The sequence below is a fragment of the Malaclemys terrapin genome, chromosome 9 (genome assembly GCF_027887155.1).
Source record: "Malaclemys terrapin pileata isolate rMalTer1 chromosome 9, rMalTer1.hap1, whole genome shotgun sequence".
NCBI lineage: Eukaryota > Metazoa > Chordata > Testudines > Emydidae > Malaclemys > Malaclemys terrapin.
Genome location: NC_071513.1, coordinates 98,060,146 through 98,202,272, shown reverse-complemented (window position 1 = coordinate 98,202,272; position 142,127 = coordinate 98,060,146). Strand labels below are relative to the sequence as shown.

At 54.5% G+C, this 142,127-nt stretch overlaps 1 protein-coding gene across 3 annotated transcripts; it reads right to left on the bottom strand.

Moving 5' to 3' along the window:
- Window positions 1-40,244: 40,244 nt before the first annotated feature.
- EPHB3 (EPH receptor B3) lies at window positions 40,245-98,388 on the bottom strand. 3 transcript variants are annotated; one of them, XM_054039378.1, is made up of 16 exons: window positions 98,321-98,388; window positions 63,639-63,703; window positions 62,478-63,150; window positions 47,322-47,477; window positions 46,683-47,018; window positions 45,802-45,926; window positions 45,487-45,655; window positions 45,291-45,396; window positions 44,324-44,376; window positions 43,966-44,088; window positions 43,629-43,876; window positions 42,983-43,198; window positions 42,725-42,889; window positions 42,423-42,616; window positions 42,008-42,163; window positions 40,245-41,426 (listed from the first exon to the last, which is right to left on the bottom strand). In XM_054039378.1, the coding sequence occupies exons 2-16, from the start codon at window positions 63,693-63,695 to the stop codon at window positions 41,318-41,320; spliced, it is 2,886 nt and encodes a 961-aa protein (XP_053895353.1). In that variant the 5' UTR covers window positions 63,696-63,703; window positions 98,321-98,388; the 3' UTR covers window positions 40,245-41,317. The 3 variants fall into 3 exon arrangements, with proteins under 3 accessions (XP_053895353.1, XP_053895351.1, XP_053895352.1); XM_054039376.1 differs by lacking the exon at window positions 98,321-98,388 and adding an exon at window positions 86,090-86,174; XM_054039377.1 differs by lacking the exon at window positions 98,321-98,388 and adding an exon at window positions 86,090-86,174 and having other exon boundaries at window positions 42,725-42,874.
- Window positions 98,389-142,127: the final 43,739 nt, after the last annotated feature.

The window sequence follows — 142,127 nt, the reverse complement described above, 5'->3', positions numbered from 1 at the left end:
AAGTATTGATTTTGCGGGTGAAAAAGCAAACCGCCCCCGATCAATGCACAACGAGCGAATGCCAAATTGTTCTTAACAGCCAGTAGTCCTGTTCAGGTGTACAAAACCTGACCAGTTAATACCAAAGATACTGTCTGGGTAGGACTGAAGTATAGGTACGCGAAGCATGAGATGAGATGATAGGAGAGGAATAGCTATGCTAATGTCTAGCATTAAACTCTGAGCATGCCAAATGGGAAGCGGTGTTCTCCCAGGCAAACGCAGACTAAGCCGAGTGTTCATGCAGTGCATGAAAATGCTCTCCTGAGAAACCAGATTCCTTTGGGTGCACTGAAAATTGTAGACAGTATTACCAACTCCAAGCATTCAGTCAGGTCCCCCAAAAACACGAGATTGGCTTAAAAACGGTGAGATTTTAATTATTTGGTGTATGCAATCCAGTCAAGCCAAGCCACAGTGTTCTTAATAAATCATTAACCCCTTTGGGGTTTTGAGCGTCTAGTGTTTCCCCACAATTTTGATGGCTGGAAGCTTTGAGTTTAAAAAAACAAACCAAAAGCTGAGCTATGCACAAAATAACATGACTCCAGGAGTTGGGGCTTTAAGAAAAAAAAACAAGTATTGCAAGACCGCAAGAGCTGGCAACATTGTGATGTACTGGGAGTTGGGCGAAGGCTCGTTGAAGCTGGTGGGTGTAAAAGCCACTCTTCATTCAGGATATAGATCAGAAGCTGTTCAAGCACCTTTTGGAATAAAATAGCTGCAACAACAGGGGCCACACCCAAAACACATGCCACATACAAGGCTGGTCAGGAGTGGAGCTATGTGGCTAGCAAGGTTTCACTGGGGGCAGAATGCGAATGCAGAATGCAGGTACTGTCTGGTAGAGCTGTGCCCTTGTGTGTGTGAGAGAGAAAGAGAGAGAGAGAGAGAGGAGAAGCAGCCAGAAACAACGCAGAAGCAGACAGAGAAGGCAGCAGAAAGTCAAGGGCAGCCAGAGAAGCACTTGGAACTTGACCTTGAGAGACAGCTATGAAGGAGGGCTTTTTGGGTAGAGTGCCGTCTTCAAAGAGGCTTGGAATCTTGTCTGAAGTGGTAAGAGACTGGGCGAAAATTCACCACCTTCAGAGTGGGGGAATCACCTTTGCCCGATTGATTGGTGATGTCACAGCCGTGTCTGCCCAATGGCACATTTTGCCACGTGCTGTTCTAGAACGTATCATGGCGGAAGCTTGCAGGGCTCCGCCATAGTTGGTTACAATGTGACATGCTAACACAATGAGCGAAAGAGGTTTGTGTAGCTATGCTGCTGCAGTGTAGTACGGTGCAGTTCTCGGGGAAACTACCAAAGCGCAAACTTTAACCAACGTGCAATAAGTGGGACACGCAGGTGGAGGATTTCACAGCAAGTTTTGTGCGCCATTAGCTCATTTCTCACGTGCTTCACTTTTTTCGAATATTTAAAAATAGATATGGACTAAACAGCTATTAGCGTTGCAATATTTGGGTTTGCTGTTTAAAGACCATCTTTCAAACTGAGAGCGCTCCAGAGCAAGACCCATCTTTCCACAGTGTTTGGGAAGGACCAACCACCATAAGAACATAAGAAAGGCCGTACTGGGTCAGACCAAAGGTCCATCTAGCCCAGTATCCTGTCTACCGACAGTGGCCAATGCCAGGTGCCCCAGAGGGAGTGAACCTAACAGGCAATGATCAAGTGATCTCTCTCCTGCCGTCCATCACCACCCTCTGACAAACAGAGACTAGGGACACCATTCCTTACCCGTCCTGGCTAATAGCCATTAATGGACTTAACCACCATGAATTTATCCAGTTCTCTTTTAAACTCTGTTCTAGTCCTAGCCTTCACAACCTCCTCAGGTAAGGAGTTCCACAAGTTGACGGTGCGCTGCATGAAGAAGAACTTTCTTTTATTTGTTTTAAAACTATTTTAATTTATTTGTTTACCAAAAATAAATACTGCTAATGAAGGTTTGCTCAGAGCCCATCCAGTGGCTATGGAAGAGTGCAGAAAACGGGCTAGGCTGTGTAGCATATCACAGGGGGAGGGATAGCTCAGTGGTTTGAGCATTGGCCTCCTAAACCCAGGGTTGTGAGTTTAATCCTTGAGGGGGCCACTTAGGGATCTGGGGCAAAATCAGTACTTGGCCCTGCTAGTGAAGGCAGGGGGCTGGACTCAATGACCTTTCAGGGTCCCTTCCAGTTCTAGGAGATGGGAGATGGGATATCTCCATTAATTTGTGACAGAACGGGGCCAGAGGAAGAGGCAGCTGTGCAGAAGGAGCCGGAGCGTCAAGGAAGGCAACTTACTTGGGAAGATGTAAAGAGCGAAATCTAAGCTTGGAGAACCAACTCTTGGGTTTGCAGGAGGTGTGTGCGCATGGAGGGGAGGCAGAAATCTGCAGAGATGTGGCATGTGCAGCACCGAAGGAGGGGTATTTAGTGACACAAGGGGGTGTAACAAAGAGGAATGGGGCAGGGTTAATTAGTTTAGGCTGAATCTGGCAGTGAGATGGATCTGGCTGGGGAGGAATTTCCCGAGGGACAGGATGGAAGTTGTGAGACAGGACCAGCTATTTCTAGCTATCTTAGGTCCTTATCTGGCCTCCATTACCCTAGTATCGGAGCACCTCCCAATCATTGATGTATTTACCCTCCCACCCCATCCTGGGAGGTCAGGACAGGGCTCTGGTCCCCATTGTGCAGAGGGGGAATTGAGGCACAGAGAGACCAAGCGACTTGCCCAAGGTCTGACTGTTGCAGAGCAGGGGCTTGCACCCAGATCCTCGGTCGCAAGTCCTAGGCCAGTGTCTGACCCACGTCTGCACCATCCTCCCTCTTTGCATAGGGAACAATCCTGTACAGGCCTCGAGGGCATGAGCATACCAGGTCTTTTCCCTTTGTAAAGGGGGTGCCCAGGATGACCCAGGATCCTCATGGGGACGGAGCTGGCCCCCTGATGATTCCCGAAGGCTTGGCTCCCTGGGGAGTAGCACCCCTGCTGGTATTGGTCGCCGTGTGGTGAAATAGGTACATGGCCCCAGCTGCATAAACCCAGCATTGGTCTCTGGCACACTTACCACCTCCCCAACAACAGCACTCACCAGGACAATGGCTGCTCTCTTCTCCACCGCAAAGAGACCTCTCCTCACGGTGATGGCAGGCCCAGCCCCCCAAAGAGAAGGGAAAAGTCTCCTTCCTCATCCTGAAGTTCAGCCAGTTGAGAAAGGGCCTGGGAAAGGCAGCAGCTCCCAGAGATTTATGGGTGTTTCCCATGGCATCCTGGGAATTTATCCTCTTTTCCCACGATCCCCAGAAACCCTTTCAAAATTTCCCACAAGCCACTGCTTCAAGGGTCTGCACACTGGGTGTAACCCAGTAACAGGTCTGCGTGTGTGTTATGAGTTCCTCACTAGTGCCTGGTCTACAGAGGATAAGGGTCAACTACAGCTGCCAGTGAGGGGAGCTACGACTCTAGCTCAAGTGATAGAGATGCATGTTTTAGCAGTGGAATCCTGGGTTCAGTGCTCGGTGAGGGACAGTGGGATAGGAACCCAGAAGACAATGTAGGCGCACGACTATACCCAAGAAAGAAGGGGGTGTGGGACCGTGTTATGCCGCTGGTGCATACGCTGGAGCTGTCCCCAGCTCTGTTACTACAGGCAGCCTTTGGCTCTGTGGGCTGAGGCTGGTGAAAGAGGGGAGATGACCCCTGGCTTAAGGTCAATTGGAGGGAGGTGGGAAGATAATGGCCCCACTTTAGCGAGCACCGGGACATGCCTGGCACTTGGCTTCTGACTCTCTGGCGGAGGGAAGGGAAGGGCCGTTATCTGCCCCTGGCCTGGAAAAGGGCCCCCTGGTTTGCAGAGGTTATCGCGCAAGGGCCCAAGGAGACACTGACCGGAGCAGGACGCTAACCAGAGGCCTCCTCCTGTCGGCAAAGCAAAGTGTGAAGATGCAGATGGGGGTCGGTGCCTTGATGGGCTGGGCGGAAAGGGGAGCTGCTGGCTGCAGAGCTGGGGGCGCTAAACGCTGGCGTGAGAAGCTGCTTTCAGTGGGCAGCTGTAGAGAACAGCGACAGACTGAGCGGGACCCTAGGGAACTATGTGGGGCACTGGCTGCAGGTGGGGCGGACTGGGGGAAAGATGGAGGTGGAGGAGTCATAGGGAACAGGGCCGGTGGCACTGATGGGGGGCGGAGCTATAGGGGACGGGGTGGTGGTGCTGGCTGTGGGGGGAGCGATAGGGACCGGAGCTGGTGATGCTGGCTGTGGGGGGAGCTATAGGGACCAGAGCTGGTGATGCTGGCTGTGGGGGGAGCTCTTGGGACGGGATGGTGATGCTGGTGTGGGGGAGCTATAGGGACCAGCGCTGGTGACTCTGGCTGTGGGGGGAGCTCTTGGGACAGGGGTGGTGGTGCTGGCTGTGGGGGGAGCTCTAGGTGTCAGGATCAGTGGTGCTGGCTGTGGGGGGATGGAGCTGGTGGCACTGGCTGTGGAGAGCTCCAGGAACCAGGACCGCGGGTGTTGGCTTTGGGGAGCTCCAGGACCCAGGACCGTGGGTGTTGGCTTTGGGGAGTTCCAGGGGCTAGGGCTGCAGGTGCTGGCTGTGGGGAGCTGAAGGGACCAGGGTGCTGGCTGTGGGCAGCTGGAGGGGCCAGGGCCTCATGGAGGAATTCAGAGCATGCTCGAGGCCGGGCACAGAACCCTCAGGAGACGCTTCAACCATCCATGTCCGAGAGAGCAAACCCCAGGGAGGGGCAGCACGGGCCCTTTCCAAAGCCCTCCCGTTCTCCTGCCCAGCAGCCTCTTGATGCTCCAGTGCTTGGCGCTGCCTAGCTCTGGGACGGAGGGGCCAGGCAGAGCCCAGTCCTGCACCCGAGCCACACTGAGGCGCTGTACAGGACCCCGCGCAGCAAGGCCCCCTTGTGCACTCCTTCCGCTGACTAAACACCCCCCAGTGTCACAGGGTGCGCGGGTGAGTCTGGTGCTCGGGCGTCAGCCCGGCATAGGCCTGGAGAGGCCACGCCGGGTGTCAGGGTGACAGGACGAGCGTCTTCCCCAGGGCCGCTCGCCTCACAGGCAGCCGCTGGCATTGGGAGGCCTCGGCCCTCCGTTTCCCAGCGGCAGCAATGTCAGAGAGGACTGTGTGGAGGTGGCCAGGTGCCATAGGGGGACGCGGAGGGCAAGCATCCCTATTGGCACCTGGTGCCTGTGCCAACCGCTGGCCTTACTCCCAGTTAGCTCCTGCGTCCGGGGAGCTGTGGATTCCTGGTGTAACCCATCAGCTGGGGGGCCCCGTCTCTGGCAGGGATGAAGGAGCCGTGGGGAGGGGGGGCGTGACGGGCCAGCCCTGCCCCAAGCAGCACTGAGGGCCACGGCCCCTAGAGAGCACCGTCTTTTTGTCTCCGCTCGGCTCCCAGGCCTGGTTCTCACCATTCGAATATTCATGGCGGGTGTTTCTTTTGCTCCAAGGTCCCTCGGCTGCTAATCCGGCCAGAAATGGCCCCAACGGCTTGTTGACCGAACTGGCATATCCCTTAAACAAACAAGCCCCGGGCCAGGCGGGCCCCACAGCTGCCGGCCCAGCTGACTCCGCTCTCAGGATTAGGAGACACCCTTTCACTGCCAGAGACCTTTCTTTCCATGGGACGTACGGTGCTGTGTGCTGCCTTGCACCCCTCTCCCACGCAGGGAGGGGATGATGCTGCCCCTTGCCCCCCAAAACCCCCAGTGCCACCCCAGGGAGGTCATCCCCTGTCCCATTCCAATAGTTCCCCCTGAAATAGACAGCTCTCCAAGTATCCTGTGCTGGGATACAGACAGTGGGGGATCTGGGGACGCACTTAGGGTCACGGCCTGTCCCCCAGCCAACCTGCTGCAAGGGCTGGTTCAGGGCACGTGGCTGCTTGCCATCGCCTCCGCCTGGCTGCCGGGCACTCGCTGCCGGCGTCGCCAGCCCCTCAGCGAAGGGGGCGGTCACAGCCGCGGGGAGAGGGCCTAGGAAAAAGGGGACAAGGAGAAGCGCCCCCAGGTCCTAGCTGCCAGGAGAGGAGCGGTTAGATCTGACCCGGCTGTGGTGGAGGGACATGGGGGGCTGGAAGGAGGGATGGGTGAGAGGGATCCGTGCCTCCTGCTGCGAATGCTGCCTCCCGTCTTGGGCATCATCGCTGCGTCAAGGCCACCTGCCATCCAGGGCACCGCAGCTGCTGCCAGCTCCTTGCCGGGCTGCGCTGGGCACAGGCTCCCTAGGGCTGGGCTGGCACAAGGGTAAAATACACCCAGCAAGGAAAAGGTGTGGGGGGTCACCTGGTGCCGTGCTGCTTTCTGGGGCAATCCCCCTTTCTTCCCGCTCCCCCAGCCCAGCCCAGGCCCCAGGGAATCCGTGGACCCTTGGGAACAGGATTTGGGAGAGAGGGGCCGGCTGGAGGGTACAACGAGAGGGGCACGAAGTCAGCGCCAAGCCTGGGCCCAGTGGGAAGAGAAGGAATTACGCCCAGAACCAGCCAGCAGCCCTCCATCCCCTCCCCCTGCCCCCACGCTCCCCCTCCCACCCCGAACTCCCCAGGGCATTGACTGGCAATAACAGACTGGCTGGGCCAGGGAGTCTGTCTCTCCCAGCAGTAAAAGCTGACAGCTTTAGCACGGCTCTCCCCGCACCTCCTTAAAACGTCTCCCTGCCCAGCTGGGAATGTGGCCGCACGTGAGACCACCTGACCAGCACAGAGCTCCCAACCCATGTCCACATTCTGCCTCAGCGTGCACGCGCCCACCGATCCACAAAACCTGGCCCAGGGCACATGCATACCTCCCCACGCCCCCCGTGCATGCATGTGCACACCCACATCCTGCCTCAGCGTGCAAGCGCCCACCAATCCACAGAGACTGGCCCAGAGTGTATGCGTACACCTACCCTCCCCCCCCGTGCATGCATGGGCACACACACAGATTGTCTCAGGGTGCATGCGTGTGCACACACAAAACGCCCCAATGCATGCATGCTTGCATGCACACAGACTATCTCAGGATGTGTACACCCTCTCCTCCTCCCACCTACACCCCTTTTTCAATGCAGGCATATGCACGCACACAAAGATTCTCAGGGCACGTGTGCACATGCACACGCGGCGCCCTAATACATGCATGTGCACGCACACAGAGACCGTCTCAGGGTGCAGGTGCATGCACGCACACACGCCCTGTCCCAATGCATGCATGCATGCGCATGCACGTCTCAAGGCGCTTACACCCCCCCCATACACTCCTGTCTCAGTGTGTGCGTGTGCACGCACACTGAGAATGTCTCTGGGTACAAGCACATGCATGCATTGGGGCGTGTGTGTGCATGCACTGGGAAAGGGTGTGTGCGTGCGTGCACACATTCCTGCCCCAATGCATGCGTGCACACATGCAGACTCTCTCAGGGCATGTACACACACACACACACACACACACACACCCTTTCCTAATGCATGCATGTGCATGCACACAGAGACTGTCCCTGGGTGCATACACACACACCCCCACACACCCCTTTCTCGATGCAACACTGTCTCAGGGCACGTACACACATACAGACTGTACCCAGGCACACACCTCAATGCATGCACGCACTTGTGCACAGAAGGACTGTCGCAGTGCACACACACACAGCCGACCCCGCTGCGTGCTGCCCACACACAGCCCGGAGCTCATACAGCGCACACGCCCTAGGGGAAAGATATTTTTTCAGTTGACTTTGGGGGAATTTTGTATTTATGCTTTAAAATCAGGCTGGAGCCTCACACCACACTGGCAGGAGCTCTGGGAACGTCTGCCAAACAATAGTACCAGGGCGCCTCAGTCCTGATTTCCCACCTCTGTCTCCCCACTATCACACCCCGCTCTGCTGATGGCCCTCAATCCCATCCCACAGCTCTCTGCTAACCCTACCCACTCTGCCAACTTACCCCGGTCATCCAGCTGCTCGCGCTGCTCTCTGCTGGTGCCGCCAATCCGCAGCGCTTTGTTCCAAGGCGGTTAATAAGAATGACAGATTAGCCGCACACCCTACGTTTCTATGAGTCTCTTCATTATTATTATTATTTATTCATTTTCTCTTTAATTACATTGAAAGGTCGCCAACATAAAGACTGGCCTGGGTGTGTGTGTGGGAGTGAATGATGCAAAGAACACAAATCAACCTTTCCTTTCCAGCACCCCCATCAAGGCAAAGCAGACTGTAGACTCCCTGGGAAAGGAAGCTGTGCAGAGCACGAGGAGGCTGGTGTTTCTGAACGAGGGAGCAGGGGCAGAGGGGCTAGAAAATCCCGGAGCTGGAAAAGCAGGGAGGAAACCTCACCAGGATACGCAGCACGGAGGAGGGAAGAGAAAGAAGCAATGGGCCAGATTCAAGGTTGCACTGTTGTCCCTTTGCACCGGGCCTGGCCACAGGACGGGGAGCAGGACTGCCTAGCCCGGGGAAGACTGTGGTGCAGAGAACTCCTTTGCCACCACGGCAGCCCTGGACATAAGGGGGACTGAAGGCGGGAGGGAGGGAGTGATCAATAGGGACCATTGCAACAAGTAGGTCTGAGCTGGGACCTGCCTCCTCCTTTCCATCCCTGCACTGGGACCTCTGCCCACGCAAGGGTGAATCTGCCCCAGTGAGTTAACGCCATCCCAGGGGCAATCCAGCGAGAGAAAGCCGCCCCTTTAAGAATAAAGAGGGGCAAGAAATTAACGACGATTCTACAGGGGCCGAGATGCTGTGAAACCTTTACGTGTCCTTCATGAAAACAAAGTTCGGACAATTAGGACGCAATGAAAATGCTGTAAAAAAAAATCAGCTGATAAAAAGCCATCAAAGGAGTCACACAGCCGCCGCTCAGATGATCTGGAGGGGACACGCCCTAAGGCATGGAGGGAACTGGCAAACAAGCTTCCTGCACGGCTGAAAATTATTTCTGAAAGGCCGTGGACACCGGGGAAGGGGCCGAGGGGAGCAAACGTGGTACCGATCTTCAACCAAGGAGAGGAAGAGCGATCCTGGCAGTGACCAGCCTCTCCATTTAGCTTCTTCAGCCCTAATAAAAACAACGGAAGACGTAGAAAGAGGCAGAGAAAAAGTGGAGGAAAGAGGAGCTGCGAGCAGTATCGGGAGTTTATCAAGGCGCAAGCAGGCCAAACAAACGTGCTGCGCTTTGTTTGATCGAGTGGCTGAGGCAAATGCATTACCGGGACATGTATCTTAGTGAGGTATTGAGCACGGTGTCGCAAAATCAGATTCTCAGGGTAACTCTAATTGGCTTAAAGAAGGAGTCGTCCTGGGACCGAAAACAGGCTGGAGGGTCGTGATAGCGAGCAGTGGGGGAGGTGTTCCGGGAAGCAGACGCTGTGGCCAAAAGAACTAATGCAAGCCTGGGATGCGTAAACAGGGGCATCTCGAGTAGGTCACCTTGGCGGCTCCAGTGCAGCGACACCAGGGATGGGTTTGGCCCAGTGATGAGCAGCAGCTAAATCAAGCCAATCATGGATGGAAACCTGGGGGTGGAGCGGGAGGGCCCAAGTGGGAACCCCCTGGTGCCAAGGTCATGGCGCTGAGCAGCCCATCGGTGGCAACTGCATGGGGCGGGGGGGGGGAGGGGAGAGGAAGGCTGAACCTTTCTCTAACTCCCCCAATTCCCTCGGAAGGGGAAGGGTCAGAGGCGGGTCAGCCGAAGGGAACTCTCTGGCTGATTAAAGGAACCACTCGGTCTGGGATTTGTCTGCTTTCTGTCAGATGGGCCCTGGGGAAATGAGAACCTCTGAGCCGCACACACAGCAAGAGCTGGCAGAGCCCAGCCCGAGGGATGGAAACAGAGCGGAGAGGGAAACCGGGGGGCTGGAGGGAGCGGGGAGGGACAGCCCCCCAGAACTGGGGAGGAGGGGAGAGGGCAAGCAGCTCCTGGAGCAAGAGACCGACCGGCGGCATCCACCACAGGCACTAGGCGAGTCTACATGGAGTCCTGAGCCGGTCAGGGGCCCAGCACAGAGATAACTGCAGCCAGAGGTTAAATCCTCACAGAGTATTTCCCTGTGCCTTGGGGCTTCTGCCCCACAGGTTTGAAAATACTGACCGGAGCTCCGCTGAATTTAAGCCCCGGCAGCAGCCTTTGGTCACACCTCTCTCATCTCCTCTCAGCCGCTTCCGCGCAGCGCTTCAATGAAGATTAATGGGAAGATGCTCTCCTGTCACAGGCAGCCCCAGCAGCTCCTCAGGCGGGGAAAGGGAGCCAGTGCGCGCGGAGGTGGGAAGAAGTTTTCATGCTCTGGAATTCCAGGTCATCTGCAATTAGATTAATTAGCTAATGTTAGTGGCAGCTAATTAGTAACTGTTTGCACAGGGCTTTGGGAATGTGACGTGCCTGATAAGGGTTAAGGATCATCTGCCTCATCAGCCCTCGCCCCACTGTGAATTTGGGGGGGAGCTCGGGTACCCTGGTGATGGGCTCAGTACCAGTACCCTGAATAGAATAAAGGGGGTTCTTAGGGGTGCCAAGGGCTTAAGGGGCAAAGGGAAGGAAGGAACTTGCCTGGGACTCTGTCACCGATGTTATGTGGCCTTGGGCAAGTCATCTAGTGTCTCTGTGCACCTGAAAATAGGCCTGCTCTCCCTGGCAGGGGGATGTGAGGATACATACACCAGCGCTCATGAGGCGCTCAGGTACTGCCGTCATGGGGACGCCCCAACTGACAGGCTCTGCCCAGAGGGGGGAGCTGTAGTGACTAACTTGACAGACTTCCTGTTTACGAGACACTAAGAGTGTCTCATGGCTTTGGGCAGCCCACACTAGAAATGACTTTCCATGAGGCTGGCATCCCCCCCAAGACATGGTGTTGAGCTCTGGGAGAGGGAGGTCCGAGGAGAGCCGTGGGAATTGAGCAATGGAGATATATTGAGGGGTATACTATGAACATGTATAAATGGTAGCTAATGGCAAAGGGCCAGGCTGTGGGCAGGCAGCAATGGGGAAAGAGGACAATAGACGAGGGGCTGAATGGTGCAGATGACAAGGAGGCAGAGGCCTGGGGCAATGGGATAAAATGCAAAGGTATCAGCAGGTGTTTGCATGACAGCAGGATGGAGCTGGCTATGGGGGAAGTCCCATTATCTGATACATTTGAAACTGACAGGTCCAATCCTTGGAGAACAGGTTATCAGTGATCCTGCCCTGCCCTGGGTGGGGATGGGTTCTGAGAGTCCTACTCATCGTCTCTAGATCCAATCCAAATGCCCATGTCCCAATCATGAGCAAAACTGAGTGGGAGGAAAAATGTAAACACGAGGATGTGACTGATCATTGGGAACGGTTGGAGGATATTTTGAATAGATGCCTAAGAAACACCAATTCTACAGTTGTGACAGGCAGGTTCTTTGGGTAAACAACATCTGGGCGGTGAATGCGACAACAGTATATATAACAAATGGAAAAATGGGGAAGCAGATAGCAATGAGTACAGATCAGCAGCTAAGATATGCAGACAATTGATAAGGAAAGCTAAAGGTAACACTGGACTATCTATGGCCAATAAAGTTAAGGACAATAAGGGATTCTTTAAATATATCAGGAACAAATGAAATCCTAGCAGTCGTATATATCCAATATTAGGTAAGGATGGTAAACTTGTCAATTGTGATGTAGACAAGGAGGAAGTATTCAATAAATATTTCTGTTGTATATTTGGATGATGTATTCATATCTTATCTTACAGTCATAATGAAACACTCTCATGCCATCAATAACTAAGGAGGGTGTGAAACAGCAAGTATCAATGTTAAACATTTCAAAAGTGTTTAGGGCTAGATAATTTGCATCCCACAGTATTCAAAGAATTGGCCGAGGAGCTCTCTGAACCAGGAATATTGATTTTTATCAAATCCCTCACTCTCTATTCACGGGGTGTGGGTTCCCCCTAATCCCTGGCCGGGGGGACAGGACGGACAGTCTCTGGGTCTCTGATAGAGGCCCTAAGCCTTGGCTATATAAATGCTAGAGACTTTGGCTTCAGGTTAACAACGGGCATGGTGAGCTGGCATGAGGATCTTGTGGCTTATGAGACTAATCTTCGTTCGAGAGCCACAGAGGAGAGAGAAAACCAAGATGGGGCCATGAAACATGCAGCACAGACCTCTCTCCCCACTCTTAACATTCATCCCCCCTCCCACCGCGGCCAAGCTAGGTGCTCCCCCACCCCCAAGGTTAACTGCCCTCTACGGTTGTGTGAACTGGGTTCCATACCTGACTTGGGACTCTCCCAGTGTAAACGCGAGGAGATGCCCAGTCACGGGCAGTTCTAGTGGGGACAGAAGCCGAGGCGGGGTGGGGACAGAAAGGCGTCCAAGGGGGTTCAGCTTTTTAAAGCTTCTCAGCGGGGCTGTTGCTGTTTGGCTCTTCCCTGTCAGTTTCGAGGTGGAAGGTTAAAGTATAGACCATTCTGCTCAAGCCCCCCTTCACCAGCCACGCCGCAGTGAACTTCATTTCCAGGCGTTCTCCCTGACTTCCTTGGTCAGTTCCCACCAGGTGAGGGAGCTCCTCCAGAGCCCACGCGTATCCCCCCACCTCACACCCCTCAGGCCTTTGTTCTCCAGCCGGGGTCTCAGCCCAGCGTCCTGTTCCAGGAGTCCTTGGAGCCTGCACTGGCTTTGCGGATCCCTTGCTGATCTGGCTTGGTTTCAGCCAGTTTCTTAAGAGCTCTATTCATTCCACCCAGACAGGGAGGAGAGAAACACACAACCTACGGCTCTTCGCCTGCCCTGAGAGCAAACTTAATCCCTTTCCCCCTACCGGGCAACAGTGCAAAGTATGGGGGAAACTGAGGCACACATCGGCTTCATAAAATAATTCCCACTTCGTCACAACAGGCCACTGTGGTAGACAGGATACTGGGCAAGCTGGGCCGTGGTCTGACTCCGCATGGCAGCTTTTATGTGCTTCTGGACCAGAAGGGAGACAAACTAGGCGCTTCACATCAGAGTGGCTTGGAGTCCTCCCTTGGCTGCTGGGGACCCAGCTTCTGGCTGGAGATTGTGAGGCGAGAGAGAGAGAGGGGAGCCCCTGGCCTTGCTTCTCAACCCAGGCAGCAGCCTCACATCCTAAGGGGGCCCCTCCCTCCCAGCCCTACGAACAGGCTGCTCTGACTCACAGATGGAGAAGGCCGTAGGTCCCAGGGCTGGCGTGCTCCCCAGCGTACAGCTCATGGTTGTGTGTCGCAGTGGTGCCTGCGAACCCAGCCAAGATCGGGGCCCTGCTGTGCTGGCCTGGGCACAGACATAGACAGTCCCTGCCCTAGAGAGCACACAGTCTCCGCAGACACGACAGGCACTGGGAGGAGGGATATAACATACAGGCTATTTCTCACTGTTCCAGCCAGTCTAGCAAAGGACTTCCTGGGCTGGGTTCCAGCTGACTGATAAACCCGTCTGTTTTTACAGCGCTGCTTGTAAATGCTGGGTGAGGTTCATTAGTCCCCGAAGAGCGGACAAGTCTCCCTCCAGGAGTCTATTGCAGTGGGACTCACTGAGCAGAGCTCATGATATGAGCCAGGGGTGCAGTCTCAGGAGGTGGTGAGGCCCTGCGGGAAGAATGAAACCCCTTCCGGGGTCTGGGATATTGAAGGACTTCTGCAAGAGACTGTTACAAAGGTGGGGGCATAGCACAGATCCTGTGTACCAGAGCTTCAGGGGGAGTGTCTGGAACAGGGCAATTATGAGTGATCCACTCCCGTCTTCCCTTCCTGGCTTTCAGCAGTCACAGGGTCAGGGTTGCCCTAAGCATGGGATTGTGTCCCTGACCATCTCGGCTAATAGCCATTGATGGATCGCTCTGCCATGAACTTCTCCAGTTCTTTTCTGAATCCAGTTATTCTTTTAGCCATCACAACATCCCATGGCAACAAGTTCCACAGGTGAGTTATGCATTGTGTGAAAAAGTACTTCCTTGTCCGTATTGAACCTGCGGCCTACGAAAGTCATTGGGTGACCCCTGGTTTTTGTCCTGTGGGAAAGGGTAAATAACACTTCTCTAGTCACTTACTCGTAATTTTATAGACCTCTATCACAGCCCCCTCTTAGTCGTCTCTTTTCGAAGCTGACCTGCCCTAATTGTTTTAGTCTCTCCTCGTACAGAAGCCGTTTCATACCCTCAATTGTCTTTGTTGCCCTTCTCTGAGCCTTTTTCAGTTCGCTCTATCCTGAGCTGGGGCGACCAGAACTGCACACACTACTCAGGGTGTGGGCGCACCAGGGGTTTATATAACAACATTATGGTATTGTCTCTTATTTTCTACTCCTTGCCTAGATGCTGCACATGGAGGGGAGGTTTCCACAGAACTATCCAGGAGAACTCCAAGATCTCTTCGGTTCAGTGGATTCTCTCCCACTTTGAGGCAGGAGCACGTGCTGTCTGTCATCGCACGACTGCTGCTTTGCTCTCCAATATGTCCTGGGACATGGGGGCATTGGGGAGGAGAACACAGGCCATGTGTCTGACTTGGGGGCCCTTGGCCACCATCCCCTCAGAGCAGTGAGCATTAGAGGCAGTGCGGTGAGATGCTGGGCTGGGCACCAGCTCCAGGACTTTTCTGAACAGCATCACCTCCTCATCTTCTCCCACCAAGCGCGGTTCACTCTGCTCTGGCAAAGTTCTTCACTGCGGTCCTCCTACCTTCCTGCTGAGGGGCTTTCAGGGCAAAGCCGGGGTCACACACCCTACACCCTTCCCAGTGCTCCCCATTCCGTCCAAGCTCTCGGCTTCAGCAAACGGGGGGGGCAGCCACCAGCTCACCCAGGCCTGGACAATCCCGCACTTTGCAGTTCTCCAAAGGATCAGCACAGCCCCTCGCCCAGCTTTTGGGAAGAACAAAAATAAGGCCACAGTCACCAACTGCTTCCCCCCCTTTGGGAGGACGACGCACTCCAGCCGTGAGGCGCTGCAGAGCCACAGGTCGGTTTGTTTCCCGGTTTCCCTCCACGCTGAGTGGGGGAGGGACGGGCAATGGCGCAGAGAAGGTTACCTCATAAATTCCAAAAGCTGGCACAAGATGTCCTGCCTTCAGAGAAGGCAGCGAGTGTGAAGTTAAGAGATAAAGAGGGAATTATGAGATAAGGTCTCCTTAATCCCAGTCGCTTCATGCAATTAAAATGAGCTTCACCCGCCTGTAATTGGGTGGAGGCATTCTGCCAGCAACAGCGCGACCACAGGCAGCACACAATCAGCAGAGGAGGGTGCGCGGAACGGAGCAAGGAGACTTATCTCCGCACCGGAGAAACCAAGGGGGCAGCAGGAGAGCAAACGGGAATTAATGAGATGAGTGCGGAAAGGCTGACACAAAGGATTAGCTCCCTCCCAACTCCACTGGCGCAGGCCCCAGCTTTTCTGGGAAGGATCCCTTGCATTTCACGCACCGGGCCAGCTCCTGCCCCGCCCCACCGCCCCGTGCAGCCCTGCTGGCCTCCAGCGGCAGCTCAGAACTCGGGCCCTGCTGACTGCTTTCGAATGGGCCCAAATGCCACCCCGCTGCCCTGCCCTCGTCCCACAGCAATCACAGTCTGCAGCCTAAATCTACTACCACCCCCTCCCTACCACCTCGGGCCAGCGGTGCTAGGCGCCAAGCTCCCTGACCCAACCCCCCCAACTCCCACCCTGTAGCCGTTCCCTAATGCTGCATTAGAGCCCAGGGGCTGGGATGCGTGCCGGTCAGAGCAGAGGGGATGTAGCTGGGGCTCAGAGGGGGGGCCTGGGCTGGTACGTAGGGTGGTGGGTGCAAGCTGTAGTCCTGGGCTCTGTAACGGAGGCTCCCATGGCAGCGTGGCTGGCCCAGGGAGGGGAGTACAGGTGGTCGGTTCCCAGGGGCTGGAGGAAGTGGAGGGGCTGTCCCAAACACCCAGCGTCCCCGGCGACGTGGCACCGCTGAGTTGCAGCTCAGGGCCGGGATACAGCCGAGGGGCCACACTCGGGCCTTGTACCCTAGCGAGCAGCCATTTTCAGGCTCGTCTTCCGACTCCCCTGCCCTGCCCCAGTGCCTGCCTGTCCCTCTGTCTGAGCAGGCAGGATTTACGACAGGGGCGGAGGAGAGGATTCAGCGGAGCTCTGCGCCGACCGAGCCTTTACAGCTTTAATACACTTTTTGATAATGAAGTTTAAATAGCCTCATAAAAGGCCCCCCAAAGGCGGGAGAAGCCTGCAGTTTATTAGGGCCATAACTCTTCGGCTGGCATTTCATCAATGTCCCTTTAATCTGCACTTGGTTATTTTATTTCTGGTTAATATTAGCGGCTGTAAATGTTATTAGGGGTGGTCTCATCCCGGAGCCAGGGGTCCTGTGGGGAGACCTCTCCACAGCAGGGGCTCAAGGGGAGCAGGAGGCCCAGGACGATGGGGACCCCGGGGAGGCGAGACTGGCAGAAGGCTTGGGGGCCCAAGGGAAGGAGGAGTGGGGCAGGTGGGACAGGGAGCTTGTGGGCTGCAGGGAGAGTCCTAGAGCCGCTTGGCTGCAGACTGGGGGGCTCATCGCAGATGCAGGGATCCCCTAGGCCAGGCATAACGTGGGGACTCAGGCCAGCCAGCCAGAGTGGGCCAGGGAGCGAGGAGGTTCTCACTGCGGGGGGACGGCAGGGTCCTGGAAGGGGTGGAACTGCTTTAAAGCCATTAATCGGCTACCTGCAAAAATAACACGCTAAGAGGATTTAGTGGCTCAGCGTCTCTCTCCACAGGGCAAATGCTGAGCTTATCCCCCACTAGTCAGAAAGAGAGTCACAGCCAGAGTCTGAAAACTCTGCCGACTACTCTCACTGCTGCCCGTCAGCCCCCTGTTAACCCCGCCCTGCCCCACGGCTCCGCCGACTGCCCTCTGCCCATCAGACCCCCGCTAACCCCGCCCTGCCCCACGGCTCTGCCAACTGCCCTCTGCCCATCAGCCCCCCGCTAACCCCGCCCTGCCCCACGGCTCCGCCGACTGCCCTCTGCCCATCAGCCCCCCGGTAACCCCGCCCTGCCCCACGGCTCCGCCGACTGCCCTCTGCCCATCAGCCCCCCGGTAACCCCGCCCTGCCCCACGGCTCTGCCGACTGCCCTCTGCCCATCAGACCCCCTGTTAACCCCGCCCTGCCCCACGGCTCCGCCGACTGCCCTCTGCCCATCAGCCCCCCTGTTAACCCCGCCCTGCCCCACGGCTCTGCCGACTGCCCTCTGCCCATCAGACCCCCTGTTAACCCCGCCCTGCCCCACGGCTCCGCCGACTGCCCTCTGCCCATCAGCCCCCCTGTTAACTCCGCCCTGCCCCACGGCCCTACCGACTGCCCTCTGCCCATCAGCTCCCCGCTAATCCCGCCCTGCCCCACGGCTCTACCGTCTGCCGACTGCCCATCAGTCCCCCGCTAACCCCACCCTGCCCCATGGCCCTACCGACTGCCCTCTGCCCATCAGCTCCCCGCTAACCCCGCCCTGCCCCACGGCTCTGCCAACTGCCCTCTGCCCATCAGTCCCCTGCTAACCCCACCCTGCCCCACGGCTCTGCCAACTGCCCTCTGCCCATCAGTCCCCTGCTAACCCCGCCCTGCCCCACGGCTCTGCCGACTGCCCTCTGCCCATCAGCCCCCCGCTAACCCCGCCCTGCCCCACGGCTCTGCCTATGGGAGAAGCCCACCCATCGACATAACACTGTCTACCCTGGGGGTTGGGTCGGAACCACCGGATTTTCCACAGCGTCGTTATACCGGCCAGTTTGTAGTGTAGACCAGGGCTCAAACCCTGAAGGAATCAGAGCCCTGTCAGCCTCCTTGGTTTGTGTGATCCCTGCACACCAGTGGCTCTCAGCCTTTCCAGACGACTGCACCCCTTTCAGGAGGCGGATTTGCCTTGTGCACCAAGAGTGACCAGATGTCCCGATTTTATAGAGACCTTTTTCTTATATAGGCGCCTATTACCCCCACTCCCGTCCCGATTTTTCACATTTGCTGTCTGGTCACCCTATGTGCACCCCAAGCTTCACCTCACTAAAAAACCGACTTGCTTACAAAATGAGACATTAAAATACAAAAGCGTGGCTGCGCACTGTTAGTGAAACATTGCCGACTTTCTTATTTTTACCATATAATCAATTGGAATATAAATATTGTACTTACATTTCTGTGTCGAGTCTATAGAGCAGTATAAACAAGTCAGCGTCTGTATGAAATTTTAATTTGCCCTGACTTTGCTAACGCTTTTTATGGAGCCGGTTGTAAAACTAGGCAAATATCTGGAGGAGCTGATGTGCCCCCTGGAAGACCTCTCCGTACCCCCAGGGGTATGTGTACCCCTAGTTGAGAACCACTGATGCACACCACGGATCTCACCCCCACGCCGCAGCCTCCCAGCGTCTATCACTGGCCAGGACTCCCCCAGCCTCTCTGGCCAAGGAAGGAAGGATTAGGCCGGGGCTACATTAAAAAGTTTGGTCGGCTCAGCTACATGGCACAGGGTGTGTGAAAAATCCACACCCCCGAGCAAGGTAATGAAGCTGACCTAACCCCTGGTGCAGACAGCACTTGGTTGACAGCAGAATTCTTCCCTCGACCTCGCTACCACCTCTCGGGAGCGGGATGAACCGTGCCGACGGGCGAGCCCCTCCCGTCGGCGTAGGCAGTGTCTGCCGTGCGGCTGTAGCATTTCAAGTGTAGACAAGCCTATATCCCCTGCCCGCGGGCCAGCGGGCGGTGTGCAGTGGTGCCTGGGTGAATGGGAAAGGGAGGAGAGAGAGGGGACCGGGACAGGTCTGTTATTCCTTGCTGGGTTCCCAAGGGTGCCGATGGCCCAGGAGGGTGCTGGGAGCCGGCAGGGAGATGGGACAGGCGCACGGTTATCTCTCCGCAGGGCTCAGGAGAAAAGGGAGGCTTTGGTTGTGCCTAACTCATCATTTTGCATCCAGTTTTCCTGGCTCAAGTTCACAGACTCGGAGAGATCCGTCTGCTCTGACTCGCTGCGGCATGCCCACCGGCTCCTCATGGCCGGGCCTGTGGCCCTGCAGGTCTAGTGCTGGGGCGCTTCCCTTGGCCTTTCTTCCACTGCTCGGCCAGAGCTGATCGTCCCGAGCCGATCGTCCCGCACTCTAATCTGGCCTGTCCTTGTGGCTACCTTCCCTTCACCTGCAGCGGCCGCTGGAAGGGAGGGACCAGCCAGCGCCGTCCCTGAACTGTCTCTCTGGACTTTGGGGCCCCATGACGGGCGGGAAGGGGAGAATGGAAACACGCCAAAGCCAGGTGATTTAAACATGCGGGTTCCCATGGCAATGCTATCTCAGCCACACACTGATCACGGCCCTCGCAGAACAGGATAAACGAGGCTGGATCAGCCCCTGCAACTTGTTTGGCTGTAAACCCTTCCTAGTGCCAACTGCACCACCACGGAGAGCTTCTCCTGGGCACTCCCCTGACCTTTCCCGGCCTTGGCCTCCCTGCCCATCCGCCAGCGCCTACTAACCTGCCCACCCAGCCCCACCCCCGCTCCCTGCCCAGCCCCCAGCGCCTATCAACCTGACCAGCCCCTGGCCCCTGACTCTCCACCGCCTAGCTCCCAGTGCCCAGCCCCCAGCGGAGCCCCCACCAACCTGTCCAGCCCCTGTGCCCACCCCTGCCTCCCCATCCAGCAGCCAATTGCCAGAAATTATAGGCTGACTATGAGAGCCCCCCCCCCAGGGCCGTGATCTCACCCAGCCCGTATGAAACAGAACTGGGGGTGGGGAAAGGAAATCAGCACTTGCTCTAGGATGGAGTTTCCCTCCGGCTCACGTGGGGGGTTTGGCCGAGTTAGCACAGTCCCTGCACCCAGCCTGCTGGCGTTGCTCTGTCGGTTGGTAACACCCTAACGTTTGAACCCCACAGCCGCCCAATTCCCGAAGGTCAGGGCAAGTTCTAGGCATCCATGGGCAGAACCCGACTGATTTTGAGGAAAATCGGGAAACCAGAAAGGGGCAAATGGGCGACACCCGGAGCCCCTGGCATGGGAGGGGGTTGCAGGTAGTCCCTGAGATAGAAGGGCAGGGGAGGGTGGCAGGAGCTTGTCCATCACTATGGCCTCTGCGAGCCTGTCTCTCAGGTACCGTTTTCTCCTCTGGAGCATACCTCTGAGAGGACCTGTCAGGGCTCCACATAGAATCATAGAATATCAGAGTTGGAAGGGACCTCAGGAGGTCATCTAGTCCAACCCCCTGCTCAAAGCAGGACCAAGACCCCCGGCCAAACAGATCTGCAGGGACGACATTTGACAAAGTTCACGCCCAAGCTCTCCTCCATCAATACCCCCCCCCCCAGGGGTTGCTACAAACTGGCATGGCCCATCTCCCCGAAGCTGGGCAAACGGGAAGCTGAACCAGTACAATGGGGAGACCCTAGAGACCCCCAGCATGGGACGGGCCATGCAAATAAATGGCTGCTGTGTCGGGGGGGGGGCGGGGAACGCCGCCAGGCTAATGTCTGTGTTACGCTCCGAGCATGCCCACTGGATCCTGTCTGTGCCCGGGAGCTGGAGGTGACTCATGCCAAGCCAGGGGCTGGGCCCACAAACCGGCCTCCTGCCCAGTGCGGTTCCTCACGGGGATGTGTCTAACAGACGCCAGCTGCCCCAGGCAGGGGCCGGGCCTGGTTTCATTGCCCAGGAGGCTCTGGGCCACCAGGAGCCCGCTCAGCGTGCCCATAATGGTGGGGTGGTGCGCGAGGAGGCTGTTGAAGGTGCAGCGCGCGGAGTGGCGTTGTTGGTGATATTGACTCCCAAGATCTGCTGCATCGTGGTGCCGTCACGGGCCCTGGCAGGCGCCGGCGTGACCTACTTTACCAAACCCGCCTTGGCAGTTGGCTCTGTCACGCTTAGCAGCCGTCAGGATTTCACCCCGGTGCAGCCAGTGGGCTACTTGACTGGGTCTCTCGGCACATGAGCTGCCGAGGGGGAAGGAGTCACATGAGCCTTGCAACTGAGCTGTGCGTGTGTGTGTGTGTGGGGGGGGGGGGGGCAGACAGCACAGGAGGGCGCTGTAGCAGGGCTGAGAGGCAGCGTCGCACGGTGGGGACAGACCAGTGTGTTGGATCTACAGCAACAAGATCTGTCACCCCCTGGCAGAGACTCATGCTGAACGCTCAGCTCTCCTGCTCCCCCCACCCCCACACACAGCATCTTCGGGGCAGCCCCCTCCCTGAGCTGGCAATCACAGACCAGGCGAACAGATGTTCCACCTACAGCTGGGCCAGGAGTTTATCCAAGGAGCAGAAAGATACCGTTCAGCAAACCAGACGCTCTGTCTCTGTCCAGCCAACCGTGGTGTGATGCTGCCAGGGCTGGGCAAGGGGCACTGGGGAAGGCGGCAAGTAGGCTGCGCATCGCTGTGCGTGTGCGGGGGCAGGAGCGCCGAGCCGGGGAGATGGGGCTGTGTGCAGGCCACACGCAGGCGGCAGGGCTGGTGTTGGCAGCACCGCGGCTGCAGATGGCCCCGGGGAGAGCACTGAGAGCGGAGGCAGAGCTCAACTCCGGGCACTCCGGGAGGATGGGGAGTGCCCAGGGCGCATTGTCTCCGGAGCAGGGCTGAGAGCCCCATCGCTCCCTAACGGGGGGATAGATCCTGCTGGAAATTGTCCCCGGGGCAGGGCTGGGAGCCCCGTGTGATCCAAGCACCGGAGAACATTGTAACAAATCCGTGTCCCCCTCAGGCTTCACCAGGGTCACTCTGCTGCCCAGGGGGAATGGAGATCTGCTCCCCTGCGCAAGGGGTGAGCAGTCTAGGGCCTAGGACACAGCTGAGCAGGTCTGATTCCACCCAGCAGAGGGCAGCGGTTACAGCTACAGAGACACCCCCCTGCCAGCCAGTGCCGCAGGGCACAGCGCTGCCCTAGACGCCACCAGATTCCCCCCACGCGGACATGCCCGTCACGCTGCCAGCCCCTGCCCGCACAGCACAGAGCCTGCCCCCTGCGTTATGCAGCAGCTAGGGTTTGAAGCCAGGCCGAGGGGCTCCGAGCCTGCCCCCCACCCTGTTACTCCAGCTGCAGCTGGCTTCGGGGAACACCCAGACTGCAGCGGTCCTGGAAACCATCCCGCCAGAATGTAGGTTTATTTGCACAGCGATGAAAACATCGGCTCACATACCTCAGCATGTACACCGGGCCCCAGCCACGCCCGCCTGCCCCGCAGCCTTTCCTCATCGGCCTGGCCAGAGCTGTCTGTGTACACAAACCCCCACCGCTCCCCCCCAGCCCCGCTTGCTGCCATCTGGCCCTGTCGCCCCAGCGCCCCGTTTGCCTCCTCTCGGCTCTCCCGGCAGCTCGGCTGCTTTAATCTCCAAGCCGAAGGCAGGGAGAGGCTGGGGCCACGGTTGCCAAAGGAGGCCGGTCTCCGAGGGACAGACTCAGAGACGGGTCGTGGTTTCAATAGATTCTCCTTCTCCAAGCCCAAGAACAGCCCCAGCCCTGCTCTCTCCTGTGTGTCACTCTCCTCACTTGAGAGGCACTGGCGGGAAGCAGCCAGACCTAGCCAGGCAACCGGCCTTGCAAGCCTAGGCCGTGGCCAGAGCAGAAGAAGCAGCTCTCTCTGCTCTGTCATAGAGTCACGCTGCCGCCATCAGCCATTTGCAAACCCGGCCGGCCCCAGCGTCTCCGGCGGAGCAGCCTGCTTGGCAGAAAAGATCGCCCGCATCCCGGCTGGGCTCGGCAGGAATAACAAGGCCCAGGCCTAAGGCATGACCAGGACTCGGGCACTAGAAGTACCCATGGAAGCACTTGTGGCAAGCAAGGCTCTGACCTCTCCTCCCCAGCCTGCTGGAAGAGCATAGAGTGACCCTGGGCCCCTCGTGACAGGAGCCAACCCCAGTGCCCACACCAAAGCCCACAGGCGTACAGGCCAACACGTAGTTCAAGGGACTGTCCCATGGCTGATGGCACCTCCCTCTGGAGCGAGGACTCAACGCACACCACTCTCCAATGCCACTTCCAGCATCCTGAGTCCATCCCAGCCCCGGCTTCAGGCTGGGGTCTGGTATGAACCTGGCCCTTGCTGCTCCCATCCATAGCCCAGAGCCACCTGTCCACACTCGCCCTGCTGGGCCTCTCTCTCTGCAGCCAGCGGCAAAAGGTCAAAAGCAGCAAACAACTCTCGTGAACTCAAAAAGCTTTGGAAAAGCAGCGTGATTGGCCCTGACGCAAACGCACGCATTTTTGGCACCGGCATTATGTCTGGCCTCCTTTGTGGAGCAACCCGGAAATCTCCATCAGCTATTGATAAGAAGATCAACTCATTCTAAAGTCAACGCCCGCGGAAGTGCTTCAGATTCCACTTGGAGGAGCTTCTTGGAACATCACAAATCCTAAGTGATGCAAACCAAGCTACAGCATGGGCTATGGTAAGAAGGCAAGGATGGACACGTTGAGGACGTGCTCTAAAGATGCCACCACCAGGACTTCCACGGCGAGTGAGACCATTGACACCCCCTGGAAAGAGAAAAGGAAGCCGGCCTCAAGAAACGCGCAGAACAACTGAGAAAGACGCCGGATCCATCAGCATGACACCCCGAAGCCTGAACAGACCGAAATACGTGGCTGAACCTGGCAGCCGTCCCATCCACCCCAGGGTGCGGGTGGAGAAAGCCCAATGATGAGAAAAGCCCACACGGATACAGCAGGAGATAAATACACACGAGCACATAGACAGGCAAAGAATGGCCCGCACTTTCTGTATGTGTGTGTCTGTGCACACCCGCCCCCACCACTGTGCTAGGTACACACACAACACAAGCCATCGCCTGTTCTCTCTCCCTCCCTCGGAAAGCCCCAGTCCCAGTGGGGATTTGCTGGGATTCGGGCAGCCAGGCTCCCCAGGCAGGGAGGCAGCCAGCGCACACTGGTTTTCTTTTCTTGAAGGGGCTGTTTAATCTTTAATGGAATGGCGGGAGCAGCCGATTGTTTAGAGAATAATTCAGGAATGTGAGCGCTTTGCAGTTTGGGGCTGGCGGGGAAGGGGGAGGGGCTGCGATCCTCTGGCAGGGGGGCAGAGGGAGAGATTGGCTTGAGTGTAGGGGCTGCAGGTCAGGATTGGGGGACATCGGCAGAGCTGGGGGGGCCCTGGATTGAAATTTCAGGGAGTTGCAGGTTGGGATTGCGGGGTGCCAGCACAGCTGTGTGCGTGGGGAGTCCAGCGCTGGGACAGCAGGGGGCTGTGGGTCGGGATTGAGGGGCACCGGCAGAGCTGTGTGTGTGGGAGCCCAGAGCTGGGACAGCAGGGGGCTGTGGGTCGGGATTGAGGGGCACCGGCAGAGCTGCGTTGGGGAGGGGAGTCCAGGGCTGGGACAGCAGGGGGCTGCAGGTCGGGATTGAGGGGCACTGGCAGAGCTGTGTGGCGGGGGGGGGGGGAGTCCAGGGCTGGGACAGCAGGGGGATGTGGGTCGGGATTGAGGGGCACCGGCAGAGCTGTGGGCAGGGGGGAGTCCAGGGCTGGGACAGCAGGGGGCTGTGGGTCGGATTGAGGGGCACCGGCAGAGCTGTGTGGCGGGGGGAGAGTCCAGGGCTGGGACAGCAGGGGGCTGTGGATTGAGGGCCCTCGGCCGAGCTCTGTGTGGGGTGAGCCCTTGCTCGCACTAGGCCTGACTTTAGCCATTGCTCGGCAGTTCAAGTTTTATGAGCGGTAAAATTCACACGCCGCCCCCACACAACAGTGCCCCAGTTTAAGGGCCCTCAGCCCCTGATGTTTCACACGCTGGATCATTAACTGGTGCAGAGAAAGGAAACCCATTAATGGCATAAAATGACTCCAGGCTGCAGCCGCCGAGCGCGCTAGCGTGGAGCGGAGATGAAACCCACACAGCTGCTCCGAGAAAAGGGGGAGTTTTGCTTTGAACTTTCTCAGCAGCTTCAAGCACTGATTCACGCTTTTGGAAACTCTCTAAGGGCGGGGATTCCGAGGCAAGGGGCAAGGAGGGCACGGGGAGCTGGCAGACGAGGCCCTGGCAGCTCCGAATGGCAGGCAGATTCCAAACCCATTTTCACACCTCATTACGCGTTACACACGCAGCCTGGAGCAGGGCATTCAAGTCAGCCTGTGGCTGCTTCTGCCCCTTTCTAGGCTGTCGTTGGTGGGCTCTCCCTGCTGGGTCTCGCACAAGCTGGCATGAAGAAGGGATATGTGTGAGCATGCCCCACCTGCGTAAGGGACTTAGGGTTCCCAACACTCCAGGATTGTCCTGGAGGCTCCAGGGATTAAAGATGAAGCTTTAATTAAAGATTACATCATGCGCTGAGACTGCAGGAATATTGCCAGCCACAACTGCCAACCTCAGAAAGGTGCGTGCGCACACACGCAGATTGCCACCTGTGCAGACGTATACGCATCAGCACATATGTGCGGAAGCCTGCACCACCTGCACAAATGTGCCCCTGCCCCTGCACCACCTGTGCAAATGCATGCCCACGTACAGGAGCGGGTCTTAGCTGTGCAAACTCTTGCACCAGTGTGCACTTGTGCAGGAACGTGTATTGTCTGCTTTCACACACACACACACACACACACACACACACACACACACACACACACACACGGAGGAACATGTTCTGCATGGCTTATGGGACAGCCTTCAGTGATTCCAAGAGCAGGTATTTGCCCAGTGCCTCCCCCGCCCGCCTGCAGCCTGGATTGGATTCGTGCTCCGCCCAGCAATGAGCTCTGGGCTGGGGTCTGTCCGGCTCTAATTCCCCATTAACGGGGAGCAGGTGGAAAATGCCACACACTGCAGCTCCGCTCCTGGCCTTCCCCCCCCAACCGCCCCCGCCCTGTCCCTGGCTGTGTCACATTCCACAGCAGCTGCACCCAGGCCGCTCAGGCAGGGACATGCAGAAGCGTGACAGCTGCCCCCTTCCCTCGAAGACTCAGGCAGAGACCGGGGCTAGCACGGGGACGCTACACCCCTGCCATAGGGCGGGAGGGAGAAGTCCCGCGTGCAGAGAAGCCCCGTGAACCATGCTTTTAATGGGCAGGGGAAGGGGCTGCTGCGGAAGTCACTCTACCCTCCCTTGGGGTTCCCACTTCCCAATGCCAGCCACACCCCATTTTCTGGAGACATCACGTTGGTGAGGCAAGGGCGACGGGTCTGGCAGCAGAGCTGGAGAAGGGGCAGGCTGGGAGGTAAAGGAGTGAAGTAGGAAGAGGGACTCGGTCCACAATAAGACCTTACGCAAGCGAGAAGGAGCCCTGGACCCTAGGAGTAAGAGGGGAGGCCGCGAGGAGCTTACCAGGGCTCAAGGCGCTCGCCTGCTGGAGAAGGGGCCAGCCCGCAGCCGCAGCCACCTGCCACATGGCCTCTTTGCAGTTCTATCTGCACCTCTGCTGAATGCAAAGGGCCAGCCCCCAGAAAGGCATGCTGGGAAAAAGTGCTTGTGATCTCACCGGCAGCTGCGCTGAAGGCGCGATTTTTGTGCAGAAGGCCGCATGGCCGCGCCAGTTGCCACTGAACCAGGCGCAGAGCGCTTTTGTGGGAGGCAATTAGGAACAGGTTCAAGCGAAGCCACAATATGACTCAGGGACTGTGAGGCCAGCGGGGACAAGCCTGATCTCCTGCACATCGCAGGCCACAGACCCTCCCCCACCCGCTGCAGCAATAGGCCAAGAACCTCTGGCTGAGTTACTGGAGTCTTCAAATCTTGATTTAAAGACTTCAAGTTGCAGAGAATGTGCCTCCCTTAAGCCCAAATCAGAGCGTCTCCCAGGGGGTTGCATTGGTTTGACTCAACTGGCCTAAGAAAGGATTTAAGTCAAAGCTGGGCAAAGCAGGGAGGAAGTGTTGGCCTGCTAAACCCAGGGTTGTGAGTTCAATCCTTGAGGGGGGCCACTTAGGGATCTAGGGCACAATCAGTACTTGGTTCTGCTAGTGAAGGCAGGGGGCTGGACTCAAGGTCCCTTCCAGCTCTAGGAGATAGGATATCTCCATTAATTTTTCCCCCCCTTCCCTCCTCCTTGTATAGCTGCAGCCTGTCAGAAAGCAGTTCCAATTCATGATTTCTCCCTACAGTTCAAGAGGCAGTGCAGCATAGTGGATAGAGCATGAGTTGGGACTCAAAAGAGCTGGGTTCTACTCCAGGGTCTGCCTTTGGCCTGCTAGGTGACTAAGCCTTCTTCATCTCTGTTTCTCCGTCTGTAAAATGGGAGTAAGAATACATCATAAAGTGCTCTGAAATCTGCTGATGGTAAGAGCTAGGTATTATATTATCAAAGGGCACCCCTGCACTCCGACCCCGGTAAGCATCGAGGGCGGGGTCTCTGGGGTAGGGATTGCTGAGATGTAGTGTGTCTCACCATTATACACTGGTGCAAGGAGTTTAAAAACTCGAATGCCAGGCAGTAGAGGAGAACACAACAGGCGTGACTGAACCATGGTGAATAGCAGCATAGTGTAGGGGTGTTGCCAACTCGCGTGATTCTGCCACAAGCGTTGTGATAAAATCGGCTGCTAGAATCGAGAGAACCTCTGCTTTCATTCAAAAAATATGTGAGTTTCTGGCCCTGACGGGTGCAGAGAAAAAGCTTGAAAATACAAAGCAAGCGTGGCCTAATGGATCAGAGGGAAAAGAAAAAGAACCCATGACATATTATTTTAAAATAATTTCAAGCTGTTCTGGGGCCTACCCAGAATGTTGTAAGAGCCTATAAATTATTGAGGAAGTTGGTGGTGGGGGGATGAGAGGGGAGGGGGTGAGGTACTATACCGAAAAATCTTCCTAGCATCTAATGAGCTGACATGTCTGAGGAGCTGGGATGTGTAGTAGAAACTTCCTGGATACAGCTCCCAGATCATAAGAATGCACATATAGAAGGGGTGGGGGGTGGAGGGGCTGCATTTGGAAAAGGGTCCTGAGTGCACGGTTTTGAGGGAGATCAAAGAAGCAACTGAGTCTAATAAAAGGTAATAATGGGTGACTTCAGCTTCCTGCACGTAAACTGGCAAAAAGTGTCGCATGAGGACGGGGTTTAGAGAAGCAATTTCTCAACATCCTAAACAACCGCTTCTTGGAATAACTAGTTCTAGACTGCTCCTGTCGGAGGTTAGGTAATAAGCAACGTTGATTCAGACAGTAACACTAGGTGAACCATCAAGTCATGGTCACCAGAAATAAGTTCAGCATTCTCCAGAGAAGATTCATAGTTTTTGGGTTCCGCTCCAGGAAAGGGGATTTCCCGCACAGAAGGAAACTCGTCACAAATGAAGAATTTCAGCAGGGAGGCTATGTGAGTGAGAGGAGCAGAGACGCAGCAGGTGCACACTCCCCATCACAAGAAAGGAAGCAGGAAGACAAACAAAAAACAAAAGCAGGGTGGTTAAATGGCAAAGGACAGGTGGTTATAGGAGACAAACTGACATCCTTCAGAAAATGGAATTCCAGCCCAACTGAGCACCAGAGGAAGGAGCATAAACTATGGCCAGTTCCATTGTAATAAGGATTTTGAAGGCAATAAATTCTTTAAGTTAGATCAGAAGCAAGAAGTTGGCAAGAGAATTGTTGGCTTTGCTGGGCCACCAGGGAACAATTAAAGAGGAAAAGGATATTGCAGGAAAACTCCCCAACCTTTTTTTGTCCATCAGGCTCCACCACAGGGGAAGTTGGGGAGATACCCACTCTTTTTGGTGCGGAGGAGGAGGTACGGTCATCATTTGAGGTGCCCAAAGAAGAGGGGCTGCAATAAACCGATAAAAATAAATAGCAACAGGTCTCTGGGACCAGATGGTACCTCCAAGAAATCAAAAGGAGCTTCTGAAGTGAGTGGCTGAGTTTTAGCAAAAATATGCCATTGCTCATTAAACTCAGCTGCTAGGCTGGCCAACTGCAAGCCAGCAAACGTTGTGTGTGTCTTTTAAAAAGGCACTAGGGGTGTTCCTGAGAATGTCAGACTAGCAAGCATTACTTCAATACCAGGTAAACTGGTTGAAAGATTAATTAAACAGAGAATTATCAGACACTTAGATGACCACGATATGATGGGGACAAACCAGCCAGACTTCTGTAAAGGAAAATCATACCTCTTTAATCTATTAGGAGTCTCTGAACCTGTTCAGCAAAATAGTGGCCAAAGCAGAGCTGCTTGACATAACGCAGCTGGACTTTCAGGAAGTCTTTGATGAGGTCCCTCACAAGTGGTTATTAAAAAAAATGAAGTAGCCATGGAGAGAGAGGCAAAGTAGTACCAGGGGTTAGAAATCAGCTAGATGGGAAACAAAGAGTAGGAATAAATGATCAATTTACCACATGGCCCAAGGTTAGCAAGGGAGTGGAACATGCTGCTTACTATCAAATAGCTCTGTCATCTAGAAAAGGGATGAGCAATGTGGTGGTAAAATATGCAGAGGATACAAAATTCTTGTCTACTCTAGAAAAGGTTTGCCAGTAGAGCTGTATTGGGATAGCTATTCCAGCACTGATCCTAGTGGAGATGCAGCTATACTGGCAAAAGAGTACTTTCACCTGTCTGTCCTATGCCCCCATCTCCCTTCCTTGATGAGGCATCACAGGGAGGAAGCGCTGGATTAAAAGGCCCCAATCCACGGGTTTCTCAGCTTTGATTGTGTTTGATAATCAAAATCTGTGTTTTGTCTCTTGGGCTAGTCCCATTTCAGATTTTCCCTGAAACAATGCAGACAGGCAGCCGGATGATTAATGCGGGTATGTTTGCAGTGAACCTTCCATGCTAGTTGAACGTTGCCAAAGAAGATCTCAGCTTGGAAATATTTTGGGGTAGCGCCATATTCTCCATAGATCGTGTCTTCTAAGGGCTGCATCTCTGCAGAGCCCCAAATAAGCACCTCCAGTCTGGGGGGGAAGCATATTTTCCTTGCTTGTTTCTGCAGCCTTTACAAAACCCCCGAGAGTTTTCTCCCATGTTCTTCTGTAACATACTGCAGGGATGAGGGCCATATAAGCACCCAGCTAGCTAGCTCGCATTTCTCCTGGCTATTAGCCATCCAAGTAACAGATGATCCTGGTTAACCCCTACTGCCCCAGGTCCCTTCTACTCTGAAACACTGCAAGTATCCTGGCTACACTACGTAGTTAGTAACCCTTTCTCAGAACAGCGCTGTCGTAGTAAGGAATCTTTTTGGAGACTGGTTTGAATGCCCATTGCTGAGATACCTAAGACAGGTCTGGTCTGGGAACCATTCTTGCTTCTTCCCGTGCAGGGAATACGTGTGGGAGTGTTAGAAATACTTCGACCCTGCCCCGCAGAGCCCTACGAGCACAATCACATGGCCAGAAATGGACCCCAGTCCACCTCCAGGCAGGGCATCCAACACAGCCCTCCTTTTGGGGCGTGCACACAGCCAGTGCAGCCCGCTCCCCTCGCTGAGCATCTCCTAACTGCCTTCCTGCAGGCTCCCCAGCCCTCGGGCACAGGGGGAGCTGGGAGAAATCCAGCATTTCCTGCCACAGGCAGCCATCATGCCAGAGCTTCAGCGAATGCACCTTTACCTGCTGCTTTTCAGCCCCCGACCAGATCCCCCCACCCCCTGCGGCGCATGGGACTCCAAGCCCATTTAAGTTTGTTCCACCGATTCCATGAAGACCCATTTCCTTCAGCCCCAGGGACTGGCAATGGCACCGCTGCGTCCTGTGGGGCCCGCCAGACATCCCCCTCTGCGACCCCGTTCACCCTGCTCTTATGGGGCTTTAGCGGCTTGTTAGTAACAGGGCAGCAATAGGAGCTGGAGCCAAAGGTGCACGTGGCAAAGATCAACCATCCCAGCCCCACGGGCAATGACACCCGGATACCCCCCCCCCCCACACACACACAGCTGTTATTGAGCCACAAAGACTTTCACAGGGGAAAAAAACTCCATGGGAAAAAGCCGCCCAGGGGCCTGTGCGTTGTCAGCATCTGAACAGACTTACACCTTCCCCATAAATAATCCTAACAGGAACCAGAAGGAGCTGAGCTGGGGCCAGGGGGGGCGTCCCGCAGCACTGCAGACAGGCAAGGGCCACTCCCCTTCCATTGCTCCACGGGAAGCACAGACCCCCGCCCCCCCAGCTGTGCAGGGGCCACACAGACTCCTAGGCCTTGCCTCAGCCCGTGACAGGGATGTGGCCCCGTCCGTCCCGCCAGCCCGATCCCCAGCCCAGCCCGGCCCTCCCAAGCTGGGCTCCGAACTACTGCCTGGCTGCATTCATGGCCTTGCCGTTCTCCATTAAGCAGCAACTCCTGGGCGCATGGCCAGAGCGTGAGGAAAGCAGGGAGGGTCGTGGGGTTGGGGCGAGGGGGTTTCAGTGGGGACGTGGCCCGTTCCGGGGGCTCACTCACCAGTGCTTCATGAGCCCCATTTCGGCCCCTCCTCCCCTGTTCTCAGGTCCCCCCCATCCCCGGGCTGCTGGTCCCCGCTTCGTGCACGCGGATGTTTTGGGCCTGGCCCACCCCTTCTGGGTTCGGCTTGTCTCCTGGTGGGGTGGGGAGGGGGAGGAAGAGGCCGAAGGCTGATTCTTTCCAGCTGTATAGACCCAGGCAGCTGACATGGTTTCTGAGCCGCGCTGCCAAGTCTCGGGAGTGTCAGCCAACAGTTAGCAGCCAGAGCGCGGAGAAGCCAACAGCCTCGGTCAATTAATCCCAACTCTTCCTCCCCTTTTCAGGGGAGGGACCGAGGGAGAGGCGCTAATATTCCCAGCCAAACTCCCGGCCAGCTTACCCCTGGCTCTAGGGTAGCCCTGCTGCCCTACCCCTCACCCCCAGGGACGTGGGAAGGGGAGAGCACCGGGCCAATCACCACACATCCAGGCCTGAGGGCCACGAGGGTGCCAGTCCGGACCAGGAGTGCAAAGGCCATAGGACGACTGTCTCCACACTGCGGGGGGTGGGGGCCAGTGCAAACCGTGATGGATCACGCGGAGCAGGGTGCAGTGTGGGGCAGGTATCCCATGGTTCCCCAGCAGCCCTGGCCCAGCTAAGGAACCTGGGGCTTTCATGGAGTCCCTCAGTGCACAGTCACGGGAGACGGGAGGTCTGGCTTTCGCAGAGACAGTGGCCTGTTGTCCCTGCCAAGGTGCTCAGCTGCATGCCAAGCCAGGGTTCATGCGTGGACAGGCCTCAGTGTGTGGTTACTAGGGGGCCTTTAAGCCTGCTCCCCCACAGGCCCTGTGAGCCTTGTCCCACCCTGACCCACATCCCAGAAGGGGGCGGTCCCTTTAAGAGGATGCAACGTGGACTCCAAGCAGATTGCCCAAGCTGGCCCCCACCTCCTGCCTGTCTTCACCTGCAGCCCGGGGCCATCAGGGCAGTGAGAGACAAACTCCAAATACCAGCCCTGTGAGCAAGGTGGGAACATAGCACCACTGCTCCAGAGACAGGGCCCTTGGCTAGTTTACCCAGCTGGGGCTCTCCACAGACCTCGGAGGGAGGCGGCTCTGGTTCTAGAAAAACAGGCTTTGTGCGAGGCGCTAGCCAGGGGGGATCCTGGGGCAGAGGGGCCCCGGCCCTGAGAGGGGACAGGGGTTGCAGGTCTCTTTTAGACGGGATATTCTGGGCAGTGGGGCGGTCCTGCTCACCATGCGAGATCCCAGGACGCCGTCTGAAAAAGCTGGGGTGTTAGCCCCAATCCCTGCCCTGGCTAAAGCCTTCTGCAACAGCAAGACACTGGATTCCTGCCCTGTTCAGCAGCCCCTGTGTACCCCAGAGGGGGCTGCACTGCAGTGCTGGGCAGGCACTTCCCAGGCAGGTTGATAAAGCTCCATAAAAACACAAGATCTTGCCTCTCTCCCCACCAGCCAGGCAGCTCCGGCCGCCCAGCTCTCTAACTTGCCCGGCTGGCTCCAGTCCCAGGCTCAGACACAGCACAGGTAACACACTGTGCTTGGATTGAGCTGCACCTTCAGCAGCAGGGAATGAAAATAAAGGGAAACCGTGGGCGAGCTCTCCAGGCCCCATTCTGGGACTCCGATAAGCAGGCGCCAGCCGGGAGGGGAGGCTGCACCCACACCAGGGACACCTTGCAGCCCTTTCTCTCCCCGCAAGTGCAGGTGGAATCCCCTCCTGCTGCTGGGGTGCGGGGCAGGCGGCTTTGGGGCCCCTCCCTCCGGTTTGTTTGGAGACAGAGGCACTGCTCCCGCCCCCACCCCTGCCTGAACTTTCCAGCAGCTCCAGGCTCTCTCCAGCCCCAGGAACAATTGGATCCTTTGTCTCCCCCCTTAATCTCCTGGTTAGGAATTAAAAGGGGGAGAAAAACAACAGCACAAAAGGCCCCTTTGCAAGGGCTGTGAGAAGAGCAGAACGGGGGACTCTGCCGCCCAGGAGTCTGCATGGGGCCACTGGGACCTCCTCCCCAGGAGACATGAGACCAACACACATGACCAGCCCCCACCGCCTCCCGCCTGCCCATGTTTCCTGCGCCTCTGCACAGCTGCCGCCATCCCATCCCTGACACGCCCATTCTGCCCAGTATCAAACCCACCCCGCTGCACGGGGCACCCGGGACCTGGCCCCTCCACCTCCCCTAGGGAGCAAGCGAAGGAATCTCCCTGCAGGCAGGAGCGGAGGGGCCAGGGATGGGTGGATTAACAGGCTGAGACAGCAGAACACGGAGCCAAGGTTTGAAGTTGACACACAAAACCACCGGGGTCCTGCTCAATGCAGCTGCTTCTGGAGATGGTTCTAGCAGCCCTGGGCCCCAACAAGAGGAACCAGCTCCTGGGCCTGTAGATTAAGGACAGCCCCATGCTGGCCCTTGGTCAACAGCCCCTGAGAAACCTTTCCTTGGAGAGTTGTGGGACATGGCAGGGCAGGCTCTGGTGTCACCCACTCTATCTCATTGGCAGGTATCCAGGTGATGGAGCACTGGGGCAGATGGGGCCAGTGCTGGGGGATGTACCAGCCTCTTGGGGTGATGGGGGGGGTACAGTACCAGCTAACACGACAGTCCCTGGGGGGCTGGGGGTGGCAAGCCTGGAGAAGGGCTAGGGCTGCAAGCTCAGCTTTGCCACTTTATACCTTGGTTCCCCCCCCTCCCCCCCCCCGCCTAGGTCGCTCTAGGGGGTCCAGCTCATCGGTTTCTATGGCAGCACAGCACAGCCTGGATTTTACTTCCCCAGTCTCCTGTTCCTACAAAGCTGCAGCTCGGGGGGTGAGCCTGCCCCTGCGCGGAGCAACCCCCGGCAGGGATTGTACTGAAACCGCCTAAGGTTACTGCACACAACTGCCGCAGCACCGTGGGGCCGGAGCTCAGGCCTAAACCCCCTCGCAGCTCCTCTTGGCATCAGAACAAGGTGCTCCAGGAATCAAATCCGTGCAGGATCGAGCAATTGCTTCTCCGCAGCCCCTGCCAAGGGCAGGCGGAACACAAAGCACCCCCCATAAGCTGGGGAGTGCCGAGAAGAGAAGGGGGACCTTGCCCCCGTCCCATCAGCCAGACTCTGGGAATTAGCACCCCTGCACACAGGACTGGGAGCCACATCCCAGGGTAGGGGACAGCCCGACTTTAAAAATCTTTCCCTAATTAAACAGAGCTTCTCTGTGGCTGTACAGCTGCAGCTCCCACCTATTGCTAAGGCATTTATCTGGAGCACCAAAGGCTGCCACTCGGCCTGCAGCAAGCCCCCAACGTAGGTGATTAGGTTGTGCAGGGCATGGCCGGGGCAGCACGAGGAGAGAGGATTCGGGCTGGGAGATGGGGCAGCCGGTGTTCCGAGAAGGGTTGGCCCAAACAGGGGCTGGGCCTGGAGCATCAGAGACGGCCCAGCGGTTAGAGAGCCATTGAGAATGCAGGGTCACCTGCTAACAAGCAGCAGGTCTCTCTCCTAGGAACTTCCTTTTGCCGCCTGCTTGGGGCTCTGTGCTCCTCCCTTTGCCTGGGGGCTCTGGTGGGAAGCAAGAATCCAGCAGACACTGGCTGAAATGGGGGCAGCACACCAGGGACAGTGAAGTGCAAACAGCAAGCAAGGAAGGACGCCAGAGCAGGACCACAGCTCCCTGGAGAGTGGCCTTGTGTTGAGCCCCCTCCACTACCCAGTCTCCCCCAAGAGCAGCCAGGCCAATAAACACACACAAACCAAGGAGCTCCATAGATTTCTTAAATAATTTAATTGAAAAAAGTATTTCTTTAAAAAATATTTCTACAAATGCATGATTGCATCATTTGTTTCTTTTTTTTTTTTTCTTCCTTTTTCACCATTAAATACATCTCAATATATAAAAAAGGTGGCAGGTACAGTACAGGAGAACCAGTTGGGAGGTGGGGGGACACACCGCCTGGAGAGACCTCCAAGCGTCACCAGGTGCAAACCAAGCTGTGCCGAAACGGGACTGGCCGGGGGCAGGCTGGGATACGAAACTCAGGGTCAGGACTGCTGCGGTTGTACGGGAGCGAGTCAGACTCAAGGCCTGCTGCCAATCAAACTTCAGGTAGGGAGTCACAGATACTGTCCCACTAGCTAGGGCTCCCACCCCATTAGAAGCGTGAGAGCTGGAGTGACGCGAGCAGCCGGGCTGTATGGCGGAGGAACATGGGCAGGTCAAGATAGCAAAGAGGATTACGGTGTTGGTCACTTTGTTTTAGAGCCAGTGGGAAGTAGTTTCTGCCTAGTTCGTAACAGGAGCGAGCGTAGCTAGCGTGAAGCTCAGAATTGGAGAGGACCAAGAACCGGTGGGCACTGAGGATGCACCGTGTTTGTTCTAGAAATGAATCTGAGTGCCAGGTGAACCATGGCCCAGACCAAGCTGGCAGGACTCACTGCCAGCCCCGCTGCAGAGGCGGCATGGGAGGATGAGGCAGGGATGCAGATCTCAGAGCTACAGCATGCAAAGACAGAAGAAGGGGTGACCAGAGTACAGGACTGGGGAGGGGAGTTGTCTGTATAGACTTGGTGCGAGAGGAGACGACTGTATAAGAAAAGGGGCTGATGGACAGAGCAGAAGTGAGGAGTGGAGACACAGCAAGTTCTCCTGATGGATCACTGTAGCAGTCAGGGCTGTGGAGTGAGCATTTGCTCTGCAGGGAACAGGGCAGCACACGACCGCCCAGAAAAGAAAGCTGAAGAGGTGGGGCAGGGGCTAGCGAAGACCAGAGGTGGCCGGAATGAGCCCACTCATTACAGGGAGCGGCTGACTGGGAAGAGCACTGGAGCTGCAGAGAACTGGGCCAAAATGCCAAGAGCTGCAGCGGGAGATTGAGCCAAGTGAACGGAGAACTGCAGCAGTGCACGCAGGGGAACAAGGTGGTGGGAGGAGGCGGCATGTGGGTCAGAGCCAGCAATGGCCTCTCTGTGGAAAGGGCACGAGACAATCATCTGGGCCAGGCATTAGTCTTATATTAGTTAGCTAGGGCACACTGTGAAGACGGGACCCAGGGCAGCAAGTGGGTGAGCACCAGGGAGACCATGTAGGGCACCGGAAGGGAGAGCCATTCAAGGTGGAATAAGGGACACTATGAAACAGAGGAAGATCTCTAGCTCTCAGCTTCTTCTGAGGCCTCTCTCCCTCCCCTCCTTGCTACTGCCTCTCTCTCTGCTGACTTGAGGGCTCAGTGCTTGGGGAGGGATCGGGCTGGGGGGGAGGCACAGCTGTGCAGCAGGCGTTCACCCCCTCAAGTCCGTGATCCCCACTCTGCCCTTCATGAGGGCTGCATGATCCCAGGCCCCCCCCCCCCCCAGCTCCCATCGGACACAGCACAGTGTGCCTGGAGAACGGAGCTCTCTGTCACATCATGGCTGCAGTGCAGGCTCTGAGGCGGTTCACTACTAGAGATACCAGGCTCCTGGCTGCCCAGATACCGTGTGTATCCGGGCTGTTAGCGTCCATCTCCGGAGGGGGTCGGGGGGGTGGGACTTCATGCGGATCAGCGGTTTCCATCTTAATTCACCCTTGACTGGAAGGGCGGCCCCAGGCAACGTGGTCCCCAAGACTCTGGCAGCTCCTTCTGGGAACTCCAAGGACGGGCACATTCCCAGGAGCGGGAAGCGGCAAACAGCCCCTGCTCTGAGGGAGGTGCAGGGAAAGAGACCAATCAACGCTAGTGCCTGCTTAACGGCTGGAGGAGTCGGTGCGGAGCACCCAGAGGAAAGGGACAAAGAGGCAAGATGCCTTTGTCAGAAACAAACCAGGCCACAAAGGAGCCTGGTTCCTTCCCTGGGCAGGCGAAGACGCTGATTGGACAGACAGGGATGGCGCCGTTGGAGAGCCCAACACACATGGCGCATTTCACGCCATTTTGGAAAGGATCCGCTTGCCCCGCTCCACCCCATGTGCTGACAGCTGCTGCTGGGAAGCCTGTTGCTAGGCAACTCTGGGCCCTCCGGCACTGGGCAGCGTTAAGCCAGGGGCGTATTCACCTCGGCAGCAGACCCATCTCACCCCGACAAGGCCCTGCTCTGGGCCAGGCTGTGAAACGGGGAGCGATCTCGTTTCAAAGCTGGGCCCCGGGTCAGGTCCGTCCCCCCCGCAACGTTGGCGGTGGTCGCAGTTGCAGAGCCCAGCCTCAGAGCGCAAATGAGCTTTTGAAGGAGTTTAAAAAAAAAGCAAAGCAAAATTAAATGGACGTTCGTTTCATGCCACACGGCATAGCCGGACTCAAGTCAGCTGCCTGATTCAGAGCAGATGGCGGTGGACCAGAGAAAGGAAGTGGAAGCAGTACAAAAACGGAACAGAACTACCTGTCCCACCCCTCACACCCTCCCAAGGAGCAATCCAGGACTCCCCCTGAGCTGAGACCTAACCTACGCAATATTTCCATCAGTGAGCGGGAGGGTTAAGAGCCAAGGTCTCTAATGAAACTCAGCTGACGGCGGTAAGGATCCCAAACGCTCAAAAGGACTGATTTAAAATATAGCCTGAGCTTGATAGAGCGAAGGAAGGGGCTAAAAAACAAAACCTGGAACGAAGTGCCACGCAACAGAAGTCAGACAAAGCAGAACAGGCCACAATCCTAGAGCTCGAGTGGGTCCCGCCGTGGAAGAACTGACGCTATGGAACTGCCTCGTTGAGCTGTAGGACAGAACGTCACACACAAGAGGAGGGAGGGGATCGTCCAGCCCAACAGGGTGGACCAAGGGCGCTATTCAACCTTGCATTCGGTTCTGGACAAACTGGGGAGAGTTCAGAGCACAGCGACACGTGATTAAGGTTTGAGGAGTGCCAGGGTGATGCCCCCGCATTATTCAGGCCGGACAAGATGATCCTGGCCCCTTCGGGCCTGGATCTCCAGAAAGCTAGGATCTGAGGAAGACCTGAGAGAAAAGGCAGGAGATTCAGACTGGTGGGAGGAGAACCATCCACATCAAGAGATGTCAGAGAGGAGCAAGCCCAGTCGCACTCACTAGGCTCCACAGACCCACCGGGCAGAAATGGGCTTGAACTGCAGCAAGGAAAACCCAGGTTTCCATCAAACTATTGGCACACCGCGCGTGTTGATGCCAGCCCTAGAGCTTTCGAAGGCTATGGGGGACACTCCTCTCCCAAGGATGGTGCAGGGATCGTCAAGTCAGCAGTGCCACAGTGCAGAGAGGCAACTAATAGAGAGGCCAAGGTTATGATGCGACAGACATCTCCACCAGAGAATGAATGTCCGCCCAGGCACTCCCAGCACGAGGCATGGGCCAGCAGCCAACCGCACCCAACGCTGGGCAAAATGAGCTTTGGGTTCTCCAAGTTCTGGCTGCTAGGAGAGCAGAGTGAAAGGGTATAGAGACAGGACTCCCTGTGAAGGGCAGGGAAAACCCGTGAAGAGCCATCTAACTCCCAGCCTTCTATGGTGTTTGGGCAGAAGTAGCTGGCTCCGGCTCAGCCTGCCGGGGAGCTCTCGGGGAAGGGCGTTTGCCTTGAACAGCTTCATCTCCCGCTGTTTGAAGTCACCGTGTTTCTCTAGCAGCCATCTTGGCAGCTGTCCCACATGGGAGGTGGCCAGGCTAGGCAGATTTCAATTTGTATTTGGTCGTCACTTCGACTGATAATATCCAGGTTTCTTTTGAAACTTTTTTCCAACTTATCAATTTAAGTTTTCACAGCTGGGGGAGAGAGAGAGAGACAGAGAGAGAGAGTGTGTGTGTGTGTGTGTGTGTGTACGTGTGTGTGTACATCACATCTCAAAATACAGGGCATAAACACCCTTAAATCGAACTCCAATGAGTTCTCAAGCAGCATTTTCCTATTGCCTATCTGTAAATTGCCATTTAAATGGAAATATCTCTCTCTCTGGTCTGCGTCTGTGCGGTGAAATTGATGTTCACTGCCAATAAACATCTAATCCTTCCAAGCCTAGAGGTGGCTGAGGATCAGGCATGAATTTTATAGCTGAGTCACGGGCGTAGCTAGTTGCTGCACGCCACCCGAGTTGTCCTCTCCTTACGCTGGGCTAAGTAGTCCCAAGGGAATGTTGGGATGCTGGAGGACTGAAGTTCTCCAGCGAAGAGCAAAGGTGGGTGGAAGATGGTCTCTATCAGCTCTCTCCCTGGGGGAGCCCAGGGGATTTGTCAGTCTAGAAGGGTTATCAGCAAGAGTGGCCAATAGACAGGATAGAACGGGGCCTGGCTCAGCCGCCAGGAAAGTCAGACAAGCCCAGCCAGCCTGGGCGGTTTCTCCAAATTTGGGGTTGGGCCCAGGCAGAGCTCCTGGCACCGGCAACAGAGGCTCTGCTCCCAGCCCGCTGGCTGCACCCGCTCGGCTGGTCGCGCCTGGCTTGGGCTCTAGGTTTGTTTTGCACAGTTCGGTTCAGGCTGAGAGGGTTAGAAACCAGCACCATATAGTACCCTACGTGTAGCTCTTTGTGGCCAAGCCAGTGTGACCCTTAAGCCCAAGCTCCACTTCCTGCTAGCCCTCACTCCCTATGCAGCCAGGGGACAGTACCCTTCTCCTTGCCCTTAGAACTCCTATAGGGCAAGGCTCCGTAGTAAGCATTGCGGGGAGGAAGGGCAGGGAGAGGGGAGGGGGAGCTGGTGGGTTTGTGGACACAGCTGAGGAAGTGGCTAAGACCCTGTATGACCATCATGGCATCGGGTGGTAGGACAGCAACGCCTGATTTGGCAGGGAAGGGGGTGATACTAGTGAAGCCAGCCCTTCTGCCAACTCCCTGTGATATTTACAGCCAGGGGCCGGAGCACAGGGCTGGGGGCAGGGAAGGACCATGCCCCGTGCTCCAGGAGGGGGAGAGCACTACACCTGTACAAAGGAAGGAATGGGCTTGTGCTCCGTGTCTCTTGGGTTCTGTACAGCGGCAGAGACTAAGCGAGCGAAGGAAACTCAAGTAAAATTCTTATTGCCTTTATTCTGCCCGTGCCCTCACCCAGCCGGCCAGCACACACGCACACACATGCACGCACACACGCTCGCGCTGGGACTCTCCCGCTCGCTCGGGAAGAGCCGAGCGGCCAGGAAGAGTCAAAGAAGCAGAAGTGAGAGTCTTTTGGCAGCAATCACAGCGGGTGTCAGGAGAGGCTCTGCAGAGATGGCCGCGCTCTGACAAGACCCGCTCCTTCTGCATAAAACATGAGACTGGGGAGAAGCCAGGCTCTTCAGTCAGCTCGGCCTGGCCTCCCCGCCGCCTCTCCGAACTCTGGCTGAGCAGGAGCAAGGCTGCCTTTGCTCCCCTGGTCCCTGTGCAAACTCGCGCTGATGGCCTTTCTCCGCAGTCCAGATTCGGCCATAAAACAAAGAGGGACGAGAGATCTGGAGTTGGTATGTCCAACTCCCTGCATAGTAATCTCACTGGGTTCAGATTCCGGCATCCAGAGCCAAACGGACCGATACCCTCCCTTCCGACACATTCCAGTGCAGATCCCTGTATGGGGGCAGCAGGGGGACATGATTGTCTGGGGCTGCACAGGAGAAGGCCAGGCTGGACCCCGCTCCATGCCCTTCACGGTCGTGCAGCTGCTGTGTATGCTTGTATCCCCACAACCCCCTCTCCCTCGCTAGGCCAAGAGCTTGGGAAAGCGCCCGCAGCGTCTCCAAAAGGCGCGTAGCAGGAGGAGAACGTTTGCGACTTCGGGGTTAAAGAAATCCAAGAAGCGGAACAACTCCTGAACCCACGGCACTGCGAGCAGCGGAGATGGGGCAGGAAGAGGGGGTGAAGTCTTCATCCGATAATCTGTCTTCAATATGAAGACTGCATCGCCGGCTCCGTTCCAAACACAAACACAAGGCTGGTCTCCCTCTCGGCCCAAGTGCCTTGGATTCAGGGAGGCGTGTCCCATCCCGTGTGACTGTCAGAGGCCGAGAAGCTCCACGCAAAGGGGAAACAGGAAGCCGGGTTGCACCGCAAACTAGAATCTTATCGACAGATTCCCTCAGTCCATTCCAGTCCCAAAATTTCCTGCGGTCAAACCTGAACCGGGAGCGTCTGGTTCATTTGCAGCCTCATGTCCTGAATACTGCTCAGGATCTTCTTCTGATGTCCTGCGAGCGTCACCCCTATCCTGAGCAGGTCTCTGAAAGGACAAGAGGAGACAGAGCTCGTAACAAGTCTACACACCCCTTGGAGAACCCTGTGCAGGGGCATTTCCGCTGCAGCATTAACCACTGGCTGATGGAGCAGACAGATATTCCCCAGCTGTGATTAGAGGGGCCCAGAACTCGGCAGCAGAAATCCTTTAATGCCTCTTGGCCTCCTGGCCAGACACAACAACAATCTAGTCAGGGCCTGCCCCCGCCCCTGGCTTCGTATGGATCCCCTCCACCCCCAGCCATGCACTTATCTGCGTCTACTTCTCATGGCCACTTGGGGTACATCTCCACTGCAACGAATCTCAGAGCCTAGGTCGACTGACTCCGGCTCGTGGGGCTCAACCGAGCTACGTACACGTTTGGTCTAGGGCTGGAGCGTGGGCTCTGAGACCTGGCTTAAGAAGCTACTTAATTCTGAGAGCAGAGGTGCTGGACACTGATCACAGAGCTTTCCCAGCCCAAGAGGGAAAACTCGGGCACACGTCATTGTTCTTGGGCAGGAGGTGTCTGCCATCATTGCTGCTGAGTGCTCTTCCTCCCAGGCCCAGCTCCCAGCCCCACTCACTCTGCTGTCATCTGCGCCACCAGGTCGAAGGATGCAAATCCAGCGTTGACAAAGCTCTCCTTGTACCGTCCCATTTTGATGGCGTCGAGCCAGTCGCCCACGGTGGTGAAGGTGGTGTAATCCGGCACGGTGCGGTCCAGGAGTGGCTGGGACACGCTGCGGGGACAAGAGCAAGCCCAGAGTTAATGCGGGGGGGGAATACAGGGTGCCGTTGGGCTGGGGTAGGTACAGGCCTCTGCCCGGCACCGGTGGATCATGGGGTTCCCCCCTGCGCTGTCTCCACCTGAAGCCCTCTAGGTTCTAGCTCAGCCAATGCCTTGCCCATGCAAAGCAGATTCCCCAGCATTCCCTGCACTACAAAGGGACGAGAGGCCTGGCGGGGTCGGTACCGGAGCAGGGAGGGGAGGGCACTGACCCGGACTGGACGGTGGCGATGACCTTCAAGCTGGCTGCGTTCCGGATGAGCTTGTCCAGCGTATTCACTATCTGTGCAAACTTGGGCCGTAGGTTGCGGTCACGCACCCAGCAGTCCAGCATGAGCTGGTGCAGCGCCGTGGGGCAGTCCATGGGCGGCGGCAGGCGGTAATCCTGCTCCACCGCGTTAATCACCTGCCAAGACACACAGGCACACAGGCGCTCAGAGCGGCCGTGAGTCAGCCAGGCGGCCAGGCCCCCTGGCGCCGCCACAGCCCGGCTCCCGCCCGTGGTCACACTTACGTCCTGGTTGGACATGTCCCAGTAGGGCCGCTCCCCATAGGACATCACCTCCCACATGACGATCCCGTAACTCCACACGTCGCTGGCCGAGGTGAACTTGCGGTAGGCGATGGCTTCCGGAGCCGTCCACCGGATCGGGATCTTACCACCCTGTGGGGAGAGACGCTTAATTCCATTATTTAGTGCCTACCTCAGGGCTCCCCCGCGGCGCCTGCCCTCCGCAGCAGGGCAGAGGGTGCCGACGAGAATCTCACATACCAGCGAGCTGGTGTAGGTGGGGTCCGCGGGGTCGTCCTCCAAGAAGCGTGAGAGCCCGAAGTCCGACACCTTGCACACCAGGTTGCTGTTGACAAGGATGTTGCGGGCGGCCAGGTCCCGGTGCACGTAGTTCATCTCCGCCAGGTACTTCATGCCAGCCGCGATGCCACGCAGCATCCCCACCAGCTGGATCACCGTGAACTGCCCGTCATTCAACTGCCAGCAGACAGAGGGGAGTGATCAGCGGGGTCTCGAAGGTGAGCCCTTCTTTCCCTCCTTTCACAGGGAGCTTGGGGAGGGGTTCTGATCTCCCCCTGGAATGAACCTCTAACACCCCCACTGCAGGAAAGGGAAGTGTGTGTGTGTGGGGGGAACCCTAACACACTATTACTCTCCTCTGTAAGGTGCCACCCACTACCCCCACACCGTGCTCCTCCAATAGGGCACCTCCTCCCCATCCCAACGCTTAAAGCCTGGGGGCGTCAGTGTGAGACACAGGGAAGCAAAAGACGGGAGCAGAGAGTTCAGAGCAGAGGGCTGCCCAGCCAGAGAGAGAAAGAGAGTGGAAGGGGAGCGATTCCATCCCAGCCTCCTGTCCTCCTACCCCCTGTGGCACAGTCTGCCCCGGCCCGAGACGGCGCCTCACCCGGAGGAAGGAGTCCAGGGCGCAGTTCTCCATGAACTCCGTGACGATCATGACCGGCCGGCTCTTGGTCACCACGCCCTCCAGGTGGATGATATTGGGATGGTCAAATTGTCCCATGATGCTGGCCTCGCTCAGGAAGTCCCGCCGCTGCCGCTCCGTGTAACCCACTTTCAGGGTCTTGATGGCCACAAAGATCTCCCGCCGGCCCGGCAGCTTCAGACGGCCCCGGCAGACCTCCCCGAACTCCCCTGCAGGGGAAGAACAGCAGAGGAGTTACAGACAGAGAGAAGCCACTGGCAGCCCCACCACATGAGCCGCACCCGGTCAGGTGACTTGCCTGCTCCAATCACTTCCTCGATCTTGACGCAGGAGATGTCGATCTCTTTGGCAAACTCCCGGACCGCCTCGTTGGGGTCCTCGTAGGTGAAGGGGTCAATGTAAACCTTCATTCCGGGAGTGACTGCGAGAGCAGAGCAATTCAGGCCCAGTGTGAGGGCACAGTACCAGCAACACCCCTCACCCCGACCTACAGCGTTATAGGACGTCCCGGGGCCCAGGCCAGGAACCCCAGCACCAGACACAAAGCCCCCACAACAAAGGAAATCATCCCAGTCTCACTGCCCTGCACACACCTGCAAGGGCCGGGCCACACTCATACTGTTGCAGCATGCGTTAGGGCCTGGGGTCATACTCACTGTATTGCTGCAGCTTCTCCGTGTACTCCGAGTCCGTACTGCTCCGCTGCTTCCTGCAGAAAGGAGACAAGAGCCATTTCAGGACAGTCCATGCCTGCTGGGTGCCGAGGGGGCCACAGGGAAGTCCGCAAGCCAGTGGCAGAGCAGATGCACCGCACTGCTCCGGCACTACACAGTGCCAAGGTCAGCACCTTTCCCCCCCCCTTCTCCCTGTACCGTCACCCTCAGCCTAGAAGCAGGACATGGGCACGAACTGCTGGAGGGGATGTTTGGCTCTGGGCTCGGCTGCCCTGATTCACACAGGCTCAGAGGCCTTGCAAGGTTTGCAGCGGGCAGGGCGAGATCTCACAGGTGCACAGGGCGTGTCATGAAGCCGGCTCCACCCGAAGGCCCAATGAGGGCTGCGGTGGTAGAGGTAGGTTGAAAGCTGGCTCAGGTTGGGGGCGGGTTGCTAGTTGCGTCAAACCTAGTTTGCATCTGATGGCCTCTAACTGAAGAACGAAGCCGTGGGGAGGAACGCTCACTGCCACGCTCCATTGGCGCAGACCAGCTGCCCAGGGAGGCCAGGTGAGAGCCATGAGGTTTGGAAGGGGCACCTTGCTCGGCTGATGTTCCCCGACAGGACATCCTCCCCTGCCGGCTTAACACCCCTCTAGCACCACATGCAGAGGACAATGGAGCCGGACGGGCCTGGAACAATGGTTATTTTAGTGCAGCGGGAACTGCTCTGCTAGAACCCCACGCAGACACTATGCTCCGGGAGCACGCTGCTCTGCCCAGCCACAGCGGTGGAGCAGTCCCGGGTCTGGAAGGCCCCAGCCCCCTCACTCCAGAACCCGGCATGCAGATGGGTATTTGCCTTAGAACACAGGAGGGCAAACGCCAAACACTGCAGTGGGGACGAGGCCCCGTGGGACTCCTAGCCTGGGGCTCGCACCCTTTCCTCCGACTCCCCCCGAGCTGGTACCTGAAGCAGACAATAGCAATCACCACCACAGCGATGACAAAGACCAGGCCTGCGGTGGCTGAACCCACGATCAGGGGCAACTCCTGGAAGCTCTTCCCGCTGGAGCCTGTGGGAGACACGGGAAGCCGATCAGAACGAGGGGCTGAGCCGGGGAGTGGGATGGGAGGGGGAAAGGGGGCCCAGTCCCAGCGCATACCGTCTTCTGCAGGTGTCTGGAACTCCACGGGGAGGCTGTACTGGCCGTAGCCAGCCACAGTGCGGGCCCGAACCTGCACTACATACAGGGAGTTGGCCGTCAGCCCATCCAGCCGCACCGTGTTCTGCTGGCTGGTGACTGTGTTCGCGATGCCGTCACTCTGGCCCTGCTGTGGGGCAGGAAGATCGGGGTCATTTACAGCGGTTATCACACTCCCAAGCCCCATCCTACCCCCTGCACCGGGGCGACCTCTAACACCCGTGCGCGTCCCGCAGGCAGCAGGGCTGGGGAGCGGTGGCCTGGGCTCTGCTTTACCTTCTCGAAGTACTTGATTTCATAGTCCAGGATGATCCCGTTGGGTCTCTCCGGGGGCGTCCACGACAGCATCATGCTGCTGCCAGTACTGCCGTGCAGCTGAATTCTGGGAACGGCCGAGGGGGCTGCAAAACAGAGGGAAGGGATGGGTCAGGTTAAGCTGCAGCATTCGCAGCCCAGTGCCGGGGGAAAACATGTCGTCAGTCACTTAATTCATCCCCTGGAACCCCCCACCCCTACAACGTCCCCCAACCCACATCTGTCTTCTAAGGCTGAGGCCAAACCAACAGGACAAAGATCCCACCAACTGCTGATGAGACCAAGCTCCCCTCCTCCTTCCTGCCTGTGACTCCATCACACTCCTCCTGCTCTCCATGGTCCCCTCCTCCGCCTCAGGGATGATGCCCATGAATTCTGCTCAGCGAGTGGCAGCAGTAGGTTTCCAGCGCATTGGAGCAGAGCCCAATGCAGGGGAAGGTGGAGAGGGAAAGCAGAGAGCGCACAGCATGCTCTGAAGGTTTGGGAGGGTCCTGACCTTAGCCAGGCCCACAAGGGAGAAAGCCCATCTGCCCCTGCAAGCCGGGAGTCTCTGAAGCCAGGATTAGAGAACCACTAGCTCAGCCCCCATCTTTGTTTGCAGGAGTTCTGATCTCATTCCCTCCAGGGACATTGATTTAAAAAGAGAGAAATAGTCACCCAGGGGATTAGATGCAGGAGCTTAGAGCCAGCAACACTGCACAAAGGGAGCGAACAAAGGACAGTGGCCTCAGAGTTTCAGCAGGAAACCCTGCTCTGGTTACTTGGGATATTAGAGGAGCAGAGCAGAGATGCACCCTCTCCCCAGGCAGCAGCGGCTCCAGCCTGCAGCTGTCTGTACTGACCTGCCTGGTTGGTGGTGATGTTGACGGAGGCGAACTGGGGGGAGTGGGGGCTCTTGCTGGACACGCCGTTCACAGCCTGGATCTCGAAGGTGTACTGGGTGTGCGCCATCAGGTTGCTGATGTAGATGTGCCGGTCCGTCAGGCCGAGCTGGCGGGGCACGAACTCCACGTTGTCGTCGCAACGCGTGCAAACCCGGCGCTCCACGGTGCACTTCTTGCAGATGATGTTGTACAGCAGGTCGTCCCGGCCCCCCGAGTCCCGGGGCTCGCTCCACTCCAGCGCCAGCGACGTCTCGTTCACGTTGGAGATGACGTTGAGAGGAGAGGATGGGACGCCTGTGGATGAGACACTCACGTCAGAGCAGAGGGCGACAAGAGAGGCCCCCCCAAACCCAGCCCACACCCGGGTTTGTGGGGAGGTGGCCCAATGGACCCGCAGCCCTCAGGACTGGATTCACTGCCTCTCGGTCTGGCTGTTTGTCCTTTCCAGCGAGACCGTTATCCAGGACTCCCCCAACAGAGGAGAGCTAAAACCAGCGGCGCGCACTGCTGCAGACTGGGAGCCCGATCCCGTCCCCCACTGTCAGGGTCTGAGTGACTGGGAGATCCAAGACGTCTGCTAGACAGGGACAGACTTACTGGTGCAAGCACTGTCTGCAGGGTCTGCGTCTGCCCGGAAGTAGCCGATCCGACAGGTGCAGAGCATCGCTGCCCCAGAGCTTGTCCGGCTGTTGGGGGGACAGGGTGAGCAGAGACCTTCCCCTTGCTTCGACTTGAAGGTCCCGGGACCACAGGCTGCACGGAGGGGAGAGAAGGGAAAAATACACTTGGTTACTAATGCTCCCGGACAGACCCTCCGCCTGGGTCATTAGCTGGGAAGGAGCCCAGAACTTTCCTCGTCAGCCCTCTAACTCCTGATGTCCACCGCAGAAACCAGTCCAAGCCCTACTACGGAGTTACCAACAGATCCCTCTCCAACACCGCCCACCCTCTTGGTGACCCCAGCCCAACCCTGGTGACTGCCCGCTGCTGCGCTCTGGGTCTGGGGATTCAAAGCAGAGTCTTCTAATCCAGCGCTCAGCATGGCCAGCTCTCCAGGAACTGGTTTGTGATGGGAAACATGCCAAGAGCACCTGAGCTGGATGCAAGGGGCTTGCTGGCTGGGGCAGCCCAGCTCAGCTGAATTTTTCTGGGCTTAGAGTAGCACCCTGGGCTGAAGATGCCTCCAGGCATGGACAGAGGGCACCTTTCTACAACCATGGACACCTAAAACACCAAGGAGGAAGATCACCTAACCAGGAGTTATTGGCCTTCCAGGGAAGTGGAGTAAATCTCAACCAGACAGAGCCCCCAAGAGGGGCATAGGGGAACAATCCTACACGGGAAGTCAAAGATGGCAGAGACATCTAGGGTGCCCTCTAGTCCATCTCCTGGGTCAGGGTAGGACTGGCCCTAGAGCATGTCTGCCATTGCTTTCTCCTATCCCAAGCCAGGTGTCACGGAGTCCCCGGGCGATGCTCTGGAGCTGCTCCCCACAAAGCCATTCAGGACTTTGGGGAGCCTCCTCTCCCTCGGAGCAGACCGTCTTCAGGACAAGAAGCTCACACGGCTTCACCTCCTGGGTCTCTCCTGGGAGCATTCAGCATATGCCCCTCCGTGCGCTTCCCACGGCAAGTCCGCCCAGGCGGGGTCCTGGGAAAGCCACAGGGTTCTGCACCCCCCACTTCGCAGTCAGACGTGACTCTCAGCCAGCCAGTAACAGAGGTTTATTAGATGACAGGAACACGGTCTAAAACGGAGCTCGTAGGTACAGCGGCGAACGGGACCCCTCAGTCGGGTCCATTATGGGGTTCAGAGAGCCAGACACCCACGTCTGCCCTCACTCCTAGTCCCCAGGTAGCTCCAACTCTGAAACCCCCTCCAGCCCCTCCTTCTCTCGGCTTTGTCTCTTTCCTGGGCCAGGAGGTCACCTCATCTCTTTGTTCATCTTTAGCTATTTCCTTGCAGGTGGGGAAGGGGCCCTGGCCATTTGTTGCCAGGGAGACAGAGTGTCAGTGATTTATGCAAACTGGCCTTTTCCCACCACCTAGAGACTCAAGAAATGCATAGGGGAAACTGAGGCACCCACACAGTATTCAGAGGAAACATTAAGAACAGTCCCACTTCGGCACACCAGGTCCCTTAGGAATCCATGTTGCAGATGGATATATCTCACCGACTGTCAGCCCAAGCTTCCCCTCTCAGTGTCTTCCCATTAGCCCTCGTTCTAGCCCCTTGTACTAAGCTGAACAGCCTCCCCCTCCTTGGCACTCAGCCCCTTCAAACACACAGGCATTCAGCGGCGCTTTGCCCAGCTCTGTTTTCAATCTTTCCTTCCAGCTCTTCGCTCTGTCCTGCTGACTGTCCCCGAAGCCCTGCACAGCATAACGGTGCCCAGAAGCAAACACAGTTCTAGGCACAGAGGAGGACCCCTGCCCCCCTTGTGCTGTGTCCCGAAGCCACTGCACACACAGCCCCAATGCCAGGCACCTCCATTGCTGCTCACTCAGCCTTTGCTGCTTTCCAAAGGCCTCCTTCCCCGGTCAGTCTGCATCTCAAAATTATGACACCCCGTTCGTGCCAGCTGTTCTGTTTGCCCAGCGTTACTCTCAGTCTTCTTTCCCCAGGACAGTCCCGGGCACTTCAGCGGCCATGTCATTAGTTCTCTGTTCCTGCTGGTTTTCCTCACCCCGCTGCATATTTGACATGCCGGTCACCCCTCTTCCAGAGGGGCCGAGCTGTTCAGACAGGACTCTGCATCGACTCCAGTGGCCCCTCCCAGCCCTGCCAGTTTTCAGTCCCCCCCCCCCCCCCGACAGTGTCATTCCCCAGCCACTTTAAAGTTGTTTGTCAAATAAGGATAAGCCGTTCTACTAGCTGCTTTGCTAAACAGCTGCCTCTGCTGGGCTGTCCACGTCTGAAAACCCTCCTGATTCTCATCACAGCCCCTCGCTGCGCAAAAGGCCTGGAGCCCAGGCCTGGTTTGAACAATGGAGCGTTTAACCCTAAAGGGCTCTGCGAAAAGACTAACAGCACTTGAACCCGAAGGAGCCCCAGCGGCAGAGACGTGCCATGAAACTAACCCAGGTCTCGAGCCATCTCATTCACCCCTGTGGTACCACTGACCCTGTCCCACGAGAAGGCAGGTCTCTCTCCGGGACCCTTCCTGAGCTACCAAGTACCAAAGGCGGAAACGAGGCCACAAAATAAGTTAAACCTCAGCCCACTGAAATGCTGGAAATTCATAGTTACAGCCCCCTGCCGTGCACTGGCATTGCAGCTCATGTTGCACGTCAGTCACCCATCACTGGGGCACAACTGTGTCCAATAGCCATGGGCTTCCCAGGAGCTCAGAGATACCCTCCTGCCCTTCTCTAACCAGAGACCCTCCCCACTCCACAGAAGGCACGCTCTGGACATACCTCCCTTCCCACCCTCTCCGAGGTGTCAAACGGCTTTCAGGTATCACCGTTCATCTCCGGCAGCCCCAGCTTAGTAGACGAGCCTCCTGCTCTAGGCTTGCTACAGCTCATCACCCACCAGGTGAGAAGACTGAACCGCTCCATCTCTGGGGAGGCAAACGCAGTTTCCGTTTACGAGGCATTTCCTACCACCCACAGCGATAAGTTTAACAGCTGGGAACTGCAGCCTTGCACACAGGGTGTGGGGCATTTCGTAATCACACAATGGCTTGTTTTTATACACTTGCCCGTCCAATCCTCCAGATTTCCTACAGACACTAATTTCTTTCAGCAGCCATCAGCACAAAGCAGACACCTGGGAACTAATGCCAACTTATTTCCTAATTTCACGCCATATTGCACCTTCCGAAGAAAGATGGCCCAGCATCACCACCATGGGTCCTTGATGTTGTAGTAGGGTCTCATGAGCGCAGAGATTCAGATCCAGAGCCACTATCTCCCTCTATTGTTCTTCAATTCACCCCACTTTGTGCCTCACAAATGCTGCAGTGTCTTGTAGACCTTCAGGTCCAACCATCACAGGCTCGCAGATAAAATGGAGTTTTCCACGGAGAACTCCCTACACCAACCAATACTCCACATGGCATCCGGGGTTGCACCCCTACCCGTACCATTCCACACCAGGGACAGTAAGGACAACCCCAGCTTCACCTACGGCAACTGTGGCCCTTGCAAGTCAGTGCACGTGTAGCCACAATGCACTGAAATGGACATGAATGTTCCTTCCCTTAGTTTATTTCAGAGCCTAACAAACGGAACAGAAGTGTTTGTTGTATTGTTTTTTAATTGCATATTGCTCCCCCCCCCCCCCCCCAACTGTTTTCGATATCCAATAAAAACATCTATTTTTGGTAAACAATTCATCTTTGTTACTTCACAATATATGCTGCCAAATGCCTAGCGCTACTGAAAGCGCCCACTACTTGTTATTGTGCAAGACGACAGAACTCACAGGATCAGGGCCTAACAACGGTAATAATTGTAAATATACAGCAAGCACCACAAGACTAAGAGGTACGTTAACAGCCAGTGTGATATTTACAGATGCCCATCAAGCACCACCCAATTCCTAACAGCCCCCAAAGCTCCGGGGCCAGGTACAGCACAGTCCATCACATCCCATTACTGCGGCTGACTGTTAAAATGCTCTTTCAAGGCCTCCCTCAACCACATAGCTTCTTACTGAGCTCTTCCAATAGCCCTTGTGCCTGGCTGTTCCCACTCAGCACACAGCTGCTCCACCTCCACCCCAGAGCCAACTTTTCTCCCTTTGCTTCCCAGATATTACGCAGGACACAGCAGGCCGCTATAACCATAGGGATATTTTTCTCAGTGAGGTCCAATCTTGTGAGTAAACAGCACCCACGTCCCTTCAATCTACCAAAAGCACATTCAACGGTCACTGTGCTGGCTGAGCTGGGGCAGTTGCCTCTTTCTTTGGTGCCGACAAGGGGTCATTTCAACATCGCCAATGCGGATGTCATGGAAGCATCCCCCATGATCCACTAACACTTGCATAACCCGAGAAAAGTAGCCCTTTCTGTTGGATGTACTCTGTGGCAAGGTGGGTTGGTGCTAACATAGGGAGATGCTTGTTATCTATCACTCCACTGCAATTTGGGAACCACACTGCTGCAAATCAATTCACTATGTCCTGCATGTTGCCAAGAGTCACAGCTCTGCATAGCCGGAGACAATGGCCCTGCACACTTGCATGGCAACAGCCCCCATGGTGGATTTTCCAGCTCCAAAATGATTTCTAGGGTGACCAAACAGCAAATGTGAAAAAAAAACAGGACAGAGAGTGGGGGGTAATAGGAGCCTATATAAGAAAAAGACCCAGAAATTGGGACTGTCCCTATAAAATCGGGACATCTGGTCACCCTAATGATTTCCCACTGGGCAGTAGCAATCCGGCATTCCAAGCTGCCACAGCATGATCACCACTCACTGCTCCATTGTCAGTGCAGCTCTCGTTCTGGTGTCCTGGTGCCGGAAGGCTGGGGCGAGCTTGGCACACACTTCCAGGAATGTGACCTTGCTCATCTGAAAGTTCTGCATCCGAAAGTTCTTGTTATCCCAAACCTGAATTAGGACGTCATCTCACCCAGAGACAGTTTCTCAGGCCCAGAGACAGCGTTCCACCACATGCCACTGCTCTGTGAATCACAGGATTGGAAGGGACCTCAAGAGTTCATCTAGTCCAGTCCCCTGCACTCATGGCAGGACTAAGTATTATCTAGACCATCCCTGACAGGTGTTTGTCCAACCTGCTCTTAAAAATCTCCAGTGATGGAGATTCCACAACCTCCCTAAGCAACTTATTCCAGTGCTTAACCACCCTGACAGTTAGGAAGTTTTTCCTAATGTCCAACCTAAACCTTTTCTGCAATTTAAGCCCGTTGCTTCTTGTCCTATCCTCAGAGGTTAAGAAGACCAATTCTTCTCCCTCCTCCTTGTAACAATCTTTTATGTACTTGAAAACTTATGTCCCCTCTCAGTCTTCTCTTCTCCAGACTAAACAAACCCAATTTTTTCAATCTTCCCTCATAGGTCATGTTCTCTAGACCTTTAATCATTTTTGTTGCCCTTCTCTGGACTCTCTCTAATTTGTCCACATCTTTCCTGAAATGCGGTGCACAGAACCGGACACAACACTCTAGTTGAGGCCTAATCAGCAGAGAGTAGAACGGAAGAATGACTTCTCGTGTCTTGCTTACAACACTCCTGCTAATACGTCCCAGAATGAAGTTCGCTTTTTTTTGCAACAATCTTACACTGTTGACTCATATTTAGCTTGTGGTCTACTATGACCCCCAGCTGTCTGTCCTCCACAGAATCATCTTGTCCCCCCTGCTGTGATTCTTCGTGCAGCTCTGCAAATACTGGAGGATCGTGCACCCTGTGTTTGCAATGCTCATGAAAGCAATGCAGAGCTGTGCAGGCTCCATGTTCTGTCCGAAGCGGCGGACAGCGAGGAGCACTGTGCAGCTTTGTAGGATTTTAATAAAAGGCACAAAAATTATGGGATATGGATGGCATTACAGGATGGAGAAAGTTGCATGATGGGACCTTGAACCTTTGCTTCCAGTCACGCCTGAGAGACTCATTTCTGCCCTACTGTGTATTGCCAAATCTTCCCAAAAGACAGAGCACTGGACAACGGCAAGTTGCATGCTGTGATACCTCCTTGCGGTGCACTGCATGGTGCACTAACACAAGCATTCCTGGTGAGAACAAGCACACGCACAAGCGATATACTAAGTGCAGTAGTTTTATGCTGACGTAACTTGCGTTGACCAAAGCTTGTAGCGTAGACATGGCCTCAGCCAGTAGTTACGATATGTCACTGGAAGGAAAGCTACTTACAGCAATGGTTCCCCAAGTGTATTGCCTCTACAGACCCTCCCTGGAGGGTCTGCATGCTCTGCCACACGCATCACCATGCAAAGCAGAAACGCTGTTAGGGGCTATAACACCAGGGTATGTCAGACTAACGCCTAGCCACTGCTTAGTTTTTCTCCCTCCCACAGAAACACCACTGAAAACTCGAATGCAGAGGGAAGGAGGGCAGGTCAGTGCGGATCTACAAAAGCAATACTTACTAGTGAGTGCGCAACCGCTCTTTCTCCTACACTGCACTGTCTTTGTAGTTCCCCACCCTAAGAGACAATTAAGCAGCAGAAATCCTCAGGAAAAAGCCTAGTGCTACTGATTAAGAGCCTTATGCATTACTCTGATTTGGAAATCCAATCTAGACTCAGCAAAGCAAATGCTTTTAAGTCTACCAGGAGGTTGGTTCATATTCTTACAGAGACATTACGCAGGCAGGGTGCAGAAGCTGCTATCCCTCCATCTGACTGGGCTCCAGCTAGGTGATACCACACCGATTACAGCACTCCATTGTGTTACTTTCTGAGCTGAAGTCACCAGGTCTTTGGGTCCCCCAACAGCCTGGTAGATTAAGAGTTTTACCATTTAGGGCTGGTCCACCCTAACCCCCCACTTCGAACTAAGATACGCAACTAAGTATCTTAGTTCGAACTTACCGCGGGTCCACACGCGGCAGGCAGGCTCCCCCGTCGACTCCGCGTACTCCTCTTGCGGAGCAGGAGTACCGGCGTCGACGGCGAGCACTTCCGGGATCGATTTATCGTGTCTAGACAAGACGCGATAAATCGATCCCAGAAGATCGATTGCTTACCGCCGGACCTGGAAGTAAGTATAGACGTACCCCTAGACTGTTTACCCTGGCTTTGCCCTACAAATCAGGAGATACTGGTACGTGGACGGGCTCAGATGAAAATCCAGGACCACGACTAGCCACGAATGGGGATGGTGTCTCCCATGTACACTTTCTCTTGATGGAAAGTGCAGAGGGAGGGTCTGTGGTTCGCATTTACCTAGCCAATTCCACGGCCACTACCAAACCATGCTTAAGTGAAAAATGGAGACTGCAGACAGCCAAAGCAGCCTCTGCGTGTTTAGATAGCCAGGCTTACATCCCGTATGGTTACAAACTGGTGGATACAAGTTCAGATTTAAGGAACCATACTATGAAGGGATGAGGAATGACTGAAGCCCCTTGGACATGTCAGGCTGAAACAGCTGGCAAGAGATGCCTGAGTCCATCAGGGACACAGAAAATCCAAAACAGAGACAACTCCCTTAGTTTGCACAAGGCAGGAAACCCTGATGCTGCAAGTACAGCTTTACCGAGGCGATGAAACTGAGGAGTTCTGGCTAGATCCCAAGTTGGATAGTACCTTGCCTCCCGACAGTCTCCTGCATACTCGAGGGGACACGGCCTTCTTTGCTTCCTGTTCTAAACTGCGTGCAGCGTTGCTGTGGGCCTGTTAGCCCAGAAGCAGCTGCATTTCAGCTGAGAGAAAAGTGATTTTTGTATCTGGTTTTTACCAGCACCCATTGTCCTGCGTCTGATTTGGTTAGCCTGGGTCTGTACTTCAGGTGGAAGAACGTACTTCCTTCCAAGCCCCATTCCCTCTTTTATTAATGTCCAATGCATAAGAACGGCCATATTGGGTCAGACCAAAGGTCCATCTAGCCCAGTCTCCTGTCTTCTGACAATGGCAAATGCCAGGTGCCCGAGAGGGAATGAACAGAACAGGTAATCATCAAGTGATCCATCCCGTCGCCCATTCCCAGCTTCTGGCAAACAGAGGCTAGGGACACCTTCCCTGTCCATCCTGGCTAATAGCCATTGATGGACCTATCCTCCATGAATTTATCTAGTTCTTTTTTGAACCCTGTGATAGTCTTGGCCTTCACAACATTCTCTGGCAAGGAGTTCCACAGGTTGACTGTGCGCTGTGTGAAGAAATACTTCCTTATGTTTGTTTTAAATCTGCTGCCTATTAATTTCATTTGGTGGCCCCTGGATCTTGTGTTATGAGGAGTAAATAACACTTCCTTATTTACTTTCTCCACACCAGTCATGATTTTATAGACCTCTATCATATCCCCCTCTTAGTCATCTCTTTTCCCAGCTGAAAATGCAGTAGGGGAGCCCCTGGTTAACGCATTGTCATCACTTATTTATTTTGCTTATTAAGTACTTTGGGATGAAAGGCACTGGAGTGCGAGACAATTAGTAACCGATTTGACTCATAGCATCACCACCTCGACAAGTTTCAAGCCAGCAATCCCGGGGAGGAGCAGAGTAGTGCGGGCTCTAACAGAGTCACTCTCCCATCCAGATACAATCTCCCGAGCGTCTACACCCAGATACAGGAGTGCAACCGTTCTGCTTTACTCTATGTCCTCCGGAGTCTGGAAACGAGCTGGCAGTGAGAGAAGCAGACTCATCCTTCTGGGGTTCTTGCTTCCCCTATCCAAGCTACTTATTACAGGGCTCCGTCACTGTAGGATCCATTCTCTCCATTGTATTTATCCTCTTAGCACCCATGAGCCAGGGCATGGCTATTATCCCCACTGTACAGATGGGGAAACTGAGGCACAGTGAGGCTACGTGATCTCGCACAAGAAAATACAAAACCTGTGGCAGAGCAGGGACGTGAACCCAGGTCTTCCATGTCCCCAGTTAGTGCCCTAACCACCAAACCGTCCTTTCTCAGTGAGAAACTGCATGTGACAACCACAGTCTGGGCCGATGCCCCCGAGACTGAAGCAGAGCTCTCCAAGGATGGAAGTGTGAGTCTTTACAGCTTGGGCTGAAGAACCAGCATCCCCTGACCCTCCCGACAGGAGCTGACATTTCTGTAAGTGCTTTTCAGGCTGAAGAATCCCCAGAAGACTCCTGACACACAGATCACGTCTGTCAGAACCAAGATGCAGCCACCTCTAGGGGGAACGTGGCAGACATTTAACAGTCACAGCACAACTGGACGCAGGAGGGGAAGCAAAGCAGAATTGCTGTCTAATAAAATAATAATAATAATAATAAAAAAAAAAAATCAAGCTACTAGGACCAGGGGAGGGGGACAGGCTGGCAGAAAGTAGTTCCTCCCTCTGGACTTTCGCCAGGACTGCAGGGATGACGCTGCCACAGGATGACACCACAAGAAGTTAGGATTTCGGTTTCGCATCTGGCCTGCAAGTCAACTACTCCTCCAGCGACACAGCACCTCTTGCATCACGGGCAGCACCAGCTCCTTGCCAAAACACCACTTCCTGCAGCACCTGGGGTTTTCGGTAGAGATCTCTCCCATCCAAGTATTGACTCAGCCCAACCTTGCTTGGCCTCTGGAGTCAGACAGAATGACAGTACCAGGTGGTCTGGTTGCAGAAAGCTTCTCTTTCAAAAACAAAGCCCCACCCCTGTGAATAAGGGGAAAGGGAGGGAGCTAAAGCACACCGAAATAAATCATCCCAACATCACATACCATGACTCACCATGTAGTGCCTGCGATTACCGCACTGGATGTGGGCAAGGAGAAGGGAATCCCCCCCGATACACACTGAACTCGATATTCCGAGGCCCCCTCCCTCTGCAGGGATGATGGAGGATTGTCCCGACAGCATGAAAATTCAAAACTGCATGGTACAGTGTACTTCACTGTCCAGATCATTAGTCAAGCTGTTACTCTCCGCCCCAGCACCAACTCCTGTAGGACTCTGCTGCGTTCTAGCTCCTTCTTAGGAGTGGATAATAGCCTCGAATTATACTGTTTAAGGGCGGAGACAGTTCTCGATCCACACTCCAGTACTCTAACCCAGACAGCGTCTTTCCAATTTCTCTATTCCTTTCCCTGCAGGACTAAAGCAAAAGCCTCACGAGTCTAGAGAAATTAAACCCATCACATCCCTTTGTCCGGCAACCCTGTCATTTTGTTAAAGGCAGCAATCAAGTTTGCCTGGGACAATCTGGGCTTCGTGAACCTGCGCTGTTCACTCACATTACTCTTCCATAAGTGCCTACAGCTGGATTAGCGTCACGGCAGCAACGTTCCAGCTGCGGTTCAGGAGACAACGCTCATTCTAAGCCTCTATTTTCAAGGCACTTCAAGAAAAATTACCCTTTGGGCTGAACATTACCCTTTATGCCGGTTCAATCCAAAACTGGTACGTTTGGAGGGGAAGGGGGAGAAGAGAAGGGGCGCACAGGTTGGAGTAAACTTGAAAAAGCCTTTGGGTATTTGAATGATGCCCAAATAAAGTGTAAAACCAACTCTAAAAAAGGATAATTTAATTTTTTTTTTTTTACTCAAATCACAATAATATGAATGTAAAGGGCACTGATGGTCAGAAATACGATTTAGGGGTCAGATTTCCTTAACTGTGTTGCAAGTAATTTTAAAAATTCGAGCTCTCTTCTCTTGGAATCGGTCACCTCGTCTTTTAATTATCTAAATAATGAGTTTCACTTCCTGGTTTTCATGCAGTAACCCAGTGTTGCAACGTGGGGCTGAAAACAATTGGCATATGCTATGATTAGTAGGCAGTTTTTTTAAAAAGTCACGGTAACGTTTCTATTAGTCACTGGTTGCAGAAAGTTTGCTTCTACAAAGTCCAGACTTTGGCCCCAAATTGACCGAGCCCCTTGAAAAAGCTCAAATTTAGTACACAGGCTTTGAAGGAACATGTGGTTTGCTGAGTTTGGAAGGGAGCTGGTTGAGGAATAAATTCAGGAGTGAGAAAAGCATAGCACGCATGCTCTGGGCGCGCTCTCTTTCGGCATTTAACCGATTAGATATTCACATATTATTGAACTATGCAATCACATTTCTCTAGTCTAACAAAAGAGAAGGAAATGTACACAAAGCCCATTGTTCCTGTAACACGATGACTCTGATTTTATGTGCACAGAAATCAGGGAAGCTGGGCTGCTTTCCAGGAAGTGGATTACTTTGAATATTTTGCCTCCAATCTTGTCTCAGATGATCATGTGAGTAGGGACGTTGAAAGACATGGGGAAGGGGTGTGTTGTCAATGAGACTTCAAACAGACATCTCTAGAGATCCCATCAATCTGATGTGATGGACACCAGGAATGAAGAAATCTGGATAAACTATCCCTACAAGAGTTTTTTTGAGGGTGGGAGGGGGAGATGTCAGAAGCAAAGATTACCATGCATTCTGTGCCGCTCCCTCAATGACCAACATCGGACAGTGCAAGTGCTATCCCATGGGGGGCCCTAAGCAGGAATATTTGCCCCCCCACACATATTAATAATTAATAGGAGCCCCCTTGAACTGCTCAGGGCCCTTAGCCTGTTTAGTCTACTTATGCCTAGCGCTGGCTCTCGTCTGACATGACCTGCTCCTGGAGGAAAAAACTCCAGTGGGCGATTTCACCCTAACATTGTCCCATCCAAAGTAGGAATTGTCTGGTTTTAAAGAAAGAGACGCCGTAAACAAACGAAAGGTGACGGAGCAGCGTGCTGAGGCAATGCAATGAGGGCATGTCTACACTGCAAAAAAAATAAAAAAAAATAATCATCACCTGGAGCAGCAAGTCTCAGAGCCCGGGTCAAGCCAGCTCAGGCTAAAAATAGCAGTTTAGCCCGGCAGCGTGAGCCCAGGTCAGTTGACCCGGGCTCAGACTCATTGCCACTGGGTGGGTTTTTTTCTTTTTTGCAGTGCAGATGCACCTGGAGTCACACAAAGCAGATGGAGTGCACATGCTCACAATGCAGCTGGCCTGGGACCCTCTGGAAATTAGCAACCGTTTGGGGGTGGGGGAGAAGATGGCGCATCCCTTTGAGGAACTCATCATTTGAGCCCCAGTATGGAAAAGGCAGCAAATCCTCCCCGACCCCCGCAACGTTCCTCCTCATTCAGTGATCCGAAGGAGTCCAGAGAAGCTGGGCGGGAACCGCAGAGGCAATGTAATCCAAGAACCACAGCCACGGGTCAGCAACCTTTCTCCCTCCGGAGAGAGTTGCCTCTGGGAATCCCCATGCTGGGAGAGCAGCGAGCAGGGCAACCGCCCCGAGAGAGCGGTGTGGTAATGAAATAAAGACAACGCGCCCGAGAACGAGACGGCGAACCAATGCTGTGGAAACGTATCGTACAAAGCACGCCAAAGATGCTGCCTTCCGCCAGGCAGAATGAGTCCTCGACCCCCAAGGGAGCAGGATAGCAGCTATGTATATAAAGTCTAATCCCGCCATGGCTTGGAGATAACTGATAGGAGAATCTCTTCAAAAGCCATAGAAAGTCTGCAGAGGGATGGATTTACAGAAGAGTTTTCCCCATCTCAGCAGTAACTCAGGATTGGGTTCCTTCCCACCCCATTAAAATGATTCCTGGCCCTTATAGGCACTTTTCACTCAGAGATCACAAAGCGTTTTACAAAGGATGGTAAGTAACACGGACCATTAAAACTCTCTGAGGCAAATACCATTTCTACCTCTGTCTGAACAGCGCTCGGCACAATGGGGGCCACAAATGTGATTAGGACCCCTGGGTGCTTTGCAGTAAACAACATCCCCATGTTATGACTAGAAAGGGAGGCAGAGAGTAGTGGAATGAGCTAACACGGTCCACATCACTATAACGTCCATCTTAGGTAGGTTAGGTTTGCATGCGAATAGGCACACACATGCACCAAACCTTCTACTATTTTCCAAAGGATGACAGAAGACCCCTCCCTTAGACAAGTGCGTGGAAGGCAGAGATAACAGCTAATTACTTTTTGGTTGTATCCCAGGACAATCCTTAACTCACTAACAGAAGAACTCTAAAATGACTGGTAAAGGGACAAGAAAATGGAGCGACTGCTCTAGGTTCTCCGAATCCTTAAGCTGCTTTCGTTTGTGGACACGTGGCCATTTAGCAAAAGATCTCCTATTCCACAAGCACAACACGATTTTCCCAGAGAAATGCAAAGATTCCCCTTTTAATAACCCAGCAACCGGTGCATCACATGGAGATTTTTAGGTCTAAGGAGCTTTCCTTATTGATGAGGAAAGAGGGCTGGGCAAGAACAAAGGGGTTGCCATGGACAAGGATAACGGAACTCAGATCACTTCTTGATCAACTTTTGTTGAAAGAAGGAGATGAGGAACGGAAGATGCATCCTCTTCCCCAATGTAATGATCATTGAACACAAAGTTGGAACCCCTGGATGCACTGGAGTAGACAGATACTATTCTGACTCCGAGATTCATGGATTCGGGGGGGCGGGGAGTCTCATTTGGCAGAAAAGGAGTTTGCTTCAGTCTCCATGAAAACTACTTGTGTTGATCTGACCTATCTGCTGGTGAGTTGTTCCCTCCTGCCCTAGAAGGCAAGCTAAAAGCATTACCAGAAGTCCCATCCTGTTACTGGTTGGCACAGTATGACTCCAGGATCTCCCTGGCTGTTCACATAACTCACTACTGCAAAGCACTGCTCCTTCGAACCTCTATTGCCTTTTCTCTGGTCAGAGAAACAAAGGCACAGACAAGTTGGGTAAAGTCTTAGCTCCAGCAGCTTCCTGTGCAAGGTGAATTGTCTGAGGATTGCCGGGCAGGGCCTCTGCCTCACAATCTAGTCTCTGAGACCACCTGCTAGAAGCCCCCCATCTCCTGGAAGGGGGCTAAGGCCCCCTTGGAATCCAGGAGAGACCCTATCAACGTTTGAATCTGAGCAACACCGCAGCCAGCTTCCCCATGCTCACTCTTGACCTTAGGGTTAAGAAGAGAACCAAATGAATCACACCTTTATAAGTGCAGGCGCTTTGAAGCCAGTTCTCTAAATATGGATACCCCTGCTGCAGGCTGTGATGGTGACAGTTGGCTGCCACCACTGCCAGACGCTCTCCCAGTTTGCAGTTTGCCCTACGGGCACTATTCTGTACAAATTAAGGTTGAACCCACATTATTTCCTGCGCTGCTGCCTTACGGACACATGGAAGCGAGTGTCCTAAACGGATGTGGGTTCTGAATAATCTTGAGAATGTAACGTAAGGATTATACTGCCCAGAGATGCAGTATGGCTCCGACATCAGCCCCACTTCTCTAGCCTCCCTCTCCAAGAGATACAGGGACCTCATCTCCTAGCTGCCTAGTGCAAGGAAGACTTGGAAGTGGAATGGGGTGGGGACTGGGTTCTGGCATGACCTCATACTGAGTATCCCATTCAGTAAGTGGCGGGACCCACTGATCCCAAGGTTCCCTGTTAAGCCTGTAAATAGGGACATCAGAAGCTGAAATCAGAAGGGGGTCTAGGGGAGGTCTAGACTGGCTATTAGGAAACACTATTTCACTAGGAGGGTGGTGAAGCACTGGAATGGGTTACCTAGGGAGGTGGTGGAATCTTCATCCTTAGAGGTTTTTAAGGCCCGGCTTGACAAAGCCCTGGCTGGGAAGATTTAGTTGGGGTTGGTCCTGCTTTGAGCAGGGGGTTGGACTAGAACCTCCTGAGGTCTCTTCCAACCCTAATTTTCTAGGATTCCTCCAGCAAAACTGGAACCCCTCAATGGCATGCGGTGCTCGCCCTGTTGCCAAGGAAAGGACCAGGAGGTGGCAGGCCTGGGCCATAGCTCCCCGCTGCTGGTACCCTCTGGGTGCCAGCGAGTGCACTACAGCTGATGTTAACTAGGTAACATCAGTGTAAGCTCTGAGGCTTCAAACACCATCAGGCACCCAGGTGGAGACCCAGAAGTACAGATGGTCATTAAGCTAGAATCACAGAAGATCAAACTCCAACGTCCAGGACAGAGCAGGAGTCGCTGCAAGCGCCAGGCCTCAGGCCACAGAACGCTGAACTCACAACTGGTCCAGCAGAGAAATACCCACATCCTCTGCTTAGACATATACCTTACTCCAGAGGAAGAGAACATGTTATAGGCCATCTAGCCACGTGCTTACCTTGGCACTGGGTATCTTTCATGGCAGGCTCATATCCAGCAGCACACGTACAGGCTCCAACAGGTACCATCCACTCCCCATCTCCATTACAGTACAGCTTCAGGGGCACAGACACCTCCACTGCATTGGGGATGCAGATCCCTGGGGCAATGACCAGAGAAGTGGGCTCAGCCCCAGTTAAGGTCTCCGGAAAAACGGCAAAGCCAGCAATGGTGTTGGAGCATTTCTTATAGAAAGCGCGGACAGAGATGAGGGACATGCAGGCGCCCAGGTCCTGGAAGGCTAGGTAAAAACCATTCTTGGAGAGAGGCCCAAAGCTGCGCACCTTGGTGTTCACACGGCCAGACTCCAGCTTGGAGAAACTCTCATCGGGGGCAATTGTATCCACTTTGACGTAGGGGTTTTCCATCCAGAAGGGGCTAGAGGCAGAGGCAGAATCTGTATCCGACTCGTAATAGAAGAGATTGAAGGTCTCTTTGCAGGAGCCCGGGATGTTGGGGATGCTGTTACAGTCCCGTACAGTGAATTTCAGCTCCACGTAGACTCGCTGGACGTCCTGGCGCTGGATGAACTGAGTACGGAGCCAGTTGTTCTGATTGGCCTCCCGCACATTGCACACCTGGTACGTTCGGATGGGGTTCATGGCCTCGTCGTAACCGCTGACTTCCTCCCACTGCAGTGGAGAGAGATTGGCAGGTTAGCCACTGGGATGGGCAGTCCGGAATGCTTCAAAACACGGCCCCACCCCCACAGCAAACTAATCCAAACCACACTGCAGAAACCAGACACGTGATTACCCCCAAAAGCACCAACACACGCGCACAGCCAGTACGAACCGAGGTACCCATATGGTCCGTCCCTGCCCTGCTCCCTCCTGGCGCTACTCCCCCTGTCATGCTGAAGCCTGTGAGAACTTCACTCTTCTCTGTGTAGTGCCGTGCACTTGCGACTCCCATAGTAATGAAGGAGTCGGCATCAAAGAGAGCTATGAGCTGGTCTGGGGAACGGAGGTGATTTCACAAGGCTCCCAAAGGGCACAGGAGGGAACCTAAAGGGTGCCCTTGTCTTGTGAAGGGTCCCAGTTCGAAACGGATAAGACTTGCAGCTCAACCTGGAATCCAGAGCCCTGTGCAGGCTCCTAGAGGAGGACCTGAGTCTTACCCCGGTCTCTGGATGAGCCGTCCACGCCAACTCGGACGTCACCCACTTCGTATCCATCAGGGTTTCTGAAGGAAAAATGGAATTGAGAGACAAGGTCAGGGTTTGGGAAAGAAACAGGAGGGAAATCTTTCAAAACGTTTGCAGGCAACGCAGAGCAATGCAGCTTGGGGGGCGGGAGGAAGAGGGGCAGAGTGAGACGGACTCCGGATTTCCTCCAGTCAAGGGGAGAGGAAAGACCCCATCAGGAGAATTGCTAAGGGAGCAGAGCCACCAAAGAAACAGAAGGAAGGGGAATGTGGACAGCAAGCAAGAGCAGCCATCTTCCTTTCAGCAACCTGTACGCTGAGCCCCGCTTGTCGGGCACCCACACAACCTCCGCCCCCCAAACACCTCCTTTGCTGCGAGGGTCTGCCAGCAGGGAAACAGTCCCCTTCCCCTCCCCCCGGCACTGGTGTCTTTGCTGAGGCTCAGGCTGAAAGCGCCTGTTCCCATGACAGGGCGGTGCAGGCCAGGCAGGTTTCTCCAGCAGGGGAGGGACGGCAGGCTGCTCTCTCAAGCTGCCCCACATCACTCATTTCACAAGAGGCGAGAAGAATTTGACCGTCTGGCCGACATTCCAGGAGCGGATTACAAGCCAAACCTCCCCGTCAGCATTCCCCCGAGAGCCCCAGCCCCAGCCCCAGCCCCAGCCGTGGGGGGGAGCGAGAAGCCAGTCTGAGGAGAGCTGGAATTGCAGCCAGCTGCGGCTAATCCCAGGCTAGGCCGGGCAGCCCTACCGAACCTGAGCACGCTACAGTGGGAGAGTCTTGGCTAGCAGCAAACTGTCTCAATCCTGGTCTTAACCCCAGCCGTGACCCCTAGCAATTCTTTGAGGGGGTGTCAGAGGCCTGGAGGCACACGACCCCCCCGCCCCCATCTCCTCCACCAAGACCAGTAGACAACCTCACTCCCACGCCGAGCGCCAGCACTGCCTAGCGAAACGGGTCTTCGCTCATAACCAACACAGCCGAGCTCCCGCCCCGTTACCCAGCACAAGCTCCCCAAACCCAAGGCCTTTCCCAAAGGCACAAAGCAGATTCAGGTCAAAATGCCATTGCAGGGCAAAGAAACGCCCCTTCTGAACCCCAAGTGGGTCTGTGTCCCCACCAAACCCTTCCCACAGACAGCCTCCGCCTCAGACTGCCCCCACAGTTGGCACACCACTCACTGCCCCTCTCAGGGAGCCTCCCTTCAGGGCATAGCCCCGGCCAACAGGAAGAGAGAAGAGTCTTTCCTCCATCCAGTTCACATGTCCCCATTCCCTTTAACTCCCCCTTCTCCCCTCCCCACTTTGTGCCCTCCCTATAGGCCATCCCCCGCCCCCCACCTCCAACTCACGTCTAACACACTATGATGTTATTGACATAATCTGTAACTGTATAGATCACTGTTGCGACCACTGTTATATATTTGCAGCAAATATTGTATAAAGGTTGTTGTGTGGGGGGTTTATGGAGAGGTTATGGTTTGCTGGTTATGACTATGCTGTCTATATGTGCGTATCATTTTTGTAGTTGAAGTTATGAATATTGGCTCTATACTGTCTGTATTTGAAATTTAGGCTATGCTTCTGGGTGACACCCCAGACAAGTTGGTGTCAGCTCTGCCTAGCCTGCTTGATGGCCCAATTAAGGACCATCAGCTATACAATGGACCCATTGAGAGAAGGCAGATACACCTTGTGACTCAGCAAAGTATGCAGGGACTGGCCCATGTGACTCCAAACTCCATTTTGCTGTAATTTTCCACAGTAAGAACAAAGAGGTGTTCTTACACCTGGAAAAGACTATAAAAGGCTGATGCCTCATCTCCATCTTGTCTTCAATCCTGCATCTTACCTCTGGAGGGATTTTGCTACAAACTGAAGCTCTAAACAAAGGACTGAGGACCCATCCCAGCTGGGGATGTTCCAGAGACTTGATTTGAACCTGCAGCTTATTCCATCACTGCTACAAGCTTGAACCAAGAACTTTGCCATTTCTGTATGTAATTGATTCCATTTAACCAATTCTAGCTCTCATCTCTATCTTTTTCCTTTTATGAATAAACCTTTAGATTTTAGATTCTAAAGGATTGGCAACAGCGTGATTTGTGGGTAAGATCTGATTTGTATATTGACCTGGGTCTGGGGCTTGGTCCTTTGGGATCGAGAGAACCTTTTTTCTTTTACTGGGGTATTGGTTTTCATAACCATTCGTCCCCATAACGAGTGGCACTGGTGGTGATACTAGGAAACTGGAGTGTCTAAGGGAATTGCTTGTCTGACTTGTGGTTAGCCAGTGGGGTAAAACCAAAGTCTTCTCGGTTTGGTTTGCCTTGGTGTGCATAGAAAACCCAGCCTTGGGCTGTAACTGCCCTGCTTTAAGAAATGTGTCCTGAATTGACTCTCTCAGTTGCGTCCCGCCAGAACCAGCATCGTTATACACACACTTCCCAGGAGGCCTACAAATCCCAGTCCCCCAGTGCCACTCCCTCAAACATGGCGACACTGAGCAGCTGGGAACCCAGCACCACCGCTCAGTCCCCAGGCCATCCCACTCCCTTGCGTGTGGTCTCGTCCACGAGCTCTAGAGCGGGCGCTTCCTTGCAAGCGCTCAGCACGTGCAGTGCTATCCAAACACCCTTTGTACGCAGGGAGTCAAAACTCGTCGGCCCAGCCTGCGAACAGGCATCTCTTGGGGCATCACTCTAGTGAGGGCATTTCTCCCTCCCTGGCTGTGGGAAGTGCCACATCCCGTGGCCCAGGCACGAGACTTTCTGATCCTTCTGCCTCTCCCAACTGCCACGGAGCCTTCCCCGTCCGTGAGGCATCTGCCTCTTACAGAAGCTGTACTCGAAAACGGCTTTCCCTGCTGTACCGTAGTCTGGATACAGAGGCCACCGGGCCACTCTCAGGGTGTGGGCAAGTAGCTCCCCATCCCAAGCATTCACTAGCGCATCCCCATAGCCTCCTCCACGGCTCACGTCCCTGCATCCCAGCAGCACAGTCAACGATGCTAGAATACTCACCACTATTCTGCCAATGGGATACAAGCAATCTACCCCGGGCCAGCAGAAATTGCCCCAACTGGGGACCCTTTAGAAGAGGAAGTGAGAGGACTATCAGATGCCCCAGTGCTGGCCAGTAGGGAAAGGAAGGTTACTGAGCAGTAACTGGAATTCTTCCCTCAGAGGCTTCTCGCGGGCTCAGAGCCTAAGAGATGCACATGTCAGCCACCCGCAAGAGAACCTCAAAAGACCGGTACAATGAATGAGGAAGGAAGGAAGGAAGGGAGGCCCTGCTAATACACATCGTTATGGGAAACTCCATTCGCTGGTCAATAACCTTCCTCTTCATGACTTGCCGCAGCAGAATCCCAGTCTTGGAGACGAACCAAGGAGAGGATGGTGATTACAGGAGATGCTATTAATACCACAGCTCTGGTAGAGCCCGTGAGCTCTGGTACCAGGATCCCAGACTGATCTCAAGAGCTCTGACAGCCCTCTCCACTATAACAGTCTGGGCTGGGCTGGTCTTCCCCATAGATTTTGCCAGAGAGAGACAGAGGAATTAATCTGTTTAGGAATCCCCATCCGGGCAGGAACTGCTGCTTTTATGCCAAACACCAGGCATTTGACATTCTCTGGAGAGGTAATTCCATTTCAAGACAGACAACGCAACTGATGCTTCACACCCATCCTTGGTGCTTGTCACTCCAGCTGTTCGCCAGGGAGTTCCTTTTCCCAGCCAAGTGAATGGCGAAAAGGAGGACACGGCTCATGTTCTTCTGCAGCAAGAGAACTCTGGGGGACAGATGCACTGAGACATACACTGCCCCTGCACTGGAGGGTAAGGAACAATGCTGCTTTGCTTCTGACCAGCACAGACAATCGTGTTACTCAAAGCTCAGGGCTATGTGTGAAGCCTCTTGGGCTTCTGAGTCTGTGGGATGCGACTCCCCCAGCATGAATTGGAACAACTGTCCCAATTTTTAATTCTCTAACAGCTCCTGTAGGTCCCCTTCACTGATGCAGTGTGCGTGCGCACCCCCACCCTCCCGCAGCAGGGATTCCTTAACCTAAATTGACCTGGTTTGTAGAGGGAATCTAACCATGAAACAAGAGGCCACATTTCAGCCTTGTGGAAGCAACTTACAAGGATCAGCGAGGCCTAGACACCAGATGAAGCACTGTGAATAAATAGCATTTAAACCACCCTTGCTATTAGGCAAAGGGAGTCTGGATCCAGATGTAGAACCGGACCCTGTTGTTGAAACATCAAGGGAAAGAGTGGAGGCTCCACTGCCAAAACCAGAAGAGCCATGCTCCAGATCTGGCCAGCCCAGGCAATGGCTATCAGATCTGGGCTCTTCCCAGCTTCGCTCTCCTGAGATAAGAGTCCCTCTGCAGGAAACGGCAGAGAGGTCTTGAGCATGGCCCAAGAGAAAGCATCAGAAATCTCCAGTGGCCCTTAAATCAGAGAGAACATTTGGCAGAGGCTATAGAAGTGACTGTGCCACACCCCATAAAACTGATTCTCATGTTTCCCCTTAAAGACCACCAGTGCTAGTCTGGATTCTGGTGATGTCCTACCTTGCCCCTCGCAGTGAAGACCTGGTTTAGTATCCCTGCTCCCACACACACACGGCCTCAAGACAACAGTGCTTCTCCCCCCATGCCTTAGTCACTCCAGGCTGCAGAGTCAAATTGCCTTAAATTCCAGCGTATTTATAACATCCTGGATTTGCCAGGTTTCCTGCAGAACTCCGGGTGGGAGAACCACCTGAATATGAGCCATCCACAGCGAGGGGGCTAGGAGAGAGAGATCAAGGTAATACGATCGCGCTGACAACCAAAGCGGAGCATCCCAAACTATTTAGGGCAGGGGTAATCAATAGGCAGACCGCAGGCCAAATCCGGATTGCCAGATGCTTTTGAACAGACCCCAAAATAATTTTAATTTACTCATTGTTGTGGGGGATGGGGGGAGGGTTAATTAATTTCTCTGGTGTCTCGACCTTGACAAAAAATAATTGAGTACCCCTGATTTAGGGCATCGCTAGCCACATGAGCAGGCTGCATTCCTAGAGGGTAACCAGTGGTCAGCCTGGACTGTAGCTGCAGTCTGGCAAAAGGTGTCGTGTGCCAGAGCCATGAGACAAGCCAGTTTCAGGGAGACCTGTCTGTTCCCTGGGGATACAGCATCATGACAGAGATTTGCATTCGCCCTTTCTAGGGGCCTTTCCTTCAGCAGAAAAGCTGCAGCCACAGGAGTCCAGGGTGGCTCCTATAAAAGTCAGCCCGAGCCAGTTTGTTTGGAGTCCCAGATCTCTGCAGGGGGAACAAGTTGCACGCAGGGATATACACCCTTTGAAAGGACAGAGCCCAGGACAGAGTCCTGATGAGCCAGTTGTCCAAATATGGGCACACTTGTGTTCCATGATGCCTGAGATATGCAGCCACTGCCGTTAAACATTTCATGGAGACCCAAGTGGCTGTAGTGAAGCCAAACAAGTACTCTGCATTGACAGGGATTGGTCTTTGCCAAGTCTGAATGTTGCCATTTGAACTCGCGCAGGAAGATGTGACAGGGGAGTACGGCATGCATCAACAAGGCGGAGAGCTCCGAGCCAGGCCCGAGGGCTCAGAGAGAAGGAATTATCGCTTCCAGTGGAATCATACAAGACTTGAGCTTCCGCGTAGAACCCTGGGTCTCTAGCGGGATGGGGCAAGAGCCTCTTTTGGGATTAGGAAATACTCGGAATAAAATCCACACTCCCCCCAGAGCGGACTGGGTATTTCTATGGCTCAGTCGGAAAGCCCTTCCCTGAACAGTTTCTCATGCAAGGGGTCTGAGAAGGGAGGAGGAAACGACCTGAAGTGGGAATGGATTTCCTAGCTCTGCTCTCCCACCTCCAGGTCCCAGTGATCTGAAGCAACTCCACTGTGTGTCCAAAGGAATGAGAGAGTGGTTGACCCCAGAGGGGGAAGAGGAAAGGGCTGTAATGGGGACTGGCTCAGGAAGGCTGTTGAGAAGGGCCAGAGGGGCCGATGCAGACACTCTCCAGGTGCCAGTACTGGGTGCACCAGGATGGGGAAAAGAGATTAAGGTTAGGGAGCCCAGTGGCTGAAAGCGACAGATTTGGGAGAGAACTCGGATTTGAGGAGCCTAGAATCAGCCTGCCATTCCACCAAGAAGGAGCCAGAGGACACCTGAAGGTGAACAGACCCGAGTCTCCGAGCGACGCAGACATTCACACGAGTGGATAAGGGATGCCCAAGGACAGCTCAGCACAGAAAGCCACTGGGCGTTCCCCCACTCCAGAGATTGCAGCTAAAGCAGAATCTATAGATTCTTAGCACGGGACACAGCGCCCCGACGACACCTGTGGAAGGCAGTGGAAATGCACACAGACAACGGGCGCTGCGATGCCCAGACCCTTAGCACCCGTGCCACGCATCCCACAGAGCCAAAGACTCCCTTGCTACAGTCCTCACTTGTGCTGATGACGCCTAAGGAAATTCCACCCATGGCACTTGGAGTATTCCCTCCATCTCCGCCTCCCCAGTAGCTGGCATGCTGGCCTTTGGGAGGAGCCTCCCTCCCAGACATCGTGTTCCTGCAGTTTCCACACTAAGGGCAGTCGAGTCCTGTGCCTTGCTGAGACACGTGGTGGGAAGCAATATCATGGACCCTGACAGGCTACGAAGCATTCAAAGCCTCCTGCAGACAGGGGGGCCTGCTTTGCCAGGCAGTACAGGCCCCCGTGGGACAAAGCTGGCACACCCAGGAAATGTCCTTCTCCAAGGTAGCGCTGGCAACGCACATGTTGATCTACAACAGACATGTCACTCTGACAGGAGACAGGCGGCCCAAATCCTCACTATTCCGGATCCACCATCTTAGCTGAGAAACCGCCGGGCAACAGCGCAAGCCCGCAGCCAAGGCCAAACACCAGGCAGAAAAACGAGACACAGTCAGTTAACAGTGAGCTCCGAACCAAGGAAAGGGCTGTAAACAAAGGGCAGAAGGCAGCTCCCAGGCCTGAGGCGGTGGGGCCACTTGGGCGTTCCAGGCCTTCTGTAACCTTGTCTCAGAGATTGGTTGTATGCGAGGGCCATGCTCAAAACGGTTCTGGGACTCGCTGTACCTTAGCTGTAGAGGTAGTTCGCAGCAGGACGCTGTCCTGAACGCTACCGCGCCACCTTGTTTTCTCCATGAACTCGAAGTCTTTACAAATCCAAAATTGGATACAAACCACCCGCCCCTTTCCCTTTCTGATGCAAAGAATTAGGATAGCAAGCGCGATGGGCCAGCTGCTGTCCAAACATAACAGGCACAGTCATCGCCTGCCCTGCCCAAGCTCACAATTGAAGACAAGCAATACGGAAGAGGCGGCGGGTAGACAATAAGCAATTAACCTCACCACCCCTCTGCTTATTCATGGTTAGCTGGTGACTTTTTGTGGGCATTGTGGCAGAGGGGTATTTTGAGGAAGGATTTGAAGGAACGGGTGGTAGCTTTACAGCTCCACGCCACATGGAAAGTCATCTGCGAGTGGAAGACAGCATGAAGAGTGTCTTAGGAGAAGAGGAAGAACAGGTGGTCGAGGCTGATGTTGATGGCGGAGCACTATGAAGCAGCAGCAGAAGTAGAAACTTTTCAGTACTTAAGGCTTGGACGCCCCATTACAGTCTGAGTTTTGCTACGGACCAGGATTAGGGTCAGGATTTCCTCTCAGTATCTGCTCCAGTGCTCATATGCAAAACTGGGGACAGCACGTCTCACAGTAATTCTGGGCACTTATTGAACCAAAGGGGGGCAAAAGAGAATTGGATATGTTCAGAGGACAGGTCCATCAATGGCTATTAGCCAGGATGGTCAGGGACGCAATCCCATGCTCTCGGTGTCCCTAAACCTCTGAGTGCCAGAAGGTGGGACAGGCAACAGGGGATGGATTACTCAATAAATTGCCCTGACCTGTTCATTCCCTCAAAAGCATCTGGCACTGGCCACCACTGGAAGACCGGATACTGGGCTCGATGGACCATTGGTCTAACCCAGTATGGCCGTCCTTAGATTCTTATGCGTTCTTTTCAGTCAGCTCCTCAGAAAGAGTCCAAGAATCTGATCCAGTGGGTACAAAACCTTAGGCTTTCTTGGCTTTGAACTTGCGACACTACCAGCTACCATGATGTAGGACTTTGGCCTCTCAGCTATACCTACCCCATTGGGAAAAAAGAAGGGCTCAGATTCGAGTGAAGAGCTCCTTAGAAACATCCCAGAGAAAAGTTCATGGGTTACCCAGGCCACAGCGTCAAACAGAGGGGCCGGGCTCATTCTGCAACCCACTGAGAGAGAGTGCAGAAGCCAGGGATCTTTGACGCGCCCCCAACATTTGGGTCCGTACCAGAGGTGAGCCTCACTCCGGAGGGCAGGAATGGGGCCGTGGCCAACACAACAGTGCCAATGCTAGACAATGAATGGGTGGGGCTATTCATGAGTCCTCATCCTATCCACAGCTCCTTTGGAAAAGGAAACAGTATGCACACCGCAGTGTTTGCTGGCAGGGGGTGCCTGGCTCTGGGACTTGGTCACCTCCCCTCTCCTGCAGCCACAGAGAGAGGTCTCTGAAAAGAAGAGGGCGAGTCTATGGGCCTGTGGATGGCAGAAGCTTGCTAATATTTGGTTGTGGCTTATTGGCGGCATACAGGAGCAGAACAGGCGATGACCTGCCGGTGGTGGCTGCCACCAAAGGGGGCATCTCCTGCACATTTTAGTTCCCTCCCCAGCTTTGAGATAATTATAGCAGGAACGAGTGGCCTTGTGCGCTTCCCATTCAGGCACCTATTGGTACAATTAATCCCAGCCCCGTTCTAAACTGCAGCACAAAGGACTTTGGAGTGAGGCCCTTTCTCTGGAAACAAAGGGCTGCCTGTGGGAGAGAACCTGAGGTTGCACTTTTCCCGCTGACACGCATTTCACATACACAAAAGCAAAGCCACACATGGTGTTGTGTATCAGGGCAGACCCTGTAGGGAGACCCTTCCACACACTTCCCAGACCCCAATGTCCAAACCAATCCTAGATCCCCCCACCCCACCCCAATCCTCTGGGAGGAGCCTTCAACCAGGGCAGGGAAATGCTGACCAGCTGCTGGGGACTATCCCAGGGCAAGCTTCTGCTAGGGAATTCACAACACCCCGAATCCCATCCAGAGAAGCGCCCACATCCCACGCAGCCCTAGTCACTGGCAAGGGACACCTGTGATGAACCAGGGTGATAGTTCCACAACTTATACATTCTGGTTGATAGTGTGAAGTCGTGTTATGAAAACTGCTGTACTGCGAGTCCCTATATGTAGGAGGATCCACCACTACCAACTGGTATTGGAGCAGGTACGCACCAGACAGGAGCGATGGGAAATACTTCAGGGTAACAATTAGCCCTCACAAAGGTTATGCTAGAAAGCAGCTCAAGCCTTGAAAATCCATTCTAGCTCTACCCTTCTGAAGGGAGAGGGGAAGGCAGGAGAAGCGGAAACTTACCAGGGGTAAAACAAGTGACAGAGTGGTTTAAATAAAGAAACACACAGGAACAGGAGTGAGATAGGAGAAGGAAGCACGGGGCAAGACACAGCAAGGTCACAGAAGCTGGGCAAAGGACTTGTAGGAGGGAGAGGTCACCCAGCGTGTCGCAGCCCAGGAGGTAGGGGCCCTGCCTGCTTTCCTGAGCCCAGATGGCCCAAGGACTCTGGACAAACCAAGGGACTCAGACCCCAGCCCAAAGAATGCCCTCGAGTGGTGAGGAAACGGAGGCAGAGACATGCATTTAATGTTTGTTTTGCATGAGGTACACTCTCCTGTGCTTCGTACGATTAAGTATAAAAGAGCTTCAAGGAGCTAATCTCTGCGCAAAGCATATGAGTGTGGTGCTGACTGCTTTACAACTACTGCGGGCCCCTGAGAGTTCAGCTGTAACCAGAAGCTTCCCACCTTGGGAGGCGGGGGGTTCTAGAGCGGGGTGTGTTTAAGTAACGGGGGTATCTGGGGACATAGGGCGGATGAGCCAAAGAGCCCCATGCCAGACAGGCCACGGGATGCCCCAGTGCTGCAGCCTCTGAGGCGCTAGCAGATTTCATGCGCCCCCAGGGATCCAGAGCACAGACTCGGACTCCCCTCACTGCTGCCTTAGTGGGTGGCCAGCAGGGAGCACCACTAGGACCTGTGAGAGTGTCACACCCTCCAGACAAAGCAGATCCCATCAACCTCCTCCCTGTTCCAGAATCTGGCCCCACCGCCGGAAATCCCATGCCTCACCAGGCTGCAAGGAGCTCTGCTTGCTCCCCTCCCCGCCGCATGCTCCAGCGCTGGGGAACTCTCACCCCTTCACGGTGAATTTCCCGGGAAGGGTTTGGTGGCGAGCCACAGGGTTTTCCATGTGAGGGAAGGGGCAGGAAGGGAGAGGCTGACAGGCTGGGGGACAGGAGAGCAGAGGGAGACAGCAGCTGGGGCGTGTGTGCAGTGAGTGGGGAGAGGAGAGAGCGAACGTGGTTTGGTGCTAGACTCCCAGGCTGGAATTAGCAATGCCGGGGCACTGGCAGTAGCCACAGACAGGCTGCTTACACACCCCCAAGTATTTTTAACAGGGGAGGCCCTCTCCGCTCCTTCCCCACACGCCCCAGGAGATCAGAACTGTCAGCGCAAAAGCTATTCCAGGCCCAGGAGAGGCTGTGACCCCTGAGCACAGGACACAGCCCTCCGCAGGATTGCAAAGGCCGGAAACATTCGCTAGCTGCCTTTGATCTATACAGATGCTGTGTGGCAGCGCCCCCTGCAGGAGCCGGGAATCATTGCGGCTGCAGATACACACCAGGACTAGGGAGCCCTGAACTCCAATCCTCCGCAAGTGCCCAATACCTCCCCGCACCTTGACCTCGGATCGCTCAGCCCTCTAGGTCCTGGCCCCGGGACCCCCTTGGGGAATCTGCCCAGTGTGGCTCCCTCTTGTCTCTCTCACCGGCGTACATGACAAGTTCCCGTTGCTGACACTTTTCAACCCATGGGTATCTGGGTTTCGCCTCCAGAGATGGGCGCAGAGGGAAACAGAGAACACCATGGCCCAAAGAGCTTCCCATCCTGCCTTCTCCCCCACTCTGGCTGGGTTGACGCTCGCATACATGGCTGCAGAGGTACAGGGCACACCACCCCTTCAGTTCAGAGCCAGCTATCCATGGGGAGCAAAAGGAAACCAGGGCCGGTGTCACAGCTGTGGCCCTTTGTGCCAAGGATGTTTGGAACATCATCAAAGAAGATCAGATCTGCTGAGCCAGACACTGGCACATGCAATCCGGTGTCTTGCCTCTGGCAGTGGGCAGAGCCTGCCCCACTTAGAGTTAAGAGCACCATGAGCACTTAATAACAGACTCATTATTTTTGTATTATGGTAGGGCCTAGAGGCCCCAATGAGATCGGGGCCCCATTGTACAGACACAGACAGTCTCTGCCCTGAAGAGCTTACAACCTAAACAGCCAAGCCAAAGGAAGTTGCTTCATTTCCTGATGGGGAACTGAGGCACCAGGAGATTCAGTGTCCCAAGAGTGTCTATAGCAGAGCCAGGAACTGAGCCCAGATCTTGAGTCCCGGATTGGTTCCTTTACTGCAAGGCCATTTTCCCTCTCTGAAGCCTGCTGCTTTAGGGGAAGGTGCACTGCCCCCCAAAACCTACGCCTGGAAAACTAGCCCAACCTAGAGAGAACAATCAACTAAACCTGGGACGGGGAGGGGGAGATGGCAGGGGTTGTGTGACTGAGCAACCAGCAACTGCATCTCCCCTCATCGCCCAGGCAAACACATCTCACTGCTCATGACTCCCTGCACCCAGACCCCCTCGGTGATTTGCAAATATAAATCCCAGACAAAAAAATCACTGAACGACAGGCCAAAGAGGAAGGAGGCCAGAGGTAGCTTCTCTGGGCTGGAGCATATTCTTCAGTCCCCGGTGTCTCACCCGCCCACCGCTAAACCCCCGAAGGGAAGTTTCCAACTGGATTCTCCCCGGGAGCCGCTCTCGGATGGGAACAAGAAAGATTAGAAGCATGTGATGTCGGACAGGTGCCAGCGCTCCAACTGTGCTGGTGATACAGGGAGTGCTCATTTCCTCCAGGTCACGGGCTTTCAGGAGAGCTGCCTTGACAGCCCAGAACCCGGCGGCTCTCTGACCTGCTAGCAAGCGGAGGCTAGGCCAGACACTGCCAATGCAGGGCTGCCCCGCTCACCATCCTGCCCTCCCCCCGGGGGTGGGTCTAACTCTTCCCCATATCACAACAGGCTGCCGCTGACTAACAATTTGTGGGCCTCGTCATTTCATTGCCAGGCAGAGCTCTCGGCTAGTGCTGGACACGCAGCCCCTGGGCACCAAGCTTCAGGCAAGAACAAGAAGTTCCTTGATAAGCAGCAGACCGTGCCTGGGAGGAGGGGAACCCCCCCCCCCGGGGGCTCAGCCTGCCCCCCCAGGGTCTCACATACGATAGGGATTCACTCCCTTCTGCGGTTGCTCTGAGCTGCAGCGTTTGGTGCCATCTCCCCAGCGGGCAGCCCCACCAGCCCCTTAGAGCGCCAGGCCCCAGCAACTTCTCAGGCAGCGGCAGCCACGTTTGAAGGCACCATGGAGGAAGAGAACCCAGAGCCAGCTGCTCAGAGCCCATCTCAACACTGCAATTACCGTTCTATTAATACCCTGGGGATTTCGGGAGCGCAACGCAGCATGTGCAATTCCAGGGTCTGCAGAGGGAGGCGGCTTCAGGTGGAAGAACAGATATTCCCTGGCTCCAGCTCCCTTTCCCGAGGTGTGAGACCCAGAGCCACCCCCCCACTGCTCTCCTCTGGAGGGGCCCTTTAACATCTCTGATCACTGACTCGCTCACACTTCTAAGCGGACAGGTTTCCGAGTGATCTCAGCCAAGCCTCCGGCTGCCATTTCTTGCCCCCCGGGGCCTCTCCTCAGCCCTACAGCCTCCAACACGCCACAGACATCTCCCTGCCCCATTGTAAGGGGCTGCTCTCCTCACCATTTCCCTACCCTGAGGTCCAATCTGGGCTCTGGGAGAATGTGACTGACCCCAGGCAGCAGAGACCTCCCAGGCCAGCAGGCAAGAAAACGATTTATAAATCACGCTCCTGGCAGAATCATTCACTCTGGCCACTCTCCGGCCATGGGAATAACTCAGCCGAGCAGGTGACATCAGCCCCACCTGAGCCACGAATACCATTAACTGGGACGCACAGGCAGCAAACTGCTCCACAAACCCATCTTCGTTTCCAGACTTTAAGGCAAAATAAAACCACTCCGTGCCTTCCAGCACTGTGGCGACCAGGAGAATACAGCCTGCCTCATTCACAAGTCCCCGACAGCCAGGGAGAGGGCCACAGCACTGCCTCTGCACGGGACCAGACACGGCAGGAACAAGCAACTCCCTGCTTTTCCATGCTGCACATCTGGCTCCATGGATTTCCTGTGGGGCAGAGCCCATGCTGGGAGGCTCAGGCATCTGCGCCCAGGGCTCTGGGCTGCACGTGATTCAGGGCCACCAAACAAGCTCCCGTCCATCAAGTGACGGGAGGGCAGGCAGACGACAATCTCCGCCTTTGCTCTGGCTCCCGGAGGTGGCAGCCGTTTCCGGGCTGGGATACCTCCCCGGAGTGCCGTTTTTGCAGGTTATTCTTCTGGAAACATTCCAGGAGAGGAGGGGGAAAATGGCCAGAAGTTACTTATCGCAGATCCAGAGACACTCAGCCCACAGACACAGCGGCTCGGAGAGGCAGTGCTCAGCTGCCAAGCTGCATCCCATCCAGTCAGCCCCGAGATGGAGCTGCCGAGACTGCCAAGACTTCCCTCCCCACTCCCGCCTGGGGCAGTTACCCGAATCTCCGCGCTGCTCTCTGCTCACTTCCTCCAACTCTCAAGCACCAAACCCATCTGGAACTATTTAAACCCAAATCTCCTTCCCTCCCCCCCCTTCCAAAGTCAGATTCTTCCGAAGTTAAAACAAGCACAGAATCAGGAGGGGGTGGGGTGCCAGGCCTGGCCGACTCTCTCTTCTTCATTTCAGTTTAATTTCTGGGGAACTAGAATAAATCTGTTCCTGGCAATCGTTCAAGCCCTGCACATTTTTCTCATTAATAAAAAAAGGCCTTGGACTGCGCGCCATTTGTGTGTGCATGTAGAACAGAGCCCCCCCACAAGTGATCCCTACAGTGGGGTCTCACTCAGGCCTTTGCTCTCACTGGGCAATTGGCTGAATTAGTCAAGTGACAAGTGGGGCTGGCTGGAGAAGTGGGCAAGCCTCTCTTACCCCCCACCCCTTCAGATGGATTTCAGCCGCTCCGCCGAGGGTACACGGCCCCACCTCCCAAGGAAAACGGTCAGAGCAAATGCTGCTACAGCAGCTGCCACCAGGAGGCTGCAGGGCGAGGCCCTAGGACATCCGCTCCCTCCTACCATCCACCCCCTGAGCTAACTGCCTCCCCAGCTCCATCTGGGGGCAGGAAAAGCTGGGGAGAAGTGGGCCTTTGGGTGACTCCAGCCTCAACTCCGACTCTCTCCGAAGCAGCTCTTCCAGGCTGAGTCAGGCCCAATGCCTGCAACCCCCCCACGGCTAGGAAGGTCCAGCGACTGCTGGCATTCCAGGGGAGGGAGCTGGGAAACAGGTGTTGGTCGGCAGCTCCCAGTGCATGGGTGAGACATGCCAGCCTGTGGCGGAGAGCTTGCCGCGACATACAACGACCAGCGAGGCCGGGAGCTTCCGCACGCACACAGAAATCCACGGGGAAGGTTTCCGCAGCCAAGTCACGCGACTTGGGGTAGCTGCTGGTGCTGCTGAATTCCTGCCGTCAGGCGCCCCGGGAACAACACTGGGGGAACCTGCCTCCCGAATCTCCCTACCTGGGAACACAGTCTCAGCACCACTCGGCATTCCCCTTGATGTAAAAGTACCCCCTACCCTAACCAGCACCTTCTGCCCGCAAGTACTACGAGCCAGTACGGCCCCACCGCCCCCCCCAGCAGAGGAACACCTCAGCACATCTGCAAGTGCGGACACTTCGGCAACGGTGCATTAGGGTGCTGGACCTTGATGGGAAGCGGAGACAGTCAGATGTGCTTAACGGCAGGAGGAGGGATGGAGGAGTTATTGGAGGGGTGACCAGTCAGTCGCGCTTCGCTATGGCAACCCATCGGAGTGCAAGAAGCCCGACGCAGAGAGCGGGGCTGCCCAGCAGAAAGGCTTGGACCCAAGGCTGTGGAGAGGCAGGGTGTTGAAAAGGCCCCCGCCCAAAGGAGTTACCAGCGCTGCGGGCCCCTGGGCTATCTGCAGAGCAGAGCGCACTGGGGGATGCAGCACTTGAGGTGCTTGGCAGAGGCTCGGCGCCATGGCTGCCAGATCGGCACCCCTTCCAACGCCATCTTCCCAATCAGGACGTGCCATTAGCAAGGGCTGGAAACCGTCAGCTCAGCGTGAAGAGAGCCCCAAAGCGGAACGCCGCCGACGCATGTTCCTAGGTACGTTTGTTTTTAAAGGCGCCCTTAATCAGAAAGGAGAGTCACAAGGCAGCCATGTGTAGGTGGCCTGTTTTGCTCGTAAAATGGTTCCTGATTTCCTTCGTGGCTAAGCCGCCGCCCTTCCCCGCCTGTCAGTAACACTCCTGGTCTGCCCTATCTATCCGAGTTATCCCAGCGCTAGGCAGAGCTTGGCCATCATTGTATCTCCCCCTTCGCCTGACTGGAGAACGCTCCAGTTTTTAAAGAAGTTCCCTTTGAGCCTCATTTAGCATGATCTTACTGAGCGACGAAGGGTTCAGAGCGGTTCTTCCGCTCGCCTACCCGTGCCGACACAGCGGGGAGGGAAGCCGAGACCGGGGCAGGGGATCCCGATCGGTAGTTTGGCCATTGAAATTCCCGACTTTTACTGACAAGCCAAATAAGGCCAACGTGCCCGAAACACGACAGCTCCGTGACCCTTCTCAGCCCAGAGCTAAACAGAAGACGGAGGGAGGGAAGACGACCCGGGTGAAAGATTTTCCCCCTCCCTCCAATATGGCGGCTTCTGCTCAGAAATCTCCGCTACCAGACTGGGCTGCCCCACCCCCACCAGTGCCCCGTGGCAGGGGGCAGAGGGGACTAAGAGGACAAATTCAAGGCTGAGAACGGGTTTTCCATTCTGTGCCTGTTTATTTCCTAGTAACGTGCGACGTGCAGGGACCTGCGAGCAGGAGCGCACGCGTCCAGCTCCCCATCCCTCAGCCATCGACTCTCTCCCTCCCAGACACGCGGCCAGCCTCGGAGGGCAGCAGCAGACCCTCTCCATGAGAGAGCACTTCTCCTTCCACTGTTGCCCCTGAGCGCTGAACCAAACGGCAGAGGAAGCGAAGGGCAGGACAGACCCCGCCAACGTCAAGACTGAGATGCTAGCAGCCCCGAGCCATGCCACAGAATGCTCAGTTCACTCCCTGTCACCGCGGGGCTCTGCCTGACCCTCCTGGGGACGGCTTAGTGACTTTTTCAGTTGCTACCTTGGCCCTTAGGGCAGAGTCAAGCCGAGAGCCCTGCAGACAAACCAGGCCTCCATCCCACCGGCTTGTCCGGCCAAGGGGCGAGAATCCCAAACTAGTGAAGCAGGGCACCCAAATCCAACCTGAACTGGGCCTGGAACATTTTGTGCCGTGCATTGGAGGGCACTCGGCTGTGTACACACACACGCCCGCCGCCCCTCCCCCTGCGCTCGGCACCAAGGAGGAGACGCTTAATCCCGACAAACCAGTTTGACTCAGCACAACAACAACAGGCACAACTACAATTTTCAAAACATGCAAGTCTGTGATTCAGAGTCTTCTGGCCAGTTTAATTAAACGCCGAGCGCCGATTTTCCAGTCTCAGCAGCAGCAACTTATCATGGAAAGAAAATGCCACAAACTGGTTTCCCCGAATATTTGGTGCAAGAAATCATCACAATAGTGGGGACTTTGGGGACGTTTCTTAAAACCAGAGGCCAATATTCCTATGACGAGACACACACCCAGGCAGACCCAGAGTTTCTGCCCCTCAGGCAACTGGATGCTTTATGCCTGTAACTAGGAGCAAAGCGTTATTATGAAGAAAAAGAGAGAGAGAGAACAATGGAAGTGCAAAGCCACGAATATCCGGACTGCCACCAAAATCTCACTACATGCAACTCCGCTGCAAGTACTTCCCTCTCCCTAACTAGCTGTATGCTCCACTTGACACAAAGGAAAGCCCCTCTGCTCCTCGGCTCAGGAAACACAGCCGAAGCTTGCCGGGCATTTTGCGAGGAACAGGAGATTTAACGAGTGTAGCCAACACTACGAAGCCCTGCGATCGGCATTCTCTCCCCACCTACCCCTAAGCGTCAATAAAACAGCCGAGCTAATATCCATTAGTCACCCCCGTCGAGAAATGAGGCATTTCAGTGAAATGTAATTAAACAAAAAGCAAATTTCTCTGCCAAGAAAATACCTGACAGTCCCAGAACTTGGGGGGTGGTTTTGGTACAGGAATGAACTTGGCCCAGTATTTGGGGGTCGGCCTTCAAAAAGCTAAACCGTGGCTGCAGACTGGCAATCGGGGAAAACCCAAGCCAAGGACTGACTCCCAAATATTTCTCATTCCCAAACATTCAGGGAAAGGGCGTCCGTTCCGTTCTTTACATTAGGGGAGCCCAGAAACCGCGCAACACCCGTTTTGGGATTGCTTCAGAAATGGCGCACAAAAGTGGCCTCCCTCTCCCAGCTGCAGATAAGTTCAGGAAGCTCCGTAGCATGTGGCTCCTGGGTAGCGGCACAGGAGACGATGCGAAAACAAACACCACAGAGGCAGAATTTCGCCCCTGAGCGAAACGCGAGAGAACCCAGCCGTCTTGTCTGCCCATCCAGCCCACACACTGGTAAGGGAGACTGGCGGATCCTCGTAAGCAGCTATCCAGTATCCCTTCTTCCACCACCAATTCTACCCCCCCGGCCGCACAGTGCCAGGGACCTCGCTTGGATAGCTGGCAATCACATCAGCCATGCTGAGGCATTAAACACGGTTAGAGAAAATGTGATTTATGGGAAATAAATTAATCCCATAGCATTTTGCTCGGGTCCCACATTTGGGCCTTGGCAGGCCGGGACTCGGAGTCTCGAACATAATGGATGTTCTTGGTGCTCTGAGCTGTTCCACAGCCCAGATTCTAAGTGCCAGCATCTGGGCAGAGAGCAGGCTACAGAGGCCCAAAGGAGGCCGCTACACTCATGTCAGCCTGCGTGGAAAGCTCGCTCCCATAGCTGGTTCCCGACCACAGGAGCCTCCGCTCCCAACCAAACCAGGGCAAACCCGTCTCCTTCTTGCATTCAAATGCTTCGCCAGAGAAAGCCACTGCTGTTGCTTCTGGACAGAGCATTCCTTCTCCAGCAGGCTGAGGCTCTGCTGAACTGGAGAAGAAAAACACATTGTGACTTCAAACAAACGCAGCGCACTTACAGGATCTGGAGAGAAACCATTTTCTTCTCAGCAGCACAAAGCCCTCACTGAGCTGCTGCGGAGAACAGCTTCTCCCCCTCCCCTTATGTTGCCTTGCTAAGAAACCGAACTCCCAACGATTCCGCCACAGGCCAGGGCAAGAGGGAGCCCAATGCAACGCCAGACGAGAAGGGCAACCCCCCACTCCCCTGCTTAAGTGACCACGAACTATAGCAGTTACTGTGAGCTACACCCCAGCAAGCCAGCTGGGAGTTGCACATTCCCAGCACAGAACCTGACAAGTGAGGCGGCAGAATCCCGGGCCACTAGCAGCCGTGGTTACAGAGTATGTGCCTACAGATTTATTGCCACGGTGGATTTATGATTAGCACTAAAATATCTGAAAAGCCATACACACTAGATTTACAGTAACAGCTCGAATGCTCCAGCCCAGGTCAGGAAACAGCTTTGCGAGCGGCTAAAAAAGCCAAACACAGCAAAAGTGCAGGAGCATAATCCCCGGCCACGGGGTCAGTGATCTCAGCTCCCAGAGCCGGGAAAGACTGGAGTCACCGAAACCCTCTCCTGGCCCAGCCAGCCAGCTTTGCAGCCTTACTAGCAATTTATATGAAGTCCAGCTAGAAGAAAAGCTGAAACAGGCTGCGGGATGGAAGCGCCCTCTAATCCAAGAGACAGCTCAGCGCCTGGCATTACCCAGACTTGCTCCACACACAGGCAGCCTCCTAACCCAGCACTGAAGCAGGACGGTTCACGGAGGCCTGGCAAACAGCTGGAAGGTGACCTCCTCAGGAGGAGCATTCAGCCCTCTGACCCTTCCACACTCAGGAAGCTGAGAAAACCTTAAGTGAAAGCTGTTTATTTTCCCTGTCCTGCTCTTCACCCCAGTTCACGGGGGTTAAACAGCCGACCCCACCAAGCTCCTTCTGAGGAAAGGCGACCTAACCTTTCCCAACCAGCTGGGTCTCCAGGAGCTGTGTAGATTCTGGCTGTTGCATCCACAAGCTATTGAATGCTGCAAGACCCACTGTCACAACATTAGGGCTGGAAACGCAGGCGCACAGGACAGCCCACCCAGACCTGCTACAGAGGGACAATGGAACAGCCTCAGTGCAGAGAACTGAACCAGGAGCAGGCAACGAGACAAGAAACTCAAGCTGAGATGCAGGCCTGTAACACACAATTAATCCCCTATAAAACCACACACACACACACACACTCTTCTGCAATTGTGCTGGGCCCCAGAATTGGCTTGGTTCTCAATTCTCAAAGGATTTATAGGAAACTAATTGTTATTAGAAGAACTAATTGTTATTAATGGCAGCACCCAGATACCCCAATCAACACCAGAGCTCGGTTGTGGTGGGTGCTGCCCAGAAGAACTGAATTCTGCAATATCTATTTAATACGTCAGGTTCACAGCCACCATTTCCAGGCTGATCTTTAGGGGACCACAGCTGGTTCAAGGCTCATCCCAAAAGAGCAGTGCGCATGCAGAGTAGTCACTGCTTCCCAGACTGCTACAGCACGAGGAGGGGATCACAGTCTCTAGAAGCTCAAAGACTAGAGCAGGCCCAGAGATCCTAGTTTGGCCCTCACAGGGAACGACTCAGGGTGACTTTTGCCCCCAATTTGAAGTTTTTTTTTTGAGGGGAAGAAAAAAAAATGGATATTATTTGTAACAAACTCCCTCCCCAACCTTTTCCAATGCCTAAAGGCCAAGAGAAATGTCTCTTTTTCCACACTCCAGCGGAGGAAGTCCCCAGTCCTCACCACTTCCAAAAACAAGCAGCAACCCAAACTTTGTAGCATGGGGCTATGCATGGGAAATAGAAAGCAAAATGACTCCAAACAAGCACTAAGGCTCTCTTTTCGATTTTTGTTGTCCCAGCACATCCATGCAAAATAAAATAAACACATCAGCTGTTCACTGAAAACGTGTTTAACAACAAGGCAGAAAATTCCCTTCATCTGTTTTTGGATTTTGTTTGGGTTTTTTTGAAGTGGTCAGCAACCCCTTTCCACCCACCCACCACTTTTTATCCTCTGGCAAGCAAGAGTGTTTAGTTACAGAACCCAGGGGGCGAATGAGCAATCTACAATGATCCCAGAAGAGGTCAGAGAATTGTCACGAGACAAAAAATAGTTTTTCCAAGACGTTTAGTACAAAAATGAAATGTCTATCAGCCACAACTAGCCTCCATTTCAAACTGCCCATCCACAAGACACACAAATCCCAGTCTCTCCCCCTGTGATCTTTATCCAGTTGGACTATAAACCGGCTTTCCTCTCGCAAATATGAAGGATCACCCGGCTGCCCAGAAGATTGCGATTTCACCCTGTTAGCGGAAGAAAATTAATTGCCTTTTTATCTTCAACTGAACTAGAAGAGAGTTTCGTTTCCAGATCAAGAGGGGGAGGAAGAAATCTGCCCACAGCACGTCTACTCTTGGAAGGAGACACACTAATACACTTACCAGCTACTTCCCTTTGGGGGAATCACGGTTAAGAAAAGACTCTATATGGAGGGCTTTCCTTCATGTTTGGGGTTAAATCGTTCAGTGCTTTGTGACCACCATTTGGTCTCAACCAAGGAGCCAGGATGCAGCAGTCCAACACCCAGGTACTTCTCTGGTAGCACCATCAGTTTCTGCAGCATCCAACCTTTCACTTAAAAATATTCAATGTCTAGCCTTTTTGATTGTGGAGAAAACCCCCTGACTGTGAACTGAATAACCACTGAAGCACTTTTTCCTGTGTTTGCAAACAGACAGCCTGAAACAGTCCACAGAAAGAGCAGCTGCCCCCACTCAGCTCAACAAGGTGTTAACTCTGAAGTCTAATGACGGGGAATTCTCATGCCAACATTTTGAAACCTTTCACCATGGATCTAGCTACTTGAAGAATCCAGGCAGAGTTCAGGGTTGTGAGTACACTACCTCTCCCACACCCCACTCTGCCCCTTGGAATTTCAGCAGCAAATCCTGATTTTCAGACAGAATTGGACATTTAAAAAACAAAAAAATTGAGGGAACCCCCCCCAAGAGTTTTTGGCAACCAGCTTCCACATGTGCCCTTGCAAATCTCCATCTCAGCACCCCATAGATGCTCTTCTGTTCATACCACAGACACCAAGCCCTCTTGACCCCCTTCCCACAATCGGCATCTGTCTGGGCCCAGCGACGTGCCACCACTTCAAGGGCAGATCTCCTTAGATATCACAGGGACGACTTTGCCACCCATGCCCGCTCCACGCAGACCGGCTGCGTCGCCCTGCAGGCGACTGGCACCACAGCGCAGAAACTGGCTGTTAAGCTGATGGGCTGGATTGTCTCCCTCTGCAGGGATCTGGGCAGCCCATGGGGGGAACGAAACCCTCGCTCCTTAACCATGCCCTAACCCCACATCCCAGTGGTGGCGGTTTTCGTGGGCCAGGGGCCGTTCGGGGCAGCAACTCTGCATTCCCCAGTCCCACCCATCAACACCACCTCATTCTTCGCACCAGTGCCAGCGCCTCCAGATGTGCATCACGCCGGGCACTGGGCAGGGGGCTGGCTGCCCACCCACCCACAGAGAGGGGGTCCCCCCAGCCAGTGCCAAGGAGAGGGGTCCCGGGGACGTCAGCCAGTGCACGGGATGAGGGATCCCACCCACCCCAACCCGTGCCTGGGGGACTCCACTGGAGGGTCCCCACCCAGGGGTCCCAACAGGGAGATGGGGACTCGGGGTGTTCCCGCTGCACAGAGATCGGGGCAGCCGTCCGTCTGTCCCGGGAGAGGGCTGCGCCGGTCCGCCCCAGGCGGGCTCCCCCCACCCCCGCCCCAGGCCGGGGATCAGAGCCCCCCGGGCGGGAGAGGCGCATCTCCGGGACCGCCCGGCGGCCGCCCCGGCGGGTCTCACCTTCCAGGGCGCGGCGGCCGCCGGGCAGGAGCAGCAGCAGCACCGGCAGCAGCAGCGGCGGCGGCGCCGCGGCCATGGCGGGGGCGCGGGGCCGGGGCCCCGGCGGGCGGCGCGGCAGTGCCCGGACTCGGGGCGGCCCCGCACCGGGCGGGTCGCGGGGCTCCGGGGCCGGCTGGGGAGCTCCGGCGCGGGGGTGGGGGTGGGAGGGTCCCGGGCTGGCGCCGGACGCGGGGGGTCTCCGGGCTCCGCGGGGTGAATCGGCTCCGGCGCGGCTGCTGCCCCGGGGTCTCGCGGCTCCGCTCGCCGCCGCTCACGCTCCAGCTCTGGGGGCTCCGGCTCCGCCGCCGCGGCTCAGCCACGGGGGGCGGGGCCCAGCCGCCAGTCACCCTCTCGACACGCCCCTGGCAACCCAACGCCGCACTCAGCGGGAGCGCGGCGCTGGGGACACGCCCCTGACAACGCCAAGCGCGCAGCCCATTGGGCGTCGCGGGTCCCTAAACCCCGCCCCGAGGCACGAGGCGGAGCTTAACCTAGGGGCGGGGCGTCAGGGAAAGATGAATTAGATGGGGAGGGGACTCGGGGCCAACCCGAAGCAGGCCCCGCCCCTATTCCCGCACATTGAGCAGCTAGAGGCAGAGCGAGGAGAGCGCCCCACCTAGCGGCCACAAATGGAACTGGCCTCTTAAAGGGCCTGCACCCCCTCCCCACCTTTGGCGGGGGCGGGGGGTGGGTACGAGACTGGCTTAAAATTAAGGATTCGTCTTGGCCTTGGCCCTGTGGGAACCCGCCTTCTCCCACGTGGTTGAGCAGGACAGCCCCCCATCCCAGGCTCCTCCCACAAACTCCTCCTTGCCCCCCAGCCCCTTCCCAGGCTCCTACAGTCCCTGCTCCCCCCCCACACACATCCCAGGATCCCCCCACAGCCACCTCCTCTTCTGCCCCCACCTGCTCCCCCAGTTCTCTTCCTTCACAGTAGCCAGCACCTCCCATTCTCTTGCTCTGCCACCTGGTGTTCCCCCTGCCCCTTGTCTTCTCCTGCCCCCCACACCCCTCTGCACCCCTTCAGTCTCCCTCCTGCCCCCCCACATCCCCATTCCACCTCAGTCTACCATCTGCTCTCCGCATTCCTCTGCACCCTCCTCCCTCCCAGCCCCCACATTCTTCTGCCCCTTCACAGTCTCCTCCTCTAGTTCCCAGGTGGCCCCATCTTTCCTGAAGGCAGCCTGGCTTCAGTCCCATTGGAAACAAGGGCTGATGAGTGTCCAGCGGTTGCCCCACCCCATGCATCCCCAAGTCTCAAGACTCCAGGTTCCTTTGAGATCAAAGGGCTGCAGAGTCTACAGGGCCCACGCTCACCAGCTCCTCCCTGCTCACTCCCACCCCTGATGCTGGCATGCAGCTGGAGCGCCTATGCAAGGCGGCTGGCTGCCCACCTCCCTCCCACGCTGCTGTTGCCCTCACCTCACCCCCCTTCTTGCTGCTTCACATTCCCATGCTGGTCCTTGCAGCTGGCCCAGTCCTGGAGAGCTGCAGCAGCATAGGGCAGGGGAGCTCACAGTCAGGGCTGGGGCTGACAGGGTGTCTCCTCTGTCCCTCAGCTGCACCCAGTGAGGTGGGAATTTCCTGCCACCCTGAGCTCCTGGCAAGCTGTAGCCCCAGTAACAAAGCAGACTTGGAGCATGCAGCGTGCCAGCCTCCCTCTTTCCCGGCCATCGGCACGCAGACTGCACTCAACTGCAGGTGCACACGAGCCGCCCAGGGCCCAGGCAGCAGAGGGATGCCTAAGAGCCCTTCTCTCCTGGTCTCTTGGACGTGGGTGATGACGCCCGCTGAAGGACGTGTAGCTAATGTGTAAAGGGGGTGACCCTGAGCCACCCAACCCCCGGAGTGAGTCTGCGCCCCACTTTCATGGAGCGCTCAGTGGCATTGGGCCTGGCATGATCCAAGGGAGAAATGTCCAGACTTTGTAGCATTTTACGGGGCAGCTCCTTTGCTCCGCTCTGCTCCCTTGGTACCACTCAGGGGGCACAAAGGGGGAGGAGACGGGCTGTGCCCTTCTAGCTAGGGATGGCATGGAGCTGGCATAACTGGATCCTGTGTCACCCTCCCTGCAGCTCCTTGTGTAGGGTGAGTGGCTGGAGCACAAGTCACTCCGGTTATCCCTAGCAAGTGGTCCTTCGGGGCCATTATCAGCTGGCATCAGATAGAGCAGCCTCCAGGTTTCTCTAAAGTGCACTGGGACCCCACAGGAGGGGCAGAGAATCAGAGAGCTGTAACCAGCCCCTTAGTACCCCCTCTCCCCTTCGTTCTCTGGCTGTAATCGGCCATGGGCAAAGTAATTCATAGTGAACCCTCCAGTCCCAACGTAAGTGGGTCTGACCAGCGTCCCTCTCCGAGAGAAGGGAAAGCTGAGACCGAGAGGGGGGACGTGACTTGCTCAAGGCCAGACAGGGAGTCAGCGTCAGATCTAAGAACAGAACTCAGCAGTGCCTCCAGCCAGGCTGCCTCCAGCAAGTTACGCCCCTGTAAGGAGAACAATATCCTTCTGCTCTCTACCTCTACCCCGACTGCAACCTAGACTGTGAGTTCTCCAAGGCAGGGACTGCCCATGCCAGGGTTTGCATGGTGCACAGTGGGACCTGATCCAGGTGCTCTGGGTGTGCTAATAAACAGCTGGTTGGGCTTCAGATCTTTCACAGTCTGCTGTGGCAGTGATCCATCTGCCCCATGGATAGGAACTGCATACCACTTGCCCCTCCTCTTCCTCACCCCATCCTCCGATGAAAGTTGGGGCTCATCTCGCTTTTGTTTGTGCCTGACCGATTTATCTCAGCCTCTCCATTCTGTTAGGAGGCCAGAAGATTGCCCAGCTCTCTGGCCAAGACAGGCAGGGGGTGAATTCACCCAGTGCTTCCCAGAAATAGAGCCCCAGCCCCAATGGGGCAGCAGTGAACAGCTGGGAGAGTCTCTCCTCTGCAGCTCCTCACCCACCACAGCTGCTTAGAAGGCAGGGGGTCCTATGCAACGCTGGGCACACCGCAGATCCTTTGCCAGCATCAGTGGGAGGTTAGCCCAAAGCAGAATGTAGACCCCAGGCAGTAAACTGCACCTCCAGCCAGTGCCAGGGCTGCTGCAGTCAATGGCTCTTAGTCGTAATGGCAATTGCATATGCAAATTAAGCCCACCTGTTACTGGAAAATCTGGCCCCGGTCATCCTTAGGCTTAAGAGTCAACATCCACTTTTTGGTATAGGGGGCACAATTCCCGTGTCGGAAGTGACAATTCCCTGGCTGGAAGCGAAGGTTAAGAAGTACAGTTGGTCGAGCAAAGGGAATCAGGAAAAGCTTTGAGAAAAGATATTCATGAATCAATGTGCCAATTGGCCTGGCTGTAATTCCTGGGGTCTCTCCATTGGTCACCCGTGGGGATTCGGACGTGCGCTGAGTATCTGTGCGAAATGCTCACACAGCCCCACAGGTTCTGGCATTTTAACACCACAGATTCATAGAGGGAGATCTGGTATTCAGCATTCCGTTTATTATCCAGAGTGCTCCACTACCCAAGCAGGGAGCTGAAACAATGGTGTGACTGCCGCTTTGACACAGCAGATCCCACGTGTCGTGGCTTTCTCTTCCTCCTCATGGAATGACAAGGAAAACAAACACAACCAACAGGCTGGAATACCTCAAGGCCTTAGCTACAGGACAGCACGTTTGCAAACACTTGCTAGGTTCTTGTTTGTTGGGTGGCTGCAGTGCATCATGGGAGATGAAGTCCAGCTGGGGAGTCTGGCGCATGGAGGAGAATGGGGGAATGAGGCACCCAAACTACAACTCCCTTGAGGTACTGCACTGGCATTTCAGAATCCACATTTTTCGGTGTTCAGGCAGTCCGTTTTTCAATGAAAGTTTGATTTTTTACGCAGACACGTACACTTTTCACACAAAAAATGAATTTGGTCAAAACCCCAATTTTCCATGGAAAAACAATTTCAACGGAAACAGTTTCGACCAGCCCTGGCTGGAAGACCTCACTCTCTCGTGGTGGCTCAGGGAGGAAGTGACTGCCACGTGGTCCCTCTATTCCTGAACAACTTGACCTGGAAGAAGCAGGTTGGATGGAGGGGACTGGAAGAGGAGAGGCTGAGGTTTCCATGCAGATGGGGTGGCATGGAAGGACGTGCAAAGCTGGCCGACAGAGAAGCTAACAGGGTCCTGAAGCTGGCATCATTAAGTGATACACTCTTAGAGACGGTCAGATCCATAGGGGGGAGAGCAGAGTCCTGGAGGGCCTGGGTGATGAGGAAAAAAAATTGAGCATGATAGAAAAAAGGAGAGAAAAATTCTATTGCATGTGTGCGAACGTGTTAACTGTAAATACTCCACTTTTAAAATACTGAGCCATGTGGCTTCCCAGGCAGCTGGAAAGGCACGTCTCAAAATGATGCAGAAACCCAGGTTACTTTGTAATTTCAGATGTTTGAGTTACTCAAGCACAAAATTTCTGACTGGAACACATGGGAAAACTGTTTATTCACACTTAAATAACTCAACAATGGTTGAACTGATTTTAATCAAACTTTCCAAAAGAATTCCCTGCGGAGCTGAGACCAAGGCTGGAAAATTTCAACCCAAAAGGAATTTGTTCAAGAAAGTTATGAGCCGCTAGAAGGGTGGGGGACTAGAATGGAAGCAGAAATTCAACCTTAATTACAGGATAGCACATTTGTCACACTTGGTATAATGAATCAGCAGAACTGTGAACAAGGACTGTACGATTCAGGAAACACTGGTCAAGGGTCCTTCGCTCGCTGGGCATAAACTCCTAGGTTACACTAGATGGCCAGGGGCTTGGGCTTCTGTTTTTCAGATGAAACATGTTGATCACTTGTAGTAATTAAAGATCAAGTTCAAGGAGATTAACTCCAGTGCCCTGACCAAATTCCTGCGTCATGCATGGTCCTTCACGGAGCCAATCATTCAATGCAGAGTACAACCACCCTCGGCTCCTTTCTATTGCTGGAAATCCAGAAGAGGGCTCTTGAGACAGCATGGTCTGACAGCTACAGCACAGCGGTGGGCATCCGGAGACCTGAGGTTTTGGTCTAGTTGTTCACACAGGGTGACCTCGGGGAATAACCACTTCCCCGCTCTGCGCTCCATCTTCCTCATCTGTAAATGGGGCTAGGGATACGGACCCAGCTTTGAGAGCTAGGGACGAGAGGCGCTGTAGGAGAGCCAAGTGTTGTCATTAGTGGGAAAATGGCAATGGGGACAGGGGAGTGTAACTGGAAGGGAACGGGAGAACCCCAGCCACTGCTAAGTAGCTTGCCTGCCCCTTCGGTAACTGCATCTGCCGGTCCCTGTTCTTGGGAAACGGACCATCAGTAACAACCCTGCTGGCAGGTTCCCTCCACCTAGAATAGGGAACTGGGGGGAGGGGAGAAAACCCCAGTGAGATGGGGGGAGGTGCTGACAGAATATTTGATCCATGAGCAGTTGCACATGGCTCCTAGCGTCAGCAGCCGTGCATTAACCCTTCTCTGTTATAGGCGACAGCCTGATAGAAATGAGTCATTCCTGAGGGAGAAGGGTTAATGTGCGGCCAGCCCCAATCAGCTAATCAGGCGTGCGTGTGCCCTGGTCCCACTCAGTCCGTTTTGTGTGCACAGAGCTGAACCTTTCCCTTAAACTGCAAATAATGGCAAAAAGTGAGGTAAAGCCCCACATTTTTATAAATAAAACCTACCTGTTGACCCAGTGCTAGTCAGGATCCCCCTCGCTACCGATTTCTCTTTTATGAGATACCGGTCAACACAGAGAAGTAGGACTGCCCATGACACATTTCAACCAGAGCCCAATTTCAGAGACTTCCTTTGAGCCATGTATGAAGAGAAACCAAACGAAAGCGACACAGAAAATTCAAAGGACAAAAAAAATACCTCTCACCCCTTGTGATATTTCACATCAATCGACACCTACCTTTAGAGCAAAGCCAGCTTTTATGCCCCTTTTTTAAGCCCAGTTTAGAACGCAACTCTGGAGTCGCTTCTGTAACACCCAAGCGGGGTGAATTTTTTCAAATTGTTTATTCGCCAAAAAATGCAGCATCAGTCGACCTGAAACGCTTTACGAATTTGACAGGAATCGTTTCTGCCATTCCCAAAACAGCCAGCGGTGGAGGTGACCCTTAGCCCCGTGCCTGGGGCCCTAGGCTAGGATGTAGGAGACCTGGGGGTGAATCCTCACTCTGGAACAGGCCCCCAAACAGACATTGCAATTGACTGAAAATTCTGAAAAGTTTCAGATTTGGTTCAACCTGAACTGAATTCCCCTCCCCCCCCAGCTTGTTAGACCAGCCACTGAACCGAAAAATTGGTGATTCGCTTTACTGCAGCTTAAAGTTTTTTGTTTGGGAATTTCTTTGGTTTTTAAATAAGCCGAATTACTCTGATGCCAGGCTTCTGCGGTGTCACATAAGTAGCTGGGTGCATTCTCTTCTGAGAGCTTGAGTGTCAGTTCCAGGCTTTTATGCAAAGCTTATTCCAGAGGAGGTATAATTGTTTTAGCAGCTACTTGGCTCCTACCAGTTTCTTTCCCAGGAGCCCACTGTGCTCTACCCCCAGTCCACACCTCGCTCTGCAGGAGGGAGCCCTGCTCCTCTGGACTTTAGCAGATCTGCTAGATACTTGCATATCGGATCTAGGATGTTATTTAACTGTAACATTCGCTCTCCACCCTGCCCATCCCCCCTCTACCTCAATACTCTCTCCTGACAATCCTGCTCTGCCCCACTAGCTCCAGGATGCAGCTAAGTCCTTTAACACTTACAACTTCAAATGCTAATTGCTTAGTAATTAAAACTTTAATCACTGGGCAATTAAAACTTGAAGCAACTGTCAGAGATCTGTTCCATGTCAACAAGGATATATCCATCCCTTTTTTCCCCAGATGCCCTATTTGCAAGAACCCCACTCCATCCAGTCGTGCGGAGAGCTCTCTTTGCATATGTGTGATATAGGGAGATCTTCAGGATTTCCTGGGCAGTAGCCCACTAAAGCTTATGCTCTAATAAATTTGTTAGTCTCTAAGGTGCCACAAGTACTCCTGTTCTTTGTGCTGAGCCAGAGGTGGACAGAAAATGATCAGTCACTGCTGTTAAATTTTAAACCCAGACAATTTTGCATTAAGTAGCATATGAAAGGGTTTTGTTTCTTTAAATCTCCTGCTTTCCATGTTCCCAGGATTAAAATTCTCTTAATCACTTATTTTAACCACATACATTTGCAGACAAATTGCTTCGCCTAATTCAAAATCTGAAGGAGGCTTATAATGGAAGTCTGGCCACAACCTTCACTATGCAATCACTCCAGTGACTCCCTGATACCGTCTGGGCTCCTAGCTTTACGGTCCAGATTTGCAAGACAGCTCAGCTCCCATCTAGGCACCGAAATAAGTGGCTTGACCCCCTCAGAAGAGCTCAGCACGCTGGGTGCAGTGCTCTTGTGAAAACCCAGCTATGCTTTGAGACTCACAGTGGGAGCTGCTGGGTGCTAAGCACGGCTGAAAACCAGGCTCTTATTTTGGGACCTAAATGTGATCTCAGCTTTTTGGGGAAAAAAACAAAAACCAAGGGTGGATGCCAAACCCTTGAAAATCCAAACCCTCCACTCTATTGTATCACTCACACACACACACACACACACACACTCCCCATGTAACTTTATTTGCTATTTTCAGATGACACCCGCCTCTATTCCTACCCCAAATGCGTTTGACCAGATGTTGACAAATGTTATGTCAGTTTCCATGTCAAACAATAGCTATTGTTACGCCCTCTTTTCCCATGTCAGTTTCGAAGAGCAAAGAGCAGCCTTGGAAAGGGGGAAGCCATGAGAATTTGGGGCAAGAGGAACACCTCACGCTTTGCAGGCCTGTCGAGTTGGGGTGGGGGGCTGCAGACTAGCTCCACCTGCCGGAAGGTGTGGGAAATACATCCACCTCTAGGCAGCAAAAGCCCCACCTTAGTCCCTCCATCTGAGCAGCATCAGTGACTGTAATGCGTCACCCCCTAAAGTGCTTCCAGGCTGGGAAGTCAGTTCCCCTTTGTCATGTCAGATTGTCCCCTTTCCAGGCCGGTTGTGTTGCTGCCTGTCATTGCCAATATTCTGTGCCGTGCCTGAGGCGATATCGCGGCCATTAGACCTGACTTCTGTGGGGTTAGCAGCTCAGTGAAGCAAATCCAAATGTCCCCCAGGGCGAGCAGAGAGGAGGGGGCCTGGGGCTGGGAAGCAGCTTCTGCCTTCACCTAGCAGATCAAGACCAACCAGATCACGTCCAACAAATGTAGCAACCGTGGCCTGGCAAATTATGCTAACATCATCCAGCCAAAGCCACCAACAAATTGCAGACAACGCCATCAGCACCGCCAAGTGAACACAGCCAGCACCATCTGGCAAACGTTCCCAATGCCTCCTGGCCCTGCCCAGCCAGCACCACCAACAAACACAACCAGCACCGCCCAGCAAACACAGCCAGCACCATCTGGCAAACATTCCCAATGCCTTCTGGCACCGCCCAGCCAGTGCCACCAACAAACGCCACCAGCACCGCCCAGCAAACACAGCCAGCACCATCTGGCAAACGTTCCCAATGCCTTCTGGCACCGCCCAGCCAGTGCCACCAACAAACGCCACCAGCACCACCCAGCGAACACAGCCAGTGCCATATGGCAAATGTTCCCAGTGCCTCCTGGCACCGCCCAGCCAGTGCCACCAACAAACGCCACCAGCACCACCCAGCGAACACAGCCAGTGCCATATGGCAAATGTTCCCAGTGCCTCCTGGCCCTGCCCAGCCAGCACCACCAACAAACACAACCAGCACCGCCCAGCAAACACAGCCAGCACCATCTGGCAAACGTTCCCAATGCCTTCTGGCACCGCCCAGCCAGTGCCACCAACAAACGCCACCAGCACCGCCCAGCAAACACAGCCAGCACCATCTGGCAAACGTTCCCAATGCCTTCTGGCACCGCCCAGCCAGTGCCACCAACAAACGCCACCAGCACCACCCAGCGAACACAGCCAGCACCATCTGGCAAATGTTCCCAGTGCCTCCTGGCCCTGCCCAGCCAGCACCACCAACAAACACAACCAGCACCGCCCAGCGAACACAGCCAGCGCCATCTGGCAAACGTTCCCAGTGCCTCCTGGCACTGCCCAGCCAGCGCCACCAGCACCACTTGGCAAACATGCCTTCTCAGTGAATTTCCTGTCCCCTGTGTTTAAAATCTTAAGCTGTGGTTCTCCCACAACTGTCACCCGCCCACCAATATGCCCATGCAGATGCTTTTGCCGCCTGCATATTTTATGTTCAATAACACGCCCCAAGGCCCAGCCCTGCCATGCAACGAGCCATGTGTGCACCACAGCACCCACTTCTAACCCGCGCAGAGAGGTTTTCGTTCAGGCAGCGCAGTTTGACCAGAAAGAAAAGGCTTTACCTATCCCTAAGTATCCCTCTTCCCTTGCTCCAGCTCTACTGCCCGATTATACACCCTGCCCTCTCCCTGGGGAACGCGGATTATGCTGATTTTGGTATTTGTGCGGTTGAGGTCGGTGCCCCATTGTGCAAGGTGCTGTACACACATCTAAAGAAAAGATGGGCCCTGCCCCCCCACCCCCAATCCGAGTATAAGACAAGGGTACAGCAGGTGGGTGCAGCAGACAGACCGAGGGAGCACAAGGAAGCAGTGAGACAATTATGGTTAGCATAAGGAGCAATGCTTTCAGCATCCCAGCTGCCTAGCCACTGTCCAGTGTTTGTCAGCATCACAGCCCAGGCTGGTTGCAGACGTATGCTGCGGATGAATGGGTCTTTTTCATTCACAAAAAGCAAAACAGCCTCGATGTCTATTTTCAGACCAAGGAAAAGAACCAAGAAAGAAAGAACAAATATAAAGTCTCCAGGCGAGCGAGTGAACTCAGTCGCTGCACGCCAATCACAGCTCCCGGAGGCTGTACGGCTGTGCAAGGAAAAGGGTGGAACAATTGCCCTTTCCTTCCCATTTACAGTTACCGTCCTGCCTCTTTCCTTTCCATTCACCCCTCAGGCATCTTTGGTTCCTCCTCCATGCCTGGCCTCAGCCCCTCTCCCAGATCCCTGCTGCAAGAGATGTCCTTCCCATTATATGCCAAGGACTGGGGCAGTACTAGCAGCATATTGACTGGGCACTGTCCAGTCTAGTTTTAAATGTGCCAAGGGGGTGGGTTCCATCATTGCCTCCGGAGTCCTTCCCATATTAAACTGCTCCTATCCAACTCTCCCTCATTTCTTGGTTGCTATGGCATCCTCCTCCTCCTTTCTCGGGTTGCCATGGCTCCTCCTGCCTGTGGCAGCAGCAACATCTTCATCAAAGGGAAAGCACCATTTTCCCTCTTAGTACTTAGCACCCCAAGATGATGGTGCCACCAGGACAGGCGACCGAGTTTAGGTTCCCACGGACACGGCAGGTCGGCCGTGCTGCAGGTAGGCCTGACAGCATGGTGACGAGTTACGATCAGGACCCCACTCCCCTGGGGGCTTATGGGGAAGAGAGACCCCCTGCCCTGATTCCTGCCACACTGCCCCCAGTGATCTTCCCCTTAGCACCATGCTCCTGGGCGCCCGGGCACTCGGATCCATTGGTGCACACTGGAAATGACTCAGGAGGGTCTGGCAATTGAGGGAGGAGTATCAAGGGGGTGTCCCGAGGTTCTCACTGAGGAGCCCTGGGGTAAGAAGTGTGTGCAATGGGTGTACCTTGGGTGGGGGAGGTTGGTAGCTGGGTGTAAGGGGAGTAAGGACAAGTGGGGTGCAGGGAGGGTCTTGGCTCAGATTCACAGTGTAGCTGGGAAAGGTGCAAAGCATGGTGAGGCATGGCACAGCACAGTGAGGCATGGCACGGTGAGGTATGGCATGGTGAGGTGAGGCTTGACGTGGCACAGTGAGGTTTGGCACGGTGAAGTGTGACATGGCACGGCGAGGTGAGGTGTGACATGGCACCGTGAGGTGAAGTGTGACATGGCATGGCCAGGGCCAGCTCCAGGCACCAGCTTCTCAAGCAGGTGCTCGGGGCGGCCGCTCTGGAGAGGGGTGGCATGTCCAGGTATTCGGCGGCAATTTGGCGGACGGTTCCCTCACTCCGCCTGGGAGTGAAGGACCTCCCGCCGAATTGCCGCCGCTGATTGCAATCGCAGCTTTTTTAAAAATTTTTGTTTTTGTTGTTGTTTTGGCTGCTTGGGGTGGCCAAAACTCTGGAGCCGGCCCTGGGCATGGCGAGGTGAGGTCTGACATGGCACCGTGAGGTGAAGTGTGACATGACATGGCGAGGTGAGGTGTGACATGACACTGCAAGGTGAGGTATGACATGGCACGGTGAGGTTTGGTACGGTGAAGTGTGACATGGCACAGTGAGGTTTGGCACAGTGAAGTGTGACATGGCACAGTGAGGTTTGGCATGGTGAAGTGTGACATGGCATGGTGAGGTGAGGTGTGACATGGCACGGTGAGGTTTGGCACGGTGAAATGTGACATGGCATGGTGAGGTGAGCTGTGACATGGCCTGGCGAAGCAAGTCCTCCCTCTGTCACTTTCAAATATTCACAACTTTGTCCTTCCAAATGGAGCTTCCCCACCCTCAGCACAGGCCAAAATGCCTCAGCTTTGGGCCAAAGCGAGCATGGCGTTACCAGAGCACCTCCCCCACCCACGCCCTGCCCAGACATCCGAACTGGCTGCATTTCTCTGCTGCTCAGAGAATGTCTGAACAGAGTTATTCAACCCCCGCCCCCCCCGGAAAATTACATACACCTGTGTAATCATACACCAACACACACACGGTCACATACCCCAAATTACTCCCCCCCGCCCCCACACACAGACACACGTGCACCGCCTCACTTGCACAGCCCAACCAGGAGCCATTTCCAAGACATCCTGAGCAGTAGAGAGGAGCGGCTAGAGTGGCCCAGCCATCTCCTTCCCTGGAGCCGCCACACCAGAACAACAGGTGCAATTGCAGGCAACGTACCACGCCATGACCTGGGCATAAACAAGGCCCCAATTTATCCTCACTGCATCCCTTACGGGGACCACACCGCTCCCTAGACGTGGCTTCTGCATTTGTCCCTTTCTTCAGTGCGGTATTTTCCGCTCTCTCTAAGAGACGAAATCTGGCTGGGGGACTCACCCCACGCCCGGCCGAAGGACGCCCACCGCTCCAGAGGCTCACAAGCATTTCCAGGCTTAACGCCAGCATTGCTGCTGCAAATGGCTCCCTTCACTGCCGTCGCATGGCCGGGGCTATTGTTTTCCTCAGTCGCGTTGCACCATGGGCTCTTGGCAAGCTGCGCTAAATCAATACAAGCACTGGAGACAAGTCAGCCAGGAATAAACAGGCAAACCAAATAATACGTGGGAGGATAAACAACTTCAGGAAGTGCCCTGGGGCAGGGCAAGTTCCCCACTAGCCCTGCCAGGCTGGGCCACGGCCCAGGCCAGCGCTCCCCAGGGGCTGCAGGCGAGCTGCCTACAGGCCGCACTGAGGTCAAGCGTGGGCCATCTCACCAGCACCCAGCTGCAAGAATTCCCCTTTTCAAAGGGTCAACGCCTTTGATTTGCACATGCCTTCCCACACAGTGTCCGGCGTTTGTGTCGATGGCTGGGAGGATCACGGGATTAACCCGCGAGATGGGGATAATCCTAAACGGACACCCAGGAATCCACTTTGTTGGGCGAGCAGGCTGGGCACGCGTGGCACAAGCACCTGGCTCGCATGAACAAACTCAGGCTTCTGGAAACAGCTGCTTCTCCCTGGGCCTGTTCAGGGTTCAAAACATATATCTCATGGTCCTTTCTGGTCATTAGCATAGCCCCACCTCTTAGTGACACCATCCGAGCTCCTCCATGGCTCCTAGGAGTGCTGTGACCCACATGCTTTTACAATGGATGCTTTATAGAGCTCTGAAATACAGTGGTTTTCAAACTGTGGGTCACAGTGGCTCTGGTCGGCACCGCTGGTCAGGAGCCGGCCAATGGGAGTGCAGAGCCGGTGCTCAGGGCGGGGGCAGCATGTGGAGCCCCGTGCCGCCCCCTCCTCCCCCCGACTAGGAGCTGGACCTGCTGCTGGCCGCTTTCGGGGCACAGCACGGTCCATAATGCCAGGACAGGCAGGAAGCCTGCCTTAGCACCCCCGCTGCGCCACTGACTGGGAGCTGCCCAAGGTAAGCCCACGCTCCAACCCCAAACCCCAAGCCCCTGCCCCAGCCCTGAGCCTCCCCACAAACCCGGAGCCCCTTCCTGCACCTGAAACCCCTCATTCCCAGCTCCACTCCAGCCCAGAGCCCTGACCCCTCCCACACCCGAACCCCCTGTCCCAGCCCAGAGCCCCCTCCCACACCCTGAACCCCTCATTCCCAGCCCCACCCCACAGCCCTCACCCCACATCCCAACCCTCTGCCCCAGCCCTGAGCCCCTCCCACACCCCAAACCTCTCATCCCCTGCTCTGTTGGGTCACGGGCATCAACAATTTTCTTCAACTGGGTCGCCAGAAAAAAAGTTTGAAAACCACTGCTGTAATAAATATGGGTATAAGCCACACCCCTTCACTTTGTAGAGCTCTGCAATGAATATGGGTATAAGCCACACCCCTTCACTTTGTAGAGCTCTGTAATAAATACGGGTATAAGCCACAGCCCTTCACTTTGTAGAGCTCTGTAATGAATATGGGTATAAGCCACACCCCTTCACTTTGTAGAGCTCTGCAATGGATATGGGTATAAGCCACACCCCTTCACTTTGTAGAGCTCTGTAATAAATATGAGTATAAGCCACACCCCTTCACTTTGTAGAGCTCTGCAATAAATATGGGTATAAGCCACACCCCTTCACTTTGTAGAGCTCTGCAATGGATATGGGTATAAGCCACACCCCTTCACTTTGTAGAGCTCTGCAATGGATATGGGTATAAGCCACACCCCTTCACTTTGTAGAGCTCTGCAATGGATATGGGTATAAGCCACACCCCTTCACTTTGTAGAGCTCTGTAATAAATATGAGTATAAGCCACACCCCTTCACTTTGTAGAGCTCTGTAATAAATATGAGTATAAGCCACACCCCTTCACTTTGTAGAGCTCTGCAATGGATATGGGTATAAGCCACACCCCTTCACTTTGTAGAGCTCTGCAATGGATATGGGTATAAGCCACACCCCTTCACTTTGTAGAGCTCTGCAATGGATATGGGTATAAGCCACACCCCTTCACTTTGTAGAGCTCTGTAATAAATACGGGTATAAGCCACACCCCTTCACTTTGTAGAGCTCTGTAATAAATATGAGTATAAGCCACACCCCTTCACTTTGTAGAGCTCTGTAATAAATACGGGTATAAGCCACACTATTTATACGAGTGAGTAGCCCCTCCCCTTTCCATTGCTGCCACTCAGTCCTGGCATGTGTCCACTCCAGTAGCCCTGAGCTGGCTGGATTTAATGCTGTGTCTGGAACTCAGGCCAACAAAACATCTGCACAGAACTGCACTGTGAGGAAGAGCTGGTAGAGGAGGGGGACGTGGAGGATAGACGGGAGCTCTCCGAGGCCTGGCTGAGCCCAGAGAAAGAACCCGCTGAAGGGGACTCAGGTCGGTGTAATTTGCTGCTCCCATTAATGCACACCTTGTCGTGAACTCTTTTCACAGCCCCTGACACTACCCCTCACCCTCTCAAACTGGTGGCCAATGGCACGCGGGGCAGGAACAAAGGGATTCTGTTTTAAAGCAGTTGGTTTATTTTAAGAGCAAGTGTAGCACTCATCATGGATGGCCAGGGTTATATCTACCTCTGCCCTGTCCACGTGAGACTGTGCCTGGGGGTGTAACCTATGCACTGACAGTAACAGGGAAAAAATAACACAATGCTTGAAGCAAGACGGAAGCTTTCCAAAATATACATCGTAACAGAAACCCTTGATACGTTTTTTTGCAGGCAGAAGAATAATTCTAGTCAAATAAAAACAAGGCAAGTACAATTCAATGCATTCAAAATGGGAAAAGAAATCCACACAAACGAATACCTGAGCCTTCAAATGAAATAGCTCCGAAATACAAAAGAACGCTCGCGAGCAACCCCGTGACTGGGCAGCCAGAGAAAATGAGTTTGCAGAAACGGCATTGTAAACGTATTGGCTGCAGGCTTCCTAGTCCAAAACACAGTATTTTGCTTTCCCAGTCTGAAAGGCCAAGTCCAAAACAAATGAACTTGCCGGCTGTGCTTCAATTCAGGAAAGAAGGAGCAATGCGGCTGGCTCCTGGGGCTTGGCTTGGACTGGCTCACAGGATGAGCCAGCGACCACAACTCTTCTCCGTTCGTGGCACTTGGGGTTTAGCTTGGCCCTTTTTTCTCTGAAGTTCTCAAGCAAGTATTGGTTGATCTGTGCCTGCACATTTCTAGGCAGAGCTGCCTTGTTCCTCCCACTGTGGTACAACAGTCTGCAGTGCACTCCGGGGATCACAACGCGGAGAAGAGCTGGCAACATATGGCCCTTGGCAACCTCAAGCCAGCTAGAGGAGCGGCCTTGGGACGCTGGCACTCTTGTGAGTGCTACAGCCACCAGGATCTCTACTGCCTGTACGTTTAGCTGTGTTTCCGACGCTATTCCCTGCACCTACCTGGAGCTCCACCCCCGGCCCCCCACCCCTCCTAGAGGCCCCCATATAGTGCTGCATGGCCCTGGAGCAAGCAGGAGGAGTGTGTTCCTGTCCATATTCTCAGGCAGATCTACATGGGGAAAATGTTAGGGAGTTGTGACATTTCTCTTTTGAAGCCTGCTAACCCCCTCAATCTAACACCAGCTGCGGGGGCTGGTTGTTTACTGGTGACCTCGTCTGGAGGATCCTGAGGGCCACCCCTCCACACCTGCTGAAAGACTGACCAGGATAAGGAGGAAAAGAAACACACAAGGAAGGACATGTCCTTGGACCTGCTCCAGAGCCCGTGAGGAATGGATGAACACGTGCTGGATGGAAGGAAGGCAGGAGGGTCGAGGGGTGCATTGAGACGTGCACCAAGACATCATGCAAATCCTCAGACAATAAACTCAGATGCTCCAAGCTATTATGGAGGAGAACATCCAGGGCTGAAGCCCAGCAGCCTGGATAATTCCTTCTTCCTGGCATCAGGGGCACACACCTCCCCCCCCTTAAAGACACCAGAATTCCTTCCACTCAGCCCCAGTGGACAGTAAGGAAAGCTGCTAGGAGTACACACACACTGACCCGGGATGCAGCCTATTGAGTCGTGTGTACTGTTATTGCTGCACAATAAAGTTGTATTTTGTGAAAAACATCCTTCATTTTCCTTCTCTCACCATGCCGAGATGTGAACCCCTCATCAAAGGGTATAACAGTTCATAACCTGGCCTGGCCTGTTTATTCCCCCAGCGCAACACAAAGCAGCACACTCCAGTCCTGCCTCCACCACCCGGCACCTCGATGGGCTCTGGCAATCGCTCCCGTGTCAGGCTGTCAGCACACAGCCTTTCCGCTTCCCCCTCCACCCTGCTGGGAATGTTTCCCCATTGGCCTGACACATACTATGTAAAACATACCATGCAGCAAGATCAATAGGAATATTTGACTCACTGAGATCCAGACCCGTCAGGAGACCTCTCTACCTCTAATCTGCCCAAGGCACACGCCGTGGTCATCCTGCACCTGCCTAGGCGATAGTTGAATTTTTCCTTGCTGTTGTCCAAGTGTCCTGTGTATCCTGCTGACCCACCAACACTTGCATAACCATGGAGACGTCCCCCTTTCTGTATGTGCTCAGACACTGGGGGTTTAGAACCGGGATATGGGGATCCCATCTCTCACCCTACACAATTCAGGAAGCCCATATCATTGAATCACTATTTTGCCTGCACATTGCAGGGAGTCACAGTCCTGGGCAGCAGGACATGCCCATTGGCCCTGCACACTTGAATGGTGACCACCCCCGCCACAAACTTTCCAATGCCCAACTGATGGCCCATCGACCAATAGCAATCCAGGATTGCAAGCTTCCGGAGCACAATGCCCACCGGTTTCTCTACTGTCAAAGCAGCTCTCCTGTTGACGTCTCTGCGCTGGAGGGCTGGGATGAGCCCAGCACCTAGCGCCAAGAATGTGGCCTTCTGCCTCCGAAAGCTCTGCAGCCACTGCCGAGCAGTTCAGATTTGCTTCACGATCTGATCATTTGGTGCTGGTTTCACGGGCGCAGAAGCACTGCTCCCCCGGGTGCAGCTTGTCCATGGATGCCCGCAGCAGCCGGTGACCGTCATTCACTGTCTGCATCTCCCACTCCTCCTCCGTTCGCTCATTTTCACTGCAGACCGACCTGCCGCTGCGGTAGTTGTCATTCTGTGAGCACAGAGGAATCAGTCGCCCTGTCTCTGTAACAGACAAGACAGCTCGACTGATCTCTTCAGTATCCCCTCTGCTGACAGCAAGATGGGGGGAGAGATTGAAAACTAGCACAAGGAAGAGCAGATTCTGGGATGGAACAAAGAAGACGGTGGGAATTGTACAAAATGGCATGAAAAAAGGAAGATTATGGCATAAAACTGAGGGAATTGTGGGCGTTTGGAGTCAAGTTCCCACAATTCCCTGAGAGGAGCGCTATTATCCCACAATGCACTGCAAAAATTCCCAGGAGGAAGTGCACCAGACAGCGGCACTGGAATGCCTCCTCCCGTTGCCGCGTGTCTTTTGCCCGTGCAGACTGTTACTGTGAGGTCAAAGGGCAGCCTGACGAGAACATACTCCAGAGCCTTAGCAATGTCTGCGGCTGGGTGCCGGCAGAAATGTCCCCAGAGAAACTTTCTAGTGCCAACAGGGCATCCGCAGAAGAGGGGGCTTGCCATGGCATGAGCACCCGTCTGGGCAAAGCGGCTCCCCTAAAGTGCACTCTGCTGCCAGCCCCAGCCAGCGGAGAGAGACAAGGGCACCTTGCCCTGAATCCTGCTCTGTGCTGAGACGGCGCCTTCACGTGCTCAGCCGGTGCCCAATGGGGCTGACCCTGTATCATCAGCCTGGCTGAGGCAAGACCTGTGTGACGAAGTGGGAATGTTCTTAATGTTTCCTCTGAATACTGTGTGGGTGCCTCAGTTTCCCCCATGCATTTCTTAGATATCTAGGTGGGGGATCAAGGTGTATGATTGTTGCAGAGCCCAAGAAGGCCCCTGTGATACTGTCTGCACAGAGAATGGCCGGCACTCTGTCTCCTGGCAACTAATGGCCTGGACCCTCCTCTGCAAAGATGCCAACTGAAGGTGTCGGAGAACAAAGAGATCAGGTGACCTCCTGGCCCGGGAAAGAGACAAGGCCAGCGAGGAGGGGCTGGAGAGTTTCAGTTTGGAGCTGGCTGGGAAAATGGAGGGGAGCCCAGATGGGGCTCTGGCCTCCCTTGGGCCCCCCCAAGATGGACCTACCTGAGGGGGTCCTGTTGTCTGTACCTGCAAGACCTGTCTTGGACTGTGTTCCTGTCGTCTAAATAAACCTTCTGTTTTACTGGCTGGCTGAGAGTCACGGTGAATCGCAGGAAGCCGAGGATGTGGGGCCTTGTCCCCCTCAAACTCCGTGACAGCCTGTACCGCCAACTCTCCATTACATGCAGTGCCGGTTAACATGAAGTGCTCGGCTGCAGAAAGAGCTGTCAGGGCATCTGAGAGGTACCTGGGGCTGCATTTTGAGCAGGCGTGGCTGGCTCAGGACCCTCCCCCTGCATGCAGGAACCTGGCCTGGAGGAGCCAGCTTGGTTGTTTTCTTTTTTTTTTTTTTTACTCCCCCAAGATGAAGAATTTAATTTTAGTTTTTACGGCTCCTCCTAGATGGATAAATCCCTTCCTGGCGAGTCCAAGCCCTGGAAAATCTTGTGAATCTAGCACTGGCCCTTCTGGCAGCTGCTGCAGCAATTCCTGTTTCTCTCCAGCCGCACTCTGTAAAGTTTTATAGTTTCCTGGTTCTAGCTGGAAGGCCCCAGCGATGCCGATGGGGGTGACAGGGGGAGCGCAAGCATGCAGGAAACCTGAGGCCAGGGAGGTGGAGTGGGGAATGGCACCGAGGTGGGGCGTACCGCTGGCCACCCGGCCCCTGGATCCAAGGAATGGCCAGATGCCATTGTGGATTTCTCCAGCACCATCAGGCCAGGAGTTGCCTGGGGATCCCCTGTCCTGGAATGAAAGTCCAGGGTCATGCCAAGTGCCGGGGGAGCTCATGCACCCTAGCTGAGCGTATCCCGGTGCTGACAGCCGGAGGACCCTGGAACGCAGCCTTTGCATGCAGGGCGCAGGATGGTGCTACCGAGCGAGAGACCTGGGTATGAGGTAAATGTGGTAACAGTGTGACGCGGGAGGCCTAACCCTCAGCCCGGCCTAACCCCGCTTTGCTTCACACTGCTGGGTATGGCTGGAGTGCACAGCGCTCTGGCCAGTCCTCAGTCCTGGTGTGACTGCTCCCGCCGTCATGGGCGGCCGGTGACCCCGGCCGTTGGGGGAGGCTAGCCCCCAGCCCCTCCCCTGCTGCCCGAGGCCCTGCCCTCCTCCTCCACTTCTGCCCCCTGCCCCCGCAGGAGCCCAAAGCATCCCCACACTGGCCCAGTGCCGGGCAGTGCGGCCGCAGCGCCCCCAGCCCCGGAGCAGTGAGTGGCGCAGTCTGAGCGCCAAACGGGCAGCGCGGACCCAGCGCCAGCTGCCCTAGTCCCCGTGGCTGGCCGGCCAGCCCCAGCGAGCCTGAGTCAGGGTAGAGGGCCAGGAACTGCAGGAGGGGACCTGGGGGCGGAGCATGGGTGGGGCCACACCAGGCTGTTTCAGGAGGCCCTACCGGCATAACTTAGAGCAGCTTTAGGTTACACCAGGAGCTGTAGTCCTAGGATTAGGGGACTAGAAAGTGGCTTATCTACTGTAGGTGCTTCTATACCCCCCCCCCCATCACCACTTATCACAATGTGGACCCCCCCCCCCCGCCCCCCAGCTGCCTGTCGCTCTACCAGCACTCCCAGCCGTTACCACCCGCTCCTCAGATGCTCCCACATGGGAAAAACTCCCTGATGAAATCCAAACAGCCACGACTTTGTCCTCCTTCGAATCCTGCCTTACATCCCACCTCAGCCATGAGGCCTCCTGAACCCAGCCTGCTGATCATCGCTAGGCAGGTGATGAGCTCTGACTGTCCCTCTTCCCCGCCTTCCTTTTCCTACGCCTTCACGCTTCCCATTCCTCACCCTACCTCTACAGCCAATTAAATAAACCCAGCAATACCTGTAACCTACCAAGCTGGGCCAATTCTTCACCCTACTCATTTGCTTGTGTTATATCCTCATCCCCTATCTGAGGTCTGTGTTGGGTCTTTTAGATTGTCAACCCTTCAGAAGGGCAGGGATTGTCTCTATTCTAGGCTTGTACAGTGCCTGGTACCCTGGCGCCCCCATACTGGTGCCTCTGTGCTCTGCCCCAGTACAAATGTTCACCGCTACCACCACCAATTAGAATCACAAGAGCAACCCCTGTCCAGTTGACACCACTTCCTGCTCCAGCTGGAATTACAACTCCCTGCGGTAGGGCAAGAGGCAAGCAGCACAGTGGTCCAGCTCAGAAAATGTTTGGACCCTGCCAAATATTACGACCTACGTGTAGACACTGGTTTTATGTCCCACCACAACAATCTGTAACCCACCTATGACTGCAAAGGTGTTAATTTATTTTGAATCGTTTCTTGCAACGTGTGTTAATTCCTAATGCTTAACGCTCTGTTCTGCTTTGTGTTTAGCTGTGATGCTCTGATTACCTTTCCCAGACCCGAAGAAGAGCTCTGTGTAAGCTCAAAAGCTGGTGTCTTTCACCAACAGAAGTTGCTCCAATAAAAGATATTCCCTCACCCACCTTGTCTCTCTCTCTCATATCATGGGACTGACATGGCTATAACAACATTGCAATCTACATATAGGAAAACTCCACCCAACAAAAAGATCAAGGAGTAGAAGAACTGGTCCAACAGTACAGGCGCTCCCTCACGGCCTGTAGATAGTGCTGAAGATGTGGAAACTTCTGCTTAATGCACAGTCGTGCTCAGAAAAAGCCCCACATGATGCAAGGTTATATTAGAAAACGTGTAGAAAGTAAGACTGAAAATATGATAATGCCTTTATATCCATGAATGGCATTTCCTCACCTGGAATACCATGTTCATTTAGGTGTTCCCTCTCAGAAAGGGTATCAGAAAAGCAGAGAAAGTCCCAAGACAGGCAATGAAAATGTTTGGTGGTATGGAGTGACTCCGGGAGGAGAAGAGATTAAAAAGATTAGTTTAGAGGGGAGATTATAAAAGGGGACATGTTAGTGGTATATAAAATACTGACTAATAACAATACCTAACTCCTCGATAGTGCTTCCCAAAGGAAGTCAGTATCATATCCCCATTCGATCTGCTTACTTAATTCTGGTATAAAAGGGAGTACCTCTTTTTACCTATTACATAACTAAACTGTGGAACTCATTGCCACAAGAGTTCACTGAGGCCAAGAGCTTAGTAAGATTCAGAAAATGAGCAGACATTCATATAGATAATGAGAACATACATAGTTACATTAGAGGGGAAAAGAATATATTAGAGAACCAATCCTTGTGCTTCAGGGTCTAAGACTTGGGGGTTAGTCCTAGTTAATAACGGCCTGGGGGCAGGCCTATTTACTATGATCCTAAAAGATATTTAGGCACCTAACTCCCAAGTTTAAATACCTTTGAAGACCTGATCCTAACTGCCTGTAGTTAGGCCTAGTTACCAACCACCTGGGATTAGGAAGAATCTTCCTCCATGGGCAGGTTATCACATAATTGTCTGCTCCGGAGGTTTTGTACCATCCTTGGAACCATCCAGCACAGGCCAGTGTTAGTGACTGCAGGAGACAACGATAGATGGCCCCATGGTCCTATCTGGTCTGGCAATTCCCATGTTCACACACGGTTTAAGTGTCGCCAAAACATGAAATGTCAGAGGTGTGAAAATGGGCAAAAATAAACTCCCCGAAATGTCCTCAAAGTGTTCCAGAGAAGGGGTCCTGGTATCACCCCATGGTTTGAAGACCCCAGTAGCTAATCCAGGAACAGAGATCCCACCAGAGGGGAAGGCAAGCCAGCCTGCAGATCCAACTTCCTGCAAGGGAGAAACTGTCAGGAATTAGAAACCAGCACTAGGGAACCCCAAAGAGCTACTTGACTCCAGCTTAGTAAGGAACAGAGGCGGGAGTGGGCAAGTCACAGAATGCAGCAGTCCAGGGGTGTTAGACTTAGAAAAAGTCAGCTGCTACTAGCGAGCCTAGGGCCATGGTTCCTCCACTCCACTTCACTCCATGCTGCCCCCGGGCATGGACCTCCTTCCTCCCCCTCTGGTCTGCTAAAGTCCACCGTCTGCTCATCTAAGTCCCTCCTGAAAGCTCCTCTCTCCCATGGTGCCCAGAGTGTGGTGTTGGGGAAGGGGCCTGATGCTGCTCCAGTTTACGCTGGGATTGGCTGGGGGGAACTAGGCCCTGACAGCACACAGACATACCCACACCGGCCTGTTCGGTGCACACACACACACTCACATCCCTGTATGCAGACACCAGAGTACTCACATACACACTGCGCACACCCACCTTTTAGTAATCTAGTTCATTCATGCATGCCCACACCTGCGTGTATGCACACACACAAGACACACGCAGCCTTGCATGCAAACACACAAGTACTCACATACACAGTGTGCCCACAAACTAGTGCCTTTGCACAGGCTTCTACCTATACGTCTGCATGTATTCACATACCCAGCCCCGCTTAGCATGCACACAGCACTCAGATACACACTGGGTGCACGCATACACTGGAGCTCATTCAGACATGCTCACAACCGCATACACAAGACGTACACACACACACACACACACAAAGTACTCGCACAATACACTGCCTGGACATATACGCACACATGAGGCACACTTACATTCTATATACAGACAGAACCTCCCCGTCCCGGTCCCCCAGGCAACATATACACAATAGGCCAGAAGCAAGCTCCCAACATCCTCATCCCCTCCGGCATGGTCTCCACACAGGACACAATGACAACATTTACACAGCACGTGAGAACTCTCCTCCCAGCCTGGCTGAGAGCTGCATTGTTCGAGGGTGTTCGGGGTCACCGAACAGGAGAAAGACCCAGGTCCCCCTTCGCACCCTTCCCAGAAACAACAGGCCAGGCGAGCAGAGAGGAGGACTGTAAACTCTGCATTACCACTAATTAAGCACTTGGCTGTCACTAACGCTTCCCAACACGCCTGTTTCTCTGACACTTTTACTGTTTGGGGAAATGGTGGCTCAGCCCTTTGATGAACTCGCTGTGAAGTTGAAAGGAGTTCGTGGCTCAGTGCCAGAGGCCTCTACAATTCTCTGTCAGGACCGGGATGTGAAATGGCCCATTTATAGAGCGGGGTAATAAATTAGACCTGGGAAACCCGAGCCACTTCTGCTGCAGATAAAAGGCAGGATGGGCCGGCCAAGTCTCTCTGTGGCAAATACCTCAGGCGAGTGCGGGCCGGGAACTTCCCCTCCAGCACCCAGCACATGGGAGAAGGCCACAGTCCCGCGTCCCCTGCAGGGGCTGGGGAACGGGGCTATGCAGAGTCTGATTGCGACTCTGGGGATCTGGGCATCCACAGGTCTCAGTCTGCTCCATCCGCATCACAAAAACACCTCAATGCTCCCAAACAAGTGGCAAGACTGGTCATTGAGGCCACTGAGAGATTGGGATTGTTATGGCAGAGTGGCTGCAGGTTACGACTGAGGGGTATCAGCAGAGTTGTGGGGGGGGAGGTCAGGACTGGGATAGTGGGGGCGGGGGCAGGGCTAGGGGGTGGGATTGTGTCCAACGTGGCCAATCACAAATAACTAATGCAGCTCGACTAGCGAATGGCGACTCCTCGCTGAGATCTCTGTGACCAATCCAGTGAGCCGGAAACCCCCTCAAAATCCACTGAGAATGTCTGCAAAAACAACGAGGAGTCCTTGTGGCACCTTAGAGACTAACAAATTTATTTGGGCATAAGCTTTCGTGGGCTGTAACCTACTTCTTTCAGATGCACGGAGTGGAAAATACAGTAGGCAGGTATAAATACACAGCACATGAAAAGATGGGAGTTGCCTTACCAAGTGGGGGGTCAGTGCTAACGAGGCCAATTCAATTAGGGTGGATGTGGCCCATTCCCAGCAGTTCACAAGAAGGTGTGAGTATCAACAGAGGGAAAATTATTTTTTGTAGTGACCCAGCCCCTCCCAGTCTTTATTCAGGCCTAATTTGATGGTGTCAAGTTTGTAAATTAATTCCAGTTCTGCAGTTTCTCGTTGAAGTCTGTTTTGGAAGTTTTTTTGGTGAAGAATGGCCACTTTTAAGTCTGTTAATGAGTGTCCAGGGAGACTGAAGTGCTCTCCTACTCGTTTTTGAATGTTACAATTCTCGATGTCTGATTTGTGTCCATTTATTCTTTTGTGTAGAGACAATCCGGTTTGGCCAATGTACATGGCAGAGGGGCATTGCTGGCACATGATGGCATCTCTCACATTGGTAGCTGTGCAGGTGAACGACCCCCTGATGGTGTGGCCGATGTGGTTAGTCCTATGATGGTGTCCCTTGAATAGACAGGTGGACAGAGTTGGCAACGGGCTTAGTTGCCAGGATAGGTTCCTGGGTTAGTGTTTTTGTTGTGTGGTGTGTAGTTGCTGGTGAGTATTTGCTTGTGGTTGGGGGCTGTCTGTAAGTGAGGACTGGCTTGTCTGTGAGAGTGATGGATCGTCCTTCAGGATAGGTTGTAGATCCTTGATGTTGCGCTGGAGAGGTGTTAGCTGGGGGCTGAACGTGATGGCTAGTGGCATTCTGTTACTTTCTTTGTTGGGCCTGTCTTGTAGTAGGTGACTTCTGGGTACCTTCTGGCTCTATCAATCTGTTTCTTCACTTCCCCAGGTGGGTACTGCAGTTTTAAGAAGGCCTGATAGCGATCCTGTAGGTGTTTGTCTCTGTGGAGGAGACCACTGTCTGCTTCTCCCAGAGGTTCCCGTAGAGTTGCCAATTTTGGTTGGACATATTCCTGGAGGTTTCATCACAATATAATCTTTAATTCCTGGAGACTCCAGGACAATCCTGGGGGGCTGGCAACCCTAGGTTCCAGCCTCTGCCATGCTCTAATCCCTGTTCTTGTAACAGAGTAACTCACAGGGGAGAGAGTGGGGATGGGTGTGTGTGTTAAAGGCTTCAGGGGAAGTCCTAGTGCCGTTACCCCTTCTAATGAAAACCCTACACTAAACATCACTGGGTTACAGCAGCTGTGAATGCAGACAGCAGCCGGGAGTGAGAGCTTTGGAAAAGACGAGGTGGGATAAATGGAATTTGGGAGCAACTATTATAAACTGAACACGGCAGCACAGTAAACCCAGGGAGCAGAGATCTGAGCATGCAGAAAGGTAGGATATCGTTGCTTGGCAATTTCAGCGCTGCTATTACCAGGAAATGATACTGTATTGTATGTGACCCTAACCTGCGTGGGTAACGGCAGAAGGGCCTGTCTTTTTCCTGCATGTTGACAGCACTTGTTTAGCTTTTCATGCCAATCAAGCCCCATCGGATTGAACTGGATTGCAGCTGGTGCTTTACAGGGGCAGATATGGTCGTGACCCTGTATCAGAGCCAACCCCACCATAAGGGCAGAGGATGGGGGCAAGTTGACCCGAGAATATACTCTGGAAGAAGTTGGTTTCGAGGAGGATTCCAAAGTCTAGCCCGCTGCGATCACATCCCAGGTATTTCAGACTCTACATCTGCAAGCTGAAGGCTGCAGCTTCAGCCAATAAAAAATAAATAAATAAATAAATAAAAGCCTGCTTCACGGATTGGGGGTTATCAGCAGGACACAACTGTAAGTGAGATCGGGCTGGCTCTCAGAGACGGTGCCCTAACGATGACTGGAGATTAAATAAACGAGAGTGGAGGATAGATGGAGTTTGAAGCTGAAATAACACAGGACCCTAGTACCCTAGATGTGCCCTGTATTAGATGAATTACTGAGGAGGGGCGGACGCCAAATTAGCTGAGCGGTTTTCATCAGCTGTGAAATCTGAAGGCCGGGCCGACTGAGGAAACGCTGAGAATATTAATTCCAGGGTGCATCTGGGCCCTGATCCAGCACCGTACTTAAGCACGTGTGTCACATCCAGGATGTGAGTTGTGCCATTGACTTCGATGCAACCGTTCGTGTGCTTCAAGTTAAGCGGGTGCCTATGGGCTTTTCCGGAGTGGGGCACTAGAGCAGTGTCTGGACAGGTCGGCATGCGGAGACTAGCTCAAAATCCTGCAATTCCCATTCCTTGATGCCGGGGGTCAGAGCAGCAGATAGTTTGTGCGTCAAAGTAACCTTGCACTGAAAGGCTGGAGTGGGGATATTGCTAGGAAGGTATTTCCTGGCAAACCAGAGCCGGCGGAATGTCAGAAGACAGGAAACGAGGCGTGTGAGGGAAAAGCCTTGCTCTCGTGTTGTCAGGAGGAGCTAGGAACCTGCTCCGGTGATAAAACTACTGCTCATAATTCCTGAATGTAACAGATTTCAAGCTTGGGCAGTCGGCAAAGCACCTTCTCTAATCCTCTTGTGCACCACAAAACGCACCACGCCGCGCCGCACCACAACAAGGACAGGGATATATTTCACTCCGCAGGACTGGGTAACTGGATCCCTTCAAGTTACAGGGGTAGCTATCGGCTGAGGATTGAGTGTGATGGGGAAATGTCATAAAGATGTTAAAGCGCTTTGTGAGCAGGTCATGCAAACAGCAGCAGCAGCTGACACACCGCGATCAGAAAGAGAAGCCCCTCCCCCCCCCGCTACCCCCAGCCCAGAACAGCAAAGAAATCCTTCACATCAGAGACCTTCCTGCTGGCACAAGCTGAGAACAAAGAGACCAGAATGCAGGACAGGCGAAGTTCAGGCATGAAGGCTTCAATGAAACCCGTGTGAAGAGGAATAATTATAATTCGTGGCCTCTCTCTAGGGTGCTGTGCAAACCCCTTGGCATCCTTAATGAAACAGGATTATCCCCACTTTAAAGATGGAGAAACTGAGGCAGGATTGTGAGGAAAATCAACATCAACCTAATACGCTGAATGGAAACCTCTAGGCCGCACCTCTCTGTGAAACCGTGAGCTGAAAGGCCCTGGAGAATCTGCTGCAGGGAACAGTCCTTAAACAGCCATCGGATGTAGCCATTGACGCTGGTGGGAAGTGGCTGTGAAATGCTACCAGCTCAGCCTGGTGGCCTTACGCACCCATCTTACAGTGTCAATGACCGCAGGAGGCTGGGGGCCCGGGATGAACTGGGCTGGCTGAAAAGGGGCTCACGGTTCTGTTCAGCCCCCTGGGCATTTGGGAGAGGAAATACAGCCCTGCTCCTGGGGATTTGCAAGTCAAAGGAGAGCCTCGGGTGAGTGCAGTGCAGAGATTTGACTTGGAAATGCTTTCTTCCCAGTCCGTGCAGGGGGAGCTGCAGAGCTGGGCTGCATGTGGGGAGATTTCCAATGCAAAGGGACCCTGGGGGAGCTGGCACAGTGACCAGGACGGAATTGGGAGAGGTCTGCTGCTGAGGGAAGATGCACCTGGACCTTGGCTCGGGCTTGGAAACAATCTGACATCCACTTACCTGGAACCCTCGCAAGCTCGCAGGGCTCCTTCATCCCTCCCATTGGGGAGACTTGCAGGCCACGCGGAGCGAGGGGTCCCTCAGGCTTGAGGGGCAGGGTTAGGCCGGGCTTCTGGTAGTGAGAACATGCCACAAGGCAAGGGAGAGAGGCCAGGCTGCTCCTGGCTAGGGTGATCAGACAGCAAGTGTGAAAAATCGGGACGGGGGTGGGAGGGGTGTAATAGGCACCCATATAAGACAAAGCCCCAAATATTGGGACTGTCCCTATAAAATCGAGAGATCTGGTCACCCTACTCATGGCAATGGGAGTGGAGGCGGAGGGCAGGCTATTTGCAGCTGGATGGTCCCACTGTAGCCTCCTGCCAGGACAGGACAAGGGAAGGAGGGAGCGGGCACCTGGAGCAGTCAGGTGAAGGGGACGTTGGAGTGGGCGAGGGGAGGCGGGGTTCCGGGGTCGGAGGGGAGGAGAGGCACTTGCAGTGGGGCGGAAGGAGGCAGTAGGGAAGGGCCTTTCCGCACTGAGGACAGAGGAGGAAGGAGCCGCAGTGAGGAAGGCTGAGCTGGCAGGAAGGGGTTAATGGCTCCTCAGAGCGGAGTGTGAAGCCGCCGGGTTTCCTATGGCAGATTGGGTTTCAGGACCAGATGTGAACTGTGGGCTGGAGGTGGGATCCTGTCTCTGCCCAGGCTCCAGCTCCTGGCCGCAGAGAGAGGCTCAGGTGACGCCAGCTCTTTTCTAAATGTCACATTCAGACAATGCAAACCCTTTCCCCAGGACCCAAGCAGCCGGGAGCGCACCGGCGGGTTAGCGCTCGTAAAGTGCCACCAGGGCCCCAGCCTGTGGCCAGACTCCTTGCATCCTACGGGGCCCAGTAGCCTGGGCTCCAGGGGACAGCGTGTTCGGCTCATCGGAGTAACATTCACGCACCAGGCCCTGCAGCGGGGACCCTGCCCCCTCAGCCAGATCAGTCCCTCGCAAACACACAGGGCCAAATGGCAGAGAGCTGAGCAATGGGTTATGGGAAGGCCGGAAGGTCTGGGCCTGTCCCTAGCTCCCGTGGCAGGAGCTCCGGAGCTGACAGCTGCCCAGGAAGCGCTATCTCCTGCTAGCCTCCACTCCTCCTAGCTCCATGTGTCCTGGGAGCACATCTGCAGAGGGAGAGGCAGCCTGGGCTCTGTGCATTGAAGGCTGTGAAGATCAGGACCTTATGATTGATGGAGCCAGTGCAAACCGGGTCAGAGAGCAGGGATTCTTATCTTTGCATCAGTGGCAAGGAGGCCACTATCTCTTGCACATCAGGACCTCTCTTCATGTCAGTAGGGCACTTAGTCAACACACTGTTTTCCCTGGACCCTGAGGATTAATATGGGGCCCAACTGTAAAATTCAGCACCTGTTGCACTGGCAGCTTTCCTCCAATGGGACCTTCGTGGAGGTTGAGGAGCAGCAGATATCTGGGATGGCAAGACAGCGGGCTCTGGGTGAGCAATCCTGTCTGTGGTCCAGCCCTCACGCTTCCTGTGTGCTGAGAATTGCAAGCACCTGTCCTCGTCCTGCATGCTCAGCCTGTTCACATTCCTGCGGCGGCCGTGCTGCGAAGGGGGGGTGCAACACGTGGTGTCAGCGGTAGGATCTGAGAGCAGCGCCGCTCGCCTTCTCCTGTAAAACACCCCAGGCCAAGCGCTGATATCGTGGAGCTTCCCCTGGCTCGCGTGGGAGCTCATGCTCAGAGGATGGGAGCCGGCTCCTCTGAGTTTATTAAGCAGAGCTAGAGGTTGGCTCAGGCAAGCAGGAGCACAGATTGCGTGGGAGCAGGTTCACGTCTCCAGACCCGCAGATCGGAGGGTTGCTGTGAATTTTCAGAGAGGAACAGGCAGCCTAGCTGGAGCTGGCGGAAAGCCTGTTCAAAGGGAATGAGAAATTTGGTGGAGCTCTGATCTCTCTGATCACGCCCCGGGTAACGATCACGGATGAAATCATTCTCCCCCCAGAGGCAACTCCTGCACTTGCTGGCGTGCAAGCCTTTCTCTGGCACCGCTCTGTGCACCTGGCTCTAAGGAACCGGCTGGAAAGGCTCTAGCGCCGTTTCTTTGACGATTTCAAAGGCAGGCACCTTTGTGAATACCGCTTGGCTGCAGGTAGAGATTTCTACAGCTCATGGGAGTGCTAATGAGAGCCAATGAAAACCGGACGGACCTGTCTTGGAGCTGGAATGGGAGCCTGTGTCTCTCTGCACCTCTGACAAGAGAAGCTCTTGATTTCGCGGCTCCACACGCAGCGACCACTCGGCTGGAATGAACAACAAGGGCTGGAGGATGTGTGAGACTAACCTGACCCTTCAAACAGAATTCATTAGTTAACAAGATTGATTGTGGCTGCCACATAAAATGCTACAGAGGTGTGAAGAAATATGACTAATTACTATTATTAATTCCGTTTTGCAATAAAATCCCTCTGTGCATCTCTCAGTGCAGTGGGTAGCAGAAGGAAATGAACATGCCGGGGTTCTCACAGCTAAAGCACCTTCCAAAATGCTCTCTCACCCGTGGGAGAACAAAGGGCCCTATTCTGTGGGTGTGGCGCTGATGTAGAAGGCTGCATCTGCAGTGCACATGCATGCTCCTGGGCTCACCTCGAATGGCCCCCCCAATCTCATAAAACAGCTTATTAACATCTCAGCTGTTAGTCACGTGGCTTCTGGTGCTCCTGGAAGGTGCTCGGACGCCCCGGAGAGGAGCACGGTGTAAGAACCAATATAGAACAGAACGTAGAATGGAATCTTTCAAGATGCTGCAAAAATAGAGGCGAGGGACTGGAAGGAGGAGGATCTAGTCTCCGATTCCCCCTGCGCTACTGAGAAAGTGAGGTCTCTGTGGAAGGGTGGTTGCTGGAGACACACTTCAAAAGCAATTAGACAGCCTCCAGTCCTCCGGGGGGAAGTCACCTCCTTCCAGCTGCTAGGATGCAGGCGGAAAGCTGGGTTGGTGCACGGCCCAGGCCGAAGTGTTCGCCCACTAACAAAACAAACAGCTCCCCCTAGCCACTGACACCAGGCACTGCGGTGCGCATTTCAATGCACTTGAAACAGCTACGCTACCTTCACCCCTTTTATTTTTCCAGCCTTTTCTTCTGGCAAGAAATAGGAAAAAAAACAAGATTTCCCTCCCCACACCAATATCCTCCCCACCACCACCTCCCTCCCAGCTTCCTTATGGCCAGAGACAGCAAGGGGTGTGCTTTTATTAAAAACGAAGAGGAAAATCCCAAAGGAAAAGGGAGAGGAGAGGAGAGGAGAGGAGAGGAGAGAGGAGAAGTGGGTGAATGCGGAGACAGGGAAGGTGCGAAGTCAAGGCGCAGTGCACAGAAGGTAACCCTAGACAGCGAAAGGAGGAGGGTGAATAGCCTCTGGTGAGGAGGCCGCAGAGTGACCCAGCCCTTGGGAAGCAGCTTGGAGGCACCCGGAGAAAGACCCTTAGGAGCCTTTGATCCACAGACAATTATCCTTGCAACATTCCCAGAGCATGGAGGAGATACCAGGACAGCAGAGTGACCTGGGCAGCTCCTCCCACACCGCTAGTAAAATAATGGGGCAAATATCAAGGCAGGTGGCCAGCAGGGCTAGTTGACATTCATTTCTCTTGTTTATTTCTAACTTAGCCCATTCCCCACCACCCCGCCCATCTTGATATTAGTTTGCTACGAGTCCCCTTCACTGTTTCCTTTGTCCTCCTTCCCCCACCGCCGCAGGGGGTCACCCCCACCTGGTGCATCTTGTCCTAATGTAGGGCCAGATGTTCAAAAGTGCTCCCTGGAACAGGGATGGGAGAGTCGCTGTCTGGGCAGAGCCCATCTCATTTACAATACCCTCCGCAGGTCGCAAGCCCCAGTAAAACCAGGGAGTCCAGGGTCTGCAGGACCGGGCACTTCCTTATCAGAGGTGTCAAAAACGATGGGGGTGCTGGATGAGGGCTGCCCTCCTGCCCTGCCTCCCCCCGCCCGAGGGATGGGCCGGACAAGATAACTGGTGTCCGTGGCTGGAAGTTGAAGCTAGACAAGTTCAGACCAGAAATAAGGGGCATGTTTTTAACGGTGAAGGTAAATGGCCACTGGAACAGCGGACCGGAGTCGTGGTGGGTTCTCCGTCGCTGGCCATTTAGAAACGCATCCAATCCTGATTTAAAACAGATCTGCTCGAGGGACCATTCTGGGGCAGTTCGACAGCCCGTGTTACGCAGCAGGCCAGATGAGATGATCACAGAGGCCCCTTCTGGCCTTGGCATCTGAGTCTATAGACCACATGGGAGGCCTTTTCTGTCCCTCTCAGCGACGGCCCTTTCCTTGTTTCTGCGCAGCCAAATGAAGTTCAGAATCCCCACCCTCTCCTCCCAAAACACGAGCTGGCTGGAGCGGGGAAAGCATCCCAGCAGCAGGCCCCATGTGCTCAGACGCCAGCGAGGGACTGAGATCCCCAGGGAGGTGGGCGAGGATGCAGGAGGGGGCGACTGGTCCTATGCAGGGAGCTTAGCCTCTCCCTTGCCCTTCCACCTCTTCTCCACATTCCTGAGAGAGGCGGCTCTGGGCTACTCAAAGGGCCCCTCTTAAATCTCCCCGTGCTGGAGAAGAACCAGAGGGAAACCGCCTCCTGACACAATGGAGACGAGGGCCCTCCTGTTACCAGACAGAGCTGGCTGGATCCCTCTGGGCCAGGGGAGCTCAGCCTTTAGCAGGGCTCGGGGCAGGGGGTGTCACATAGGGCTGGCAACTGTGCTTACAGCAGAAGCTGCCCCATGAGTGAGCTTTGATGGGGCGGCTCAGTCCCAGGTGCGTAGGAACAAGGGAAAGCATGGGCATTTACATCCCGGATGTTTGTTCAGCAGGCTCAGCATCGAATGTGTCAAATGTCCCATCATGCACCTGGCCGGGGAGAAGATGCCTGCAGTGGTCCGTTGCTGCTTTGGTGCAGGAAGTTGAATTAGCACTTGGCTTGAAAACGGGACCAGGGGTCGCTTGGGGTATAGGGAGCGAGGGACCCAAAAAGGCACGATGCCAGTCTGTTCTCAGGGTGCTTCCCCTAGGCCTGGAGACAAGTCTCTCCACCTCCTGCCGGGGGAGTCGTCCGGGCTGTGTTCGGAGGCAGAATGTGAGCGAAGGGGCACAGGGCGTGTTTACTATTTTCTGCCACTGACTCCATGGGAGCAGAGTCAGCTGCTGGGACGCTGGTTCTCAAGTCAGCTCAGCGACCATGAACAGGGCCTGATGTTTATTATTTTTTAAATCCAGCCCCACTGCCAGGTGCTAAGCCTGCAAATCTCCTTCCCCTGTGGGCGTGTGAGCATGCACCCTCCATTGGCTGGCTGCAGATGAGCGGGAATATAGGGTTTGCCTATATACGCGATAGCTAACAGCAGCATTGTTCAGCTCTTGGCTACCCATTGAAAGATCCAGGTAAGGAGCTTCAGAGCAGGCTGCAAAGGGCAACCCGTTAATACCACCCCCAAGCCCGCCAAAAGGAACCCCCCGGAACCTGGAATCTCACAGCCCAAAGTACCGACTCAAACAACCACCCAAGAGCAGGGAAACCCTCTTTGCAGAGCGCCGCTCACCCTCACTGAAACTCCCAGTGCTGGGTGCAGAAAGATTCATGATAAGAGGGAGTTGAAAATGTCACTCTACGCTCAGGATAAAACGCTTCTTTATAAAGCCAGCGGAGTCCTTCCACCTTCCTTGATCTCCGTCCCGCTGCCCCAGGAGGGTAATGGGGAAGATGCTGCTTTGTTAATTCAGTGTCAGACTCACCCCCATGGTCCCGCTCCCTTCCCTGTGATTTCACAGCTCTGGCGAAGCTCCTCTCATTTCCGAGTCTCACCGTCCCTCCGGCTGACGAAACTTTCTTCCCCTTCGCCTGGATTCTTTTTAACACTCCCCCCCCCAGCCCCAATCTTCCTCTCACTCTGTTTCTCATTAATTATTCACATCTCATGAAATAGGAATGAAAACAGATTAAATGATGTTGGCCAGAGTCCTGCAGAAGTGAAATCAGCCCCGCGATTTCCTGCACCGATGTTGACTGCCTACAGCTGGAGCGAAACATTGAATCAGGGATGAGGAGAGAAGTTTGGAGTCAGGACTGGATTTCTCCGGCACGCTGAGATAAGTGCTGAAGTCACAGGGACCTTAGACACTTCAGTTACATGGGGAGATTCTGGGTCCACATTTAATAGATTAAATAAGGCCGGAAGGGATTATCTAGTCTGACCTCCTACATAGCACAGGCCCCAGAACCTCACCCAATAATTTCTGCCTCAAGCCCACCTGTCTGAGCCAGAGAATAAGTTTTAGGAAGATCATCCAGTCTTGACTTAAATGCTGCAAGAGACGAAGAATCCACCACAGCCTTAGATAAGTTGTTCCAATGTTAATTACCCTCCCGTGTGCACCTTATTTCTAGGCTGAATTTATCTAGCTGCAGCTTCCAGCGTCTGGATGGTGTTATGCCTTTGATAGTTTAAAGAAATCTTTTCCCCGTGTAGGCGCTGGTAGACCATAATCAAATCATGTCTTAACCTTCTCTGTGATAAACTAAATAAATGCAGCTTCTCAAGCCTCTCACTCTAAGGTATGTTTTCCATTACTCAGATCACACTTGCCGCTGTTTTCTGACCCTTCTCCAGTTTTTCCAACATCCTCTTTAAAGTGTTGACACCAGAACTGGCCCCAGTCCCCAGTAGGGTGACCAGATGTCCCGATTTTATAGGGACAGTCCCGATTTTTGGATCTTTTTCTTATATAGGTTCCTATTACCCCCCCACCTCCTGTCCCGATTTTTCACACTTGCTGTCTGGTCACCCTAGTCCCCAGTAACAGTCTCACCAATGTCAGATACAGAGTTAACACCCCCGCCCGCCTCCTGCTTGATATTCCCCAGGTTATACATCGAAGGTAGGTAGCCATCGCCTTCTTCTTAGCTACAGCAATTCACTGGGAGCTCATGTCCCCCAAGTTCTTTTCAAAGCCACTGCTTTCCAGCAGACACCCCCCATCCCATAAGCATGACTTACATTCTTTTTTCCTAGGTGCACAACCCTAGATTTGAATGTTACAACACCTGGGTTATAGGGAACCCCCAAAACAGATACCCTCCTGGGCTACCTCAGTTTCCCCACCCGTGCTAAGAAACACTGTGGCACAGCAGCGAATCCAAACTCTTTATCCATATGAAGTGCCACAGTGCGCAGATCCCAACAGTTCCTCCCTCAACCCCAAAGGAAAACAAGGTTACAAGACAGCAGCTCTGCAAGCCCATGCCCAGGTCCCTGCCCCAGGTCACCCACCCGAGCATCATTAACCATTCTGCCCCAGTTCCTTTAGCCCCTGTTCCAAGGACCCACTCTCCAGGCCTCCTTCCTGAGAATCCCAAGACCTGCTTCTCTCCCACAAGTCTTCTCCTGTAGCCCCACGTCAGGCCTCCTGCAAGAGGGCTCCCTGCAGTGTTTCTCTCCATAGGCCTCCTCACCTGTGAATCCTGGTCCTGCCCAGGGGACCCTCCCTCCAGGACCAGTCCCTTGTTCCCAAGCTCCTCCCACAGCCCTCCCCTTGGACCTTCTCTTAGAGGACTCTCTGCAGTGTGATAGTCCCCAGGCATCACTGTGTGTGAGTCTTACCCCTGCACCTAGGAACCTCCCTTCAAAGCCAACCCTTTGCTTCTGGGCCAGGCATGCACTGACCCCCACGTTCCTCTGCTCATGCCTTCCTGCAGCTCGGCAGGGTTCCCCAGCGCCAGCCAGTCCTCCCAGCAGCTCCAGAACCCAGCACCTGCAGTTCACAGTTACTGCTCCCTTCGGGGCTCTTGCAGCAATTTTCCTTCAAGCAACTCTCTGCCATTCCTTCTGCCTCTCCTCTGTTCTCAGGCAGGTCTTGCCTGGCCTTCCCCCACTCTCTGGATCTCTCTCTTCATTCAGCTCAGGTGCCTTCTCTTAAGCCCAACTAGGAGGCAGCTGACCAGTCTCAGGTGCACTGGACACTGCTCTGTCTTAAAGGGGACAGTCACTCCAGGACAGCATGTTGTTCAAAGGAGCCCACCTTAGGAAACAATCCAGATCAGCCTATACAACTGACCTGCCCCCTCGTTATTTACCACTCCACCAGTTTTTGTGTCATCGCAGATATGGCCACCTATGTGGTGTGTGTAAATCCCACCCTTGGCTGTGTAAATGGGCCCTTCAGTGTCTGGCACCTTAGTGCATGTGCAGTGCACAGGTCCTGCAGCAGAGGAAGCCACCTTTGGAAACCCCCCTCTGTAAGGCCGTAGATCATCCTCAGAATTCCTGCAGAGAAGACCATTGTGTGGGTGAATGATGGTCCTTGTTCAGCTGAGCTCCGGGCCTAAGGCTGGGTAGGTCTCGCGTTCCAGTCTCTTCACCGTGCCTTTCTTCTGCAATCTGCTTTCTCCAGCATGGCTGCCATCCCCGTGCTCTGCTTCACACTCATTCATCAATCATTTGCCAGACACGCCCTGATCACTGCAATGCTGGAAACAGGAACTGCCAGACTGGGTCAGTGCTCAGTCCAGATCAGTACCCTAATTCTGACAATGGCCAATTCCAGATGTTTCAGAGAAAGGTGCCAGAAGCCCCCTAGTGGGGGCTTTCCACAGAAAATACCTGTTTCATTTCTGAATCTTACTAAGCTTTGGTCCTCAGTGGTATCGAGTGGGAGGGAGTTCCACAGGTTAATGATGCACTGTGTAAAAACATATTTTATCAAGGTTCATGTTTTGCTTTTTAAATTAATTGAACGTCCCTTTGTTCTTGTGCTGTGAGAGAGGGTAACTGGGAGTATTCAATTTGCCTTCTATAGCTCATTCATTATTTTATAACCCTCTATCACACCCCCTCCTCTCTAAACTAAACAGACCCAGCTTCTTCAGTCTCTCAGCATACAGATTTCTCTCCAGGCATTTTTATCCCCCATCTCTGAACTCCTTCTACTGACGTGATCTCCTTACCAAAGTGGGGTGACCAGCACTGCACGTTGTATTCCAGGCAAGTTCGTATCATTGATTAATATGGTGATATAACATTTTCAGTAGTTTCCAGCCTGTTCTTTATGCATCCGAACATTTGCTTTGCTCTTTCGACGGCCACTGCATATTCAGCTGAGGTTGTCATCGAGCTGCCCACAGTGTCACCTAGGTCTGTTTTCTTGAGTGGTTACAGTTAATGTAGAACCCAGTAATGCAGATGACTCATTCCGATTATTTGCCCCTTGCACTTGACCACAGTGACTTTTGTCTGCTATGGTGCGGCCGACTCACCCAGCTCTGAGTGAAGGTCAGGGTGAAGGTCCTGTCAGTCTTCTCTTGTCTTGACTAATCTAAATAATTGGGTCACATTTTGCCCCCTCACTCTTCACCCCCTTTTCCAGGTCATTAATGAATATATTAAACACCACCGATCCTAACCGTAGGCCATCCCACTCTTAACCTTCGCCATGATGAAAATTGACTCCATGTTCCTGGTCTCCTCATCAGTTTCTGCTCCACAACACACCATGACTAGTTGGTTCCTTAACAGCCTCTTGAGAGGGACTTTGTTAAAGGCTTTGTCAAAATCCAGGTCAATGACGACAACTGGTTCTCCTTTAGCTGCTATTTTGTTAACAGGCTCAAAGGATTCTAAAACATCCTTGATGCCACCAACTCACTGACTCCGCTTCCTTTCTGTTTTCATGCTTAGCACTCACATGGTTGACCACTTGGTTCAGTGGGTCTACTTGTGGCATCTTCCTCCATGTTCCTTGCTTCAAAGCTTTCCCAGTCCTCCCTTCTGAATATGCTTAGTGGTGGCGTAAGCCATTTGCAGGCTGATGGGTCTCTAACACAGAAGAGGCTTCTGTATATTCGTGAGAGAAGTGGCTGAAGGGTAAGTCTTCTCTTAGCATTTGAGAAGCATCTGTGGGATGTTGTAAGAATGCTGGAAGTCACCAATGGAGCTAATCTAGATAAAGCGGCAAGTTGTAGTCATCAGAATGTACAGAAGTTAGATCTTGGAGTAATGCTTATTGTTGGCTGTGGTGCAGTTCTTTTTAGCCTCTGTGCATATCACCAGTGAAGCCTGTTCTGATTTTTTAGTTTAAAAAACCCAACACTTTAGGTCACGTGGGAGTAGAGAAGTGCAATAACAGGGCCAAAGATCTAGGACCAGATTTTCATTTTCATAGTCAGGCTTCTTTACGTCTCTTGGCCAATGTAAAGGGGCTTGAACATGGGAGTAAATTACTTTTACTGAAAGCCACTTTCAGGCTCCTTCACACAGCCTGAGTGGTGTAAAGGAAGCACGTTAATGTAAACAAGACTCTGCTCCTTGTGTTTTGGCCAGGTTTACACACAGAAATTAAAGAAAAGGATTCACCAGTTCCAGAGTTACAACAGGGACATCGAACCTTCTGTCTCCTCCAGAGAGAGAGCGAAAGCAAACTCCGGAAGGACAGTGGCAGCCTGGCATTGTCCACACCAACCTACATGCCATGACAACCTGCTGGGGACAGATAGACAATGGAGGGATGTTTATACTCAGTCACAGAAGTCTGCTCCAGTCACAGGTAAATTAACCTGACTGGTTCTACGTATCATAGAATTATAGAAGATTAGGGTTGGAAGAGACCTCAGGAGGTCATCTAGTCCAAACCCCTGCTCAAAGTATGAAGTCCAGTTCCAGACCAGTTCACAGTTTAACTCACTAAGGGGATTTTATATCACCTCTGACCACACTGAAAGTTTCGTTGCCATAATCCACTGACAATTCAAGAGGCACAGGCCATTATTATGTATCCCGTACTGGCTGCGTTGTAAAACCACCCGAGAGACTGAATCTATAAATATTTGTTATCCAGTTAATATTTGAATAATGTGGTTGGAAATTAAATAGCAATGTTCTGAAATATTTGGTTTCAGCAAATTTCAAATCTATGTCAATAATAAACCCGACAAATTTCCTTTTTTTTTAAACCCTTCTCCTCTGTGCTGGTTCTTACATCACACCGATCCCTTTGGCATGTAAAAGAAGGAGGGAGTGTAACATTATTAGCTGTCAGCAGATGGCACTGTTAGAGATGGGCTTAGTTTTGTTTAGGTGACTGTCTAGCAATTAGGACTTGGAGAAATGTTTATTTGTTAGCTGTGGTGCAGTTCTTTTGCCTTCTGAGTGTCTCTCTGAAGACTGTTCTCGCTGCCTAAAGTCTCCCTCTGCCAAAGGAGGGTACAGTTACATCCCCCCAGGCAAACAAATCATTCCAGGGTGCAAAAGCTTCAAGGGGATGGATGTAAAAGTGGGTTAATACAGCAGCCTTCAACTCTGGAGACCTGGGTTCAGCTCTGTGCGAAATTGAAGGGCGTTGGCAAAACTGTCTGAGACTCAAGCTGCTGCTTCCCTAGCAGGCAACTTGGTCCCTCCAGCATGCCTTAAAGGCAATATAAATTATAGTGCAGTTTCCCATTCTGGAATCACTTTAATTACAGCCACAAGAAATCTTTCTTGTGTTAAATGTTGTGTATACGCCAAGCAAAAGGAAAGTGTCAGGAAGAGATCACGCTGGAGAGAGAGACAGGCTCCTTTCTCCTCGGCTTTGGTGTGGGATGTCTGGCAGCCCTGACAGGAGAAGCCCTCAGTGACGGCTGCTGCTGCTACTGTGATGTTTTTGACAGGTGCACCACCAGAGCATTTGCTCTTGACAGACTCCAAGTGGGGCCCAGGGGGAGCTGCTGGCAGCCTGAGAGGGATTTCCTCATGAAAGATGCTGCATTCTTTTTTCCGCAAGATTTGATTAAATTACCGACACCTAGTAGAAATCAGAAGAGAAGCTAATCCGGAACAAACCAGGCCTCTTGGCACGGGCTCCCCGCTGCAATCCCAGCTCCACTCAGCTCCTCGCGGGGATGTGTGGGCACAGCAGCCAGACACCGGCTCTGGGGAGTGGAAGCTGCTCCAAACATACCCAGGGCTAAACTGCAACCAGCAGGCTCCCGCGATAAAATGGCAGTGGTTCTCCACACACGGCACCTGCGTTCCATCCCCACGCTCAGGAGGTGGAAGGCATTGGGTTGGGGGGTTACCCTGAAGGTACGGCAGCCTCAGGGAAAGTCATGCTGTGTGGGAGGGGGGGGATTCCTGCAGACCCCTCCCAGGCCTTTCAATCCCTCCCTCTCCTCTCACGCTGTTTGCAATCCCACTCCTGCTCTATCTTGCCAGAAGTGCCTCTCACTGTGGTCTCTTGCTCATTCCGTGTGTCTCCCCACGCACTCCGGCTCCTTTCCCCAAGCTGGGCCTTTCAGATGGAGGCAATTTCACTTGGGTTTTCTCTCCCGGCTTTGTTGGCTGGGGGGTTGTTTGGAAGCCGCTCGAGGGGAGCATACGAAAGGACTGAGCAGTGATTCATGGAGCCCCGGCTGCTTGCGTGGAGCCACAAGAAAGGCGGAGGGTCTGGAACAGGCACAAGAATTCTCCCTATTCTCTGAGACTTCCTCTGGAGGCGAGTCCAGATTCAGAGCCTCCTTCTCTCAGATCACAAAACACAAGCCAAGCATTCCCAGCGTCCATCTCTCCCTGCAGCTTCCCCTTCCTCGCTCAGACGTTTCCAGCTGTGCGTTCCCCTCCTGCCAGATGCAGCGGGTCAGAATCCCAGTCTTGGGGAGCCTTTGACGCTTTATGAAGAAGAGGTGTTAGTTCCTGTGACTCGGGCGTGCATCCCAGGTCCCTCATAGATGGCCAGCTTGCAGAGGTCAAGCTGAGATTTTCTCAAAGGTGAACTGCAAAGGACAAAGAATTGGGCCTGCCGCCTTTTGTGACATGTGGAGGCCTGGAAGAACGTTCTTTAAAACAAATATGTTTTCCTGCCTCTTTTTTCTCTTAGAAATAGCAGGATGCCAAGTCTGGCCTTCCCTGGGCTTGCTGGCTGTCTCCTTGGATGACTCAGAGCTGTTCACTAAGAGATCTCTCCGACGTGAAGGGGTGGGTGCTGAATCTTTGGTTTTTCTTCCAAGGCTTTGAGTTAAGTACAAAAACAAACCACGTGTAACTTGCATGATTCGTCTGGTGTCATAAGCCAGCCTGTTCTGCAGTCAACGTAGAGTCCTCCAGGAGGGTGGCCAGTTTGTCCCAGGGGAGAGGACACCTGAATGTACAATGTACAAAGCAAGCAAAACCAACTCTTTATTTTAAATATAAAGTAGTAACTCTCCCAGGTCTCTCCATACCCCATAATGAAGCACAGAAGGGCATAAATTGGACAAAGAAGGCCAGAATCACTATCTCTATTTTAACAGAGGGGAAGCGACTTGCCTGAAGCCACCCAGCAGGCCAGGGCAGAGCCAGGAATAGAACCACATCTCCTGAGTGCCAGTCCAGTGTGGAATTCACTAGTCCACCCTACTTGGACCCAGAACATAGACGAGGTCCACACAGGAAATCAGAATAAGAGAACCAGGCAGGCCTAGCTCAGCTCTTGGCTATGCGGCAGGGTTAGGCCCTGGCCATCATTGTGTGTCCTGTTACGAAACACGTCTCACCTTCAGCCTCAGGCACACACCTAACTGACCTGGCACTCGACCCCCAAAGGGACCCAAGCGCTGGTGAGAACCGGAGCTGTCTGCGACAGGGAGAGGCCGGTCACCTGCCACTTTGGAAGGTGAAACGTCCAGGCTTCCTGCCACCAGCACCTCCAGCTGAGCCCGATAAGGGATTGTTGGAAACGATCCCTTGCCCCGACCCCTTCCTCAAGTGCCTGCGTCTGCCCACTCGCACTGTGATTTTTTTTCCCTACAGACTTGTGCCCCTGGAACGAGGAGAGCAGTGAGCAGAAGGGGAAGCGGCCGTGGCCATAATTACCTGACTTGGGACAGGTCCCCCTGCCCCCTACTCAAATAAAACACAAGAGCAACCAGTGAAAACAAAAGGTCTGACATCAGGTGGTCATGGGGCCAGCCAGGGGCCTCCCTGTGGCTGGCTGGGGAGGCCCCTCCCTGTGCCCCCTATGGCTGGCTGGGGGCCCTCCCTCTGCCCCCCTTACTGGTATGTTGTTTTTGGCAGAGGTTCCCAAATTCAGCAGCAATTGAGCACAAGGCCCCATAGGTAGGTACAAGCCTGGCCAACACAGATGCATTATGGGAGACACCACTTTTTATGTCACTGCCCATCTGTTAAGACATGACAGTATCTAGCCCCAGCCTGCCAGCTCCCCATGGCACAGAGAGAGACGCCTTCCTGGATGTCCCAAGCCCAGGCCTGTTAAAGCTGCTCTCCCCAGAGAGCCCCTGGTTGGAACGCTTGCTGGCCCTCTGCCCGGTTGTAATGATGGGTTTACGTGCCAGTGGATTGGTGCTAACTTATCCTTTATGACATCAGGCATTTACAGGACAGCGCTAATTGCCCTTATAGGGGTGTTGCGGAAGGACACCTGGGACCAGGCCTCTGAAGATGGGGCAGGCCCAGCTCAGGGGCCAGCCAGCTGTGTTTGGAAAGGTGCAAGTCCACCAGGAAATCACCGTGCGTTTACAGCCTCCGTGGGACGGACGGCGTCGAGCCCCGGCAATGACAGACATTGTTGGCCAATGGCGAGGGCCGCATGGCTGTTTTACTCCTGATTCCCTCCCCGCAGCCCAGCACACAATGAAAACAGGCCAGGCTCTCGGGGTGCCTGCTACCTCTGCCCAGTGGTCTGTTCCTGGGCCGTGCTGCAGCACAACGGAGGCTGGAGGGAGACGAGTCCGTTGAGGGAGAGGGTGCGACCCCAGGGCCCCTGAGAGAGATGCTGCCTCAGAGCCACTTAGCGGAGTGCTCACCAGGGATTTTCATACTGGCGTCGGGTCTGGGGGGCAGCACCCCGGAGTGGGGCCATTGCAATGGGACTGCCTGGTGCCCCCACAGAGTGAGGTCGGGCCTGCTTGACTCCCATAGGAGAGGGACTAGCTGGGGTGGGAAGGTACTGGCCAGAACGACGGGGTGGTGGAAGCGAGGGAGGGGGCATGGCAGTGCCTGTGAGGGAAGGTGGAGCAGGGCTGGGTAGTCAGCTCTCTGCCAGGATTTGGGAAGGGCCCAAATGGGAGCTGGGCTCCCCGCCCCCCTCACAGCCAAGGGCAATGCAAGAAGCCAAGCGCCCGCTCTCGCTCTGCCATGGCAGGCCACATCAGCCCAGCTGTTACGTCTGGCCTGGTCTCGGGGAGCGTCGTCACGGGTGACTGCGAACCGGAGTTTGAACAGCATGTTAAGGAAATCCGCAGCCAAGTCCAAACGAGACGCGTTGCAGTGGGGCCCGGGGAACAAGAGGGCAGCTGCACGGCGTCTCTTCCATTTGCAATGAGATGGACTCTCCCAGTTTAACAAGAGGGAGACTTTCAGAGTGAGCACAATACACAGGGCAGGGGGAGTGGGGCAGTAATGCTGAAAGAGCCCCAGGGAGGGCTGTGCATAGAGCCCATGGCGCTGGGGGTGGGGGGAGGGGGAAGCAGGGGAAGGCCACATGATGCCTAGGTTAGCTATAGAAATACAAGAAGCCAAGCCCTAGACAGGTGACAGCAGACCCCTTCCCCAGGAGCGCCGCCAGCTTTTCTGCCACCCTAGGCAGCAGAAGGTCCCGCCCCGAAATGCCGCCCCCCACAGAGGCAGCAGAAGGTCCCGCCGCCAAAATACCGCCGGGGTCGCCGCCCCCCAAATTGTAGTGCCCTAGGCGACCACCTAGGTTGCCTAATGGGTTGCGGCAGCCCTGCCCTTCCCCCGTTTTGTTTCCATACGATGCCCTGTGTATACGCGCTGCTTAGCTAGGAGGGGTCTGCGGCTCTAGCACAGATACAGCTAGAGGGGTTTGCAACGTGACAGAGAAGTGAAAAATGGCCTCTACAGGTTTGGGCTTCACATCACAGAGCAGGGAGGGGACAGGCCCCTCCCCTACTGCTGTGGGGCAACACCACCTGGAATGGTGTATCCTCATTGCCAGATATTGACAAAGCAGATGGGGTTCAGGGAAGCGCAAGAAAAGTGGCCAGAGGGACCGATTGAAGGGAATGGGTTAAAAGAGTTGAAGACGTAGAGCGTGGCGAGGGGGCCCCTTGCTTGCCCCCTAGGAGGAACGGAAAGAGGGATGTCTAGGGTGGAACAAGAGAGGTAACGATGGAGAAAAGGGGTGGACTGGAGAATGTGAAAACTGAGACTGAATCTCAGGAAAAATTCCCTGACAGCACAATGGATCCGGATGGAGAATTGACTCCCAGGGAAGGGCCGTCGCTTAAGATATTTAAACGGGACTGGACAAAGCCCTGGAGAATAGACTGCAGGGAAGAAGCCCGGTTCTGTCCTTCACAACGGTGTAGTCTAGGCTGGAGGGCTGCAAATACTCTCCTTTCTATTTACATTACAAGGAATGTCGAAAATTGGGGCCGGGAGGGGGAGTATTGGCTGATTGCTCCCAGGATCTCCTTGTCAGAGTCCCTCCCTGCTCTGTTAGTGTCTCTTGATAGATGGCCTGCATTAGGGGGATGAAAGTGAGGCATAGCTCAGGGGTTTGGCACGCTACTCCCCATTAAACGCTCACTGGGAAAATGATTCCAAAAAGTATTTGGAGGTTGAATCACTTCATAGACTAACTAAGCACCGGGTGGGTCACACAGCACAGCACAAATGGCTCCGTCAGACAGGCCTGGCCCCCCAGCTGGGACAGCCACTGGGAGGGTGCTTCTGGGGGGGTGGCTGCTGCGCTGGGCTCAAGCCACGCGAAGAACAGACCAGACGCATAGCCAAAGCCTCGCCAGGGCGGACGTATGGCTGGGCAGATGTCAGGGCGTGTATCTGGGCATGTCAGAGTGGGGCAGCTGTACCTGGAGGAGAGAGTGGCACATCTGCCTAGGGGTTAGGACCTGTGAAGGAGGGGAGAGTGGTCCTGGGTGCCGTGACGGCTCACTTTCAGCGCGGTCGCAGCCAATGGGGAAGCTGGTTGGCTGTGCTGTGCTTTACTGTTTCGCTATAGGACAGCTCTTCTTCACTCCACACCTATGCAAGCATCGCTAGCACCCACAGCGTCAGCAGCCACCCGCGTGCTCCAGGAGCCAGGGGAACTCTTCCTGGAGGGAACTGCCTGCCCGTCGACCCTCCTCCTTGCTCTAGGGAGGGGGCTGAGCAGGTTCGGGCCCCCGCGGGTTCACCGGAAACCCGGCTCCAGCCTTTCCCATTTGCTTGGCGAGGACCAAAGAAGCTAGGGCAGTTCTCTGGGCCTCCCTGGAGCCCCCACAGAGCTGGGGGCTGTGCCCAGACCTGTGGAGCGCCTTGGACCAGCCTGGCACCCTTAACCCAGCCATGCAGCGCTCCACTCTCTTGTGCCAGGCTCTGCCCTTTGCACTTGGTGGTCAAAGGTGCAGCAGCCATTGTGAAATCACAGCTGGCCTGGGGCTCAGCCTCTGGAGGGTGGGGCCCTAAACCACAGGACAGGTCAGGTGGAGAGCGTGAGCTGTACCTCGGCTGGCCACGTGAGCTTGAGAGCTGCATGGCACTGGCGGCCCATGGATTTGTTGCTCCTCTCCCATGGGGGAATGAAAAGCGCTGGTGAGCGCAGCTCTGCTTTATGTTAACCCCCCTTCTTCTAATCTGCTGAGAGTGGGGTCTGTGAAACCAGGAAACTGTGACTCGAGGTCACAAACATCTGGAACGTTAAAAAAAAAAAATTGGAAGAGATGCAAAAGCAACTTATGTTAATGCAAAGCCCTGAGGCTGGCCCCGGCCCACCACACAGCGCGTGGAGTTCCCGCACTGGGCCGGAGAGCGCTGTCTCATTGGCCCAGTGCTCAGCCGCAGCCCAGCCCCCCTGGCCCTGGCTGAAGGCTTCAGAGGCACAAAGGGGCTGGGGTACACACCTGCTCGCGATGCTTAGCCCGGCTGATAACGTCTCATCGTGTGCAGATGGCGCAAACTCCTGGGACGCCACCTCCATCTCTAGTTAATTTCTGATCCCACCTGAGCACAATTTGGCGTGGGTTGGGGCGGGGTGCAGGTGCTCGGAGTTTGGGGCACCCATGGAGATCCCTGAGTTCAGGAGGCATCCCTCGAAGTGTGAGTTTGGGGTGACCGGGCAGGGGGGTGGGTGGGCATGGGGTTCTCAAGCTAGGTTTGGGCGAGTCTGTGAGGGCTGAGTGTGGGGTTCTTGGGCTGTGAGTGTGTGGTTGGAGGGCCGAGTGTGGGCTTGTCGGGCCAGGGAGGTGGTGGAGTTCAGGGTTCCTCGGCCCATCACACCTTGCCCAGCGTGACAGCGGCTGGGGCTGCGTTTCCCTGCGCCCACAGGTTTGTTTATTATCATCTCCTCTGTTTGTTTAATGAGTGTGGCTGGTGGAGCTGCCTGCCAGGGAGTGGGAGGGAAAGCAGGAGGGGCCTCGGCCCCAAACACGGCAGGCTGGACCTGGGATGCTGCTTGCCTTTGTTGTTCCTGGCACACTCCCCTCTTCCCTTCATCAGCTTCCTTGGGCCTGGCTCTAGAGCCGAGATTGTGTTTAATTTATATCCTGCCCCCCAGGCTACTGGCCCCTGCTGAACACACAAACAGAATGAGACACTGCAAGGTGTGGCAGGGGCCTGCGGCACTTCCCTCCTCCCACTCCCGCTTGAAGATTTCTCCGGCACAAAGTTGCCTTGTAGTGGAGGCACTTGGCACGGTGCCGGTTCTAGCCATGTGCTCCGGGATGTATCCCTAAAGCACCAGGTGGGAGCAAGCAGCTGCACTCATGCCTAGGGACGGCCCCACTGTCTGTCTAGGGACCCATCTGGCCTCCTCCCGGCAGCATCTGAGCCCCGAGTCCTGAGGAGTGGGAGGACTGCTCTGTCCACACATCCTGCCTTTCCTGCTTCCTGGTTGCTCTAGGCACTTGCTGTGGGGCCCCCCAGGGTAAATCAAGCTGCTGGAGGCCCGAAGAGGCAGGACTGGGGAACAAACCCTCAGCAGGATTTGGTCTCGGCCATGCTGAGCTATGCTTCCTCACCTGGGCCCAGAGGCAGGAAAGCTCTTAAGCGCATGCTTCCAGTTAAACATGTACGTAGGGAACGTAAGTTCCTGAATCAAGGCCATATGGAGTAAGAACAAGTAGGGCCTGGTAAGAGCAGCAGCAGTTTCTAGGACCTTGTGGAGCAACATACGTTGAGACCTTGCCTTCCCGAGAGTCAGTCCCCACAGCACAGGCAGGGAGGGAGGGTGGCTTGTTTCAGCTGTGACCATCATGCACCCTAATTGTGAGCCTCCCCAACCCCTCTACGCGTCGTTCGCAATACAGCAGCAGCAGCTGCCGCGCAGGAGGCACTGTGGGGCGGGAGCCACGGGAGCCCGCCAGGTCCATTGGCCGGCGAAGCCCGGATTGCAGGTGATATGCTCCAGGGCGAACAGAGGGGCTGCTGCAGACTTCACAGCGGAGAGGCCCAGGCTCTCTCCACATCCTTGATTCAGCTGCGGTGATGGGTTTTGCCGCTGCTGGCGGAGAGGAGGAGGAGGAGCATCATCCTCGGGAGGATGGCTAACAGTGAAGGGTTTTAGCCCACCAGGCCTGGCCACATGCTCAAAGGGTGAAGAGAGGCCTGCAGAGACACCGAGGCAGGAGGAAGGAGTGGAAGGGCTGTGTCTGTGTGGAGAAGGAGTCAGGCTTGGACCCATCCCACCTTCCCTGGCTGGGTAGCCCCTGCTCACACTGGGAAGAGCCCCATTTTTGGAAGATGGGGTGTTTTAGCTGAGATTGCAGCAGCTTCTGTGCTGTTTATGAAGGGTTTTTATTGTATAGTGTTCTTGGGCCTACTGTGCATCGTATCCATTAAAGGTTGGGGATGCTGGTACCAGGGGATGGAGCCAATAGAAGGAGTAACGGGGTGCAAGGGAGGAAAGCCAAGTGTGCAGTAAACACCACGAAAGACGGGCTGGCAATGAGATGTGTGGAATCATCTCCCGGGGGCTTGCGGGGAAAGAGAAGGGAAGGGCAGGAGCTCCAGGAGCTTGAAATACTTGACATTCGACAAAACATTGAACAACAGACTGAATGGAGAAATCCAGCTCTGGCCAGATGAGCTAGCTGGCCTTTTCCTGGTCTGACTCTTGTGATTCTCTGGATCTAGGATGGCAGACTGCAGACACACTGTATCTTCGGCAGTACAGCACTCAACACTTTGCTGGCAACAGCAGGCGCTGTGTTGCTGAGGGGCTACCCTTCCTATTTTGGCCACGCTCCCCTACCCTGGCATTCGGGGGTGCTTTGCCATCAGAGGCACCAGCAAACAGGAGGTTGGAATATTGGGGGCAGAGGGCTGGATTGTAGCCAGGATATAAATGACAGCCCTCCAGCGACACAGCATCTCCTAACCCTCAGGTGAGTGGCAGCACCCCTCACACAGCACAGACTCCTCATATGCCACGGGGATGGGCCGTTCGGCCATGGAGTGCCCCCTACTGCCATGCTGGAGCACCGGGAAGTGGAGCCACCTCGCTGACTGTAGCTCACCCAGGCCCAATCCATTCCCAGCTGCCCCTCTTCCAGACAACGATCTTGTTCCTTTGCTGTGTGAGCAGAGTCCTCTTCTGCCGCCCTCGTAGATAGCCTGGCTTATTTCCACAGGCAGCCATTTTAACCCTTTATCTCCCTCGTTCAGCCACTCCCATGTTCCACAGGGGCTGTGCTGCCTCAGGTGTGCTGCCCATGGACAATGCTGCAGTTTCTAGCTAGCCATCCACCTTTCCTGCCTTCAGAGCCCCTCAAGCTCCTACTCGGAATCAATCCCCACAAGGCCAAGGCCAATGGCTCTGCTCATGGTCTCTGGCTGATACAGGCCAAGGAAGAGAACCCGAGGGGGAAGTTGAACCTGCGGCTCCATTCAGTGGTGAAGGAGGATACTGCAGGTTTGCTCAACCTCTCCTGCCACTGCTGGGTCCGTCCTACTGACGGGCACTCAGCATGTGAACCCCCTGCAGGATGTTCCTATCCCACCCATTAGGAAGTGTAATGACTCCAGTTCTCTATGGACTGGAGCAGCATGTGGAGACTGACCTGGTGCAGATTAGAGAATGTCGCAGGAAACGTGAGCCACAGGGGGGTGGATTGGGTATAGCCCCTGTGGTGGCCAAGGGGTGGTGTCCATATGCTAACAGGTTTGAGAGACAAGGTGAGTGAGGTAATATCTTTTACTGGAACAACAGCTGCTGGTGAAAGAGAGAAGCTTTCCAGCTACACAGAGCTCTTCTTCAGGCCTGGGAAAGGTACTCCTGGCCCATGGTGCAACAGATTGTTTAGCAAAAGAAGTTAGCACATATTGTAAGGGACCATTCAAGACAGAGTGGCCCGTTAACACCTCTGCAGTCAGAGGACAAAAAGAGGGGGTTAGTAGGTTACAGATTGTTGTAATAAGCCACAAATAAATCCCATGTCTTCTGTTCAGTCCATGATTTTTAGTGTGTAGCAGAGTAATGAATTTAAGCTCCCAGGCTTGTCTTTTGAAAGCGTTGTGCAGGTTTCCTTTGAGAACATAAGAATGGTCATACTGGGTCAGACCAATGGTCCATCTAGCCCAGTACCCTGTCTTCCAAGAATGGCCAATGCCAGGTGCTCCAGAGGGAATGAACAGAACAGGTAATCATCAAGTGATCTATCACTGTGATGTTCCCCTCTGGTGTTATCCAGACTGGTGATCTGCTAGGTTATGCCAATCTTTGACTCTGGGAGCCAGCCTTACCCTGCTCTGCTGTGAGAACCCCCACTCCTGGGCTGTTCACGTACAGCCTCTGACATGTAAGCTGCTCCCAGCTACTTGCAAGTGAATGACACTAGCCAATATCTCCCGTCCCAGAGACAACCCTAGGAACCTCCGTCTTGCAGTGTCCAGTGATGCCTGCTGGATGCTGGAAGCTTATATGAGTTTGTCAATTCAACAAAGAAATTGATATGCACCAGGCTTGTTATCCCAAGGGGAGCCTCTGACATGCTTCAAACCAAAGGCACTGCTTCAGGTCGAATAAACAGATTTATTAACTATAAAGATAGATTTTAAGTGATTATAAGTCAAAGCACAACAAGTTAGATTTGGTCAAATGAAATAAAAGCAAAACGCATTCTAAGCGGACCGTAACACTTTCAGTGCCTTTACAAACTTAGATGCTTCTCACCACAGACTGGCTGGTTGCTCTTCAGCCAGGCTCTCCCCTTTGATCAGCGCTTCAGTCGCTTGGTGCAGTGTCTGTAGATGTAGGTGGAAGAGAGGGGAAGAGCATGGCAAATGTCTCTCCCTTTTATCATGTCCTTTCTTCCCTCTTGGCTTTGCCCCCTCCCCCGCCCCTTCACCACAGTCAGGTGAGCATAACCTCGTCACAGTCCCAAACTGACCAAAGGAAAGGGCGTGACTCACTGGAGAATCTAACAGATTCTTTTGTTGCTGCCTAGGCCAGCGTCCTTTGTTCCTGTGAGGCTGGGCTTGGTTTGTTCCATACACGCCCTGATGAGGTGTGAACTGCCCCTGTGCTCTTGAAGAGTTTTTGCCTGGGGCCTTGGCTACACTCGCGGATTCACAGCGCTGCCGCGGCAGCGCTGTGAAGTGCGAGTACAGCACTGCACGTACTCCACCTCTCCGAGGGGAATAGCTTGCAGCACTGCGAGCGAGCGTGCAGCACTGCAGGCGCTGATTACACTGACGCTTTACAGCGCTGCACTCGGGATGTGTGTGTTTTTTCACACCCCTGAGCGCAGCAAGTGCAGCGCTGTGAATTGCCAGTGTAGCCAAGGCCTGGGTTTATTTTAAGTCATGAGGATACATTTTCAGCCTCATAACTACATACATGAAATTATAACCTATAACATTACTATAACAATAACAATTACTATAACATCACTATAAAAACAATGCTCAGTGCATCATGAGCCTTCCGAAAACACCCAACATGACAAACTTTGCATTGAATACCACACAATCATACTATAAAGATGAACATGGGGGTGTAGGGTGTTCCCCCGAGGTACAGAGTGCCACAGTTGCCCATTCCCAGCTTCTGGAAACCAGAGGCTAGGGACTAGGGACACTTCAGAGCATGGTTTTGCATCCCTTGATGGACCTGAACTTATCAAGTTCTAGTTCTTGAGGATGAAGACTGAGAATGCAGCCATACAGTGATTGCTTTGTAAAAGTGTCCACCCGCAGGTGATAGGGTGTTTTTGTCTTGTATCATTTTCCTGCGTGAGTTCATTCGAGAGCGTAGTGATTGTCTGGTTTCACCCACATAGTTGTTATTGGGGTATTTAGATGAGGCACACCACATGTTGTGATGGGTATGTGTAGGATCCATGGATCTTGAAAGGTGTGGCGTGGCGGTGTTGATCATCCTACCAGTGGAGACATGTCTGCCAGTTTTGCATCTGTTGTTCTGGCAGGGTCTGGTGCCACTTTGAGTTGGTGTGTCCTGCTCTGTGGGGAGCTGGCTTCTGATGATGAGCTTGAAGGCCAGAAGTGGGACAGACACGGCTACAACTACACTGCAAACAACAGGTTTGAGAGGCAGGCTGTGGAGCTGTTGGCCTCTACTACAGTTGGCCACCTTACCCTCAGCAGATACTGCCCTGGCACAAGACCATCTGCCCCTTCATCATCACTGGGGCAGGCCCCTTTCCCCATACCAAGCGCCAGGAGGGCGACAGGCACTGAGACATGCCATGCTTCACAATAGCACATTTTCCTCTAGCTCTGCTAGGGTGGGGGGAGGGCGAGAGGAACTGTTAAAAATGAAAAGTGAGACTCTGGAAAGGCTCCAGCTCTGTTTTAATTAACCTGAACAAGCCAGAGCATCGGTTTCTAAGCCAAGCCGAACTCTTTCGGTTAGGAAAAGCCTGCAGTACCTGGCAGTAATTTAATAACCCTTATTTCTAGCTCTCTAATAGCAGGGCTGTGGAATGGCTCCAAACCCTCCGGTATCCCTGCCTTTCCGCAGGAAAGTTACCTTTATTGCTATAACGCAATAGTAACAGAGATACCAGTGTTAATACCTTACCTCAAACTCAGCTAGCAGGGAAGGGCCTGTCAAAGCCGAGGGAAAAAACCCCAACAGTGTGCGCGTCTCTGAGCTCTGGCTGGGCCCCAGAACACCAGCTCCATGGTCCAGTGCCCCCGGGACCACCTACATACCAGATTCCCAAGGCTCTGCCGTGGTACAGTCACTAGCCCCTTGCGGCCCCCTTCTCGCCCGCTCCCTCCTCCAGGCAGGGATCCAGCTCTGACTAATAACCCTTGGCTAACACTGTCCCGTTGTCAAGGCCCCGGGACTCCCAGTGCATGGCTGGGGACAGACACACACACGCAGCCAATAGGATGAGACCAGTTCTAGGGGGACGAGGCTTTTGGGGGATGGTAAAACAGGAGTCTCTGTGCCGAGGGAAGTGGCGGGACGTGGGAGCGACCTGCTAGGTAGCACGAGGTGTGGAAAGTTCACGCCTGCCATCGCTCTGGGAACGGCCTCCTTCCAGGGACCGTATCTGCCGTTGTTAGCGGGGCGAGGGCTCCATCCACAGCCAGGGCAGCCTGACGGCTTCAAAGGGCCCCCGTTCTCTCAGCAACTCCGCTCGCCCAGGGAGCTGCCAAGAACAGCAGCGATTTGGAGCGCTGGCCTCCAAGCCCTCCTGCTCCAGCCAGCTTGAAACTCTCTGAACAGCACTTCCTGAACCAGGGGCTCAAATTACCTGCATCTCAGTTCAGGGATTCCCCCCAGCCCCCCGCCTTCCCATTGCTCCAGCAGCCTTTCCTGACTGGCTCCATCGCTGCAATTAGCTTGATTACACAAACCCCAGCGAGGGGCTGGAGTGCCCCCGGTACAGCTCCAAGGAAGCTCCCAATCCGGGGAGGGGAAGGCAGGGGCTTCTCCCAGGTAGCCTCATTTGTCCTCGAGAGTCTGCCCCGCAGGGAGAACCATCCCACCACTGGACAAGCACAGCCACCGGGAAGCGCGGCCTTCCGTACAGACCCTACTTTGCCCCTGTCCCCTTTTGCAGTGTCCTCTCCACCGCTGTCCAAAAGGCTGAGGCGTGCCGCTGACGTTCTAGACCGTGCTATTTAAAGACACGCACCCCCCCTTAATTAAAGCTCCCGGGTCTCGAATTCCGAGGCACGTCCCTGGTCCCACCTTTGAGCGGCCACCAGCTGGAACGCTGCACCACAGAAGCTCCTCCGCAGTAAGAAAAGGCTAGTTACCCCCGTGACCAGCAAAGGGCTGGCTAATATTTAACCAGCGCTCCCGTCAAATTCCCCCCACCCGCACTGGCCTGTGATAGATCCCCTGTGCCCAAGGGAGTGTGGACACTGGGCAAGTCTAAATGGGAAGACACATGAACAAACAAAATGCTTCCTCGCTCCCCACCGAGCTGGGAGGCAGCGGCACAGGACAAACAAACTCCATACTGCCGCGCTGAACTTGGCTGGAAATGCTGCTGCTGCCTTGCTGAGAAATCCACCCAGGCTCCTGACAGCTGGGGCACAGTTCAGCTCAACCTGGCCCCGGGGTCGCCTTCCTAGGGAAGTGCTTTGACAGCATCTGCCCTTTGGTGCAATCCGGTTTGCTCCAAAGGCAATTGCTCTACAGAAATAGAAGGGATACGTCGCCTCGGGCAGGGCGGAGATAGCAACACCCACAGGGGATGACGCCACCAGACAAGTCATAGAGGTTATGGCCAGAAGGAACCATTGGGATCGTCTAGTCTGACCTCCTGCCCAGCACGGGACAGAGAACCTCAATCAGCCATTCCTGCACCGAACCCAATCCTCCCAGCTTCCTGCTCTGTTTGGTGGTGGGAGATAACGAGGGGTCCCAGGAGCCCCCACCATGTTTCTCTGCACCTGACCCAGCGGAGAGACATGACAGCATGTGGCTTCCCCAGAGCCGGACTTTGGTTTGGCGCCCAGATCCGGGAATGGGAAGTTGGACGCTTCTGCACAGGCCCCAGCAACTTCTTTACCAAAATGAGTTAGCGGGGCGGGGGAAAGGGAGGCCACAGGCAACAGAACGGGAGAGAGCGGGAGAGCTGGAGACTGTGTGCTGGAGGTGCTGGACTCGGAGGCAGGAGATCTACAGTCTAGCCACTGACCTGCCCCGTGGTCTGGAGATTTTCTTCCCTTCCCTGGGAGTTTCTATTTCCCCTCCCTTTGTCTGTCTTTAGACCGTAAGATTTTCAGGGCAGGGACAGTCTCTGGACAGCACCTAGCAGGAGCCTGGTCTTTGTTGGGGCCTAGTCAGGGGTGAAAGTAACTTACAGGACTTACCGGTACTGCCGGAGTCCTGAGGAGGGCGTGGCCTCATCCGGAAGAGGCGTGGCCTCAACTGGAAAAGGTGGGGCATCTCAAGATTTAAAGGCCCTGGGGCACCAGCTGTGGCTGGGAGCCCCAGGGCCTTTAAATCAACCCGGGGCTCCCAGCTGCAGAGGTGGCTGGGAGTCCCCGGGGCTCAGGGGCGAATTAAAGGGCCCGGGGCTCCGGCCGCCGCAGAGCTCTGGGCCCTTTAAATCCTCCCCGCAGCTCCGGCGGCCGGGCAGGGGCCGGAATTTAAAGGACCCGGAGCTCCCGCCGCTGCGGAGAGCCCCGAGCCCTTTAAATCCCGGCCCCAGCCCGGCCGCCGGAGCTGTGGGGGGAATTTAAAGTGGGGAGCCCAGAACCCTTTAAATCCCCACCACGGAACCCAATGCGGTCCGGCACGGCGTACTGGCTCTGGACCGTACCGGCTTACTTTCACCTCTGGGCCTAGCGTAATGTAAATTAATACTAACCATTGGCACGTTCCTATTGAGTGAGTATCAACCAGCTGAATAAAGCAGCAAAGGATGCTGAGAATAACAGGTGCAGCACGAGACACCTGGTCTGGGCACTGTGCTAATGACAGGAGAGCACAGGGACGCTCCAGCGCCCTGAGTGTAAATCCTGGAGTCGGGGTAGGACTTGCTGAGGCGAGGCACGGGCATCGAGAGGGATTCGTTAAGGACGCTTCAGCAGACTGGCGCATCTGAGAAAAGAACAAGAGGGGCAGCGAGAACCAGCTGGCAAATGGCACCTTGGAGCTTGAAATAATTGCAGCTCTCTGAAAGCAGCCCAACTGTGAGGGCACAAGCTGCGTGGACCCTCCATGTGCTGCTCTGCGGCGGTCGTGGTAGAGTCGGAGTCCCAGGGGACAGCAGGCTGAAATTAATTGTGTAAAAGCCACTGGCCTTTCCCAACAGCCAGCACATGGAACCTACAAAAGCAGCACTGTTCTCCTTTATTGGATTGAAAACAGATGCCTGCTCCAAGTGCAGCCGCTGACACTGTCTGTGGGGGACAGGACAGGCTGTCTGAGACGCAGGGAGAGGAAACGCGGACACACCGTGCGCCAGACCCTACTGGAAATTCCAGCGGAACATTTCCTACTGGTTCCAGTTGGAAACTAGGTTTGTACAGAGTAGCAGCTCTCCCAGGCGACTGATGCCTGAGGTCAGTAACAGAGTCTACTGGCACTTTCTCCGCTACGGTCCACCATGCTCCCAGCCTTTCTTGGCCTCCTCTTCAGTAGGACCCATTATAACCACACCCATGTGTTCAGCAGCTTGCCTGGTCCCTTTAAAGCCAGGAAGGGAGGGAAGAGAAAGCCAGCACTGGGAACTCGGTGTTGGGCTCCAGCGGGATTCACGGGCTACAGTGACCATCCCTGCACTCAGTGGAAGGGGGCGCTGGGGCAGCAATGTCTGCACTGAGATGCCTCATCCTGGAGCTTTCACGGTGTCATGGTCTTTGCTGAAGTCGCTCTCAGCGGAACGTCGCTTACCTGAATGTAAATACACAGCTGCGGGTTGGATCCTGACCTTCCCCCCCACACCCTGAAGGCAGCAAGTCACGTCTCAGAACAAAATCCCCCCCCAGTGCAGGATGGGCCAGTGAGCAGGGCAAAGAGAAGGGAGAGATGGTTCTTGCATCTGCCCCCTTCATTTCATAGATTCTCAGGGTTGGAAGGGACCTCAGGAGGTCATCTGGTCCAACCCCCTGCTCAAAGCAGGGCCAATCCCCGGACAGATTTTTGCTCCAGATCCCTAAATGGCCCCCTCAAGGATTGAACTCACAACCCTGGGTTTAGCAGGCCAATGCTCAAACCACTGAGCTATCCCTCCCCCCTCACTGAGGGATCATAAAGGAAGGAGGTATCCCGTGGCAAATGGATCAGCACCAGTCCCACCTTGTGTGCTGCCCCTTCTGCAGCAGGATTTGAACAGGGA

Coding starts and splice junctions, on each gene's coding strand:
- EPHB3 (XM_054039376.1), bottom strand. CDS start 86,165: ATGGCCGCGGCGCCGCCGCCGCTGCTGCTGCCGGTGCTGCTGCTGCTC. Junction 45,397..45,486: donor CCAGACACCTGCAGAAGACG/GTATGCGCTGGG, acceptor TGTCTCCCACAG/GCTCCAGCGGGAAGAGCTTC. Junction 44,089..44,323: donor GGAGAAGCTGCAGCAATACA/GTGAGTATGACC, acceptor CTGCTCTCGCAG/TCACTCCCGGAATGAAGGTT.